Raw genomic sequence first — 123,286 nt, forward strand, 5'->3', positions numbered from 1 at the left:
GAGAAATATGGAGAAATGGGAATGGGAGGGGAATGAGTGAGAAATAGGGGAAAATGTGAATGAAAGAGATAAAGACTGAGAAATTGGAATGAGAGAGAGAGAAATGGGGAGGAATTCTGGTTGACAGTAATATGGGCCATTCGAACAGAACTTTTCCTTTTGTTGTAATTAGTGCGATACGTGTGAGAAGTCAATGTGATCAGCGATGACTGCAGCTGCTCAGGATTAAAGCTGACATTCTTCACTTTAACCTCACAGTCGCTGCAGGTCCAACCTGCTGAAGCACAAACAACAAAAGTAATTGCATTGTCTGCAGTTAATTGCAGGCTGTACCTTAAGAGGAGTGAATGCCTGCTGAGAAATCTCACTCGGACCAGCGCAGTGACCCCCAGAAATGACTCACTCATGCACATATTCCTATCAGTCCAGTGATCCGTGCTGCGCCTCTCCCGCCACTGTCAACTTCATCAGGCACGAAACCCACAATGTGTCTGACATGGAGATAAATTACAAGCTATGAAACATAATAACAGTGATGATATCAGCCGGTGTAATGATAATAGTAATAACTGCTATTGATCTGGTAATCATGAGGCCTAATATCGCCGTTCGTGCTCCATTGACTGCTGGTCCTGACTCAGTGAGCGAGCCAGTGAACTAAATGTTAATTTCCATTGATGAAAAATGTCAGCGATGAGCAGAAACCGCTCTGTGGTTAGAAAGAAACACTCGCCCGGTGCACTGGGGTATTGCTAATCCATTCACGCCCGCCACAACAAAGAGAGATTAATATCGCACCAAGATTGAATGACTTTTTGTTGCTTTGCTGTTTGTGGGAGTGAATTACAGCCGTAGCACGAAGTGAAGTTGGTGTTTATTTACACTACGGGACGGAAGCAACATTATATCTGCAAAGCTAAAACTGAAATGTGTTTTTTTTCAAGAGGTAATGGACATTAATATCTTCATTAATATAGAACAAAAATGCTGTAGCAACAGTGACTGTAGTGATATAGATACTTACATATATATAAGACTTATGGCAATAAAACATATGGGACATACAATCGCATGTAGGTTCTTGCATGTATATAGTACCAGGTAAAACTCAGAGACCACCTCTCAGTTATATTGTGTACATTATATGTTCAGCGTAAGGAAAAAAGCAGGGAACATATCACTGTTGGAATAAAATCTCCAAAATGGTAACTTTACAGGAGAAGGAAAAAACCTACTTTACTTTTAATGTAAGTCAATGGAACCAGACTTTTTTCCCAAGTCATTTTGGGCCGTTTCTTTTGGTCTATTCTTAATGAAAATTAAAGGACAACAAGCATATACAAATTATGTCAAAAACAGAAAAATGGAGATACGAGGTTTTGTTCCGACAGCAGCTAAATATTTAACAGAAAATCACTCAAAGCCTCAAAAACTAAATATAATTTTAAAAGTACTTCGTTTATCCACTCTTAATTTTTATTACAGCTTCATTTGTTTTCAGGAGACTCGCTGTCAGTGTTTTAAAAAATCTGCAGGGATGTTTTTCCAAACCTCCAAAGTTCAGTCTTAGAAGTTGGTTTTCTCTGAGGAAACTAGCAGCTTCCTGGTCATTGTGTGTGTGTGTGTGTGTCTGTGTGTGTGTGTGTGTGTCTGTGTGTGTCTGTGTGTGTCTGTGTGTGTGTGTCTGTGTGTCTGTGTGTGTCTGTGTGTGTGTCTGTGTGTGTGTGTGTGTGTGTGTGTCTGTGTGTGTATTGTAGTATCGATGCAAAAGAAGAGTCGGGGAGAGGCTACAGAAGGCAGGTCACTCTTAGTCATATACTTTCTCCTTATAGTAAACATTAGCCCAAACATAAGTCCACTAATTTGTTTGTTTGTGTGTGTTTGTGTGGATCAGAAACAGGAGTGCTGCTGCGTCCACTCACTGTCCACTCTATTAGACACTCCTACCTTGTCAGTCCACCTTGTAGATGTAAAGTCAGAGACGATAGCTCATCTGCTGCTGCACAGTTTGTGTTGGTCATCCTCTAGTCCTTCATCAGTGGTCACACGACGCTGCCCACAGGACGCCGTTGGCTGGATATTTTTGGTTGGTGGACTATTCTCAGTCCAGCAGTGACACTGAGGTGTTTAAAACTCCAGCAGCACTGCTGTGTCTGATCCACTCAGACCAGCACAGCACACACTAACACACCACCACCACCCAAATAGTACCTGCTCTGTGAGGGTCCATGGGGGTCCTGACCACTGAAGAACAGGGTAAAAGTGGGCTAACAAAGTATGCAGAGAAACAGATGGACTACAGTCTGTAACTGTAGAACTACAAAGTGCCCCTATATAGTAAGTGGAGCTGATAAAATGGACAATGAGCATAGAAACAAGGAGGTGGTCATAATGTTATGCCTGATCGGTATAAATTTGTGTGTACATCTTTTTCATTTTTTCACCTCAGTCAGAAGTGCAGACTCAAACCTGATGATACACAATGTAAATTCAGTGTAAATATAATTATGTAGACAATTATATAATCTGCTATAAAAATTAATTACATTTAATTGCATTTAAATAATATGTGTAAATAAATGCAAATGGCCAAATTAAAATAGTAATTCTAGACTTCTAAGGTCAAAATCTCTGGATCATGCAGAGCAGACATACAGCAGATCTGGTTACAGGTTCAGGTTTAGGTTCAATGAAAAGTTGCTGTTGTCGGAAGAAAACCTCGTATCTCCAAAACGGTAACTTTACAGGAAAAGGAAAAAACCTACTTTACTTTTAATGTAAGTCAATGGAACCAGACTTTTTCCCAAGTGATTCTGGGCTGTTTCTTTTTGTCCCTTCATCATGAAATTTACACACAATGTAAAGGACCACAGGCATTTTCAAATTATGCCAAAAACTGAAAAACGACAAAAATGGAGAAGACAAGGTTTTTTTCCAACACCAACAATATGAATGTGTGAGTCATGACAGTTAATCTACCCATAACCCCTTGAGCACTGGAATGTAACACTTTTATAGACATCATCTTTAAGAAGCTCAGTCTATGTGCTCTTCAAGAAGACATCTGCATACTTACAGCATTCTCTGATTATTTATATTACCTTTCAGATTCAAACCAGGATTACACACAGTGGGTTTATCAGCTGACTGTGCCATCATCATCATAATCATCATCATCATCACCACAACACTTCCATCAGCTTTAACAGAAATAAAATACAACCAACAGGAGAATGATGAGTCAGACAGCATTACCATCTATACTCACGCTTAAGCTTAGACCTACACTCCTAAAGATGGTGGTTCTTCAAGAGTTCTTCAGTTAAGAAAATGGTTCTATAAAGAACCACGAACATTCAAAGAACCCTTTGCATGATTAAAGGATTCTTTGCATCATGAAGGGGTCTTCTGATTGATGGAGAATGTGCTAGAGATGGTTCTATGTAGAACCTTTATGAAAAGAGGACTATATATCACTCGAAAGGGTTCTTTTATTACCTATTGCTATGATGTCAGGACTGTAGCAATAAAATAACACTTTTGGGTGCTATAGAGAACTCTTTTCATAAAGGTTCCATATAGAACCGTCTACATAACATTCTCCATAAATCTGAACAAACTTTTCACGATGCAATATATATATAAATTACTTATATACGCGCACACACACACACACATATATATATATATATATATGCGTATGTGCATATATATATATATATATATATATACATATATATATATATATATATATATATATATGTGTGTATGTGCACATACGCATATATATGTATGTATATATATATAATCGCTGTTGTCGGAAGAAAACCTTGTATCTGGAAAATGGTAACTTTACAGGAGAAGAAAAAAATATGCTTTATTTCAATGAGACATTAAATATAGGTACTTATATATAATGCATACGTGCGTATATAAGTAATTTATATACATATAGAAACATTATTGAGTAAATATTTTCAGTAAAATCACTCACACATGAAAAACAGCTGCGCAGAGGGTTGAGGGTCCGTGACTGGGGGCTTCTGAGTCATTGTGTGGATTGTCTGATTGGTTGAGGTCGTGTGACTCTGACGTGTCCACTCTGAGTGTAATGACTCGTCCACCTGAGGGAGCAGTCTGTTCTTCTCTTCTTTCTCCACCACTCTTTCTTCTCTTTACTCTTCTCCCTCTGCTCTGTTCTCATGACTACAGCTGAAGTATGATCTCAGCTTCAAATGAACTGCAGTGGAGCTCTGCACTCAATAGGCTTGTGTTTGTTCTTTATATTTAAAGAGAATGGAGCACTCGTTATTAGAAAACCTGTTCTTACTTAGTATAAGCATAATATTGAATATTACATTCGTTTAGCTATAACTGTAAACAATGTCATTTTATACTGTTATACAGATGGCAGATGGTAACACACCTGACACATCACAGATTGCAGATATCGCAAATGAACTGACAGAAAATCTTAAGTGGAAACAAACAGCAATGTAAAATATTATGCTTAAGCTAATAATGTACTTTTATAGTGTTATACAGATCACAAATGACAGTACACCTTTCATATTTACAGGTGTCACACAAACACTGATGAAGAGCCGTAACTGAAATGGAAAAATTGAATGAATTTTGTGTCTTTTGAACCTCATTATCAAACACAGCAGTGGAAGTCCTTTTCCAAAGTGTGAACAAGAGAGCAGATGATCGTATCATATCACAGCGCTCTACAAACGGCTGTTTCTAGGGCAGATAGCAGCTTTTCTATTTCTAGACAGAGGCTGCGTTTATAACCCCAACCCCTCAGGCTCACTGTAGCACAGCCTGTTGGTGAGTATGACCCTAATATGAATGAATTGTGATCAATAGGCCCAGTAGGAACCAGAAGTGTGTAAACGCTGGTTTTGTCTAAGTTACTAACCTCAGAAATACAGGCGTTCATATCACTTCAGCTCACCACAGAAAGGTGCGTCACTTTATCTTTGTCATAGTTGCCAAGACTGAAATTCAAGCATGTGTCCAGATTGGTTAGAGAACCAAACACACAACATTGTGGGAGTCCGAACTAAATAAAGGATATAAATGCTTCGTGAGGAATTCCTTCACAGCTATTAGAGTATAATAACGTCAGCTAACATCTACAGAGTGATAAATCGATGGAAGTGAAAATGACTATAACCAAAAAGCAAAATAAGCCATGTTAGCTGAAGATGTTGAAACAGCTCGCTAAAAAAGCTACACATACACATACCAGCAGGGGGCGCGCCAGGTCGTCATGGTCCGCAGTGCCACTGTAGACGTTTTCCACAAACGACGAATGAACATCTACACCCCGCTGAGGACTGGCATTCTCAGATACCGACAGCTTTTAAAGGGGGGAAAGAAAAACTCATCATCATCATCATCATCTAAACCGCTTATCCTTCTGGGTCATGGGCTGGAGCCTATCCCAGCTGTCATTGGGCGGAAGGCAGGATACACCCTGGACAGGTCGCCAGTCCATCGCAGGGCAGACAGACAGACATACACAGTCACACACTCACTCACACCTAGGGGCAATTTTAGCATGTCCAATTGGCCTGACTGCATGTTTTTGGACTGTGGGAGGAAACCGGAGTACCCGGAGGAAACCCACGCAGACACGGGGAGAACAGGCAAACTCCACACAGAAACGACTCTGGTCACCCGGCCGGGAATCAAACCCAGGCCATTCTTGCTGTGAGGTGACAGCGCTACCCACTGCACCACCGTGCCGGAAAGAAAAACTGTTCCTCTGAAAGCGGCTGCAGCAGCAACTTTAAAGCCCAAACTGCAGATTAACATTAGTCAGCAGCAGTGCAATGTTCACACAGAGTTTCTTTTTCCCCATATGACAAAGTTTATTTCTCTTTATTTCCTCTGCTCATTGTCAGCTAACTACTGAAAGTTGGTTTTTGCCTCAGACTCGAACACTTGAGTGAGCTGTAGATGCTCTACTCGTCATCGTTGTTACTGTTGTTGCTTTAGCAGAAGCAGTGTCACCCTGCAACGACTACTTCCAGCAGAAAAAATGTGCAAGTGTGAAAAGGGCCTATTTTCTTGCACCGTGCCCGTGCCATGGGCGTAGGCCAGGGGTGGCCAGTGAAGCTTAACCACCACAGCTAAACAAAGTGAGACAGTCAGCCATCCTCAATAAAGCAGTCACCAGAGAAAGGTTGTCTGAATGGTTATGCTTACGGTGGAAATCTATCTTCAGGGCAGTTACCAATCAGTGGTGAGAGTCTATTTTTTACAGACTCTTCTCAAAAACCAGCAACAAAACCCCCTTCTGATTTTCTAGAGTCAAAACTACTTTTAAAAATGTGGTCAATCAGTTATTTTGTTAGCTGACACTGTAAAAGAATCGACACTGTAAAATAAAACTTAACAGAGTTAGTTAGGCTGTCTTAAAAATTTAAAGGCCATGCACAGTTGTTTTTCAAAATCTGTAAAAAAATAAAAATTAAAAAAAAATCTGCAAACACTTCCTTCTATATTTATTCCCAAAAAACAACGTTAAAAAGAATGTTTTGTATTCTGTATCCATTCTGCTGTGTAGGCGTAGATCCTAGCAGATTGATTGACAGCCTCTGCGTGGAGCGTAACCACCCAGTTAGTCAGTATGGCGCAGGCTGGAAATCGGATCACATCGCTGAGGCTTTACTTGTATGAGGTTGGAGAGGGCGGCTCTGAACAAGAACCTGGCCCTGAGATTGAAACTCGCAGCCTTGTAGCAGCTTTTCAGTGGTGCTGTTTACGGCCAGATGTTTATCAGCCAGCTAATCGAAGGTTTTGCATTTCGACTGTATTGCTAACATGAAGCCGAAGTCAGCTTCTTATTCACCAGCTTCTTGTTGAAAATTGCCCGTTCCACCTTAAACAGTTACATTCTGCCACCTGAGGCTTCTTGGCTTCTATTTGAATTTTCCCGTTCCACCTTAAATGGTGCTGTAACTGCTGCACCATTTAAGGTGGAATAGGGAAATTTGAACAAAAAGCTGGAGAATAGGAAGCCAACTTCAGCCTCGTCTTTGTAACTCCAAAATGCCAAGAGTGACCATTCTCCTTCCTGCATCCAAAACCTCAGCGTTTGTAAATGAGTGTCATCTCCTAGTAGCTGTAATGTTAGGTCAACTAGAGTGATGTGGAGCATGTGCAGTGTAAGAGAGGCTGATTTCACAGTTCATAAATATGAGGTAGCTTATGATTCACTGTAGTTAATTAGTGTTATCTGTGACGTCTAAGATCAAGTCAAACGTGCAATTTCTAAAAGGGGCAGTATACAAAAAATGTAAAATGTAGAGGTCATTTTATTCTCTCTGCAGAGCCCAATACATGTTGGACTAAGCAGAAGTATGAAGATAATCACATACTTCCTGTTAAAATAACATTTTAAGTAAGAAGTAAAAATACTGTGAGTTTTACATTACAGGGCGACTCACAGCAGCACACACACTACTTCAGCCTGTTTTTATTTCTATCCTGACTATTTAAAGTAATGCTACTTTCAATTTTAACAAATGCAGCTTTAACTAATTACTTTAATCTGAGGTGAATCCTGTGCTGAATGGAATGCATCCAAAGACTGTTCACGCATAACAGACACTTTCTGTCTGGCTTGCTTTATCATTAGACTCATGGGTAACTTGTAGTGATTTTAAAGTGTTAAAATATTAAAGTTAATGCATTGGAAAAAGTGATGCTTTTAATTTACTTCATTCAAATGTACTTAAAGGAGCCTCCACCATAGCCAGTTGAAAGTCGTTCTATTCTTGTTTCAGAAATTTTCACCCACTCTTTACGCATTACTAGTTCGGCAGTATTCTTAGGTCATCCTGCATGCACAGTGTTTTTAAGATCTACTGACAATCCTTCAGTGTAGAAGTCGGCCTCTTTTCAGCTTCAGTTTCTTGACTGGCTTCGTCACATTTGCTTCTGATATTTAGTAGAATCCATTCTTCCATCTACCCATGCAGTTTCCCGAGCCATTGGCTGCCAAACAACCCCAAAGCATAACAGATCCACCCCCATGCTTAACAGTTGACGAGGTGTTCTTTTCATCAAATCCTGCTTCATTCCTCTCCATTTCTTTTACTTCAGTCACTGAACATTTTAATGACTTCATAGAAAGTGTTGACTGCAGATAATGCTAGTGCCACCACACAAGTCGGCCAAACCTTTCTGGCCAGAATATAACCAGTTATATCTGAGAGATTTTTTTTTTGTCTTCCACATCTTGCCTTGACATCCACAGTTCCCCTTAACTGCCATATCTTAATTTTGAACAGAGGCAATTACAAGCTGGAAGTGCTTTGATATCTTTTAATAACCTTCTCCTGCTTTGTAGGCATAGTTTAGTGTCATTTTCAGATCTTCAGCCAGCTGCTTAGAGGAACTCATGGTTGTTGAGTGTTAACACAAGGTTTGAAGAGTCAGAGAATTTATTATGAGCTGACAACTCCTAATGACAATTCTTCGACCTGCCTCATCAGTCGTTACACATCAGTTGAGGCCTGACAAGTTAATTAAATTCTGAGAATTTACAACTGGAAGGGTGTCCAAACTTTTTCACATGCCACAATTGCTATTTTTTCTATTTTTTAAGGTAAGTAAACATAAACTAGCTGTGCAAATATAAAGTAGTTTGCTGCAGAGGTAATTTGGCCAGGGGTGCCCAAACTTTTGCCTACAACTGTATCAATAATTTACTCAGAGCCTGTGTTACTTTGTTTGGGTTCACCAGTCAGGTTTATTAATGCTATTATTAATATTGTTGCCATGGCTTCGAACATGGCTTTGCCAGTCTTTTTAGTCAGTTTAGAGCAGGACCATTGTGAAATGCAGCATCTTAAAAATGCAAGATTGTCCCAAGTTTAATAGAAACGTCAGAGCGACACCATCCATGGCACCTTCCCCCCTTTTTTATATCTCTTTCAATTATATCCTTATTTATTTTCATGTGAAGTCATTTAGGCAAACTTTAAGCCCTGTATTCTTTTATCTGAGGCTGATAAGGCAGCACAGGTCAATCCGACACGCAAGAAGTAGGGAAATCAAACATGAATGTGTTATCAGAAGATTAAAATGTGAAATAGTACAAAAGAAAGTGTGCAGGAAAAGGCTATCAGCAGGTCAAACAAACAGAGACTTCATTATTTCTGCCATCCTTATCAGCAGCACCACATGCAGATAGACTTATCTTCATAAAATTAAATATTTCTGCTTAAATGTATCTGCAGACAGAAGATTGCCTTTATTACATTCTACCAGCATTATCTGCATCACATTGTCGGCGCTACATGTTCTCGATATGTTGCTGTGAAATGAAGAGAGTAGCAGTGTTCATAACTCAGAACCTCATTTATTAAAAGTGCATTAGTTTCAATTGAAGATGCACATCCTCTAGTGGTTACATAGGTGAACTACAACACTGGAACAAGTTTTTTTTTGGATCTTCCTCCATGTCCCATCAACACAACACACACCCCTGAAATTAACGGTGACCAATGTCAGGTTCATTCAGAGTTTACTAGCCCTACATCATTAATTAGAAATACATACATATCACACTAAGGTTGCTTAGTACTCAACATACTCAGAATAGCCTGCACTCTCAGAAATAAAGGTACTAAACTGTCACTGGGGCAGTTGCCCCTCTTGTCACTGGGGTGGTACCTTCAAGGGTACATCTCAGTATCTTTAGTCCGGGAACATAATTGTGCCATAATCCATTGAAATCATATGTTCTAAGTTATACTGACTCCACACACCCCGTCTCGTCTCCAGGCTTTTTATTTTATTGTTCTGTTTTAAAACATTCGGTTATGAAAAGGTACAAATATGAACTTTTTACCTGGAAAAAACTATTTAAGGTGCACAGTTGGACCTTAAAACCACTGGTGTACCTTTTGAGGGGACATTTACATTGTTTGTATCTTGATGAATGAAACCGTACCTGCACAGAACCTGTATTTCTAACAGTGTACATGTCAACAGAGCACGTTGAGTGCGGCCCTTTTTTTGTAGCTAAAACAAAAATTTCACAAGTTTCACAATGTTGACATCAGTGAATACTATACCTGTCGGCTAATTTATCTCAGAGTGGCTGGGCTTGCTTTCAGGAGACTAGCTAAAAGATATAAGCCTCAGGAGAGGGCTACAATACTGTGATATTATATTGCTGTTGTCAGAAGAAAACCTCCTGTCTCCAAAATGGTAACTTTACAGGAGAAAGAAAAAACCTATTTTACTTTTAATGTAAGTCAATGGAACCAGATTTTTTTCCAACTAATTTGGGTCATTTCTTTCAGTCCATTCATCATGAAATTTACATAAAATGTAAAGGGCAACAGGCATTTTCAAATTATATCTGACAGAATCACCAGAGATCTGTTTTAAAGAAGAGCAGCAGTAGCAGCGCTATTGGAAGCTCCTGCTCTCTTGTCAATCATCCCATCAGGGATTACACAATTACTTGTGATTCCATGGACTTCCTTTAACTGTGGTTCAGACTGGTGTAAAGTCTTTGCTGGGGCTCTGAAGATTTTTTTCTACTGGAGTTTGATAACGTTGTTCTTGAGAACTTTCACGACGATTGTTACTTGTTGTCTGAAATCTTTCCACTGGTAACGTTATTTTAAAGACCCCAGGTGCAATTTACACCGGCCAGTTCTTTAAGTACACCTTGTTTCTACACTCGTGCATTTTATCAGCTCCACTGGCCATATAGCACTTTGTAGTTCTACAGTTACAGACTGTAGTCCATCTGTTTCTCTGCATACTTTGTTAGCCCCCTTTTACCAATGGTCAGGACCCCCACAGGACCACTACAAAGGTGGTGGATATATATATTCAGGTATTAAAAATATACAGGTGTGTTGTAAAACACTGCGGTCATAATTCATGTTTTCATGCTTTTCTAAGTGAAAATAAGTGAACACATCCAATACAGCCAACAGACTTCAATACAGCAATTCTTCTGCACATTTTAGTGCACATCTAATTTAAGTTCAACATATTGAAAAAAAATAAGATGCAATAACTGCACAGGCCACATTTTATATTTTCCCCCACCATATGTTACATTCAGCAAATAAACAGTAATTGTGCAAAAGTTTGTTCACTGTACAGAATGTGTTAACATATTTTCATTTATAACATGAATATTTAAATTTGACTAAACTTTTGCATTTGGCTGTGTATATAAAAAAAAACTAAGTGAAGTTCTAGATAATAGAAGACTGGTGGGAATAGAACGTTTCTCTGTTATCTGACACTTGGACACTTTTGGCTGTCCGTGTTGAGCTGCTAGTGAGCAATGAGAGGCCAAAGGGGAGGCGTGAGAACCCCCTGCTGTGAAAACAATCCATACCTCTCCACAAAGATGACACATATGAATATGTGTAAAGAACACATATGAACACAATAAAAACATGTTTTTTAAATATTGACATGTTTGCTACGAAGATGAATATCTAGTTGGCTTCCAGTTCCAATCACACACATTTTCATTGAAATATATTCCATAAATTTTAAACTGCATAGTGAGCAAGTAAACAAAGTAAAAAAAACTAAGTGAAGTTCTAGATAATGCTACAAAATATGTTTAAAAAACTGAATTGGTAGAGGAAAAAGTATTCAGATGCGATAAATGAATAACATTAGTAGTTTTTTGCAAAGCCGTTGTTGGCAATTACAGCTTTGAGACGTCTACAGTAAGATGTACTTCGCTTTTACAGTGCTGTGGTTCAGTTTGGTCATTTCATTGCCATTGTTGAAGAGCCTGTCTAGCATGAAGGAAGCAGACATTTCCATCTAACCAGAGGTGGAATCAATATCTAATCAACACACAGACGCACACAAGTATATATAAACAAAACGGGTCTGCTTACTTTAAAAGGTCAGATTCTGAAAGGTGACTTGTTAGCTCTCGAGCAGCTGTCACTTTTTTTGCATCAAGCTCAATGAAATAAAAGGAGAGTGGTTGACCACAGCAAGGACACTGCTGACCACAGAACATCTGCACATACTTTAAGGTGTTGGATTCATGTTACTTTGTGGAAAGTGGAAAAAAAAGTTGTGGTTATAACTGGAGATAAACGCTAGCAGAGAGATTCTTGAGTTCATTTTCCTGTCAAAAGGCATCATACATGAATTTGATGCTAGCCAGGTTTCCATCTATCTCGATCTGAATTAAATTTGAGCAAACAACTGAAATGTCACAAAAAAAAATAATACAAATAGTCTGTCTTGTGTTTATATCTTTTAACCATTCTTTGAACTCACATCTCAGTAAAAGAGGACTTGATGGTAGGAGGCCCTGGAGGACCTCACTGCTGAGACAGACATAAAAACGCCAGACTGGAATTTGCCTTAGGACTATAACTTACCTTAGGAAGCTAAAATCCTTCTGGCAGAATCTCCTGTGAAGAGATGAGACCAAAATAGATTGTTTTGGTAAAGCATTTCATTGTCCTGATTACAGAAAACAAAACAAGGCCTTTCACCCTCTCCACAGACTCTCCTGCATGTCAAATTCCATGTTTCTATATATGTTTCTCTCTCTTTGTGATAATACAGCGCGGAAACACAGTTCGAACGTTTCCTGAATCTGTAGAGTCGCCCTTTCCGTTCCACCTTATCACGACATCGTACGTGACTCACATCCGGAGTTATGAGGCTATGAAGAGGGGCTGAGATACACGTCATCTGCCTCCCACCGTGTGTCACTGGTGAATCCGTTTGTGCTTTTAAATTCTATGTGAAACTGACCAATAAACACGCAGGAAATCACTAATGACTTTCCCATCGCACCGGAAACCCTTCATTCTTCATTCAGTCCACATCGGAGACACGTGTGAAATGGTGTGTGAAGAGTTTGCAGTTGCTGCAGTGGTTTTGGAAAGTAGTGATGAAGATAACGGAGCATTGTGATATGAAACATATATGAGTATCATGTTATTTGCAAGAGCCTTTAAAAGAGAATTTAAGAAGATATGCAGAAATTGAGAAAATGTCCTCAGACCTCAGAGGGTTAAATGGAGGAGGTTTGCAGCTGTTTCAGGGTTTTACTGGGTGCTCTGAATGTGTGAATGGCATCATAAAATCTACTTGTAGAAATTCCTTTTTTAGAACTCCAGTTTTAGAAACTTGCATTTAATGACTCTTTTCTCCCGAAATTCAATGAATGAAGGGTGGCCTCTTTTGCACTGTGCTGCATGAGCAATTTGCACAGACATGTCTAACTTAGTCCTTAGAGCTTATAAGTTAAAGCTGCACAGTCTATCTCTGAGTGCTCTCTGCAAAACTCACCCAGTTTAACTGGACCCCAGCAGAGCCACTGAGATTCTCATGAGTCTTCATGCACTATTGAAGCGGCCTTTCTTCACCTCATTTCTACTGATGGTCTGAAAACAAAAGCAGCCATTTGTTTCGCCTGTCAACATCACCGCAGATGCATTTTAAGCAGGATCTTTTAATTTGGCCGCTGTCAGCAGCATCTGATAGGCTGTGTCTGAATAGTGGAAACGGCCTCGATTCAAGCTTTGTGGAGTTTGATAGGACGTGTAAAATGCCAAAGCTGGATCCGGGCTCTAATGGAAACAGTGCTATCAGTCCTGTTTAAGAGATAAGACAGGAGGGCAGGTGTTTAAGCTCGAGCTTCAGGAGAGAAGCCAAAGACAAATGTCACGCTGAGAAAACGCTGATAAGACGAGGGTGGCGTCAAGGGTGATATTCAGTAACGTCGAGAGAATATCCATATTACCAGAGATGGAATCAATGTGTAATCGACATACAAACGCACACAAGTGCACATACACACAAAGCAGGTCTGCTTACTTTAAAAGGTCAGATTCGGAAAGGTGACTTGTTAGTTTAGCTCTCAAGCGGCTGTCACCTTTTTACTGCATCAAGCTTGTAGAAATGAAAGGAGAGTGGTAGCACTGGACACTGTTGACCAGAGAACAACTGCTCGTACTTCAAGGTGTTGCATTCATGTTCTTTTTTGGAAAAAAAGTTGCAATAACACTTTATTTGGATAGTCTTTCCGTCATTCCCCAGTCTTTCAGCTCTGGTCAACTACATTTTCTTAAACCTCTGCATTTTTATAGTCAGCATGTTGCTTGTTGTATAAGCTATTGAGCAAGATCAGCTGTTCTGCTGTCATCTTGATGCACATTTGCTTGGGCTGCAATAATGACAATGGATTACTCTAATTGGTCAGACTTTTAACATCCATTTGATACATTTAAAATTTAACATGCATTTTTTCTGTCCAAAAAAAATCAGACTGGTGTGAATAGACTGTTTCTCTGACACTTGGACACTTTTGGCTGTCTGTGTTGAGCTGCTAGTGAGCAATGAGAGGCCAAAGGGGAGGCGTGAGAACCCCCTGCTGTGAAAACAATCCATACCCCTCCACAAAGATGACACATATGAATGTGTGTAAAGAACACATATGAACACAATAAAAACATGTTTTTTAAATGTTGACATGTTTGCTACGAAGATGAATATCTAGTTGGCTTCCAGTTCCAATCACACACATTTTCATTGAAATATATTCCATAAATGTTAAACTGCATAGTGAGCAAGTGAGCGAAGTGAGGGAGCTCCAAAAATGGCATTTCATGGCTACTGTGACAAGAGGTTAATTTCAATGGAAATGATAAGGAATGATTGCCATAATGAGCAGTTTTGCATCACAGACGTCCTGAGTGAATACATTTGTGTGCGAAACTTCACCTCGAGTACAATGTTGGTAAACTTTAACTTGTAAATTTGTCTCACAGAACAGTAGCTCTACTGCTTAATGCCATTAAAAAGGAAAAAAGAAACATTCATTCATTCATCATCATTAACTGCTTAATCCAGATAGGGTCACAGTAGCAGTTGGCAGAGCAGAGAATCCTAGATGACCCTCTCCTGCGCAACTTCCTCCAACTCATTCCTGGGGACCCCCAGCCACTCCCAGGCCAACTTGGAGATATAGTCCTTCCAGCAGGTCCTAGGATGACCCCGGGGTCTCGTCACAGTCACCCGTGCCTGGTACACCCCCACCGGGTGGCATCCAGGGGGCATCCTGATCAGATGCCCAAACCACCTCAACTGGCTCCTCTCAATGTGGAGGACTAGCGGCTCCACTCTGAGCTCCTCCCGGATGACTGAGCTCTCCACCCAATCAAGTAGACTGTAGCCCGCCACCCTGCCAAGAAAGCTCATTTCCACCACTTGTATTCGCGACCTCATTCTTTCAGTCATTACCCACAGCTCATGACCACAGGTGAGGGTTGGGATGTAGACAGGTAAACAGAGAGCTTTCCCGTCTGGCTCAGCTGCCTCTTCACCACTACAATCCGGTACAGTGACTGCATTACGGCAGCTGATTGTCCCAGCCGGCTGCTGATCTCACCATCCCTCTTCCCATCACTCGTGAACAAGACCCCGAGATACTTAAACTCCTCCACCTTAAAGATGTTTCTAGCCATTCATGCAGGCACCTTAATTTTGTAAAGAAGAGGGATGTATTCAATTAAAAAAGCAATGAGAACCTGCCACATTTCCATTTTTCTACAGCAAATAGATTTTGGGCAGTATAATGCTAGCATTATGCTGCGTTTACATGTTTGTGCTTAAAAAAAAAACATTATTCCTGCCTCATAGCGGGACACAACCGATGGTAGCATGAAGCATTAGCATCAGGCATTAACCCTTGAAATTAATTAACGAACACTGGAAAGTGATGTGTCCTTTGGAAATTCATCAAAAAATGTCATTTTGAATGAAAGTCTATGGAAAAACTTTTTGCAGCACCAGGCCGGATTTAAGCCATGTGATCACTACTGCATAGCTCGTCTTGTACTTCCTTTTTATTGTGAGTAAGGCTTGTTTTAAGCGTGGTAAAGTCGCAGTTATGGGTTTGTTAGTGCAGAATGGAGCGTTTGCTGTGTGCTGTTGTGTAGGCAGAGGAAAGCTGCAGGCATGTTGAGTTTTGGCGTTACATGAGTGTGACTGACCTCAGTCTGTGTGTGGGTGGCAGTTTCTCTGACTGCAATTACTGAAATTACATAATACCACTGCAGCCAACAGCCAAAAACTTCACCACTAGATTTGATACTGTTCATTAAAATGGATCTTGACGCAGTCGCATGTCTTAGTCTTGAAATGCTGTCTGTTTGTAGAAGCTCAAGGCATTTGAATTTATAATGTTTCTTTTATGTTGGCAGGCAGTAATTTGTGTCTTAGTAATATTGGTTTTCCGAGATGTTAACTTTACAGAAGTTTTTTATTCCAAGTCATGTGGATCAGTTCTATTTGTGAACTTCATGAGAGCAGATAATGCGCAGTAGGGGAATTGCCATTCAGTCATGTTTTTAGGGTTTGTCAGATGCTAGAGGGCGCTCCTGAGCGAGTCCACAATGAAGGGATTCAAATGGAGCTTTTGTGTGAAATCGTAATTTGTGATCAACGCTTTTATACAAAAAACTGCACTCATTTTCTAAACACAGTGTAGCATAAAACACTGCAGTTGTATATCTGAGTGACTTTAATCTTGTTATAAAACATTCTAACAGTGTCTTATTTACATTCATGACATCAGTGAGTGACTTTACTCAACCAATTGGCTAATCAGTTGACCAACCAATCAGCACACAGTGGCAGTAATGCCAGCCAATCAGCTCTTAGTAGTTTTTTTTTTTTTTCCAATACATCCATCTACTTTCCAGAATTAAAGAAAGTTCCTACATGAATGGCTGAATTTTTCATTTTTAGCCATTTGGCTCAATTTATTCAGGACTCGCTTGAAGGCGTTTAGCAGTCTTGCTTTTATATAATGGGAAAAATAGGAAGTGGCCCAGCTCCCCCAAACTAGCTCTGATGAGAGCTGTCCACCATATTGATGACCTCTTCTAGCTAAGCACTTGCTTTCCCCACACTGGGTTTGACCAAAGATCATAGTCCTTGAGATAATTCTAGCTTAAAGATGGATATTTTCAAGCTTGTAAGAAATTCAAGCAACGTAATATAATATTAGTCTTCATATGTTTCAGTTTTACTGTGAATGCTTCAGCTTAAAGCTGAACTATGAGGAGCTTATTAGCTGTCAGTGTCTTTGTCTGTCTGAACTCCAGCTGTATATCTGATATGTACACCATGTCAACAGTACAGCGGATGAAAGGGGAACGTCTACAAAGAATGTCTTTTAGCCACATTATTAAACAAACCCTGCCAAAATCATGACAAACCAGCCTAAATTTTGTCCACTAGCCAAAGTACTTGCCCCCTCCCCTTACCTATCCTACCAAAAATCTCCAACTTGGCAGGAATCCGACCAATCTGGCAACACTGTGTGGCAAAAAGTGACATCATGTAATTTTCTATATTTGATTTTAAAAAGCGTCAATATCACGACAAACCAGTCCAAATTTTGTCTACCTACCAAAGCACTTTTTATCATCCAATCCCACCAAAAATTGCCCAATTTGTCAGAAAAAACTGTGTGGCTAAAGTCTATTCGCCTGATAATTGGAAAAACTAACTATCATCTTAATATTAGAGTATTAAGAATTCTGTAATGAGTAATATATTGAATTTACTTGATTCCAATATGCTCACATTTCCACTTGAATACAACATCAACACTATTACTGCCATATAAGTAAAATGAAAGACAACATTCTGCTGATGTAATGTTGAAATGATGTACACGTCTGAGTCAAGCGCATCACTTATAAATAATAAATAACAAGGGAAGAAGTTGTTTGGTCAGATATCTGTCCGTTGCTCTTGCACCTGAGACTGAATAATGAGATCCGGCTTCAGCAGGCCTGAAAACAACAACACAGGGACTGAGTGAAGATGTAGAGTGTAATATCAGAGAGTGAGGCCTGACAGACAGACAGACAGATGGAGATGGAGAAAGGTCTTGCTTGTGTGTGTTTTAGCAGTGAGGAGGCCATCAGGCTGTAGGTGGATTGTTGTGCAGAGAGTGAAGGAAAAGTAGCTCAGGCAGGAGGATGTATCTGTCATATCCTCCACCTGCATCCACCATCACTGTAGTGAAGGAGACTATATTTGATTTTCAGCTTCACTGCACCTCACCTGGCCTGGACTGCTCCTTACTTAGTGAGAAGAACTCCTTACTCCTTACAAAAGGCAGACGAAGTGAGGCGATTTTGACCTGTGACTTCATTTCTTCTGATCTTTTATCCCTTGATGTTATTTGTTGTTTAATTTTGACCTCCTTTCAAAACAAGGAGAGGTAAGTTTGTACCTGCTTGTACACTGTGTTTACCTTTTTACTGAGTTACATTGTATCCATTAAGACATTAATCAATTTTGATTGATTTGATGCAGCGTAAAGGCCTCATCACACTTTTTACGAAACGTAATTTTGGAGGTTGCATACTCTCTGCGGTTTCGTATTGTCTGTCATGGATGCTCCACTAATGACGCTATGACATTCTATAATAAGTTCGGTATCACTTTACTGTAGGGTGCTGTTCATAAGGCTACATAAGGTTGTCATGACAACTGACATAACCCTACATATCTGTTTATAAATGCTTATTCCAACAGGTATCATCTGTCATAAAGGCTAATTTAGCTAACTTTGATCAAAATTGGCCAATTTAACCTTTATAGCAAACGACACGTATTGTAACAAGCATTTCTAAACAGTTATGTAGGGTTATTCCAGTTATTATAACAAGCTTATTTAGGTGTCATGTAGCCTTTTGAACAGCACTCTATAGTAAAGTGTCACCATAAGTTCCATGAGTAGTGGGAAACGATTTAATCACAGTTCTAACTATGACAACGTGCGAGTCCAGAATGCTGCCACCATTTAAGGTGGAATGGGAAAATTCGAACAAGAAGCTGGCAAATAAAAAGCCTCGTCCTCCTGTGAACCTAAATATAATGCTACGTTCACATTACCAGGTTGAAGTGGCACAAATCCAATTTTTTGCCCTAATGTGACTCAGATCTGATGTTTTCATCTTTTAAAATCAGACCTGACCATGTGACCTTAATGTAACGCTCAGGTCAGAATTCATGTGCTTTTTTTCCCCACCGCATGTGCGCCATCATTCAGCGTTACCATGGCAGCAGCGCCGAACAGAAGTTAAAGCCTGTAAACGGTGGAAAGGCAACACATCTGACCTTTTTCGCCTTTGTCTCGCTGTAATAATGCAGCTGAGAGCTGATCAGAGTTAATTATCTTCACAGCGAAGGCTCTTTTCGCAGGTTAGTTTGCTTGCTGTTCATGACGCACGTGATTCATTCACACGACGTCACTGAGTAGGACGTGCGCATGCGGGTCATTTCAGTGCGCCTGTTCGTTCACATTAATGACAGATTTGAGTTACTTAACTAAACAAATGTGAACCATCATGTCAGAGAGATCGGATCTGAGCAAAAAAGCAGATGCAGATTTAAGCAATGAGGCTTGTAATGTGAACATAGACTAAGATAGTTAAGTTAACCTATATGTTTTGGTGCTCACTCCTAGTTAGAACTACCAAATAATAGACTTAACGTCTTACATTTAGGAAGTATTCATTGTGTATTTAACAAATTTAAGTTTCACAGTGAAATACTGGTGTGTCTGCCCAAGCGCTTAGCATATTTCTTGCAAAACGAAGCTCCTCAAAGTCGTCCATCTTTGTTTCATGGCACGCCTCTTTTTTACTGACCAATCACAGGCTTTGACACATAGCGCCTTTGTTCGCGGAGTTTGCCCAGATGCCATGTGCGCGACACAGCAAACAAAGCCTGCGTGTGACGTCTGCAGTTGTTCATTTACTCTGCATCTGCGTCAAAATTGTTCACTGAAGTCAGGCGAACGTTGTCTCCGCAAGAAGTTTGCTGAGGCCTTAAGTCAACATTATAGGGAAAACATTACAGCAGTGGCAGCATTTATGAATGAGAATGTAGAGGACTCATATGTTTACATGCTCATTACGGTTTTTAGCTATTTTACCCCATACCAGATAGCATGACTTTGATCCATTATTGATTTTCAATTAGAATCTTCATTCTGCCTGAGGTTGAAATTTCGGTGTCAACATCCTTTTGGTTCAACATTAAAGTATCAATGAAAGTGAGGAGCTCTTAATATCGGTCACACTTATTTACAGCTCATACACTCAAAAAACGGTTCTTCAAGTGTTCTTTAGTAAAGAAATGGTTCTATGTAGAACCATAAGTACTCAGAGAACCCTTTGTACGATTAAAGGGTTCTTTGCATCATTAAAGAGTTCTTCAGACTGATGGAGATTGTGCTGTAGATGCTTCTGTATAGAACCTGATTGAAAATAGTTCCATACAGCGCCAAAAGTGTTCTTCTATTGTTACAATATCAAGCTTGTAACAATAGAAGAACCCTTTTTGGTGCTGTACAGAACTCTTGTCAAAAAGGTTCTTTATAAACCTGTATTAAACACGTTCTCCATCAGTCTGAAGAACACTTTAACGATGCAAAGATCCCGTTAGTCACAAAAAAAGGTTCTTTGAGTGTAACATATACACTCATTTAAGTACATTAAGTACATCATCATTATAATCAGGTCTTTATAGGAATTCTGGTAACACTTTCTATGAATGTCACGTTTGTAAGAATCTATAAACACATTTGTAACATGTTATAATGCCTTCATATGGCATTATAAACATGATTATAAACATTTATAAAAATTAATTACACTGGATTACACTTTATAGCCATGTTTATTATACATTATGAATTGTTAATATAATGCATTATAAATAGTGTTAATAACATGTTATACTGTCAGTGCCAAAGAAGTCAGTCCCAGCTTGGAGAGCGTAAAGTAAAGACAAATACCAAGCTAACGGTGGTGTACATTACCTTTCCCACATTGGGTAAAACACTGATGGCAGCTCTAGTTTAAACTCTGACATTTGAAGCCTGTAATGTGCTTTATTGTGAATGTTTTAGTCTTTCAGTAAATCCTTCAGTAAATACTTCAACTTGAAGCCTCACTCTTAACACTGGAGGAGGCTTTAGTACAGTACGCTTCACTTTACTTAGAGCGGACAAATACAACTTATGAGCTCTTATAATTTGTTATGATCAGTATTTATAATGTATTATGTTAACAATTCATAATGCATAATAAACATGGCTATAACGTATAATGCATTTTTATAAATATTTATAGCCATGTTTATAATGCCTTATGAATGCATTATAACATGTTATGAATGTGTTTATAGATGCTTACAAAGGTGACATGCATAGAAAGTGTTACCGGAATTCTTTTAGACCAAATCACAGCTACTAAACTTACCTACCTAATGCTAAGTAAACTAAAAACATAAGTATAATCATCAACAGTAGCAAACATTTTAATATTAGTGTAATATTAATATAAAAGAATGTTTAATACATATTTTAGTGTTCAAGTAAATCAAGTACATATACATTCAACAAAAGAATGACATGGGACTCTTGTGATAGTGATGGGTTTCCTGCTGAACGTGACTAAAGGTACTGTGAGTGAAGGGATGGCGAAGTGTTTAAGTCTGTGTTCTGAGTAGATTCATTTGATAATTCCGATTATTTCTTAATCCTAACAGGCTGCATCTACTGCTACGGCCTGAACGAATCCACAAAGGCCCAAATAAGCATAATAACTCACGCTACTCGCCTGTTCTGTGTCATATGATCTATGTTAGATAGTTTATAAGGCTTTAGTTTTAGTCTTTGTGAGGTATTCCTGCTCTTATAGAGCTACTGAGCGTTCTTTCCCCATGTGTTTGTGTACAGTCCTGGTTCTGACTTTGCCTCTTTATTTTTTACTTTTTCTCCTGTTCCCTTTTGGATTTGTTTACCTGATCATGTTTTGTTATGTTTGTTTTTGTATCTTGTCTTTTTTGGACCTGACCTTTGCCTGTTCTGACATCGACTTTGGGTCACGAACTGACTAGTAAAGCTTCTTTTGCTCTTTTTATCCGCAACTTCTGACGAATTCTGTCTCGTTACTCATGCACGCTCAGTGTGCAGCATTCAAGCTGCATCAGGTTTTAGTTTGAACGTCTCCTCCTGCATGCAGCGCTCTATTTTTGCTTTTAACAGTGTGAGCATCAGTCTAAGCTAATTTTATATATATTAGAGCAGAGGTCAGCAACTCAAATGTTAAAAAGAGCCATTTTGTCCTTTCAACAAAAATCGAAACCGCCTTTGGATCCACATTTTATGTTAATTTTACCATCTTAGCTGTAAATGTGTCTCAGTATGTTCTTATGTGCTAGTATAGACCAAAAATATAATATAAACGAAAATGCAGACTTACTTTGCTCTGTAGTCTATACTATAGTCGCTTTTCTTGTATGTCTGGCAGGAAACTTTTCCTCAAAAGTGGACTTTTTTTTTGTAAAATGTCTCTCAATGTTCGATATTTTTTACGAGGCTGAAGTCGCGTCTCATTCGCCAGCTTCTTGTTTGAATTCTCCCGTTCCACCTTAAATGGTGCCTGAAGCACCAGAATGTAAGTGCTGCACCATTTAAGGTGGAACGGGAGAATTCAAACAAGAAGCTGGTGAATGAGAAGCGACTTCAGCTTCCTGACTCTTTAGTGTTTGACAGTTTCTCATTGCAGATTAAAAGTATCAGGAGACCATGATTATAAACGCAAATAAGTCCATTCATCTCCAAATTATCGATGTTGCTCTTAAATCTTTCTCTTTTCGTAGCTACTAGCTAGGCAAGATTCTTATCTGCGTTGCTATGGTTACCAGCAGTCTGTGCGCTGATCTTCAGGGTTAAAGGGTGAATTAGCAGTTCTACATTAACTCCAGAGTTTAAGACCATTTATTGTTAAACTGTGTTGAACGATCAGCAGAGCTTTATTTTACTGTAAAGGAGGATTATTTTATTTTTACCTACAAATCTAATTCAGCTGTGGAGCCACAACAGGGCAGTAAAAGATGCATATTGCTGCCCCCTGGATCAGATTAATACAAGGATAATTCATAAATATACGATGGGCTGTATGAAGCTGTGGGCTGGATGGGGCTCGTGGGCTGGTAGTTTTGGACTGTCTTATGAGCTTCTAATAAACCTTAACTTGTAGGACTCATCTCTCTTTTTCATTGATCTGTAGCACCCAGCTGATTAATATGTAAAAAAAATACCAACCTAAATCATATAAAATGAAGACGATGAGGTACAACTGACTATGTTAACTTTACTCCCAACCTGCACATTGATTACATTCTGGTAAAGAGTACACGTAAGATTATTATGTAATGTGATTTCATAATTGTGATTATAATGTAAATAATAATAAATTTAACACACTGTATAAATGAATTTAAAACCTAAATAATCTCACAGCCTAAAAAATGTGAAATTATTGAATTTCATAGGTTAATAGAACCTAAGACATTGAATATTGTTCTGTTGGTTTACTGTTAGAGCTTCAATGCTCTAATAGTAAACCAACAGAAGCTCCAGATTTCAAGGTTACTTTGTCAAATCTAATTACAGTGCACTGGGTGGGCTGATGCTAAATGACTGAGGTTTAGCTTTTCGATCAGTATACATCGCTGATGATGCTGATATACTTGCTTCGTACTGTAACTCACAGCCGACACAGGCAGCTCTGTAGGACGCGGATTAGATTTAAACCCACTCGGCATGCAGATATCACTGTTTATCTGGGAATTACCGTTTATCCACAAACTCTCAGCACTCATCTGCCCAGGCTTTACTCATCTTCATATTCATGCGCTGTATTAATGAGGGCCATGGTAATTATACTGAATTGAATTAACTGAAGCTCAGCCATTAGGCAGTTTGGATTGGGGGGAGTTGCACTTTGATATTTGCTTGGTGGGTAGTTATCTAAGAGCTTAATGTCTGCTTTTTTATTTAGTGGAGGATTATGGGTCAATCAAACACACATGCTTCCAAAAAACAAGCTGATTACCAAACAGTCATCACGGATATACATGCAGTGGATGATCATGAGGTTTCCTTACTTAACACACTGCATATGAACCTGCACTGAAAAACGTGCTCACAGGATAATCGGGCCGATTCTGAGAGCAGTTCACCTCTCCCGAAAATCGCTAAAGGTGTCCTGATTTTAGGCTGGTCTTAAACGATTAACTTCTCTGATCCTGTGGTGTGGGGGGGTGTAATCCAGTCTTAACCCCACCAATCTACTCACAGTACAGACCTGACCAGCCTGATTTCAAATGATAAATATTAAACATTCAATATCTACGACAACATCCTGTGGTGTGGGAGGAACGCAGATTCTCTCAAAAGAAGCACGATATTGAAGTCATGCATGAAAGACCGTTAACCAATGAGAATTGAGCTGTACGTAAGGGTAAAATTTGATATATGCAAATTCCACTGATATGATAACATTAATTTCCACTGGTACTTCTATTTTTTAGTGTCATTAATCTAAAGTCATGTTTATACACAAAAAAGTCTGGTTGGATGGATTTGTGAGCATCATTTCAAAGAGTGAGGTGTTTTATTCTGAGTAAATCTTGTAGTGTTGGGTGTGGCAACTGGAAGATGACCAAGACAAAAATCTGTGAAATCTGTCTGTCATTATGTGTGGGAGGAAGAACCAGTGAGAGGAACCAAGACTCAAAATGAGAAACTCAGTAAGAACATGAGGAAGAACCACTGAGAGGAACCAATACTCAAACAGAAAAACTCAGTAAGAACACTGAGAGGAACCACTGAGAGGAACCAATACTCAAAATGAGAAACTCAGAAAGAACATGAGGAAGAACCACTGAGAGGAACCAATACTCAGAAGGATAAACTCAGGAAGAACATGAGGAAGAACCACTGAGAGGAACCAATACTCAGAAGGATAAACTCAGGAAGAACATGAGGAAGAACCACTGAGAGGAACCAATACTCAAAAAGAGAAACTCAGTAAGAACATGAGGAAGAACCACTGAGAGGAACCAAGACTCAAAAAGAGAAACTCGGTAAGAACATGAGGAAGAACCACTGAGAGGAACCAAGAGTCAAAATGAGAAACTCAGGAAGAACATGAGGAAGAACCACTGAGAGGAACCAATACTCAAAAAGAGAAACTCAGGAAGAACATGAGGAAGAACCACTGAGAGGAACCAAGACTCAAAAAGAGAAACTCAGTAAGAACATGAGGAAGAACCACTGAGAGGAACCAATACTCAGAAGGATAAACTCAGGAAGAACATGAGGAAGAACCACTGAGAGGAACCAATACTCAAAAAGAGAAACTCAGTGAGAACATGAGGAAGAACCACTGAGAGGAACCAAGACTCAAAAAGAGAAACTCAGGAAGAACATGAAGAACCACTGAGAGGAACCAATACTCAAAAAGAGAAACTCAGTGAGAACAAGAGGAAGAACCACTGAGAGGAACCAAGACTCAAAAAGAGAAACGCAGTAAGAACATGAGGAAGAACCACTGAGAGGAACCAATACTCAAAAAGAGAAACTCAGTAAGAACATGAGGAAGAACCACTGAGAGGAACCAAGACTCAAAAAGAGAAACTCAGGAAGAACATGAAGAACCACTGAGAGGAACCAATACTCAAAAAGAGAAACTCAGTGAGAACATGAGGAAGAACCACTGAGAGGAACCAATACTCAAAAAGAGAAACTCGGTAAGAACATGAGGAAGAACCACTGAGAGGAACCAAGACTCCACAGGAGAAACTCAGTAAGAGCATGACTCCCTGAGAGTATGATGATGCTCTTATTCACTACACAAAACTGAACACACAACAATAATTTTTCATCAAGTTTAAATTAGAAATATATCAAACACAAAATGTGGATTTGATGGTCAGTTTATGCCTCTTTCCTGTTTTGTCAACGACATCCTTAAAGTTTCTACTGCTGTTTACCTAAAAATGGAGTGTACAGCTCTGTTACGGTAAAGAGGAGGAGTTAGTTTGCAGTTTTCTACGCTGCAGTCAGTTCAGATGATCTGGACTGATGGACGTTAGTTCATGAGCGCTGGGCCTGAGTGGGCTTTAGGAGGAATGAATGGATGGATCTTTTTATCTTTTCTCCAGAGCTGCTCAACAACACAGGCATTCCTCTTTCCTCTGCCTTACTCTCTCTCTCTCTTTCTCTCTCTCTCGCACACACACACACTCAGTCTCATTCTTTCTTTTTGTCTGTCTTTTTCTGTTCCTTTATCTCTCCCCCTTTCTTTCTCTACCTCTCTTTCTCTGTCTCGTTCTCTCTTTCACCAAGTCTCATTCTCTCTAACACTCTCTCTGTCTTTTTCTGTTCCTCTCTCCCTTTCTCTCTTTTCCTTCTCTCTCTTTTCCTTCTTTCTCTGTCTCTCTCACTCTTTCTCCTCCCTCTCTCTCTCATTCTCTCCTCTCTCTCACTCTCTCTCTCTTTCTGTCTGAAATGGAGATGTTTGGTTAAATCTACAGAAAAGCTGTATTATGCCTGAAAAACTCAGAGATCTGGCCGCATCGTATGGCTGTCAACACTGAGTGCGTACCTCAATTTCATGTTTTCAAGTCCGTTTTGGACCGTTTTTCATTTTTTGACATAATTTGACAAATGTCATGATACATGGACCAACAGAAATGGTCCAAAATTACTTGGAAAAAAATATTTCTCCATTTACTTCCATTAAAAGTTAAGGAGGTTTTTCCTTCTCCTGTAAAGTTACCTTTTTGGTGATACAAGGTTCTGTTCTGATAGAAGCAATTTGCATCCACCAACACACAGACCTGTCCTGTACATGACTGGAAAGGGGCCATCGAGTATATCTAGCTCAGAATTGTGTGCAGAGATGGCAGTTTCTTGCTCCTATTTAGATTTTAGCTTGACAAACCATTGTTTGTTTCCCACTGGACTGATAAAAACTGGTGCACAGAAGTGCAGAGAGCCATGAGGCAAGATTCCAAAATCTGTGGTCATTTAATTGTGCAGTATACATAATGCGGTCAGTGAGACCCACTGTAGCTGTACAATTACGTAATTATTAATAATTAGATATATAAAGAATTGCATTTACACTCTGTATTGATAGGTTTCCTATCAAAAACTAAAAACAGCTTTTCAGTGAGTGAGGGCGGAGACCATGTTTTAGTTTTTTTAAGACACAGCTTTGGGTGTAAAGCAGTTTTGAGGGGCTTTAAGCCCGCTACACTTTCTCCTTCAGACGGTCAGCTAGCTTGTCAGTGTGCTGTCATTTATTCTCTGAAACAAAGGAGAAAAGAAAAGAGGACAGCAGGATAACTAGCAATCCAGAGCAGCAGGAAACTGAACTGAACTCAACATTATAAATTAGAGCTGTAATGCAGACAGTAGAGACAGGAAAGCACCATTTTAGTGACATGAAAAAAAAGCTAACAGTCTCTTTGTGTAACATGCAAGACCATGATTAAAAAAACGATATGATAATGCTAGCTTCAGCTAGCATCCCTGTGGAATTCTTAGTGTTTTAGCACTAAGCTAACGGCGATTCCTATTACTTTTTTTTTGGTCATTCTAGATTAATCTGAGGGCGGCACGGTGGCGCAGTGGGTAGCGCTGTCGCCTCACAGCAAGAATGGCCTGGGTTCGATTCCCGGCCGGGCGACCAGGGTCATTTCTGTGTGGAGTTTGCCTCTTGTCCCCGTGTCTGCGTGGGTTTCCTCCCACAGTCCAAAGACGTGCAGTCAGGCTGATTGGACACACTAAATTGCCCCTAGGTGTGAGTGTGTGTGTGACTGTGTATGTCTGACTGTCTGCCCTGCGATGGACTGGCGACCTGTCCAGGGTGTATCCTGCCTTCCGCCCAATGACAGCTGGGATAGGCTCCAGCACCCCACCGCGACCCAGAAGGATAAGCGGTTTAGATGATGTATGTATGTATGTAGATTAATCTGAAGCATCTAAAAGACGTTGTGTTTTACTTGAAGCCTGTGACAGACTTATTAGCATGTAGTTGTGAAACGAGTAGTACTGTAATATTTGCTCAGCTTAAATTCAAGTATGATTCTATTGAATATAAATGAACTAATAAGTACAGACATCCATTTTTTAGTTCCCAGAAATCATCAGGCCTCCTCTGAAGGTCCAGAAGGCCCTGGAGGTTCCCCTCTGGTAACTGTGCACCTGTATAATGCATTAATACTGCAGGTGTATGCTAACAGACTGGCAACTCAGAGTACATTTACAGTGTACTGAGTTCTCCAGAGTGATAAAAGTTTGATTTCAAACTATCAGATTGGCTCATTAGCCGTCAATTTATCTCAATTCGGAGGCTGCTGACAGGTGTCAAGGGGTCATTCACCATTTATTAGGACTGATCAAGAGACAGTGCACCTTCTATTTCTCTCACTTCATCTCTTTAGTGCGTTCAACACTGCACGCTGAGCTGAGCGCTCTTCAGTGCTTGGCTTCATCCACCAGCTCTCTGTGTTTAGCTGAACTCCTCTTGCATCATGATGTTTTTGCACCTGCGAGCGCAGTTAAAGTAAAGCTTTTGCTCGAGTTCCATTCCCTGGCCGCTGGTGCCCCCTGTGCATAACTGCTGGAAATGCACTGACCGCTCCGACACGCTGTCACTCACACTCATTCATGCGCTAAACAACACTCCCTCTGCCTGCCACAGTGAACTCAGCCATTCAATAATTCATCTGATGTGGGGCTGAGGACCCAGCGTGAGTCAGCCTGACGGGGCAAGAGGAGACGGGTAAAACGGCCTAATGCCCAGCTCTCTCTCTCTCTCTCCCTCCTAAATACTCCTTGGCATTTATCGATTCAGTGGGCTTTATTCATGCGCAAGCAAAAAGGTGAGCTGGACAGCTGATGTTCAGTACAGCATGATACTGTACGCTGAAGTCTTTGCCTCATTGAAATGTGTAGATCATTTCCACATAAATTACACATTTCACAGCAATACAATTGCTTAGTTTTAGTAATAAAATATTGACAACCCCTCAGAATAGGTATCACAATGCCCTTATAATGCTTTTATTATTACTCTTTATAATTAATCTTATCAATTATTCATCTGATCAGTGCAGTAGCTGCTAATTAACTGGTTTTACTACTTTATTAATCAACAACTACAGTGAATTAAACCATTCCAGAGGACATTTATTTAGGTCCCACTTTATTTTAAGTGTCTCTAATAACTGTGTAGTTACAACATATGTAACAACAGTGTAACTACTAATGATTTAGTCACTGTTACAGATAGATTACAGAAGCACACCTTATGTAACTATACATGAGTATCAACTTCAGTTTTGCCTCATGTAATTGCACAAGTGTATCTTAATAGTTGTAACAACCTATTCTCTCATGTAATTACACAAGTGTATCTTAATAGTTGTAACAGGCTATTCTCTCATGTAATTACACAAGGGTATCTTAATAGTTGTAACAGGCTGTTCTCTCATGTAATTACACAAGGGTAATAACATTAATGTAATTACATGTGTAATCAGACTGGAACAGCAGTTTTTATCAGAAGTTTTGGTCCCACTTTTTATCAAGTACTAATAACTGTGTAGTTACATGTGAGCAACATATGCAATAACAATGTAACTACCGATGATAAGATGGATGACAGATGTACACCTTAAATGTAATTACATACACCTTATGTAATTGAATCAACTTCAGTTTTTCATTATATACTTACACAAGTGTATCTTAATAGTTGTTCTCTTGCATATAATTACACAAGGGTAACAACATAAATGTAATTACATTTGTAATCAGGCAGTTTTTTCAGAGGTTTTCCAGCAGTAAAAGTATATAATAACTTACATTAAGACATTACTTACACTGTATCTGCCAGCTTTCCTAACATCGACCAAATCATCAGTAGTTACAGTGCTGTTGCATATGTTATTCATGTGTAACTACACAGTTTTTAGAGACACAATAGAAAGTGGGACCTTTATTTATGTATCGTACATTATAATCTTTCGTGCAACTGTCAACTGTCCATTATTATTACAGTATTAAGCATCATCAAGTCTATAGCTGCTAATTAACTGGCTGCACATTACTACTTTATCCCATTAACAATCACACAGTGAAATGCTTGAAAAAAAAACAACTGGTTAATTCTGACTGTTTGAATCACACAAAACAACAACATTTTTTTTTTTCTAAATAGTTGTCAATATTGTCAATCATAAATGTCTACTGGCTGGTTGAGCTACCCGTTAAGTAGTGGAGTTAGTAAAGTAAAAATGTCCATAAATGCCTATGTTTTTAAAATACAATTAAATATCTTGCTTTTTTTTTTAAACACATTTCACCAACTAGAGAGCAAACAGGCCGAGACTAAATGAAAGAGAAGAGCCTCACAACACAACGTGAACAAAGAGCTCAAGGAATTAAATTAAATTCTCGGTGACAGTCCTGTATCTTGCAGCAATTATACAGGTGAGCAGTGACACTAATGTGTGTAAGACACAGCAACACCACTGTGTCTAATACACTCATACACTCGATGTGTGTAAGACACTGCAACACCGCTGTGTCTAATTCACTAGTACCAGCACCACACACACTACCAGGTCAGTGTCACTGCTGTGCTGAGAAGAATAATATTTGGACAACAGCAGTCCTGTGGTCTGACCACTGATGAACAGGGTAAAGGAGCCTCATAAACTGTACAACAGCAGATGGACTACAGTCTGTACCTGTACACCTACAATGCTTTAAGGTGTTTCTAATAAAGTGGCCAGCGAGTGGAGGTACAGGGTGTTTCTAATAAAATGGCCAGTAAGTGGATGTAGAGGGTAGGTGTTTCTAATAAAGTGACCAGTGAGTGGGTGTACAGGTAGGTGTTTCTAATAAAGTGGCCAGTGAGTGGATGTACAGGATAGGTGTTCCAAATAAAGTGGCCAGTGAGTGGGTGTACAGGTAGGTGTTTCTAATAAAGTGGCCAGTGAGTGGGTGTACAGGTGGGTGTTTCTAATAAAGTGGCCAGTGAGTGGATGTACAGGGTAGATGTTTCTAATAAAAGTGGCCAGTGAGTGGATGTACAGTTTGGGTGTTTCTAATAAAGTGGCCAGTGAGTAGATATACAGGATAGGTGTTTCTAATAAAGTGGCCAGTGAGTGGATGTACAGGGTAGATGTCTCTAATAAAGTGGCCAGTATGTGGATGTACAGGGTAGGTGTTTCTAATAAAGTGGCCAGTGACTGGATGTACAGGGTAGGTGTTTCTAATAAAGTGGCCAGTGAGTGGATGTACTGGGTAGGTGTTTCTAATAAAGTGGCCAGTGAGTAGATGTACAGGATAGTCGTTTCTAATAAAGTGGCTAAACAAAAAAGTTTTCAACCAGCAACAAAAGATCAGGGAGTAAATATATTCATAACATCAGAAGGGGTCACATTAAAGACAAATAGTTTCCCCAGAACTTTTGAAGGCCCCTCAGACAGCGTTTTTAGGCTGTGTGAGGCCAAAAAAGAGTAGACAAAGCTTCCCTAAGGAGGAAGCTGGAAAGACATGATGGGTCAGACGTGGTAAGCGGAAAGAAAAAAGACAGAATAAATAAAACAAAAGCGGGTCAGCAGATTTAGAGAGTGTCCTTTACTTTTTGTCTTCCTTCAAAGGGGCCATATCCTACACTTTTTTTGCATTTTATTCTTTGCCCACCTATAATATTAGTGTGGTTTTGTGAAGCAGTCCTAGTGTGAGAGTAATTTAGTGATTTCTCTGCTCTGTCACACCTGATTTAACTAATCAGCCAATTAAGTCTTTCCTGAGCTGAAGTGGGCATGTTGGAGAAGGAGTAATGTGATGTGGTACTCCAGGATTATTGCTGGGAAACTGGTTTTATATACTAAAAATAGTCCTAATTCATTTTTATATGACCACCTCTTTTACTCCCTCAGATTTAAACAGGCTGTTTATGGATATGGAAATGAGCTCTGCTCTGATTGGATGTCCAGGATTGTGTCTCATTCAAAACTACAGACCTTGTTGAAACACTATGTGTAACTTCCCATATTAGGAACTTTGTGTAAAGGATCCTGGTCTCAAAGGGTTTTTAGAGCAGGGTAGGCTGAAGAGGAAGACATTACGTATTACGTAAATCTGGCTTCTCATTCATGTCTATGGCACATTAACGCTTGTGTGCTGTTCAGGTCAGTGGGACCCATTTTCAATGTTTACCAAAAGAAAAAATTATGTGATTCATTACTATTCAACCAGTGTGTAACTTCACACTGTTCACCCCCCCACACATTCATATTACACATGTGGTGTTGGGGTGAACCTGCAGGGGAATAAAAGTGTGGAGGTGCTGTGTCCTTCATTTTGTTCTCCTCCTACATGGCCTGCTGTTAGTGTGTGTGTGTGTGTGTGTGTGTGTGTGTGTGTGTGTGTGTGAAGATGGACAACATGGACAGGCTGCTGACTGGCTACAGCTGCTAAAGGAGAGCCCTATGCTGGACACTTGTGATATTTTAAACATCTGGTATTTGTACATAAATTGTTATGGCTGTATTGATTTAAAAAAAACTACAATGTGGTGGGTCCAGCAGACCACTGAGTAACAAACACATGAACACCACTCAAGGGTTAAGGCACACTGGTTTCATAGTAGCATAATAATAATAAAATAATATACAGTAGTAAGACGCTGCAATGAGTGAGGTGGCCCTGAGCTGCCAGTTTATTAAGCACACCTACCTTGTACCTCTCACTGGCCATTTTATCTTGAACACTTACTGAATGCTAATTTTTAATACCAGGTTGGTTGGTAAGCTAGAGACGTAAATATAGTACAGTGAAATATGTTACACTAATAACTAATGTTACACAGGCAGAGGTCAACTTTTTACCATACTGAAATCTGATATACGGCCATGTATGCACATACATCAAGGGTCAGGCATATATTTCATAATACATTTACATGGATGTTGTGTACATATGTTTAAGGATCTAATATTTGATATACATGCTTAATATATGGATCTAAACATATATGTCTTATACAGGGGTGAAAACATATACATAACACATGAATCAAACATATATGTCTGACATATGGTTGAATACATTCTTGTACAATAAATGTTACTTTGTTATCTGTTTAGTAATAAATTTAATATTTAATTATTTAAATGTATGATACAATATTTGTAAATGTATGGAACAATATTTTTATTGATTTGATTTTTAAATGTTATTTTAAATTTATTGCATAGCTTACAATGTACATGTTAAAAGTTTAGTTATGTAGCTATTAAACTAAATGTAACTAATAAAATGAAGCCAGCCTATATAAGTAATATATGCCATCCATGTATGAACAATGTTTTTCATCATATATTGTTAAATCTATGTGTTATACATATATGTTTGCATATGTTCAGGCAATATATGCCCCGTTTTTAAAAATAGCCCATTTTAAATAAGTTTCTATATATGTCACATATTTGTCCATATGTGGCCAATAAAAGCTGAATGTAAGAGAAATACATATATGCTAATATTTGTCATATATTTTGCCATATATTGGCACATATCAGAATTCCAGAATTCCAATTCCATTCTATTCAGACTTTTAACTGTCTTGGACTTTCGACTAAATCCTTTTGCTTTGAGTGACACTTTACCTTAATTATGTTAATTTTATTATAATAAATGATTGAACATTCCATTTTGTCACTACCAAAACAATCAAAACACTACCGAAACTTTACCAAATGTTTCAGTAGTGACTGTTTCGGTAGTGACAATTTGAGCTTATTTTGGGCAGAAGTCAAAAAGGCTAGCCAGTACATGACCAGCAAACATAGCTTTAAACAGCTGTACAGACATAAAATCATCATATTTTCCATTAAAAACCTAAAAAGTTTACTTAATTGCATAAAATCTGTGTTTCAGTAGTGACAATTCTGAATATTACACACTAAGACTTTGGGACACACTTCAGAACAGTGAGATCTAACTGTTCACCGCATGGCCATGATAGACAGGGGTGCAGTTTAAGCTTAATGTTTGACAGCTCAACCTAATTTCCATTCCACTAGAGACCGTACTATAGACATGATGCTGACTACAGAATTACGACACAACCTCCATGGTCTGTAGGCAGACATATATAAATACATTGTTTTTTGTGACATCACAGAACTTTAACAGTGTTTACATATTTCATTTGGACTCTTTCATGTTAAAAAATGAGGAATATTCTCTATTACACTGTAACAACACAGCATGCTGGAGTCTCTCAGGTTTGCATGCATTTGTATTTCGCCTGCAGCCCAATTCCTTACAACACCGTTCTCCTGTGTTTAACAGTCATCTTTTTAATTAGTACACAGATGTAAGGGCCTTCACAAAAAAAGAGGAGACTTTGAAGAACAGAGGGACACAAAGCAGAAGAGAAATGCCCCAGAACCCCTCTAATTACTGCTACAACCCCACTGAGAAATCAGACGCCCTGTTTAAAAGTCTCGGGGAACAAAACATGCCAAAGCAAATAAGGCTCAAAGAGCACGGCTGTGCAGTCCACTTCAGAGGAGCCAGCGTTTCTGTTTATTTTTTATTTTATTTTGGCAGAATTCTTCCTACAAATGAATGTTAATGTCTTGAAAATGATATATACTTTGAATAAGGGTATAATTATAAATCACTAACAGATGGCAACTGTAAACTTCTCTAAATTTGAGGCAGAAAGAGAGAGAGAGAGTGTTTAGGAATACATTTCTCATTATTAAATCCCACTCTGCCATTAGTAACGTCTGCCATGTTTTTTTTCTCCTTTAGGTGTTGACAGGAACTGCTGTCTGATTCCAGACAACTTTAGCGCTCAGGAGAAAGCAGAATTAGCATGTCTTAATTAGCCATGCAAGATTTTCTCTCCCCCTCTCTCTCGTTCCCATTCCTTCAAGCAGAACCAAACCTGATGAGAACTGTGAAGATTCTGTGTTAGAGGTCTGTGTGGGACTGTTTTTTCAGTCCCCTTCCCAAGTTTTCATCCTGCTCCCACCCGCTCCCGCAGAAAATCAGAATCATTTGTCCCGCTCCCGCCCGCAGTCGAAACGTTTTGCGCCAATCCCGCCCACACAGTTCCATCAAGACAAACAGTCTATTCACAAATACATTATCCTCTGCTGAAATAACACAGCAGTCATGGTCATCAGGCTCACTATGAAGTAACTTCACCAGATGCCATTTATTACCAGTAAACACAAAGCAGGAATTTAACCACAGAGCGGTTATTTTTGGTGTTTTGCTGGGCAGCTGTGGCCGTCGCACTGAAGGCTCCGCCATCTCTGTAAGCTTTAAGAATTTGCATGTTGTTCACATGATTGGTTGCTTTGCAATTCTTTAGAATGACTTCATTCATTTTAACTGTTTTACTGTTATCATTGTATGTTGTTTATATATATGATTTAATAATCGTTCTACCTCATTCATTAATTGCAGGATTTCTCTTCATGCGTGTTTCGGCCTGCTCCCACCTGCAGTGGGCTGGTTTCCCGCCCGCTCCTGTGCAGAACACTGAAAACTAGTCTCTCACCGCAAATTGTGGCAGGTCCTGTCATTCGCGAGAGTGCAGACCTCTATTCTGTGTATTTCGATTACACAGATGTGCACTGAAAAGAGATGTGTTGAATCAATTACGTATGCAGTACTGTGCATTGTCTATAAAAGTTACACAATGCTTTACGAATTTCCCCTAAAAATGGGGGCATATGTCTGGTTACACACTGGTATATTCGTAATACAGAATTGCCAATGTGCTAATATTCAATGTAGAATCTTTTGTAGAGCTGTAACGATTCTGAAACCGAGACAGACAATGTCTCGTGCCGCGGTCCCAGAGACTAAATTGCGAAAACACTTCTTTGTTTGATGTGTCCATCTCCTTTTCTCAGTGAGGTTCTTCTTGACAGCTACACATCCTTTCAGACCCACAGCGCTGAGTCATCTTCTCACAGTGGAAGGATGGACAGAAACACCTGTGGATGTTTTCAGATCTGAAGCAGCTTGATTTTCTCCTCTCTCACACAGATGGAACCTTTAAGTGCTGTTTATCTGATGGGGGCAGTTTTGGTGTCTACCAGGTCTTCCAGGTGGTTGTTAGGAGCCCCATTTTCTCTGTAGCTTTTAATCACTTTTTGAACTCTAGTTTTGGAACCTCCTGTTTTCTTACTTATTTTCCTTTGAGTCTCTCTTCACTGTAAAAGCAGAGTGTTCTATATCTAATCTCCTCAGAAATATCTCCTGCAAAATGTACGAATGAACTGATTGGTTACTTATTTTCTTTGTGGGAATGACCTAAATAACCATTAAGACATTTTTTTCTTTCACCAATCTTCACCAGGGGTGCCAATAATTATGGAGCTGACTGTATAATAGGATATTGCAGCATATTTACACATTTATGTGATTGTTCAGACAATTACACTGCAGTAAATCAGCTCAGGTAGTTAGAGCACAGCTGCATAATTCAAGACATTTCCAAGGCCATTTTGTAGGATATTGTATTCTAATTATTACTAATGGACCTGCTAACAGCCATATAAAACAGTAAGAAGCAATAAGCTGGAAATGTTGGACTGTGCCAGCATGCTGAGAAGAAGATTTTCCGATATTAAATAACTGTGATAGTCTAGAGTGTCAAACTAGCCTGCTTGATCTCACTGCCGGACTAAAGGAAACTTCTGTTCTCCCTTCTACTGTAATGCCATTATTTTCTATAGCAGAGGTTCGAACCTTTTCTAACTTGTGGTCCACACAACTGACCTCAAAAGCTCAAAAGATTTAACCAGCTAGATCATTTTAAATCAATGTAGCCTGGGCGGCAAAGTAGCACAGTGAGTAGCGCAGTCATCTCACAGCAACAAGCACTAAAGGGAAACTTCTGTGCTCCTTTGTACTGTAATGCCATTCCCTGGGTTCAATTCCCCGGCCAGGGTGACCAGCGTCCTTTCTGTGTGGAATTTGCATGTTCTCCCCATGTCTGCGTGGGTTTCCTCTGGGTGCTTTAGCTTCCTCCCACAGTCCAAAGACCTGCAATCAAGCAAGTTGGAGACACTAAATTGCCCCGAGGTGTATGTGTGTGTCTGTTTGTCTGCCCAGGGATGGACTAGCGGACTGTCCAGGGTGTTTCCTGCCTTCTGCCCAGTGACCACTGGGATAGGCCTCAGCACCCAAACCAATACTTAGTTATATTTAAAATAACTTTTGGTTAAAAGTATATTACTACACCTACTACATATTGTTGAACAAGGCTGCAGTTAAACAATGGCTCCCTAGCAGTACCACTGTGGCCCACTGGGGGGCCGCGACTCACAGGTTGAAAACCACTGTTCTACTGTAATTCCTCTCAGTGGTTCTTCCTCGTGTTCTGGTTCTCCTTTTGAGTCTTGGCTCTCTTGGCTCGCTGGTTCTCCTTTTGAGTCTCTTTTTGAGTGTTGGATCTTCTCAGTGTTTGTTCTCCTCATACTTTCAGGGAGTTTCTCCTTTTGAGTCTTGGTCCATCTCAGTGGTTCTCTTAGAGAGTTTCTCCTTCCGAGTCTTGGTTCTTCTTGATGGTTCTTGCTCATGCTCTTAGAGTTTCTTCTTCTGAGTGTTGGTTCTTCTTGATGGTTCTTCCTCATGCTCTTAGAGAGTTTCTCCTTCTGAGTCTTGGTTCCTCTTCATGGTTCTTCCTCATGTTCTTCTTAGAGAGTTCTTTTTGAGTCTTGCATCTTGGATCAGTGAAAATGTTGCGCACATTTCAGTCGAGTAAATTCAAATGTATTTTTTTTAGCTTTAACAATGTGCAAACAGCAAAATCATCCAGACTGAAGAAAAAACACATATCTCACTATCCATGTGCTGTGATGTTTAAATGTGTCAAAGTTGGGCATAAAAGTTTAAAGCATGCATACCTTAAATATGTGTGTGAAAATGATTCTGTGAAATGATCTCAGCTATTATTCCATATCCCCGTTTTACTCAGGGTTACAGCCTTTTAAAGGCAAAGCACTATAGGCTAAAGGTATGTACAGTAGATGGATTTCGAGGGAGGGGAGGTGTAGTGGAGGTTTCTGCCCTGAAAGTGCTGCTAATAAAACACTGTAATCTTCTGCCCATTACGAGTCAGTATCCAGCTGCCATAACAGAGGAACACACAGCATAACTCTCCCTAAGCATGCCTTATTACTGCCTGCTCTGCCTGCTTAATGGCCGCTTAACGCGGTAAACTCTGCCACAGGCGGTGTGAGGGGGCGGAAAATGTGCATGAGAGAGGAGGTTAGTGGAGAAATTGGAGGTGACATGAGGCTATTTACTGAGAACTACAGGTAATGGGATATTTGGAATATAACACCATCAGCTGTTGATCTAATTTAGAGAGAAAGCAAGAAAGAGGAGAGATGATGGAGTGAATTACAGATGAATGGCAGAGTCATGAATATTGACACTGTGAAATTGTTTAATGAGGAGAGAGCAGATTCGATCTGTAAAAATGATGAAAGCAGCTATATTTGTGATGCTTCAAACACAAAGCAATGACACATCACATTAGTTTCAATGCACCTTCACGAAAAAGGCCTGATTTGATTTTTTCATCATGATTGAGCAGTGATGCAATGGATTCTCCCTTTTTTCAGCCCTGGAGCTGCAAAGCTAATGTAGCTAACAAGCAATGGGAGCAGATACTCCCACAAATATCTAATCCCAGACAGCAAGAGGATAGTGGGCCACTGTTGGCCCGTTGATGGCCAAACTGGCAGCCCACTGGCTTTTTGCTCAGCGTTTTCCAGAGGGCCCACTAGTGGTTAAGCAGAGTGTTAGACAAAATGCCACTTTTCATTGCTCATTTTCCACTTACAGTCCATTGTTTTTTTTCCTCTCAGTTGTTTGTAATATTGGTCTTAGTGTGTTTTGTAAAATAAAGCGCTGTGTGCATTTAAAATCTGTTTGAGGAGATTAAAAACTATACACAACAATAATCTGGGTGGTCCCAGGGTGGACTAGCAGTGGTGTACAGATAGCGAGCTGACCCTGTCATGTCAGTGGACTAATATATGCTTGCTAGCTGGGATACCCCACAAATGATCTAACACCCCACCAATGATCTAATACCCCAACAAATTAGCACTGTGCAGTTTGCATACTAATGTAAGAGCAATAATAGAGGGAAGAAGCAGCCAAAAGTGTGTTATGGTTCTATCTAACCTGCAGCAACAAGTAGCTGGAGCAATTGTGTTTTCCACATTAAAAGTGGTTTCATCGAACTCTAATGACGAGTCCTCCCCTCTTTTTTTGTTCCTCGTCCTCGCTACTTATCGCCAACTGAACTAACCCACAGCCCCGAATCCTGGTAAGACCACGACGTAACGAAAGTTTTACCTTACCTTTGTTATCTATAAACTTGGACTACAGTTGATGACAGTTAAAAACAGTAGTAGTTATTATGAAGTAGTAATTATGAAGCCAGAATTGTGTCTGCACTTTTGTTTGTTGGCTACTTACTAGCCAAATTAGCTTCACAACCATATGGAAAAATATTTTCCAAATTTTTTTATCCAATAGGAGCACTTTGTAGTTCTACAATTACAGACTGTAGTCCATCTGTTTCTCTGCATACTTTGTTAGCCCCCTTTTACCCTGTTCTTCAGTGGTCAGGACCCCCATGGACCCTCACAGAGCAGGTACTATTTGGGTGGTGGATCATTCTCAGCACTGCAGTAACACTGACGTGGTGGTGGTGGTGTGTTAGTGTTTGTTGCGCTGGTCTGAGTGGTCTTGCTGCTGGAGTTTTTAAACACTGTTTCCACTCACTGTCCACTCTATTAGACACTCCTACCTTGTCAGTCCACCTTGTAGATGTAAAGTCAGAGACGATAGCTCATCTGCTGCTGCACAGTTTGTGTTGGTCATCCTCTAGTCCTTCATCAGTGGTCACAGGACGCTGCCCACAGGACGCTGTTGGCTGGATATTTTTGGTTGGTGGACTATTTTCAGTCCAGCAGTGACACTGATGGACTACAGTCTGTAACTGTAGAACTACAAAGTGCACCTATATAGTAAGTGGAGCTGATAAAATGGACAATGAGCGTAGAAACAAGGAGGTGGTCATAATGTTATGCCTGATCTGTGTATATCCATATATTTCTTTTCAATGTGGGCAGCTTCAGTGCAAAACTAAAGATGCCAACTTTAGACACCAAACATGTCTTGGCTGATTGAGCACATCACTGGAGAAAGTTGTGTAAAAGTGATGTTCGAATGTGAATCAGAAATCACAATGCATTTTGTTTTGCTCGCCATGACGTATGTCACAGCATCCGGCAGAGTCTCTGAGTTAGCTGAGCGTTTTTCTTGATTATGGGATGAAAATGCAGACCATCTGCTGGTTACGTTCACATCATTTTGAATCAGCATTCATTTTGCCATGGGGGGAATCTTTCATAACGGATTAACACAATCAAACTACAAAAGCGATGACTCGGCGCCACTGCCAACTCCTCTTGTGGTTGCAGTTTTCTGAGAACATTCATAAAAACTATTTCTATCATTTGCATCACCAACATAGTGTCAATAAAACTGAATATGGGGGACATGGCACATGACGTTGTATAGCTTGTAATTTTACTGTTAAACTGTTTCAAATGTAAACAACAGGGGGCAATCTGACCATTTTTCTTCCCTATAAGTAGGAGTGGTGGGTGGTGAATGTGGTGGGAAGGTACGGTGAAACCTGATATAATTAGTTAATGTTCTTTTTCACCTGCCCACGCGTGAATGGTGATGTCATTAAAAATCTGAAAACATTTTAGAGGCGGGGCAAAAGCTACTACATTGTGATGGGACTTGCTTCAGATCTGAAAAATCAGGTATTTCAGGTGTTTCTGTCCATCCTTCCACTGTGAGAAGACGACTCAGCGCTATGGGTCTGAAAGGATGTGTAGCTGTCAAGAAGAACCTCACTGAGAAAGACGGACACATCAAACAAAGAAGCTGAACAATGGACTGACCACCCCAGGTCCAGACTTCAACATCACTGAGTTTGTTTGGGATTGTGAGAAGCAGAAAATGGTGAGGTGTGGAAAATATCCCTGCAGATTTCTTTAAAAAACTGAAAGTGAGTCTCCTGAAAAGAATGGAAGCTGTGATAAAGATAAAGAGTGGACACAATAAATATGGAAAAAATGATTTAATATTCAGCTGTTTAGGTCTTTTTTGCGTCTTTTTTGTGTGTTTTTTCTGATAAATATATGTTCTGTGATTTTTTTTTTTTTCCTGACACTGAAAATGAGTAACTTGTACTTAATGGCTGTTTCAACTCTGACTTGCTCTCTGACTTTTGTGCAGCACGGTGGTGCAGTGGGTAGCGCTGTCACCTCACAGCAAGAATGGCCTGGGTTCGATTCCCAGCTGGGCGACCGGGGTCATTTCTGTGTGGAGTTTGCCTGTTCTCCCCGTGTCTCCAGGTACTCTGGTTTCCTCCCACAGTCCAAAGACATGCAGTCAGGCCAATTGGACATGCTAAATTGCCCCTAGGTGTGAATATGTATGTCTGTCTGGTTGCCCTGCGATGGACTGGCGACCTGTCCAGGGTGTATCCTGCCTTCCACCAAATGACAACTGGGATAGGCTCCAGCACCCCACCGCGACCCAGAAGGATAAGCGGTTTAGATGATGTGTGTGTGTGTGTGTGTGTGTGTGTATATATTCTGTTCATCTGTGTTATACTGTGTACCGCTGTTGATGCATATTCTGTCTGATTTGGGCCCAGTCCCATTTCTTATTTTTACCCCTACCCCTTGTTTTTGAGTTTCTCCTTGCCCCTTGGAGTTACAAGTTGTAGTGGTTGAAATCTTCCCCTACAAAATGGAACAACCCTCAAATAAAGAAGAACACTACTTCATTAACAGCTACTAGCGCTGCTCTGTAGGCGACCCTGCCAGTCTGCAGTGACAGCAGAGGAGGGTAAAGTTCAGCTCCTTACTGCTGGGCTTTAGTTACATTTAGGGAATCAGATGCCTTCAAAGTGGGAGATTATTATTTTATATTGCCCACCCCTAATTCTTCAGTGATATGAAGCTGAAGTCAGATATTCTCCAGCTTCTTGTTCGAATTTTCCCATTCCACCTTAAATAGTGCTGCATTTCTGAAGCCTGAGGCGCCAGATTGTAAGTGCTGCACCATTTAAGGTGGAATGGAAAATTTAGCTAGCTAGCTACCAAAACATTAGCATACTACTAGTGATTTTATGCCATAATACATTGAAACAACATTAAACTAAGATAATTTAAAAGTTATTATAATTCTTTAACAGAGAAAATTCTCACATTTGTGGGTTTCTTTGGTCTCTTGTTCAGCCATCTTGCTGTTTTTTCTTTTTTCCTCATAACACTCTGGAGTGAGTCTCTGAAAAACCTCTGTTTGGAGGGCCATGTAGCTCTAACACTTTGCCCTACCCCTCTACCTCAACAAAAATCAGAACACCCTACCACTAGACGTGAACGCGCATAACGGAGGGGTAAGGGGTAAGTGGTAGGCCCGAGGGGTGAAGTGGGACTGAGCCTTGGTCTCCAGTCATCGTGTTTTGTCTATTTTTTGGAAAATAAGAGTGAGAAAATGTAATATAACCCTCTTTAGTCCATGACCAATTCACTGCAACATTCATGACAAGCTTTCAATAACTTGCATCATCTTCTAATGACTTCTGAATGTTGCTGCCTGCAGTATTTTGGTCTCCAAAAGGGGATTTTGATTTGATTCCTCAAGACAATTTCCAGACACTCTGGAGTGGATGTACATATGTTTGGGTGGAATTCAAGTACACAGGGTGATAGATGAGTGTCACATTGACAGCTGCACTATTTTGAAACTTTGTGTGTGGGTGTGTGAGAGAGAGAGAGAGAGAGAGAGAGACAGATCAACTTTTAACAGTTCGACAAACAACAAACTCTCGGCTAGGAAAATGGCACTGTTTTAAAGCTCGCTAAAAGGAAGATGATGGAGATTTAAACGGCGCTCCCATGTGACCGTGCAGCACGGAGTTTGGCATTGAGAGATGGAGGCTCGTTCATTAGCTCCTTTGTTTGTGGTCCATACTGCTTTAAAAAGCTCCCATTTCATTAAAAGCCCATTATAGCCCTCAGAACTTGGTCATTAGCGAGGGTCTAATTGCCTTTCACATTAGTGAAAGAGTATATGATTAGAGGGTCTGTGCTTCTAGGATTTTGCACAAGTGGAATGTAAGATTGTCTATGAATGGGGACTTTGTTTCCTTTTGTTTCTTTCCAGTTTAATGGGCAAATCTTTCATTTCTTCACAAGAGACATGAAAATATTTCAGTGCTCTTATGTTGCATGTTACTGGCTAAAGTTTGGAGACACCTAAACCTCACAGAACAGTTTCTGTTTTAATAATTTTGGAATTATAAAGAAGAAATCAACCCTATAAAACAAATAATATGGAATTGATAAAAAATATCGACCTTCTATCAAACAGAGCTTTAGTAAACCTGGCCTGCCTCGTCACAACACCTCTAAAAGACACTGACAGACATTCCACTAATCAACTTTTTACAACAAACACAGTAATAAGGATCATATCATTGTTGTCGGAAGAAAACCTTGTAACTCCAAAATAGTAACTTTACAGAAAAAGGAAAAAACCTACTTTACTTTTAATGTAAGTCAATGGAACCAGACGTTTTTCCAAGTCATTTTGGGCCGATTCTTTTAGTCGATTCATCATGAAATTTACACATAATGTAAAGAGCAACAGGCACTGTTAAATTATGTCAAAAACTGAAAAATGTCAAAAATGGAGATACAAGGTTTTCTTCCGTGATATGATGGTTCCAACTCTAAATTTCACTAAAATCCTAATAGAAAAGTAGTTTTGTTATTTGTTTCAAATTATTGTTTCATATTCTTTTGGACATAAATTCATACATCTGAATCATACTTAATCTGAATATTTCTATTTGTCAAATCTGATTTTTTAAGCAGAAGCCATAAGATAAAATGTCTTTAAGGAAACTGGAAAACATACAATCAGGTGTGTCCAAACATTTGAATGCACTGTATTTTTGAAAAACACTCCTGTGAGAATTTTCTATGCCTATTTTTTTCAGCTATAATTAGTGATTATGTAATGACCAAACACTGTTGTTGTCTATATTATATTTTTCTTCTTCTTTTTCATACTATTTCTCTGATATTTGTCTGCTAAAAATATTGACCCCAAACCAATTTCAGTATGTTCAGTCTGATTGTGAGTTGTGGGCTTATATAGCTTTTGACTGGACGAATGGTTTCCACAAGGGAACCATTTAAAGTCAGATATTTTCCTACAGGAATAAATGGTGGAATGCTAAGCCACCTAGCAACACCCTAACAACCACCTGGAATACCATCTAAAAATACCCTAGCAACCGCCTGGAATAGCATGAACTGCAACAACCTAGCACCCACCTAAGATAACATAGCAACTGCCTAACAATAAGTTAGCAACCACCTGGGATAAGACAGCAACTGCCTAGTAACACTATAGTAACCACCTAGGACACCTTAGCTAAAATGCCTATCAACATAACATACGTACAATTAATAATAAATATACATAAAATACCACCTAACAACACCTTAGAAACAACCATCTAAAATACAGGAAATGCACTTTTTTCTATTTTATAATTGTAATGTCATTATTTTTTTTTATTTAAACAGTAATTTTGTAACTTTCTAGTATTTTGAAACCTTAAACTCACTTTTAAAGAAAATAAAAAAATCACTTTCAGATTTTCTAACTAAAAAGAAATGCACAACATTAATAACATCAAAAAAGTATAAGGAGAAATTGGTGGAGATTATAGATAAAAGTATAGCGCTGTTGTTGGAAGAAAACTTTACAGGAGAAGGAAAAACCTACTTTACTTTTAATGTAAGTCAATGGAACCAGAGTTTTTTCCAAATCATTTTAGGTCATTTCTTTTAGTCCCTTCATCATGAAATTTACAATGTAAAGAGCAACATGTATTTTCCAATTGTGTCAAAAACTGAAAAATGTCAAAAATGGAGATACGAGGTTTTCTGACAACAGTGATATATGAATAGACAATGTCAGGTCAATATTATTTTAATTATTAAATATTTGTTTTCATATTCATCATGGCTGAGCTCATATCTTCCATCTAATTCTTGTGCTAGTTTTAAGGGTCACACGACTGATTCTTCAGCACATACTCTTCCTCACCTCATCACCTCACAGGCTTATAGCTGGCAGGATTACAGCTTCTTATCGTTTAATGAGATTTAGAGTGAGTGTGTGTGTGTGTGTGTGTGTGTGTGTGTGTTTGACCGGGTAGAACGTTAAAGACAAATTTCTTAGATTTCCTAGATCTTTGCACAAAAATGAAAATGAATCTCGATATGTGGGAAAGTGCTTTATGTGTGTCTTTATCTTGTCTAAAAATGACTTGTTTACAAGTTACCCGTACTCAATGTGACAGGTGAAATCATTGTATTTACGTCAGCATTCATCATAATTGGTCCTTTTATTCATGTGAAATAATTTCAACAAGTCATCATTTTGATATCTAAATTACCGCCGGACGGCTTTTCCTAATGTCAGTTTGTCATGACTTTGCCTGCTGTCTCCAAACCATTAGCAGCATTTATTTTATAATAAGCCACATATCCTGGACTCAAAGGCTGTTTTCAGGCCCTGTGAGGCCACAGCAGTGCAGATTTTAGGTTGTACATGCTCTAGCACCTGCATTTCGAGCTTATTAGTTATAATATATATATATATATATATATAAACAACTTGGAAAAAAATCAGGTTCCACTGACTTATATTAAAAGTATGTTTTATACACGTATATATATAATATATGGGGTTTATAAAATTGGGCCAATGTTTTCCAGTCAGGCTCATGTAGTTTCCCTGCATTGTTGCACATTTTAGTGTTTTCATGAAGGACTTGTTAATGAGATGAGGCTCTTTATAAACATTATTTTATATATGCGTCATGAATGCTAAATAACATACTAACACCATTACAAAGCACTAATACACTATATTACTGTTTACATTAGACATAGGCATTAGACTTCAATTTGCAACAAGCTGTTCTCGTGTCTAAGCTATAGGCCATTTGATGATACCTGTCAATCTCAACATGAAAAATAATATACACTAAAACCAGAATTATTGACACTCAAAAAACTGTCAAACAATCATACAAAATAACAGTACATATAACAATTCAAACATTCCTCAAAAATATTTGGAAAAATTGCCTTACTATTTACCTCATAGAAATCAGGCCTACAAGAGCGATGTTTTAATTTAAGAATGGAAGAAGAAGTGTATTCGTTCAAAAACGTATGGGGCAAAATTATTGGCATTCCTAAAGAATATTTTAAATAAAACCAAATCAATTTGCATCTTTTGCGTTCTTTAATTCTGGGATTGACTGTAACTTTGAACCTATTTATGTAGTAAATGTTTTTTTAATTACGTTCAAATTACGGTTTAAATTTATAAAGTCACCCAGTGTTAATCATTTGTCATATCATTCTTCAGTGCGAGCCAATGTTATAATAAATGAAGCATTCTTAATGTTTAGTTGATTCAAAAATGTTATTTAGTTGCCTTTAATTGTTTTTATTTCTGGTTTAGTTTAAATGAGAAGTTCCATCCCCATTACATGTTGGGGCTGTTTGGCACAAATGCACAACATGAATTTAGTCATGAATGCATTAATTCCAGGTATATTTTTAGACATTGAAAGTGTCTGCTTTGAGCTAAGATGTGCAGCTTTTATGTGCAGCTAGAAGGGTTATTCTAATGAATGGTATGACTGGGATATATGGCAGAGAAAGTTGTGCTGACTGACCATGCTGTTTCCTGAATAGATAAAAAATAAAAGACTACAACTAAACTAGGCCAGTGAAGACAATTGAAGTGCTAAAAGATTCAGTGTGGTAAAAGTCAATATTAAAATTAGAAAGATTTAAAATTAGGAAAAACTAAACCAACAGAGTCCAACAGAGTCAGGAGAAGGAATTTCTGAAGCACAGTCAGAGTCATGGCTGCCAGTGTAGGATGATCCATCCTCTGTTTTGCTGACACTAGACTTCAGCCTCGTCGGCCATGTTTCTGCCTAATCCCTCAGACCAGGCCACACAGACAGCTGCAGTCTCGCCCGCCAATCAGACACATTAGCATTATCACATTAGCAACAACTGGCATCCACTCTGTGCAGCGCAACTACTCGCTGTACTGCCTAATGTTACATTTAATCCAATATGTGGAGTCATCTGCTGAAGACGTCTGCTTTCAGAATGATAGGGACCATACAGTTTAGACACGGCCTATCCTGTACATCCGCTCACTGGCCACTTTATGAGAAACACCCACCCTGTACATCCACTAACTGCCCACTTTATTAGAGACACCAACCTTATTCTTCCACACACTGGCCACTTTATTAGAAACACCTACCTTGTACTTCCATTCACTGGCCACTACATTAGAAACACCTACCTTGTACTTTCACTAACTGGCCACTTTATTAGAAACACCTACCCTGTACTTCCACTCACTGGCCACTTTATTAGAAACACCTACCTTGTGCTTCCACTAACTGGGCACTTTATTAGAAACACCTACCTTGTACTTCCACTAATTGGCCACTTTATTACAAACACCTTCCTTGTACTTCCACTAAATGGCCACTTTATTAGAAACACCCAACCTGTACTTCCACTAACTAGCCACTTTATGTAAAATACCTAGCATGTATTTCCATTCACTAGCCACTTTATTAGTAAGACCCACTTTGTGCTCTCACTAACTGGCCACTCTATGTGAAACACATACCTTATACTTTCATAAACTGGCCACTTTATTAGAAACACCTAACTTATGCTTACACTCATTGGCCAGTTTATGAGAAACACATACCTTATGCTTCCACTCACTGGCCACTGTATGTGAAACACCTACTTTGTACTTACTGTACACTAATTGGCCAGTTTATTAGAAACACAGCTTATGCTTCTACTAACTGGCCACTTTATTAGAAACACCTACCCTATACTTCCACTAACTGGCCACTTTATTAGAAACACCTACCCAAAGATATCCAGTGAAGAGTGGCTCTGTGGTCCGAAACAGACCATTGATGAAGGACTAGAGGACGCCTAACACAAACTGTGCATCAACAGATCAGCTGCAGTCTGTAACCGTACACAAGCAAGGTGGAGCTACAAGAAAGGGTTTCTGATGAAGCAGCCAGGGAGTGTATTTAGTCATTTTAGGGAGATTTTGTACAGCTCAGCATTTCAGTCTGGTTGGAATTCTCCAGGGTTGCTCTGATCAGGGCTCTGATTGCACCAACTGCTGTTGAGTTGATTTTGCTTACGACTGTGTTGCATGATTCATATCCCTAGCTTTGACAGTGACATATAGGGCATAATTTCATGCACAGCTTTCCTTTATTCTCAAAATATTCACATTAGGCTCCGCATCTGAGTTCCACAGCGCATTTGCATATGCAGCATCCTCCTTCTCTCTAGCTCTCATATCCTAAAATCTTGACAAACAGTCTTGTTTTGCTGTTTAGCATCTCTATAGCAGTGATCTTTAAAGGGGAATTCCACCAATTTGTCAAAATTTCTGTATAATTAAATGGTTGAGTTATACAAAGTCATTCAGAGTGGTCTGATGTGAAATGCTCCGCTCTTCCCGAGTCAGAATTGTTCACAGTGATGGTGATAGGAACCAGACTTAATTACACAAAGGGTTAATTGCCTCTAAAAGCTCCCGCACAGGAAGTTATAACACAAAATGATATTATTATTGTTTTCTTTTTCTACAATCATCAACATTTCATATGAAAACCCAGAAGACACTGGCTGTTTTGTATAGCAAATATAACTATCGTATACATTGTGACCTCTGGCTCCTGTCGCACCACTGTAAACCAAGTCAGTAAGACTCCTACAATACCAAAGAAAAGACCTACAAAACCATTCTGAATGACTTTGTTTACATCATTACATATTTAGAAAAATTGGTGGAATTCCTCTTTAATAGTGTACAGTCTTAGAAACAGGCTGATAATTGTCTGCATCTGTGCACAATCCTAATGAAATGGAAGTGTAAGACACAAAGTCAAAACAGTTCTTGCACCCAGCCGATGATTTTTGATGCCTGACCGCTGGCCTGACGCCTGGAAGCAAACACTGTAAGACCAAAGGTGAACGAGCTAATGTGCTGTTTCTTGGCTTTGACTCAAGACATGGTGATTAACCTGGTCTCAGAGGCCAGGTGGTATCCGGCTGGAGCTCCTCACTCCTGATCTGAAGAGAGACCTGTACAACAATTAATGTAAAATAATTCTACTTTAAACTGTCTAAAATATCTACAAGAACTTTACTGAAAACTGTTTCTCCATCATTTTTTTATTCAATAGTGCATTAAATGATGCAGCTTATACTATATTCTCACTGTCTGAATGAAACCTTGGTCTCCAAAGTGGTAAGTTTACGCTAGAAAGAAAAAAAATTCCGGCTTTTAATGTAAGTTAATGTTACAAGAATTTATTAAGTCATATTGATTCATATTATTAAGTCATGTTGGACTATTTCTATTGGTCCATTCATCCAGAAATTTTGACACAGTGTAAATGGCAGAATACCATTCGCCAAATGTGTAGTCTCGTCTTCAGAGTCTGACCAAATCGGACTGAGTCGTAAAACTGCCGCAATATCAAGTTTAGCTCAGTTTTGTCAATTTTTGCTAGATCGATATTAACGTTTTTTCTTTCCAGCCAGTCTAACAGCACGGTTAGAACGCATCTCAACCAATCAGCTTTCGTGGCCAGAACTAACTGTTGCATAATTTGTTTTAAAATTTAAAATGTTGACATGTTACATTCTAGATGTACATGTTCATCTGCAGTTCAGTGCAGTTAAAATGCATTCCAGTGTAGTATGATGTTAGTTCTACTGACTGAAAGAATACAAAGATCAGCAAATGAACTCCTAAACAAACTTACATTTTTATAAGTGAAAAAATAAAAGATATTTAAAAGACTAAAAGACACCTCAAGAGGACATTAGGACTTACTAGAAATATATTTTGACTGAAAAACTCTAAGCTACTAGCAGCAACCACCTACTAATTAACAGAGATGCTAATGTAAGGATTAACTAGACAATTCAGGCACAGACAGTAAGAGGCTGAAGGTGTATGTGCCAGGTGGGGAATAAAGAAAATAGGAAAAGACTGTAAAAAAAAAAAAGTAAAGGTAAGTTACAGCTAACAGTATAGTTTACAGCTAAAGCTAAGAGGAACAGCTAACTTAGGTATTAATGTCAGCCATTAGCTGCAGCTAACATCAGCCGTTATAAAATGGATGAATTTGAAAACTTAGCGGACTTGCTATCGGTTGTTTGGATGACATCACAAGCAGACAGATTTACATGACATTTTGTCATTGAAAGTGATTCAAACATGCAGTTATCTGCCCAGCCAGAAAAGAACCAAACAAAAATTAACATAAACCTTTACACCAATGGAACCTCAGTGGCAGAGGCTCTAGACGTACCGCAGTACAAATACAGTAAAGCGGATGCAGCACTGCTTAGCTTTTTGCACTGCAGGCGCACTGCATTCAATTTACTGTATTTATTTTGTAGCATGTTTTGTTACCATTAGGCAGAGCCACCTCAAACACTGGCCCAAGAGCAGCTTTATGGAAACTGACCAACAACAGCTGTTCTCAAACTGGGGGCACTTACTATCCCCAAAGGATAGTAGACTAAAAAGGTTTGAGAAATGCTGGGCTACAGTATTGATAATACCAATATCAATCAATCAAGCAAGCAATCAATCAACCTTTATTTACTCTCAGAATACATTGAGGGAGACCCTCATTTGCAACGTAGCCGAGCCTATTCAGAAATCAGGGACTGAGAAGCTGGATAGTAAAATCATATCAAATACTTAAAAAGTAATAATAATCATCGTAGTAGTAAATTTAATAGTAAAAAAGTAGAAAAATCAATAAACCATAAAAATTACAATGATATAGTAACATAATAAATAACAGATAAGAATAAAATAAATAAAAAAAACATAATTAATGAAATAAATAGAGACAATAGAAGATGTAAGACAATAAATTGTCAATAATAACATACATTAAAAAATTAAAAGAGTAATAAAAAGTGAAACAATAGCTACAACATAACTAAAACATACCAAAAATATACTAAAAGTTAAAAAATGAAGTAAAACAGGTGCAGGCTGAGTGGAGGTGGTTAGAGACTAAGTTTAAAATGCTCAGTGGAAGAGGCTCTAGAAGTACTGCAGCACAAATACAGTAAAGTGGACGCAGCACTACTCAGCTTTTTGTACTGCAACAACTGTACACGCCTAAGGTAGACTGAATATATGTTAAGAGTTCATTAGGTATCTCTACCGAGATCCATTCAGTGAGGGCCAGACTTTGTGTACAAAGTTTTACAGAGCCAATCAGGTCCAAGTCCATCCTCCACCTCCATCCTTCCGTGAGAGATTCTAATCCCGTTAGTTTAGCCTCCTCACAGCTAATCCCACCACTTCTTCACCTGCCTGTCCTCCAGCCCTGTCACCAGTCTCTGGGATGAGTGCGTGCTGCTGAACATTGAAGGTAAATCTTCATACGGCTTAAAATTGTAGCTCAGGAAACAAACCGTGCAGCGTGTTTTGACATAAAATGTTCAGATCAGTTCTTATTTTTTCCCAAATACAAGGTGTGAATTAAAGCTTCTTCATATATTATAACATAGTATGCGTATGAGCTTGACATTGACCATTTCCATTCGGCCTAACCAAGATATTGACATTTAATAAATAGCTGATGTGCAAACTGGTCAAATGTATGTGTGTATATTTTCTGGGGTTTCTGATGTTTATGCTATCATTTCTTCTTTTGGCACTCACCAGGCTATGCTAATGCACTGGTCAAGTGAATTTGCCAGGTTTTGACTCTCTTTCAGGGAAGAAAAGCTGATATTATGCACTTCTGAATTACATCAGAAGCAACAGGTTGTCAGGTTTCTGTTAGTATATAGCCTGGAGTATCTCTCTCGCGCTCTCTCTCTCATTTCAGCAGAGGAACTTAGCACTAGGTTCGCTGCAGTAGCCACAGGCAGGGGCACGTCTTTCTGCCCCTGCTCAGGCCTGTGGAGATTAGGGTCAGAAACGTTAATCGCTGATTAGCGGTGACAGTTTTCCACACAAACAGCCATGATCCCCCCCCTGCAGCTAAAGGCCTCGGATGGAGAGCGCAGGACGGAGAAGGAAACAGGTTGTGTCTCCCCACAGGGCAAAAGAGTGAAAGTGGAGGAGCTCACCATGTCAACACTCATTTGTGAAGAGTCTTAGGTGGTCTTAGTTGCTGTAGCCACATCTCAGAGGTCATGTGATGGCTTAACTCTTAGAAGTCTAGAGGTACTGTCGTTCACTATGAATGTGATTTGCATTCTGTAATCATGTACATGGAGGTTAATTACGTAATTAACTAGAAGGCGGAAGTTCGTAAAGTAACTGTTGGCTTGAAAAAACTGTAACGTTACGTCATGTTATGCTATGAAATCACAAGTGGTTGCTAAGCTGTTGCTAGGCCATTGCTATAGTATCCCAGGTGGCTGCTAAGGTGTTGCTGAGCCAATGCTATGGTATCCCAGGTGGTTGCTCAGGTGTTGCTAGGCCATTGCTATGGTAGCCCAGGTATTTGCTAAGGTGTTGCTAAGCCATTGCTATGGTATCCCAGGTGGTTGCTAAGGTGTTGCTGGGCCATTGCTTGGTATCCAAGTGGTTGTTAAGGTGCTGCTGGGCCATTTCCATGGTATCCCAGGTGGTTGCTAAGGTGCTGCTAAGCTATTGCTATAGTGTCCCAGGTGGTTGCTAAGGTGTTGCTGGGCCAATGCTATGGTATCCCAGGTGGTTGCTCAGGTGTTGCTAGGCTGTTGCTATAGTACCCCAGGTGGTTGCTCAGGTGTTGCTAGGCTGTTGCTATAGTACCCCAGGTGGTTGCTCAGGTGTTGCTAGGCCATTGCTATGGTACCACAGGTATTTGCTAAGGTGTTGCTAAGCCATTGCTATGGTATCCCAGCTGGTTGCTAAGGTGTTGCTGGGCCATTGCTTGGTATCCAAGTGGTTGTTAAGGTGCTGCTGGGCCATTTCCATGGTATCCCAGGTGGTTGCTAAGGTGCTGCTAAGCTATTGCTATGGTATCCCAGGTGGTTGCTAAGGTGTTGCTGGGCCAATGCTATGGTATCCCAAGTGGATACTAAGGTGTTGCTGAGCCAATGCCGTGGTATCCCAGGTGGTTGCTAAGGTGCTGCTTTGTTTAGATTTGTGCTCTTTCACAGAAGCAGTAAAAACATTGCAAAAATGTAAAGAATATTCTTATTTCTTTCTCAAAAAATATGGAGAGGCTTCTTTCTGTTATTATGCTTCTAAACCGTGGAACTTTTTTCTACCTTTATTAGGAAGTCAAGCTCAGCACACGCTTTTAAAACACTTTTGAAAATTGTATCTCTTTAATTTAGCTTTTCATCAAAATGTTACCTTTCTTTTGTATTTATGTTTAATTCTGTCTGTGTTGTTTTTGCACTCCTAGAACTTTGAACTTGAACTGCAACTAGAATGAAAAATGCTCTAATAATAAAGTTTACTATAATATTTTTATTATCCTTTGCATAAAAACAGTAACTGTATGCAATAATGACTTCATCATATTCCAATCATAATGAAATATCCCGTCTTCTACTTACAAACGCAAACGCAATATGGATTGAAAGATTCAAAATCACACTTTTGAAAGAATTTCTCCTCTTTGTTCAACGAGCTGCAAGTCAGAATTTTTGATGTCAAATTACATCATGCTTTTGCTATCTTTTGCCAAATAAAGTAAAGAAAATGTACATTTCTGTTATGCATGTCTCCACACAGTATGTGTGTGGTTGATATTTATTGTGTATCAGTGGGGAGCCCTTAGGGCCTTCTAGACCTTCAGAGAAGGCCCAAAACTTTTGTGTAAAATAATAAATATGTGTTTGTATTTTTTATTTCATGTTTATTTAATGCAGTCATCATTAAAACATCATTAAAACTTGTAGCAATACTCATATCTTAGTGCTAACAAACTACTAGAACCCCATAGGGGTGCTTGCAGAACTTAGTATTATCATAGGGGCGTTTTTTTCCTCATTTTGATATTCATGGCCCAAACTAGCTCTTATAGTCAGGGGTTGCCACTGTGTTTCAATTAAAAATAGTTTTACTGCTTAGTAGTTTTTAAAGAATAAATATCAGATTGTTATGTGGTAGAGCGAGCATCACATTGAACACTCTCTCTACAAGTTACGATGATCTTAACACTAACACTAAGATGCTTTTCTCAGCTGATACTCAAGGTTTTAATATTGGTATTGAAAAAGTAGTACCATCTGTAATATACATTTGTGTGTGTGTGTGTGTGTGTGTGTGTGTGTGTGTGTGTGTGTGTGTATGTGTGTTTTGGGCTGCAGCATGTTTAGCTGGGTGGTGAAAGTTGTCCCACAGCCTCCTGAAAAACCTGGAAAACTTGGAGACGAAGAGAAAAACAATGCAGCTCCAGTAAGTATGCATGTTTCTGAGAGCCTGGATTCTGCCTCATAACTAAGAGCAGTCTTGTTCTAGCTGCTGCATTGTCACCACTGGAAAAAGATAGTGGGGCAATAGAGGGAAAAAGATACAATTGGATCAATTCAATTTTGTTAAAATTTATGTACCCAACATTTTTACAACTACTACAACCAAAATATTCTGTAAATGTCTCAAATGTAAAACCAGAAATGTAACCTTCTGAAAAGCTGCTGCTGTAATTCTCAGATGGGATGCTATTTTGGTTTCTTCCAACTGAACAATATGTCTCACACTGTTTTTGACACCCTTTCAGGAGGCAACTGTCAAAGAAGAAGCAAAACCAGGTAGGCGTAAATTTTGCGGTCTGATTGCAAACATGACAGTTTCAGTTCATTAAAGGGGAATCACACCGACTTTTCAAAATTTTAGCATTATTCAATCAATTGATAATATCAATCAATTCAATCGTTAAGATATAAAGTCGTGCAGAGTGGTGGTTGATATGAAAAGCTCCAGTGACTTCCTTTAAAGTCCCAATAGAAAATAATTTTAACCTTAATCAACATTCCACATAAAAACTCAGAAGACACGTGTAGGTTCACTGGTGGTTTTGGACAGTAAATAAAATGACTATATACCTTGTAGACATTGTGACCCCTGCTTCCCATCACCACAAGAAATCTGAGTCAGCAATTTTCTCTAGATTTTCACATCAAATCACTCTGGATGACTTTGTTTATATCTCAACAACTGAATTGTGCAGAAAATTTGAAAAAATGATGTACTTTCCCTTTAATTGTTATAGTGTTATATAAGAAGTCCATGATGTATGCCTAAATAATAATAATAATAATAATAATAATGATAATAATAATAATAATTATAATAATAATAATAATAAACCTTATTTAAATAGCATTCTTTCATTTTAGTTACATCTCGAGAAAATTAACAGAATATTGGAAAGATGAAATATATGAAATAACTGCAGAACAACACATCAAAGAGAAAAGTGCCTATGATAATATCTGATTGTTCTTTCTAAATTAATGCTAGCATTGCACCAGCTTGTTTGTCAGTACTGTTTTTCTTTTTATTTCACAGCAGACAATCCTGCTAAGCCAAAAGAGGATGAAGTCTCTGAAGAAAACAGGTACTTGTGTGTGAGTGTGTCTGCTCCACTTCTTCCCTCGGCACTCTGGAGTGCAGCCACGTCCTGCTGACCCACTGTGTTGTCGGTCCAGGTGTTTGCACAGTCTGGACGGGATGATCAGGGTTATCAGGATAAACGGTCTTGAACAAACCACAACCTCAACGTACACAGCTTAGCTGTTAACCTCTGTTAACTAGGGCTGCACACAATGAACAAAATACCAAACTGCAGTTACACTGCAGTGTATAATGACTGTAATGTACCTTGCAAATGTATAGCAAACACATCCTAAAACCCTACATGTAACATTAAACTGTTAGAGGTTAAGACTTAATACATGCTTTGCTATCCCTTTTAATTGTAATTACTAGGGATATAACAATACAATGCTTCATGTTTTAACAAACCGTACTGCAGTGTACAACGGTACAGCATATCGCTGCTGTTGGAACAAAACCTCATCTCTAGAATGGTAACTTGACAAGAGAGGAAAAAACCTACTTTTCTTTTAATGTAAGTCAATGGAACCAGAATTTTTTCCAAGTAAATTTGGGCCGTTTCTTTTAGTCCATTCATCATTAAACAGGTATTTTCTAATTATGTTGTTCCAACAGTGGAGATATATCGATCAGGCATAACATTATGACCACCTCCTTGTTTCTACGCTCATTGTCCATTTTGGTCCTGTTCTTCAGTGGTCAGGACCCCCATGGACCCTCACAGAGCAGGTACTATTTGGGTGGTGGATCATTCTCAGTACTGCAGTGACACTGATGTGGTGGTGGTGTGTTTGTGTGTGTTACGCTGGTACAAGTGGATCAGACACAGCAGTGCTGCTGGAGTTTTTAAACACCTCTGTGTCACTGCTGGACTGAGAATAGTCCACCAACCAAAAATATCCAGCCAACAGCGTCCTGTGGGCAGCGTCCTGTGACCACTGATGAAGGACTAGAGGATGACCAACACAAACTGTGCAGCAGCAGACGAGCTATCGTCTCTGACACAGTGTTTAAAAACTCCAGCAGCACTGATGTGTCACTGCAGTGTTGAGAATGATCCACCACCCAAATAGTACCTACTCTGTGAGGGACCATGGGGGTCCTGACCACTGAAGAACAGGGTAAAAGGGGGCTAACAAAGTATGCAGAGAAACAGATGGACTACAGTCTGTAACTGTAGAACTACAAAGTGCACCTATATAGTAAGTGGAGCTGATAAAATGGACAATGAGCGTAGAAACAAGGAGGTGGTCTTAATGTTATGCCTGATCGATGTATACTGTATCGTTGTATCATAACTTGCATGTTAGCTTGTGGTTTGTGTCTTAACTTGAGGCTAGCTTGCACATTAGTACACTATAAAGCACAGCTTTGTGTCTAAAATATTGTGCTTTTACAATGTTAAATGCCCTAATAAACTAAACATGGAACTTACATCATATTACAATGCATTACAGTTTCAAGTTACATTTGGTTTATATATCAACAGATTCTATTTTGACAGAACTGAGTCTGCATTTCTGAATTTTTCGCTTTTATTCCAATGTCAGGAAATGATAAAAACAAAATCACATGAACACAGTACCTGGTGACAGTGTTGAATCCACACTTATCCTAACTCAGCCTACTTATCTTCATCTGGTATCAAATTATACCACTGTTTTTTTATTTCTAAGGCAGAGCACAGACAGACCAAAGTCAACTCATGATTTACATTACATTAATGGCATTTGGCAGATGCTCTCATCCAGAGCAACTTACAATTTGATCACTTTACACAGGCAGGCAATGGTAGTGTTGGGAGTCTTGCCCAAGGACTCTTATTGGTATAGTGTAGGGTGCTTACCCAGGTGGGAATTGAACCCCAGTCTACAGCGTAGAAGGCAGAGGTGTTACCCTCTACACTATACCAACCAACTTTGGATGACTTTTGGCCCACCAGAAAGTTACTCTAACCCTACTATCTCAACCACTGAGAAAACAAATATATTTATACTATTTATAACTTCTCTTATTTCACTTTTAAAAGTCTACATTTGGAGAATTTTGTAACAAAATATGGGGTAATGTTAAAAAAATATGTAATGTTTGACCCTCAACCCACCACAAGCATTGCACTTTGGCTCCCCAGAACAAACCATTTGGGCACCCTTGATTAATTGCTTTATTTAGATTTGTAATTATTTATGTTTGTTTGGATCTTATGAATGCCTTGATTTATGAAAATGTGTAGAAAACTCTTTTGGAAGGTTTAAGATCACAGCGATCAATAAAAATGCTTTAAAATTGTCCTGCTGTAATCTCAGTGTTGAAAAAGCCCATGTTGCGATAACAATCGACAGGTGATGTGTTGTTCTGCCTTACTTTTACCCCCCTTTCTCTCTCCCCAGTGCTCAGAGTGGGGTTTTGACCTGGCTGTCTCACGGCTTTAGCAGCGCCCTCCCCCAGCCTGTAGCCACCCCCAAACTGGGCAGAGCAAACTCTGAGGCCAAGGTACACTATGAGCCGTGAATCTCCTGATATTATGGCATCAATAACACTGGCAATTTAAAAAAAACATAAGATCAGACGCAGCGCTTGTTTCTGCATCATGTTAGATGTGATTGCATCAGCAGGATATATTAGATGCATTACTCATTCCCCCCCTAACAAACACATTAAGTAATCATACTAATATTGTAATTCATCCTAATTTTCTCTCTCTCTCTCCTCTCACTCACTCTCTCTCTCCCTCTCTCTCTCTATCATTGAAGCAGGAGGAAGATGCAGTAGGCAACAGGTACAATTGGCAAGCCAAGCCTTTGCAATTACATTGATAGGGGAATTACAGTAATTTTTCAAAATTTCTGTATAATTCATAGAGATTGCTCAGGTGCAAACACAGTCATTAAGAGAGCTTTGATGTGAAATGGTTCACTGTACTCAGATTTTAGAGGTTTTGATGTCGACAACATAAATATAACCATATCCAAAACCAAGCAGTTTTATATGGAATGTTGATGATGGTAAAACAGTGGTAAACCTGAACATATAGCTAAGTATGTACCTCACCGCCACGAATGTGTTACATTTTAGGCCAAATTCTTATCTTAAAACTATTGTAAAACAGCATCTCATACGTCATGCAATGTATTTGTAAATATATCAAATATTAACTTTCTGTTAGAGAGCTTTTAGACACAAACTCTTCAGACGTCTATTACAGGCCATGACTTAGTAAAGCGTGGGAACGAGATCCTAATGCTTGGCCATGACATAGTAAGCATGGGAACGAGATCACGGCTTACTAAGTCGTGGCCATGCATTAGGATATCATTCCCATGCCTTATTATGTCGTGGCCACGCATTAGGATCTCGTTCCCACGCTTTACTAAGTCGTGGCCACGACTTAATCATCTCATTCCCACGCCTTACTAAGTCGTGGCCACGCATTATTTTTATTTATACAGGATGTCACCAGCGGGGCTCCGTATATATCTGTATTTCCATGTGTGGCTGGTTTCTGCAGTGTTAATGTTGTGGCTGATGAATAACTGAATGTGGTCAGTTTATCAGCGGCTATCGTTGCTTTTTTTGTCGACACGCCCCCCAACTCGGAAACTCGGGGCTCAATGAAAAATCCGAGTTTCCCACTAGTAAATACGACATTGTGGTGCCGTTCAGGTGCATCCATCTCGTAAACACGACTTGAAGGCAGCATTAGGAATCTCATCATATCTTACAGCATCTGATCTCTACGGAGCCCCGCTGGTGACATCCTGTATAAATAAAAATAATGCGTGGCCATGACTTAATAAGGCGTGGGAACGAGATCACGGCTTACTAAGTCGTGGCCACACATTAGGATCCCATTCCCATGCTTTACTAAGTCATGGCCACGACTTAATCATCTCGTTCCCACGCCTTACTAAGTCGTGGCCACGCATTATTTTTATTTTTACAGGATGTCACCAGCGGGGCTCTGTAGATCTCTTCTCAAGTCAGGAAATCTTAACTTACTCGATCGAAGTCGACAAGCAACTGTCATGTCTGTAACCTAGCAACCGACCATCGCGCACAGCTGAAACATAAACACGTAATCAGTATACAAGTTAGTTAGCCGGACAGCTAACGTTAGCTACCGTTACTGAGATAAAAAGGTCAAACAAAACTAAAGCGCGATAAACTGAAAATTAAGAATATTTATTTTTTAAATTTAATTTAACTGAAGCGTCGTCGCTTCCCAGTTTCAGTTTCAGTTTCATTTCCCAAAGCTTTAGCTGAGCACTCTAACGTTATTCCTCCTAGTAAACGGACACACGTTCAGCTCAGTCTCCTCATTATTCACCACCGTCACTGTAACATTTTATCAGACGAGTTAGTAGTTAGTAGTTAGTAGTTTCTCAACATTCACTCATGAAGGTAATAAGTCAGGGTGGTGGAGATCGAGTCTGCAGCGTCTGGAGGTTTAAAACGCTGTTAAAACAAAAAACCTCATAAGTCAAAGCACCGTTTCCGTGTTAGGATGGATAAATGTAGCTAGCGTTAACGTCGTCATGCTCGTTATAGTGAACTATGCTGCCTGTGAATGAATAAAACAATAGAAACAGATGGTTAAAACAGAACTTAAGTCTCCTCTGGGGTTTATCTTAAAGTTAGGACAGTATTTAGGAGATTTAGCCTAGTTAGGATGTTTCTGTTATGCGGTTTTCTTATCTTGAATTAGGATAAGATTATGAACTTAAGAACTGCTGTTCTGTAATAGCTTCTGTCCTAAATTCAGTCTTAAGTGAAGTTGTCGTGGTGACTGAGCAGATAAAATAAGATTTCAGACTGAAGAAGTTTCTGCAATACGGCCCAGTACTGTCACTTGGTGAGTTTCTCTAGAAAAAAGCATTTCACTTCAAACCACTCTGAATGGCTTTGTTTACCTTTATCTTAACAATTTAATCATGCAGAAATTTTGGTAGAATTCTTATGACGGTGTTTAGGGCCACTGTTAATAAAAATAGTAGACTTCGAGAATAAAGTTATAATATTTCGAGAATAAAGTCGTACTATTTCGAGAAAAAAGTAGTAATATTTTGAGAAAAAAAGTCGTAATATTTCAAGAAAAAAAGTAGTACTATTTTGAGAAAAAAGTTAGAGAATTACGACATTAAAGTGACATTAATACCAGGAAAGGTCGCAATATTGTGGCCAAAGGCTTTGCGAAGTGAAGGCAGCACCTCCTCGTGTTAAATGAGGGGTGTTGAGTTGGTGGAGTTGTACTTTCATATCGATTCACCCATAAAGAAACACTCAGTCTCCCTGTCTCTCCTGCACATCAGCACCAGCCTGTTATTAGGATAAGAACCGGCTGAAACGGCTGAGCAGGAAACTGTTTATCTGGAATAAAGAGCCAGACGGACTCGGAGGAAACTGTCTGTCTGTGTTGTTGAAGGAGAATCTCAGGCAGGGTCGTCTACACGGCTATCGGGGGCTACATCTCCCCCCATTCAAAGAGGGCATGAAGTTTCACAGACAGTGAGAATGATGATCAAAATGATCCACAGAGAGACAGGAGTGAGTGGAGCTTCGGCGCCAGTACAGCAACCGAGACCCCAACGCGTTATGGCAGCCCCCTACAGTTAGCCCCCCTACAGTTAGCCCACTTTATCCTTTTAACATTACGACTTTATTCTCAAAATATTACGACTTTATTCTCAAAATATTACGACTTTATTCTCAAAATAGTATGACTTTATTCTCGAAGACTACTATTTTTATTTTTATTAACAGTGGCCCTAAAACGGCTTTGTAAATTCCAGTTTATGTGTGTTTTAGTCTGTATTTAAGTGTGTGTTTGTGTAATATGGTGTGTTTGACATCAGCCTGTCATATATTTGCTCCCCTCTTCATCATGGATTGCAGTAAAGCGGGTGAAGAGTGAGTAGACACATGGCTAAATGCTTATGCTAAGCAAGCTAGCCAACGCTACGTAGCCTCATGAAAAGACTTTGCAGCTCATATAGCAGAGACTTCAATGCACTGCACTGTGGTCACATACAGCTCAGAGAAAATAGACCATTTTACCCGCAGCTCTGCATAGACTCCTATTAATCAAGCTCATAACAAAGGAATATATGACCCAAAAAATGTTGACGCAGCTAACAGTGAAAGAATGCTAGCGTTAGCAGAGAAAGGTACATGAGCTCATCCTCTAGACTCTCAGATAAAATGATTCTTTAAGGGTTCTTTAGTAAAGGGAGTGGTTCTATTGAGAACCACTAGTTCTACATTGAATCATTTCATGCTAAAATGTCAGCCAAACAAGTGTGTACGGTATGGCTTTTAAAAAAAAGCACCAAAAAGAGTTCTACTAATGTTACGATGTCCATAATAGAAGAACTCTTTTTGGTGCTAAATAGAACCATATACAACTCACGCTCCATCAATCTGAAGAACCGTTTCACCATGCGAAGAACCATTCAAGCATGAAATGGTTCTGTATAGAACTCATGGTTCTCAGTAGAACCATTCTCTTTAATAAGGAACCCTTGAAGAACCATCTTTTTAAGAGTATAGTGAAAGTGTTGTTGCTTCATTTTTAAAAATATCTCAAGTAGAACTAAATATAGCTACCAAAACCCAACTTAAACAACTTAGAGTAAAAAGTAGGAGAATTTCTTCGAGGGCTGAGCTCTGGTATAAAACTGCAGTAGAACTTCTCACGACATCCAGCATCTATTAGCATGGGAAATGAAGCTTGTTAGGCTCTATGCTGCTCTTTTTGGACCCTTTTGTCCTAAATTAAAATGAAATAAACTCCAAACAGAATGAATAGAAAGAAGTAGGGACTGACTGTGAAGAAAATGAAGGAAAATCTCAGTTCTTCATTTAAATATAATAACAAGTACATTAAAAAAAAAAATACTCAGAAAAATATCCATCTCAATTTTATCCACCTCTGAATGCTAACAGGTTAGCAGATCCCATTTACACAATGGTAACTGAGCGATATTGTTTTTAGCAAATGTAGCATCTTTGGTAGCTCCTTTCTACCATGCCTATCCACCAGTCAGTACAAATCTAAGAAAAAATGCTCTGAGCACACATACACAAAATTCACTGGAAGATATTATCTAGTCATGCTAGGAAAAAGGCAATAACACACAGGACAAAAGACCTGATCTCACTTACTCGATGCTAATGCTTAGGCCATTGTTCTCCAATTCCAGTCCTGTGCTCCAGTGGTTCTCATTCTTCTTGAGCCATAACCGCTCCAGAAATGCACCAAATACCTAAAAGAACATTCCACTGCTGACCATTAATGAACAAAACATCTATCTGGTTTGACTTTGAGTAGAATGTATTGGAATATTTTTGAAATATCTGAGAGCTAATTTACAAATCATTCTGAGTCATCCTGAGTGAAGTAATATGTATAACATTTTGTATGCTTTGCAGCTTAGTTAGCTTAGTGTATAGCAAAGTTAGCTTCTAGTTTATCTGCTTGGCTAAGTGCTTCTGCTCAATGCCATGCAAGTTAGAGACATTTAAAGTCAGTCACTTTCTGTTTTATATTATAGTGATACTGTGTATTATTGATGTGGGAGATTTTATGACAGAGATATTCTCAAAAATATGCTGTGTGTCAAAAGTGTCCAGACAGCCCTTCTAATGGTTGAATTCAATCACATACTTAAAATGATGGCTCTTAGAGGGTTCTTTAGTAAAGAAAATGGTTCTATATAGAACAATGAACACTCAAAGAACCCTTGGCATGATTAAAGTGTGGCGAAGAATGTGCTGAAGATAGTGCTGTATAGAACCTTTTTGTAAGGGGTTCTGTATAGCACCAAAAAGGGTTGTTCTATTACTACGGTGTAAAGCAGAACGCTTTTTGGTGCTATACAGAACCGTTTTTAAAAAGGCGCTATATAGAACCATATACAACACATTTTTTTAATTATGCAGAGGGTTCTTTGAGTGTTTATTGTTCTATATAGAACCATTTTCCTTACTAAAGAACCCTTGAAGAACCATCTTTTTTAAGTGTGTACTTGTTCAGTTGGTTGTACCATCTGTGTAGAAAAGCAGAGACCAATAGAATGGGAAGCTCTGGAGCAGCTGCACATGAGCTTTATTCCGCCATGTCCAATGCCAAGCATCAGCTAGAGGGGTATAAGCCGCCCAGCAGTGGGCTGTGGAGCTGTGTAACTGCATTCTCTGGAGTGATGGGGCTCCAGCCAATACCATTGGGATGAGTTGGAGTGATCCTGACCTGATCATCCAACATCAGTACCTGACCTCACTAGTGCTTGTCTGGCTGAATGCAAACAGATCCTGACAGCAATGTTTTCCCCGAAGAGTAAAGTCTGTTACTGCAGCAAAGGGGGACACACTCACCAAATACCTTTGATTTCAGAAGAAATAAAATATATAGACCTGCTTCATTTCTAATACCCATCCCACAACCTCCAGATTGAGAACCACTGTGTTAGAGCAGGAACATGCAAAACTGTGTAGTAAAGGTAGAATTACAGGACTGGAGCTGGAGAACATTTGCAGAAACCTTTGCTTGCCTGCCACAGAATCGCTTTGCCAGTCTGCTGCTGCCTCCTAGTGTTCACATAGTGAACACCTTACTGTCTACTCGCCGCCTTACAGAGTGATTTTCTCTCCTCACTCTCAGGGCCGGAGTGATAAACTGGATTGTGCAGGGCTTGGGCAAGGTGGTTCCTCAACCTGATGACAAGTACAAACAGCAAACAGACTCGCAGGAGGTCACTGAGGTACGGTTCATTAACACGAGAGAGACATTTTAACATGTACCCAGATAGCAAGAGTATAGTGGGCCCACTGACAGCAAAGCAGAGGTTCATGTTGTTGTACCCCACTCTTTGGTGACAGAATCCAAACTCAGAAGATGCTTAGGAGGCAGGGCAAAAAGGATTATATTTTGGTGAAAGATTATGAGAAAAAGGTTTTAATCCTTTAATTGATGTGGCATTTCTGTTCAGGCTCCAAAAGAGGTACCAGAGGTACAGGTGAAGCCTGCTGTAAGTACATTAGCAAAAAAATGCTAGCAGAAAATGCTAAGTGCTGATCCTATCTTAATTCCAGGAGATCCACTCCAAATAAAGAGGTGAAGTAGTTTAGACTCTCTGTTGATACAAACTCTGTAATAATCTTTTGACAGAAAAATCGAATGTACAGTCTCCCCCCAAATGTAGTGGATCAGCCAAGGCAAGTTTATTTCTGATGTTTTATACTGGAGCTACAATGCTAACATAGCTAACAAGTAATGGGATCAGATCCATTTTATGCAAAAAAATGAATCAAACATTTTTTAAACGTTGCTCTCATAATACATGCAATAGACGGTTAACAGTGAATAGCCTACATCTAGTGAGTGCAGTTCTGAAAGTTTGGACCTCAAACAGCTGCATTTGCATTAACACTTTGAGGTGGGAAGTAGGAAGGTCTTAATGCTCAGTTGGCATGAATACATCATAATCCCTCACCAATTAGCACTGTGCAAACTGCATGCCTATTCACATACTGATATGGTCAAATTCAGGCTTCAAGATGGCTGATAAGCTATGCAGTTATACATAACTGTATGTCATGAAGTGTCAGAAACCACAGAAGCAAGTCTGTTAGAAAATTACTTAAAAACTCCACACGGATTGAGGCCAGTGTGCTGATTTTGGCATGGTATTTATTGGTGATTATCAATCTGATAGTTCCGGTCCGATCTGATTGGCTGAGCCACATTTGAAGCCGTTGTAAAATCCAAAATATACTTATACCTATGACCACCTCACAACAACTGAATTGTGTATTACTGCGCCACGGCACGATAAAGGCCCTTGTGCTGTTAATGGAATAATATTTGACTCTCATGCTGCTCACATGGACCATCGAATACATTGATTACGTAAGAACCCGTAATTTGCGTTCTTAGCTAGAACTAGGCTGGTCAGCCTGCTAACAGACTAAAAGAGCCAACAACCTAAACAACTCCATCAATAATATCACAGGCTTGAATTAAAGTACTTACGGTATGATTGACTGTAACACGTCAGTATAAAAGTCTGAAAAATGTCACTTGAATGGATTACACACTTTAAATGTTCATGTTTCAGTCAGAAGTCACGTCAAACCCAGGCTGAATCCTAAATGGTTCTGTACTCCCTAAATAGTGTTCTAGCTATGAAAGTTTAGAAATTCTAGCCTCTACAGCCAAATAGTGCATCATTTATCGAGTGTGGATGTGTCTGAGTCCCAAATGACTGTTTCTTAGCTGTATTTTGCTCTGTTGGGCTGCAGGATCCAGTATTTAAATTCCTATGTAGTGCACTATTTAGGGAGCAGGGAGCTATTTGAGATTCGGCCCCAGCACAAGCAGAGGGGCGCCGCCGGATTAGTGCTAAAAAAAACCTGTGGTGGTAATTTGGTGACCAAAAAGTACTTATAAAGCAAATGTTTTTGCATTAAACAGTGCTGTGTTATCATATGTGCATTGTTATACAACAAAAAATTCACAGTGTACAGCGATGGGTGGCTGAATGTTGTCCTCATTCAGCGGTCCATGGTTGCTTGGCAACGATACTATATTCTAAAGGAACTACACTGCTTGGTGGAATACTTGCTTATGTGTATTATTACTAATAATAACTTAAATTATTTTTGAGAATTGTGTATTTTATCATATTTTATGTTGGCTGCTGTTTTATAAAAGCAATAAGTCACTTGAGGCTGTGAGTTACTGCGATTTTATCACAAGGAGGGGAATTTAAGTACACCCTTCCCGTGATAAAATCACAGTAACGCGCGGCCTGTCGTGGCTTATTGCCTTAATATAAGCTTTAATTACTTGTTAGCTATGTTAGCCTGGTTTAGTCCACTACTAATGAATCAAACTTAAGACACCGAGCACGTCTTGGCTGATCAACTACATTTGAGATAAGGGTAAAATTATCTAAATTTGATTTTTCATGGAACTTTCCCTTTAATGTTAGGTGAAGTAACTTGGTACAGAAACACCACAGCCCTGGTGGATCTCGCTGGGTGGAACTAAACTGGCCCAAGCTTCTCTCCTGGCTTTGCTTGAGTCTCTGATGGGGTGTGTTGTCACTGATCAGCCCACGGAGATCTATGATGATGTTAGGTGCTGTTAGTGTTAATTACAGAGGGACTTGAGGAGCTGATTTCACCTCTGGAACACCTTGCAGGGCAGATTAATTTGCGAGTGTGAAGGTTAGCCCACGTATGTCAATCCTGAACGCAGCGCTGAGATTTTCCTGCTGGTCCCATCATGTGTTGATTACTGAGAGCACACCCTTGTTGAGATTGCTTTGGGTGAGTTTTAGGCCAAACCGCCCCATCATCAGAGCAAAGCACTCCAGGCCTGCCTGACTGGATTTGATGATTGAATGCATTTAAATGATATGGTATTTGTGGGTAAGTGAGGGTTTCTTGTCTTAAACTGACCTAAAGTGTCTCCTGGAAAGCAGCTCTCACATGGCAGTAAGAGAGCAGTAAACGCATGGATGACACTGTTATGACTTCAGTGATGTTTAAAAGCTGAAAAAGTACTGTGCAAAAGTCAGAAACCACCTTTCATTCATTTAATTTCCAGTCATTAATAGCCATTAAGTCCAAGTTACTCATTTCCAGGAGATATTTCTGAGGACATTAGATATAAAATGGTCCACTTGCATAAGGAAGGAGAAAGACAAGGGAAAAGTATGTGATGAAACATGAGTGTTCAAACAATGAAAATAGAGAAAATGGGGCTCCTAACAACCACCTGGAAGACGTGGTAGACACCAAAACTGCCCCCATCAGATAAGCAGCACTAAAAGCTTTCATCTTTGAGAGAGAGGAGAAAATCAAGCTGCTTCAGATCTGAAAACATCCACAGGTGTTTCTGTCTATGGGTCTGAAAGGATTTGTAGCTGTCAAGAAGAGCCTCACTGAGAAAAGGAGACGGACACATCAAGCAAAGAAGCTGAACAATGGACTGACCACCCCAGAGTCCAGACCTCAACATCACTGAATGTGTTTGGGTTATTTGGATGGTGAGAAGCAGAAAATGCAAAACCCACTTCTAAGACTGAACTTTGGTGTGGAAAAATATCCCTGCAGATTTCTTTGAAAAGACTTAAAAGAATTTTCTATTAAACAAATGTTTCTGCTTTTTTCCTGATGCTGAAAATTAAATTGTTTGTTCTTAATGATCGTTTAAGTGGAAATTATATAACTGAAGGGTAGTTTCCAACTTTTGCACAGTACTGTACTGGTTCGTATTCAGTTTTAGGACGACTTAAATGTACAAGTGAAAGACTGGAAAGCGAAAACAGGCCATTTTTACAGGCTAAATGAAGCTACACTTGTTTCAGGAACGTCTACTATAATGCACAACTTAGAAATCTTGCTGACTTGCTGTGGATGTTCTTTTTTCCCCAGGTGCATGATGCTAAAGACCTAGCAGGTACGTCTTTTCTTTAAATGACTGCATGTAATGAGGAACGTTTTCGTTTAATTTTAGAAGGACACCCTTTTTTGGTTCTATGAAAGGTTACACAATGATGAACATTCTGATATTTCATCAAATGCTGAAAGCATAAACAGTTAGTGACCGTTGATGAATTGCTAACACTAACTGCAAAAACAGATGGGCTACCAGGTGTATAATGATCATGTGAAGAGGTTTTTGTGCTGCTCTCTCCACCCAGATGCTGAGCCTCTCCCACAAATCCCTGTGGTGGAGGTAGTTTCTGATGAAGAGCCTGATGCAGATGGCAAGGCCTTAACTCCAAGGTTCTACTCCTGTTCATCACTTATTCACTCATTTTATCTCCCTGTTCATGTGTTTGCCTCAATTCAAGTTTAATGTCACATACAAAAATGTACCATATATTATCTTGTAAAGGACAGTATGTATCATATTATAAAATTACAATAACATAGTATGCAAAGATATATTAGAAGTAAATATGTCACTAAAGCACTATAAAATAAGCTCTAGTTGAAAAAATCAAAATAATCAAGAAGTATATCAAGAGCAGCATACAGTGAGGAACACAATCAAAAAAGAGCAAAAAGAGCTCCATTAGACGTAAAGATTAATAAATAACAGTCCTGTCTTTCTCTCTCAGGGTGATGGATTGGATAAAGCATGGTTTGGAGAAGGTGGTTCCCCAGCCTTCTCCAGTGCACAGCCCAGAACCTCCTAAGAAGGAAACTCCTGCCCCAGAACCGCCTCCACCACCAGCACCGGCACCAGGTATGTACACTTATACATCATTGCTGTCGGAATAAAACTCTCCTCTGTAATAGTAACTTTTCAGGAGAAGTTAATGTGAAGAAATGTGTTTTTTCCATGTGATTCTGGAGTTTCTGTTTGTCTGTTCATCATGAATTGTTCACACAATCTGAAAAGAAGCTTACATTTTTCAGAGCATGTAGAAAAAGGAAAAATTGAGATATAGCTGTTTGCAATAATTTGAACATCCCAGGGTCAAATGGCACATCTTGTGGATTTTCTAAGTGAAAACAAAGTAAAACGTCCTGTACAGAGAACACACTTAAATATACAAATGTTAGTTTAACATATTGGAAAAATACAACGTAAAACATAAAATGTGCTGTAACTTTTGCACAGGTCAGTTTTGTTTCCAATATGTTAAATTCAGCAATAAACAGTAACCGTGCATTGAAGTGTACAGAAATCAGTTCTCTGTAGATGATGTGTTCACTTACTTACACTTAGAAAATCAACAAAACATGTCGTTTGACCAGGGATGCGCAAAAACATACAACTGTAGACAATTTTGATCCGATGACAGCAACAGTGTACATACTGTATATAATATCACAGCTGTTTGATTAGATTCTTTAGGGAACGATTCAATGCAACATAATCTGAAATTCCTCTACAATTTTAATTGGGTTATTTTTCATACAATTCAGAATTATTTTTAAAAGTATTTTTTTAATATAGTGTCCGAAGGAGCTATTTACACTGTTGTGGAATAAAGACAATGGAACACAAAAAAAGAAACCAAATTTTGTCTGTAGTTTTGAAAATCGCCTGACTTTATTTGGGCCTAAGTGCATTTTTTTCTCAGTTATTTCTACAGTTAACTCTGGACTCGAACATTCTGGATTTGAACATTCCAGAATCAATGCAGTTAAATCATAAGACCGACTGTCGCATTTTCACATCCCTATTCTTTATATGTGAACCAAGCTCCTGCTGCATTCTCTCCGTACAAGATGTTCAAGAAATCTTACTCTGTCTTATGATGTTTTGTTTAGCACCTGCACCTTCGCCAGCAGAGCCACCCAAAGCAGAAGACGGGACCAGAGGAGGCACAACGTAGGTCCACTTAAACCTGCTCAACATATGTTCTTCTAGGAAAGAGAATCTATTATAAAGCATTAACTGAGTTTTTGTGTGCTTGATGGCATTCAAGTGTGGAAGGAGAAACCAAGTAGGTGTCAGTCTGACAGCTTTTCTCTAGGGCACCGCTATGCTGCTGTCAAAGACGCAAAGCTACTTAAATGCATAATTAAACCGAATAACTAGATGGCAAAGGTAGTCCGCATGAAAGCATCGCCCACTAATGGTCAAAAAAAGAGGAAGTGAAGGGATAGTGCTTCACTGCTCAACTGATTTAATGCTTTTCAGTAGAATTTGCCCAACAAAGACCCACAAGCTTGGCTGTCAGTGTTGCTTTTGCTCAACTGTAACCATAATGCTTACTGCTTACTGCTTCAGCCTTATTGCTTAGGCATGATAAGCACAATGAGTTTCTCCCACTTTTCACAAGCTGTTTGTCGTGGGTTTGCAGGGTACAGGTTATATAATGCAAACTGCATTTATATCCATAAATCAGCATGCTGCTTTTCTTTCATTTCCAAGCATGGTTGGCTGGATTGTGCAGGGACTCAGTCGCATTGTGCCACAGCCTGTTCTGAAATCAAAAGAGGTAAGAGGATAAAACCACTTCTCCAGATAACATCCACCTACTGCATCAGGGGACAAGTTGGAAAAAAATCAGGGGGGTGGGATGGTGGGTTCAGTTGACCAATATGGACATATGAAATGAATATTGAAATAAATGTTAAATCGCAATTCATTCTAAACACTAATATGTATTTCAGAATATATTGTCATGTTAACCAAATTTATTTTAAAATACATGTAATTTAAAACGTTTGGGAAAATATTACACACAGAAATGTACCATGCAAACATAAATTTGTGTAAATGTATTTTTCAGATACATCTGAAAATGTGTGAAAATAGCCAGAATACTGTCTAATGCACTTTACTGTTTTGATACCTTTTGAAATTAATTTGTATTCCAGTATCTTAATTTAAAGTATTAGCAAATGAACCTTTAACATGACAAAAGAGAGCGTTGTAGGTATTGATACTCTGTGAAAATGCAGTTATGACTTAATATCTCATTTATTTGAAATACATTGTGTATGAGTGTCTTACTGCATACATACATGGTTAATGCAAAGAACAATGCAAAACACAGAAGTCAGTACCATTTAGTCACATCTGTAAACTTTGTTAAAACCACATACAATTGAAAAAAAATAAAATAAAATTAAATGCATTTTAAAAATATATAACATGTATTTTTTGGCCAATTTTATACATTGCAAAAATATATTTGATAAGTACATTTGCAGTATATTTTTTTCATATGGGAACAGTCATGGGAATGAGGTGACCTGTTAGTTCTTTAATCAGCATTTTATTCCCCCTAACAAACCTCTCCGCAGCAATGACGACATTTAAAATATCAGGCATGATGTTAACACACACCACCGTAACATTAGTAACACTGCAGCAGTTCTCATCCTGGAGTTGTAGCTGACAGTGTCGCATTTTCATGTTACTGTTTTACCTTTTATTTACTTAAAATATTAAGATAATCCCTGAAGACTATAAACGCAATTTGATTTATTATTAATTTCAAACGTCTCTTGCTGTTTTATGCTGATTATCATTCCTGTTTTTCTTCTTAAATTTTACAGATCTTGCTGTATGTTTAAGTGTTCCCTATGGCAGGGTTGCCAGGTACAGCAAAAATCAGCCCAAGGTTTGCTTAAAAGCCGACAACCAGCACCTGAAGCTTATTGTTTTCTCCCAGCATTTTCAAACTAGCCTAATTTGCCAGGAGAGCTGCGAACCTGGCAACCCTGACAGCGGGCGCTTGCTCTGTACCAATGGCAGCATAACCAATGAAAAGTGAAAGCATGTGGTTCTACGTAATCACCTCTTCTGTAGGTGTGTTCATGTTGTGCCATGATATTACTTGTTTATTTGGCATTCATAAATGCTGTGGGGTGGAAATCTCACATATGGATGAAATGAGAATATCAATAATAGAGCTCTACAGTGATACCACATTAATTCAAGGAGGATGGAAAGGGGAAATATTTTTTGTCTATTATTTTTACCGGTGGGACATTGCATTCCCTCACATCCTCCCTCAAATCAAGTCCTATGCACAGTGTAAAAATATTACATTTCATACCTTTCCTTATTCAAAAACTTGAGCTTTTAAAAGTAGTTCAGAAAAATTCATTAGAATGCGTAAGTCTAGATAAAAACCCACTGACAATCACTGTTTTTACAGCTTTGGCCACTCAGAATTTTAGTGATTTAGTGGAGCACAGCTTCTTTTTCTGCTGTTATTGTTATGACAAAAATAATAAAATACAATAGAAAATAAAAGGAAACAACGATAAAAAAAGTGGCACTAGACAACATATTAAAAGGATGCAAGGCACAGCAAAAACAGAAATAAATGAAGAATGAAGGGGGAAACTGGAGCATTGTTAGATTAGAGGGTACATGGATGTGTGCAGTTTTTTATGTACAGCCTTTTCTTGCTGTAAGCAGAACAAGCAGTCATTTAGGAGACCTCCCCCCGAGCCACCACAGGGCCCCACGAGAAAGTTTTATTTGCTTGTTTGGTTGGTAGCTTTTAATTATTACATTTTTTTTTGTCTTAATCATGATGTTAGTGGAAAATACATAATTGATTTATTTATTTCAGTAAAAAGGGAAAGATAATGCACGCATCACTTAAACCCACAGCAAAATTTATTTTATTTGTATTTTTATATAGTTTTATATATTTTTTGTATTTATTTTATTTTTATAGTCAGTACAGTTGTCTAAACAATTTACAGGATAGTTGTTTCTGGTTTACTTTAGACTTTTTTCTCATTTTATTTTGCATAGAAAAGAATATGACTGGGCTGGGTAGGGGTCCCCAAGTAGGACATCACTTAGGACCCTCAAAAGTTCACAAATGTTTCATTATTTTCTAGTCTCACATTTATCAGACAGGCCACAATCAGGATGTGTTTACAAAGTAAAGCATTATTCAAACCTGGTCTCTGTGTATTGAAGAGGTTTTTAGTGAATATATACTCACTACTCACTATATCTGTGTAGTGCTTAAAGGATAAATGCACCAATTTTTCAAAATTTCTGCATAATTCAGTTGCTGACCACTCAGTGGTCAGAGCAGTTCGATGTGAAATAGTCCACTGTAGAGAAACTTAACCACACTGATTTCTTTACAGTGGTGGTGACAGGAACCAGGGGTCACAAATACATATGTTTTATTTTCTATCCAAAACCACCAGTGAACCTACGCATGTCTTCTGAGTTTTATATCTGAAAAAAGTATTTTTGGGGGGAGTATTTTCCTTTACAGCGCGCTACATTTACCTCTCCACTGTGAATGGTTTTAAATAAATATGTTTTAAGCCAAAACTTTTTCAAAAAGTCTTAGACATCAGTCAGCATGTTTAACCATTTCATTTGTTCTTATACATAGACTACAAAAGACAGGGCTAGATTAGCCCCGTTGACCATTATAAAGCCTTTACATCATCTGTGACAGTGCAGTATGTGTAGATTTTAATTTGTTTGAATGGCTTCTCTTCACAGGAAACCTCAGATGCTGTTCAGAGCAGTAAGTTTCAACATTCTACCTTTCTTTTACCACCACACCCTCACACAGATCTAAAGAACCTGGTATTGACGAATGCTAATAGTTGACCGATTGCAGGAAAATTTATTTGTGAATCTCTACATTTTAATATCACCTGAATCTGTTGGATTTGTCTTTGTTTAGGTAAATCAATGGAGAACTCACAGATTAGACAAATATATTTTAGTCCATTGAGTGTTAGTGATGGCAGTGTTGCAGCTACAACCTCTCACCACTAGGCAGCTTCAGTGACTCTGATTCTTAGTAAAAATACGGTGCACTCTAGTATTAATAGTGTAGTAGAGATTGGAACATGGATGTCTGACAGAAACGTTGTTTGTTTCTGGGGATTGAGTTTGAATTTTAAATTTTGAAGATGTGAGTGAGGCAGATTAGACTGTCTAATTTAGTGTAGGTGAGCTAATTCAGACATTTAGCAGCTAAATTTCTAAATGGAAGGACAGTGGCTCTCAATCCCGCTCCTGTGGGCTCTGCATGTGTTTGTTTTAGCAGCTCCAGCACACTTATGCTGCGTTCAGATGCTCATCAGATAGCTAATTAGTAAATGTGTCTTCGCTCTCTGCATGTGTTTGTCCAAATCGACACAGACAACACATAAAATAGAGCATGGAGGTCTTTCTGCTTTTATTTTGCTAAATAACACATAGGGATGGTTTTGCTTCACACAGTTATGTACGTAGAAAATGGAAACGATTTGGATATACAGTCGTATGCAAAAGTTTGAACGCCCTGGGTCAAGTGACATATTTTGTTGATTTTTTTTTTAGTGAAAATATATTAACACATCCTCGACAGGGAACAAATGCAAATATGACATTTTTTCTCCTAATTTTAGAGCACAATGTATATTTTTTTCTTAATTTTCTACTTTTGTTTGACATATTTTGGGAAAAAAACATAAAATATAAGATGTGCCACATTTTATGCTTTTTCTCCAATATCGTCCCCTTGGGATTATAAGGTTCTGTCTGCGTTCTGAGCAGTTTTGAGACATTGAGCTTCAAAGATTTTGGATTCCGAATAGCAGAACTGATATGTAGAACACGCCACTTTAAATACATGAAAATGACAGACACCCTAAATGTATTCTAAATGTACAATACAAAAAATGAGTTTTTTGGAACAGGTCAAATGCAGACAGAACCTTCTAATCCTAAGAACTCACTTTCTGCTTGGAATTATAAGGTTCTATCTGGCGAAACATGAAAAGAAGCAAACATGAATTTTCAAGGAACACAAACAGTTCACTCGTAATTTTCTTAAAACATTAATTTAGTGTTCTAACAGAGTGTCTACATTATCAGAAACTTAAATTTCATGCTTTCTATGACGTTATGGCATTTATTTTTAGTATGTGTTTACTTTTTATAACACTGATTCTTGTTTTAAGACAAATCATCTTTTTCTTAGTCAAAAAAGCCTTGATTGATAGATTAAGTATAAAGGTCAGTGCTAAATATTTTGTCCAGTGCAGAGGTCAGTTTTAAGTAGAAACCATTAGTTTAAGTGTCCTTTAGGTCAGACAGAAACCAGCTACTGTAATAAACTGTCCCAGTGAGTAAGTGTAGCAGGTCAGTATAAAGGTGGTGTGAGATTTTGTTTTATATCAGAAATGTGACTCTAATGAGCCAAAATGTCTCATTCTGAGAGAAAGAAGAAAAATAGATGAATGAATGAAATTAATGTTTATGTTATAATTAAGACTCCATCTATTCAAATGTTTACTATGTAATTACCTTTAAGGCTTAACGTTTATAAAAATTGAAATTCTGCGACTTTTCGAGTTTTAGTAACACATTTTCATGTTTCATGAAGTTTTATAAACTTTTCCCACGTTACTGAGCAGTGCGACGACGTGACAAAGAAACAGAACCTGATTGGTCCTCTTGTGTGTATTAGAAGTGCTGATTGGCTCAGAGATAGAACCTCATAGAACTAAGTTAGAATTTGACCTTTTTGTTTTCTGGATAAAGAATCCAAAAATACATAAAACTTTAAAAACACTTCACACAATTTTAATACTTTGTCACAAATAAGAATATGTGAATAACTCAATTTGGACAAAAGTGTCAGATAGAACCTTATAATCTCAAGAGAGTGATATGTTAAATTCAGCAAATAAGCAGTAGTTGTACATTAAAATGTACAGAAGTGTGTTCTCTGTAGAGGATGTGTTCACTTATTTATGATTAGACTAAATAAAAAAGTGTCATTTGTCCAGGGGCACCTAAACTTGCTGATAATGTGCAGGGCATTGTCTCCTCAAGACTGGGCCTGAGAGCTGTTGTGGTATGAGGAAGTGTGTTGGGTGGAGGTGTTTGAGTATTGAGACAAACTCTAACTCAGCTCCTCTTCTCCTTCTGTTTCAGGGGAGAAGGATGTGAAAACCCCTTAAACATAAGGAGGGGAAGACTGGGAGAGTGACATATCTGCAGAGAGAGGGAGAGAGAGAGAGACAGGGAGAGAGATTAAATCAGCCACACACATACACGCACACAGTAGGGCTGCACAGTGTGGACACATTACTGCAATTACATTGCTACAGATATGCCATTCCCCAAATATACACTGATCAGATTGGCTGTATTTTATTTTGGAAAACAAAGTAAGATTAAAAATTTCTTTAAAAAAAATTGGTGGCTTACCATTGATATGTTTGTATGTCTATGGTAAAAACAACAGCCTCACACAAAGCTTCTGCCTTGCTGTTCATGCTACATCGCGTAGCAGCCATGCATGCTCAAGTGGCAGATTTCGCCTCTTCCTTCAAGTAGTATGCCACTAAAGTCATAAGCAAAAATACATACTGGTGATGTTTTTCACTCAAAAAGCTATAAACTGACAACAAGAACTAAAAACATAGTCCTTAAATACAAAAGTGTTGCAGAAACGTTCAGCGTTGCTGGCTGTGACCAAGATGTCATTGTTTTCCAAGTAATATATCAGCCTCTGTTTGCACATGAGCCCTCCTGGCAATTTCACAGCAATTATTATGGACTTTGTGAAGTTATATTGCCCCATCAGTCTTACTTCCATTTCGTCTCCGGCTTGTCTTCACACTTCAGCCCTTCCCATAGAATTATATTTAAATTCCTGCATAAAAGGGCCTTTTTTAACGCAAGGCACGCTGCATCTCATACTGAAAAACTTTTCACAGTTTGGGGTTACCAAGTGCTGCAACTGTCCAGACGTTGGCCCCATCATCAGGTGATTGCAAGTTTGATCCCCAGTAATGCTACAGCCATCCATGACTGGGGGAGGCCAATTGTGCTCTCTTGGCCTCACTCTCCTTGGGTGCATAGAATGGCGCTCCCCACCCCCACCCCCCCCCCCCCCATCACTCAGCATGATGCTAACCAGCACAGATGTCTGTTAGCTGACATAACGTAACTGTTGGTTAGTGGTTGTCCAATGACATTCCATTAGTGGCCGTTCGAAAATGATGTGGTGGTGCGCCACATGACTCGGAGGAAGCTTGTGCTTGCCTTTGCCCTTCAAGTGCTGGTGGTATCGTGTGATTGGGGGAGTCCTAACTAGTGGGTGGAGTTGAATATGACTAAATTGGGGAGAAATTTGGAAAAATATGCTTTTATTTTTGGGAGGAGACGTAGGAAGATACAGAGAGTAGGTCTAATAACCTGCCTTTTCTTAGTGAATTAATGAACATCTATTATTTTGGTAGTAAGAAATTAGTTTTGGTCATCAGCAGGCAGGTTTAATGAATCCCATAAGAAACAAAACCAATTTATGATCAGTTAGCCATGCAGATGGGCAAAAAAAATGGCTAATAATGGTTGTTGTACAAAAACACTCATTTTTGCCTGTTCTCAAACTGCTTAAAATGAAACCTCTTTGCTGATAAAAACGTATTTCTTAGTGAATGGCATGACTATTGGCAGTTCTCTGTGTTCATGGCCGTTGCTGACCTTAGGTCAAAAGCATCTGAAGTTCTGTGCAGTTTGAGATGCGCTCGAGTTTTAACCTTCTCCAGTTTTAAACTTCTCCAGAGTAACGTGCCGCAGTGAACTACATTCTATAGTGCAAATTTGGGTGATTGTACAGTTTATCCAGAGAAAGTAACCTAATGTTGAACACAATGAAAATGTAGATGAGAATTTGTGTGAGGGTGTTTATTTTGCCTGAAAACTCACATTTTATTCAAGGAAATAACACAGGACCCCCCTTTTCAGTTTATCTTTCTCTTATGGGAGCCCCCCTGCTGAGGTAGAAACACTGTGATTTGGTTAGATGGCTCATTTGTGTAGTGCAGCCATCTTCAATGCCGGTACTTCAGAGGCCAATACTGTGATACTAATTAATAAACGAGATATATTGTGCAGCCCTAATACACATACATACACATACACACTGAGATCTTTGCGCAGCTATAATGCTTTAATGCATTACACACTTTTCTTCGCTTGTTATCTGAGTTAGTTGAGTTATGGAATGATACCTTAGTGCTTTATTCAGTTCATTCAGGGCCTTTTTAACTCGATTGCCTATAGAAGCCAAGTAAGCTTGTTTGCTAAGCCTATCAATAACTTACAGTCACTGTGAAAGGATTTCAGGTTACAGAGAGGCACTTTTGCCAGCTATTATTCAGTAACAGCTGTACTGCACAGCACCCTTACCTGCTATTATGCTAAGCAAGTAAGCCATACTTTTCATTCAGCTGGTATCAGACTCCACAGCGAAGAAGGTTCAAGACCACTGATGTTTACAGTATTGTTATTGTTTTGTTTTGTTTTTTTGTTTTGTATTTGAGAAGCTACTGCTGGCTTTGCACAGGCTTACAGAATATGAGAAATGTTTGCTGCTTGTAATGATGAATAAACTATTTTTGCAATGCCAAAGTTTGTGTGGTGGGAGGTTAATATGCAGTAAGTAACTGGGCCATCTACAAAATGATTTCAGAAAAAGATCATAGCATAAATAGATTAAAAAAAATCATACATATTGTAATATTCTTACAAAACGTCTTTATGAGGAATATTTGATATTTGTTTTACTCACATTTAAGATGCATTTACTTTCCAAGATATATTTTTTGCCGTGTGTAGCTTTTTATTCTACAGGTGGTTGTAGAGAATGAATGTTTTGGTGTATAATGAATATTGTGATCGATCAGTTCAGATCTTTTTTTTTTAATAACACTAATTACATTTCCCACCAGGATTTTTATGTAAAATGTTTTAACGCTTCAAAACTTTGTTCATGTAGACTATAGAAAAAGTTGTTGGTAATATTTTATGGATGTTGACAAAACGTCTTGTTCAGCGCTAGCAGTAACAGTGTTTCTCAATTCCCGAACTGTGGAAAACCTACAGTGGAAACACTTTTTGTTGGGGGGGGGTGGGGGGTAGCACAGAATTTAGCATCATGTGTCAGATTCTAAATAGAAAGATCTCAAACTGCTCTAGGTGACAGTGATCTCTTGCATTATGGTTCCAATGAATATACAAATTATCAACAACAATACAAAATAATAATAATAATAATAATAATAATAATCATATATCAAATTAAATAAACAGCAGAATGTCCTCATCAGTAGGTCATGGAGAAGGCAGAAAAGCCAAAGCTACACAACTCCTTTTTTTGTCAATATACCAAAACTTTTATGTTGATGTCATTATGTCACTGAAAGTCATTTTGAGGGAAACAATCACATTATTTTACAAATTTTCATTTTATCGCTTGCAATTTGCACAGAAATTTGATGGAAGTACAGCTGCTGGTTGATTAACTTCTACATATGTCATTTATATTTGTGACTGTTGATTGGCTGGATTTTATCAACATTTTAGCTCTGAGGCTGATTTGCGTTTGCATTGAATATATTTGAGTTGGAGGTTATGTAGAAAACTGAATGAGAGCGAAGCAAAATTTCAAAAAAACAAAAGGAAGCAAGTTAGAAGAGAAGAATTTAATGAAAAAAAATCCAAAATAATTCCAAATAATGAGATTTTTTAGTTCACTGTCTGAGGCGTTAACACCAGCTGTTCTTTAGTTTGCTCCAGCCAAGAGGATTAAAAACACTCACTTAGATTGTAAAACTGTTTGTAATGACTTGTTGTGTCTAGGTTTACTTTACCAGCAAAGTACATTAAATACATAGACATTCACATTTAGTTCATTGTACTGTTGACTACACTGATAAAAAAAAATAGAGATTACCACATTATAGATAAGTGATTTTTTTGGAAACATGCAGATTATGTTTAGAAGGCCCCTACAATGGAAAATAAAAAAAAAAAATGATGTACAAGGTTAAAAATGTACCTTTTCACCATCACTTTCCAGTTAATGCAGTCCATAGAAACTAAACTGCAGCCTGTTTAGCTCCCATTCACACTGAAGTTATGAGGAGTGTTTCAGCTCAGACTGCTTTTTGAATGAGAAACAGTAAAGGGTAGCCAATCAGAACCGTGCTCATTTACATATATCAGTCATAAAGTCACAGTAACAAAAACAGCCTGTTTAATTCTAAGGGATAAAGAGAGGTTGGAATATGGCCATGCAACATGATTATGACCACATTTGGTGCATAAAACCACACCAATGTTATAATTGTGAGGAAAAAGAAAAATACAAGAAAAATGTGAATAAAAAATTAAAACCTGCATTACTCAAATTAGCACAGCTAGCACAGCTACTGACTGCTCTACTGTAAGGTTTTCATAGGTCTGCATAGGGAGACAGTTCCAGTAAAGTAAGTGACACTGTGACATATCAGGTCACATGTATGACACTGAAGTCTGAAAGGATAACGACTCAGTCGTCTAATGCTACATATCAACTTGTTGTTTGCAGTGGTGGACGAAGTACACAAACCATGTACTTGAGTTAAAGTAGAGATACCCAGGGTAAAATATTACTCCAGTAAAAGCAGAAGTTCCTCCCTTTAGACCTCCACTTGAGTAAAAGTGCAAAAGTATTTTCCTTCAAATGTACTCAAGTATCGAAGGTAAAAGTACTAAAAGATTAATTATGACTCTAATGTCCTATTATCATTTTTTTAACAAGACTCTTGCTTCATTAGCTCATTATAGGTGAAAATACTCCAGTGTCACTCTTTTAATAGAATGTCATTAATTAGTCTGACACTGATGTCTATTAAAATTATCAAAAGCACAAAACACTGAAGGCAAAATATTATCATTGGGTAGAACTGAGTGACTGAAATAACTTTTTGCGGACAAGTAAAATTTCGGTTTAAGATTTATTTGCAACTTAGTTTAAATAAAAATGAGTTTAAATTATTAATTTAATAAAAACTTAAAATTGCTTTTTAACACAGGTTCACAAATGAGTTTTCCTTTACTAAACTGCATCTGTAGGTCTCTGTTCATGAACATAAACTAGCCAAAACAAATTTACTATAAAATGAAATAGAGTTTGTATAAATTCAGAAAAAAGACACGTCAGTCAAAACTGCTTATGTACATATTTCTATATTGTGGTCTGTTTACGCAAAGTTAGGTTAGAGTCAGGAGTTTCCTCCATCATTATGTTGAACAGACACTCCCAAAATTTTACACTGCTGCACTGACGTTGAACCGTATACTTGCACTGGGTCGGTATGTCCAACAGGTCAAAACAAGCTCAAAACAAAGTGACCGCTGTGCCCTGATTGGTGTTCTTGCTTTGAGCTTCTTTCATTTTGACATGTTACGTTTTTATACACACATAAACCAAAAGGAATGACAGATTTCTCATAATGTAGTGGAGTAAAAAGGAAGATATTTGACTTTGAAATGTAGTGGAGTGAAAGTAAAAAGTCACCCAAAATGGAAATACTTCAGTAAAGATACACGAAAAAACTACAGTACAGTAACGAATTACATTTACTTCGTTACTGTCCGCCACTGGTTGCCTGCACAAATCTTCAGTGTCATTAAACAGATGATTTAGCCAAAAATGAAATTTACCTTATCTTACAGTAAAAATGTTTGGCATCTGAAGTTTGCTTCTTTACTTTTACACTGGAGCTATGAAGCTAATGTACAAAAATGAACAAACACAGTACAACGTGTAATACAGTGTCAGAAAGTACATAAGTAAGTCTGTTTGAGGTCACTGAACAACTCAACATGGTTTGAGGCAACTGTGTTATGATTCAGGTTTGCAGTTTGCATTACACTAATTGGTATAACACAGCTATATTAGCCCTGTAGCTCCAGTGCAAAACTAAAGAAGCAAACCTCAGGCAGTGAACACATCTCTGCTCACCAACAACATTTGCCGTGAGAGGAAGGCTGTGTAAATTAGATTTTTGGGCAAATTATCACTTTAACCAGTCTGGACGGCTGATGGCCCATGTTTGTCTGCAGTCTGCATCCTGCAGGACCCGTCAGACATGGTGCTGGAGGAGGTGGACTCAGACTGGGAGAGGCAGCAGATGGAGCAGAGGGATGCTGAAGCACAGAAGAAGGGAGACCCACAGGGAGTGCAGAGCAGCCCCCTGCTGGAGGCCCTGCCCAGAGTTTTGCCTGAGGTGTTGGCCATGGATCAGGAGGACGCTGAGACCCAGACTGAGGGCTGGACCCCGCTGGTGGAGAACATCAAACGCGAGGCTGAGGAAGCCGCCATGGTCTCCATGCAGGAGAGGTGAGGGCGTGACGTCAGTATCGGACTTTGTATGAGCCGAATGAGACCTTTGGGGGACTGCAGGATAATTAATGATATTCTGTTTAGTTCATGCAAAAAAGAAAAATTTAAATTACATTTATCCAATGAGATAGATAGATAGATAGATAGATAGATAGATAGATAGATAGATATCTGTTGATGATGGATGGATGGATGGATAGATAGATAGCATAATTCAGTAGTTAAGATGTAAACAAAGCCATTCGGAGTGGTTTGATGTGAAATATTTTTGTAGAGAAACACACAGACTCAGATTTCCTTACAGTGGTGCTGATAGGAACCAGGGGTCACAATGTCTGCAACACAAATATAGCCATTTTATTTACTATCCAAAACCACCAGTGAACCTACACGAGTCTTCTGACTTTTCATATATAATGCTGATGATGGTAAAATAGTGATAAATGTTAAAAAAGAAGTTTCCTTTGGGGAGGATTTTGCTTTAAAATACCCTGCATGTACATCACTGTGAACGATTATGAGGTTCTTAAAATGACGCATTTCACATCAAACCTCTATCAATGACATCTTAAGTACTTAATTATGCAGACGTTTTGAAAAAATAGTGGAAATCCCTTTCAAGTGATATTAAATAGCTCATGTGGTTTCTGATACTGTATAACACTGTTATCTATAAACAGGGACTAAATTACGGACAGAATTCAGGCTGCTGCTGCTGATTTTAGCTTTACTGTACTTTTATGTAAATTTGATTTTTTGCTATGACATCAGCGTTTTGTGTCACTGTTTTATGATGGTGTGTGTGTGTGTGTGTGTGTGCGTGTGTGTGTGTGCGTTCAGGTTGGAGCAGGAGCATTTGGAGGCAGCGCGGATGGCGGAGGAATTGGCCCTCCAGGCTGCAAAGCTCGCAGTCAGACAGCTGGAGGAGGAGCACACTGGACTTATCAACATGGAGGCCGAACTGTCTGAACCAGACAACGGAGAACAGTGAGTCACACACACACACACACACACACACACACACACACACACCTTATAATACACTACAATTCAAGATTGTAGTCACCATTCAAATTCAGTCAAATTATGATGGTTGCAGATAAAATACTAATCTGCTTGTTGTGATCTAAGGTTTCCAATCATAAGTAGTAGCTGTAAACCGTTTTAAAAACAGCAATAATGAAATTAATATCCAGAACAAAGTTCTTTTGAAATTAATAACCTGAAATTCTAATAAAACGAATTTTCAGAATGAAGCTCTTATAAAATCAACATCTAGAACACATCAAAGTTATAAGTGGTTATCAAATTTTGAGACTAACGAAAAGTGATTGTAAGCACATTGTAAGTATATTTACAAATTTATCATTTAATAATTTATTTTGTTGCCAGAAAACTTTGAATGAAACATCTAAAAATACCTTTTGTTGTATATTTTGTAATATTTAACGCACCTTGCATTTGGCGGACGCTCTTATCCAGAGCAACTTACAATTTGATCATGATTTTTTTTTTTTTTTTACACAGCTGGGCAAAGGTAGTGTTAGGGGTCTTGCCCAAGGACTCTTATTGGTGTAGTGGAGGGTCCGTGCCTGAGTGGGGGATTGAACCCTAGTCTAAAGTGTAGAAGGCAGAGGAGTTAACAACTACACTAAACCAACCACCTCTTTATCTGTTCAACCTTTAAATGTTTAATGTAAATGTAAAACTTTTCTTCAACAACACTAAAACTAAGCCCTTTGAATTATTTGTTTATATGGAAAGTGAATTAAATATTTTTTTGATTTATAGTTATTGGAAGTACACTGAAACTGCATCGGTGCTGCAGAGAAAATAGAAACTCACTACAACACTGTGCATGTTATTACATGTTATTATTATATAAAGTAACAGCAGCTTTAATACAAGTTATTCCAAACCTTTGAATACTAGTCTACACAAAAATACAAAAATGTCCAGATTACACAGCATCAATCTAAAATAGCCAGTAAAGGCCACAAAGCAGGACAATTCCAGCTTCCTGTAGGGCATCCTGTAGTGTAACGTCCTGAGTGTTAGTCTCGTCCCCTGCAAACTCATCTATATGTCTGATAGTACTGAGATCTAGGAGTGTGACCAAAGTGCTGTTTGTCTTTAAAGAGCCTGCGGCCAATGTTCTCCTTAATACATACAAACAGATAGTGCTCAGTATTCAAATGCTCACTGTTTGTTTTACAAAGACTGTCCAATATCCAGGAGGAAGAGAATGAAGAAGATCCAGAGTAAGTCCCTCCATTCCCTCCTTCCTTTGGCCTCCCTCGCTTCTTTCCTTGTTCCTGCTTCTGCAGATGTTTGACTGAATATGCCTCGCTTGTTGCACTTCTTTTCTATGCCATTCTGCACCAGTTGCACCACCTGCTGTTTCCTTTCTCGGCCTGTGGACTCTCTTGTGCCTTTGTGGAGCTGAGACAGTGTTTGTTTGTTCTCTCTGGCTTGTCGTACAGGTTGCAGCCACTGCGTGAGGAGAGTGAGGAGGAGAGTGGAGATAGTAAAAACGCTGAGTAAGAGCCTCTATTCTCTGAGCTGGACTGCTTGCAGCCAGCAGCCTTGAAGACAAAGAAAAAATAGCTCCCAAACTCGGACAATGCTAAATACATCAGGGGTCACTGTGGTCAAAGCTATTTGTTCCAACCATGTACAAAAACATCTGTTTTGGAGATTTTTGGCTCACAAATGAATCATCCTTTTGGATCATTTGTTTTCAACTAATTCACTTTTCAGTCCAACAGAATCATTTTTTACCTCTATGTTTGTGTTTAGTATAGAAGGTAGAAGATAGGAGAAAAGATAGATAGATAGATAGATAGATAGATAGACAGACAGGCAGACAGACAGACAGGCAGACAGACAGAGTGAGTGATTGACTGACTGACACAGACAGACAGATAGAGGGACAGGCAGTCAAATAGACAAACAGACATACAGATAGATTGATATACAGAGAGAGAGAGAGTGAGATAGACATACAGACAGACTTAATGACTGACTGACAGACAGACAGATGGACAGACACACCTACAGACAGGCATACTGATAGATAGATAGATAGATAGATAGATAGACAGACAGACAGACAGACAGACAGACAGACTGACTTAACGACTGACTGACTACCTAACAGATGGACAGACAGACAGACAGACAGGTAGGTAGATAGATAGATGACTGACTTAATGACTGACTGACTGACAGACAGACAGATGGACAGACATACCTACAGACAGACAGATATACAGACAGGCATGCTAATACATAGATAGATAGATAGATAGATAGATAGAGAGATAGAGAGATAGATAGAGAGATAGACATACAGACAGACAGACTTAATGACCAACTGACTGACAGACAGACAGATGGACAGACACACCTACAGACAGGCATACTGATAGATAGATAGATAGACAGACAGACAGACAGACAGACAGGCAGGCATACAGATAGATAGATAGATAGATAGATAGATAGATAGATAGATAGATAGTCAGTCGGTCAATTTAATGAAACTTTGCATCACTAATCTGTTTCACTAATTAGGCTTCCCTTTTTCATAAAGCCCTTAGTAAAGTCTGATGGGTTCTATAGGGTTGGAACAAATACCACATTTAGAACCTTATTGAGTCACAGCCCAGACAAATTAATATCCAGATGAAAAGAACAGCTCATTACTTGCTTTTGCTTTTGTGTCTGTAGAGTACAGAAGCCTCAAACTTATGTGCAGCCAGCCGTCTTTACAGCTAAACCTGCGCAGTACTGCTGAAGGTTGAGTGCTCGAGCCTGATTGCTTGTGCGCAGCCTGTGCTACATGCTCTACTGCTTCTAGCTTGCGAGCTTTTCAGTATTTTTAAAGAGACTTTGGGATTTCCTTTTTTTGTTGGATTTCCTAGTCTGACTATTTAAAGTACAGAGGAAGACTTTTTAAATGAGAAATCCAGACATCCTTTTCAGCGAGTGTGGCAAACAGTGTTATTCTGCATTGGTAAATCACAAAATCTACATTAGTGGAAACTTCAGGTTGATTATTGTGGGTGATTTTTGATTGCTCTGCCCTGTTAGCCATTGGTTGGCTGTTGTTGTAAAAGAGCTGTAGGTCTTATCATGTCTGGACAATACAAACCTCTGCCCACACTTCTCCAGACTATATGGATCATTCTGCTGAATTGGTTAAAAGTAAGAGTCCAAAACCCTGGACTGTCAACTGATTTGGACTTCAGACTAAAATGTTTTTGCTTTGAGTGACCTTCTACCTTAATTATGCTTATTTTATCAAAACAAATAATTAAACATTCTTTTTAGTCACTACCAAAACAATCATAACACATGGGCTCCCGAGTGGCGCAACCGTCTAAGCGTTGGCCCCATCATCAGGAGATCGCGAGTTCGATCCCTGGTGATGCTACAGCCATCCGTAGCCGGGAGTCCGAGAGAGCACAATTGGCCTCGCTCTCTCTGGGTGGGTAGGATGGCCGATGCTAGTCAGCGCGATGCTAGTCAGCGCAGGCGTCTGTTAGCTGACGTAGCAGATCTGGCGGTTGGCGCTTTCCTCCGAGCGCGTTCGGCTGTCCAATGACGTTGCGTGAGCGGCAGTTCGAAAAGAAGCGGTGGAGCTTCACAGGTCTCGGAGGAAGCCTGTGTTAGCCTTCACCCTCCTAGCGTTGATAGAGTCCTAACTAGCGGGTGGAATTGGAGACGACTAAATTCGGGAGAAAATCGGGTAAAAATTAAAAAAAAAACACTACTGAAACTTTACCAACTGTTTCAGTAGTGAACGTTTCGGTAGTGACATATTTAGGTAATTTTGAGCAGAAAAACGCTAGCCAGCACATGACTAGCAAACACAGCTCTGCAAAGTTGTACACACATTAAATCATCATAATTTTATTAAAACACACAAAAGGTTACCTAATTGCAGAAAATATGTGTTTCAGTAGTGACAGTTCTTAATGTTCTATGCTGATCTTCAGAGTTTGGGACACATTTACTTTAAAACAATGCTAACTGCTCACCATGTGGCCATGAGGGACAGGGATGCAGTCTCACTTTCTGCTCCAAAATGCAGGGGCCTGTGGACTATGAACAGGGGATTATGGGGACTATGTATTTCGGTAGTGACATGAAAACCTGAGACAGAATTTTTTTTTTTTAATTACATTTTTTTTTTTATTTAAAAATTAAACCATTGACAAATCTACATCTTTCAACTTCACTTTAAATGATTTGGAACAAACACCTCCCATTAGAAAGTACCCCATAAATTTTGTATATATTTAGCTTATTACTATCTCAGTTAGTGCATTGAGTTGAAATAGATCAAAACATAATCCTTGTAAATACCTAAGGTCTGAAAAGTTGTTTTTTTTAATACTGGTGTTTTTACTATGAGACCTCAGTTTGAAGTAATTCTGTAAAATGGTCCATATAGTGCATTTATAAATGAAGAATCAGTCGGATAGAACAGATTCAATTTGCTGAAGAAGAAAATGATACCTGACCATGTGGAAGCATCTTAAGGCTCAATCCCATTTCTTATTTTTACCCATACCCCTTGTTTTCATGCCTCACCTTGGCCCTTGGAACTGAGTTACAAGGAGTAGTGGTTAAAATCTCCCCTATGAAATGAACCCTCAAATAAAAAGAGCATTACTTCATTAACAGCTACTAGCGCTGTTCTGTAGGCGACCCTGCCAGTCTACAGTGACAGCAGAGGAGGGTAAAGTTCAGCTCCTCACTGCTGGGCTTTAGTTACATTTAGGGCATCATATGATTTCAAAGAGGGGGGCAATTATTTATTATCACCCACCCCTAATTCTTCAGTGATATGAAGCTGAAGTCAGATATTCACCAGCTTTTTGTCTGAATTTTCCCGTTTCAAGTTAAATGTAACTGCTGCACCATTTAAGGTGGAACGGAAAATTTAGCCAGCTAGCAACCGAGATATCAGCACACTACTAGCAATTTTTTATGTTATGTTATGAAAAAAATGACCATAATACATTGAATCATATTAAACTAAGATGATACGATGTTTATCATTATTTTTTTAACAGAGAAAATTCTCACATTTGTGGGTTTCTTTGGTTGTTGTGCAGCTGTCTTACCAGTTTTTCTTTTGTTCTCATATCACTCTGTTTGGAGTCTCTGAAAAACCTCCATTTGGAGGGCCATGTAGCCCTAACACTTCCCCCTACCCCTCTATCTCAGCAAAGATCAGGATACCCTACCTCGAGGTGTGAACGTGCAAAAGGGCTAAGGGCTAAGTGGTGGGGCGAGGGGTTAAAGTGGGACTGGGCCCAAATGTATACAACAGATCTAATATTTCCAACTTCAAGAAAATTACAGGATTATACCGATGTCATTACATAGCATAGTCATTAATAAGCTTTTAATTTCCTTTATAACTAGCCTTTTTATTTTATTTAAATGAAAGAATATTTCCCAGAGCAGTACAGATCATTGACTAAGTGAAAAGTAGATTAAATAATCATGTAATATTCTTAGAACAATCCCATAAGGAGATGTAGTAGATGTATTGCCTACAGTTGCTCACTTGCCCACCTGTTGGCCATGTATGCAGAGAGTCACTTGTGCCTAAAAGGCTGAGTACAGGACTTCAGGTTTACTGGCCGTCCTCTAGGACCGCTTTCTGCTCCATCTACAGGCGCCTAAACTTTCCATCTCCTGTTGTCTCATTTTGGCCTGGACATTGTTTTTGAGAAATGACCACAGATGCTAACTACTGGTTTCTCCCCCCTCTGCTTTGCCACGTGTTAATCTGACTCATCCCCTCTGAAGGAATGTAGCCTGCACAGCAAGCTTTTAGGCCAAGAGGCTGCATAGAGTTCAGACTGACCGCTGCATTCTTCATGTGGAATATACTGAAACTTTCTTTTTGTTACCACTTTCTTTTCTTCTGCAAACTCACTTGCCAATGTAAACAGTGCAGATATTAAGAGGTATGTTATAAAACATAAACACTAGTTTCATAGATTACATCCTGAAAGTGCCTGTATCGTGGAAAGCTGAATTTCCTTTGCTTGTTTATAATATATATAAATATACCTTTCACTGGCCAGTCCATATACAGTCCATATATGGAAAAAGCTTACAGTAGTTTAGCCCCACCCACTCACACTGAAGTTATATGGAGTATTTCAGCTGTTTGACTGAGGTACAAACATGGCTTCCAATCAGAACAGAGATCGTTCACATGCAGACACAGCAACAGAAACAACATGTTTAATTCTAAGAGATTAATTCTAAGATTAAGAGAGGTTGGAAAATGGTCATGAGCAAATTAGCTTTGGTTTTTGATGTGTCAAAAGAGAGACCTCAGGGAGAAAAATATAATAACAGAAAAATGAAGGACATGTTCTATATAGAACCTGTACTATATAGAACCCTTTTTGCAGGGCCATGGGGCCTAACTGATATGAAAATTTTGTGACTGATATTGATTTTTATGGGCTAAAAATCCAGATAACTAATAATATTGGCCATTATAATTTTAAAATAATATTTTAGATTTTAATTTTCTGCTACAATAGTCTTAGTTAAACTGCTTTACGGACTGAGTGTTAAGCAGAATTCTTTTTGGTTTCTTCTTTTTCTTTTATTACCTCTAATTTATCTTATTTTTAATCAGTTTTCTTAATAGAAAAGGATTTTTTAAACTAAAATGTCATTCTTGTGTTAAAGGCTAGGTGTTGATAAATTTAACATGTATCTGTTATTTTTACCATGATGGTGTTTCATTTTCAGATTTATTAGTTCATTCTGTATGGCTATATGGTCCATATAGTGCATTTATAAATGAAGAATCAGACCCAATCCTATTTCTTATTTTTACCCCTCCCCTTTGTTTTTGAGTGTCACCTTGCCCCTTGGAACTGAGTTACAAGGGGTAGTGGGTGAAATCTTCCCTACGAAATGGGACCCTCAAATAAAAAGAGCATTACTTCATTAACAGCTACCAGCGCTGCTCTGTAGGCGACCCTGCCAGTCTGCAGTGACAGCAGAGGAGGGTAAAGTTCAGCTCCTCACTGCTGGGCTTTAGTTACATTTAGAGCATCTTATGCCTTCAAAGAGGGACAATTATTTATTATCGCCCACCTCTAATTCTTCAGTGATATGAAGCTGAAGTCAGATATTCTCCAGCTTCTTGTCCGAATTTTCCAGTTTCACATTAAATGTAACTGCTGCACCATTTAAGGTGGAACAGGAAATTTGGCTAGCTAGGTACTGAGACGTCAGCACACTACTAGCGTTTTTTATGTTATGTTATGAAAAAAATGACCATAATACATTGATATAATCAATGTATTAATCATGTTCAAAATTTTGACAGGTTTTGTTGATTGAATGAAAATAAATATCACATTCTCTGCAGAGAACAGTGGCATTTTTTCTGCAAATTTTAGAGCACAGTTTCTCCAAACTTTACTGTAGGCATTATGCATTCCAGTAGGTAGCATTTTCCTGGTATCAACCAAACCCAGATTTCGTCTTTCAGACTGCCAGATAGTGAAGCGTGATTTATCAACCCAGAGAACAAGTTTTCTCTGTTCCAGAGTCCAGTGCTTTACGCCACTCCAGCTGACGCTTGGCATTGTGCATAGTGATCTTAGACTTGTGTGCAGCTGCTCAGCCATTGAAACCCATTTCATGAAGCCCCTAACGCACAGTTCTTGTGCTGATGTTGCTTCCAGAGAGCTCTGTAGTGCGTGAAGCTACAGAAAATGTATGATTTTTATGCAGTAGATATATCAGCGCTCCACTCTTTGACTATGCATGGTGCACCGCTTTGTGGCTGAGCTGTTGGTTCTCCTAGATGCTTCCATTTCACAATTATAGCTCAGTTGACCAGGGCAGAAATTTCACAAACTGTCTTGTGGCAAAATTGGCATCCTATGACAGTGCCACATTTGAAGTTACTGAGCTCTTCGGTGTGATCCGTTCTACTGTGAATATCTGTCTATGGAGATTACATGGCTATGTGCTTGATTTTACACACCTGTTAGCAATGAGTGTGGCTCAAACACCTGAACTTAATAATCAGCAGGTGTGTCCACGTACTTTTCTGTGGCTCATAATGGGCTTCCCAGGGTGCCCTTTACATACAGAGATCACGAGTTTTAATCCAGGCCAAAAAAATCTGTATCATTTCACTGATATATATCACATGTACACCGATCAGCCATAACATTATGACCACCTCCCTTGTTTCTATGCTCGTTGTCCATTTTATCAGCTCCACTTACTATATAGGTGCACTTTGTAGTTCTACAGTTACAGACTGTAGTCCATCTGTTTCTCTGCATACTTTGTTAGCCCCCTTTTACCCTGTTTTTCAGTGGTCAGGACCCCCATGGACCCTCACAGAGCAGGTACTATTTAGGTGGTGGATCATTCTCAGCACTGCAGTAACACTGATGTGGTGGTGGTGTGTTAGTGTGTGTTGTGCTGGTCTGAGTGGATCAGACACAGCAGTGCTGCTGGAGTTTCTACACACCTCAGTGTCACTGCTGGACTGAGAATAGTCCACCAACCAAAAATATCCAGCCAACAGCGTCCTGTGACCACTGATGAAGGACTAGAGGATGACCAACACAAACTATGCAGCAGCAGATGAGCTATCGTCTCTGACTTTACATCTACAAGGTGGACTGACAAGGTAGGAGTGTCTAATAGAGTGGACAGTGAGTGAACACAGTGTTTAAAAACTCCAGCAGCACTGCTGTGTCTGATTTACTCGTACCAGCACAACACACACTAACACACCACCACCACGTCAGTGTTGCTGAGAATGATCCACCACCCAAATAGTACCTGCTCTGTACAGGGGCCATGGGGGTCCTGACCACTGAAGAACAGGGTAAAAGGGGGCTAACAAAGTATGCAGAGAAACAGATGGACTACAGTCTGTAACTGTAGAACTACAAAGTGCACCTATATAGTAAGTGGAGCTGATAAAATGGACAACGAGCGTAGAAACAAGCAGGTGGTCATAATGCTGTGCCTGATTGGTGTATATTGTTCAGACACAATCACAAGCGATTAGTATAAATCAATATTAGCCAGCCAAATTATTGGTCCGGCTTTACCTTAGATACTCATATGTTATGCATCTCATATATTGACCCAGCATGCAGTATTTCATCTCACATTCTGTAAATTATTATGGCTAATTTTTAATATACTGTGCCACCATGGCAACAGTTTATTACAGATTCATCTCCCAGCATCTCTTGACACTGACACGGCATAACCCTCTTGCCGGTTGCCGTGGTGAATTATCCCTGCTTTGAGCAAACAAGGCCAGATGTACTAAACTAATCTGTCAGGGATGATTGGATATGACTCCCTGTAGATAGATATTGCATTATGGGTAAAAGCAGTGAGGTAAACTACCTGAGGCTGCTGATCCATAGAGCTCGAACTTGAAGCAGTTGCTGTCATCAAAGTGAGTAAATCTAAAGAATCTTTAATATTTTGACCTCAGTAAAGGGAAATTACAGTGATTTTTTTAAAAAATTGACATAATAATTCAGTCACTTAGGTAAACACTCAGTCTCAGAGTGGTTTGATGTGAAATGTTTTTGAGCAACTTACAGACTTCAGATTTCTTTATAATGGTGGTGATAGGAACCAGGAGTCACCAAGTCTACAACACATATAGCTATTTTATTTACTATCCAAAACCACCAGTGAACCTACAGGTGTCTTCTGAGCTTTTATATGAAATGTTGATGAGGGTAAAATAGTGATAAATCTGTAAAAATACATTTTCTTTGGGGTCTATTTTGCATCACAACACCCTACATGTACTTGTAGCTTGAATAGATTAAAAGAATTAAGCCAAAATCTTTTCAAAATGCTCAGAAAACGATGTCTCACATATCAGTCAGTGTAATAACCATTTCATGTAATAACTTTCTGTGAGGGAGTTTTTAGAGGCATTAAACTCTTCAGACGTCTGGTTCCTACCACCACCGCTGTGAACTATTCTGACCCAGGAAGTTTCTCCAGAACGGAGCATTTACACCAAACCACTCTGACTGGCTTTGTTTACATCTTAACAATTTATTTGTGCAGAAATTTTGGAAAATCAATGGACAAATTTCCCTTTAATATTGACTTGATTGACCATTATTCTGTCAAATTCTAAAACTTACTATCCAGTGACTATTTAATAGTTCAATAACTACAATGGAGTTAATTCATAAGATATATATTTATGAGCTTTAATAATCTTTAAAAAAATGTACTAAAAAGAAGACAGTGTTATTACAGTGTTATTATGTTAGTTTAAATTACATACAGTACAATGTGGTTCACTGTGCTCAAGGCAGTGTTACGTTCCTACAAAACAAGCTGTTTTCAGGTATTTTCTAATGTGATTTTTGCACGAGAGCACATGGATCAGCTTGTGTCTGCCTGAATGGTCAGCTGTCCTAATCCAATCATTCCAAATCTGATTTTTCCGAGGTCTTCCCAGTTACACTTCACATACTGCAAGAACTAATACAGCTGTATGCAAAAGTTCGGGCACCTCTGGTCAAAAGACATATATAGAGAAGAAACTCCTGCATGTTTTAATGCACAATTATTGTTTATTTTCTTAATTTAACAAAGGTCAGTAGATCTGTAGCCTGTGGTGAAATTATGGCACATTTTAAAAATGCCATATTTAAGTTTGTTCCCTGTAAAAGATGCGTTATTTTCACTTTTCAAAAACATGTAATTGGATTGGGAGTGTTCAAGCTCTTGCACACAACTGTATCGTGGAAAGTAAAAGTGTCTTAATTCTAGTATTAATTCTTAATATTTTTTTCATTATAAGATTATTGCAGGAATATTAAGATTATTCAAGCTCTTTATATAAAGTGATGTTATGATGTCAACTTATTTACAGCACTGGCAGATTATTTTTAGTTCTTTTATGCATTATTTATTGAACTATGCAAGACTTACTGACAAAATGACTTAAAATAAATATCTCGAAATGTATTGAAATGCTTTACAGTGTTCTTACAACAACCCTAAAATGCCAAATATTTGACATGTTGCCAACATCTAAGACGCTTTCACTTTCCAGGCGATTGGTTTCCAGTTTCTGGTGATTGGTGGTTTATATTGCTCTCATGCTACACCCTCTCAAACTCCGTCTGCAGATATCTGGTGGACGTCTGCCCAGCCGAGGAGCTCGAAACCCATGAAACTGAGGATACAGTGGACAGCCCCCCCAGGGCGGAGTCACCAGAGCCACCGAAGATAGCCCAACCAGAGACTGCCAGAGAGGTACCTGCGCCAGCAAAGAGGGTTTCCATACCTGTAGTGACCACCCAGCCTCAACCTGCCACCTCAGACCCCTCACCTCAAGCTGGTGTCCAGGTAATAATGCATAACACAATAAACAGAGCCAATAACTTGGGATACCTATTTATTCTGACTGACCTAACTAACGGTCATTTTCTGTTTTTACAGGAAGAGGAGACTCAAGGAGAGGGTTGTGGAGGTGAGTGGAGATCGTAAACATCATGCTCCTATGTTATATGTAGACATGGAGTTTTAAACAGTGTTCGAATGGAATGCACTACTCATACGCATGTTGTTTGTGTAAGTTTCTATGTCATGTTTATTCGAAATCTTCGTTATGGTTAAAAACGATGTAGAAATCAGTTTCATTTTAGGTTATAAACTGTCATTGTTAAAGGATTTTAGTATACTCACACCTTATCGGACATTCTTGCAGTCGATAAGCCAAGAAATGTTTGGTGTCTGAAGTTTGCTTCTTTAGTTTTGTACTGGAGCTATGGGACTAATGTAGCTAACAAGTATTGGAAGATTATAGCCCACCAATTAGCATTGTACTAACTATCTAAACCACCGCACACCTGACTCAAACCGTGTCAAACTCTAAATAATCTCTTATAGACTTGCTAATGTTGTCTCTGGCACTGTATGACACACTTTTATCTTATATGCACATTCAAAGGTTTGGAATCAGCTATCAAATCATATTAATAATTGTAATTCAATAATGACATATACAGTGTAGATTGAAACGTTATAGACTACATGCCAGAATGTGAACTGATGGTTTATTCAAAGTATTTTGGGGACAGGAAGTAGCAAGTATTATTACATAATAAACTGTAATTATCAATTTATAGTAATTTCTTATTATGAAATTACTATGTATAGCTATTTGATCAGCAAGATTTGGTCAGTGCTTTTTAAATTTGAGACATTCTGTACATTCATTTCATTACGAGTTTATTGTCAGTACTATCCATCTTTCTCAAATGTTATAGATTCATCTACAGCTCTGTTCATTATTTTTATAGTTTCCTATAAATTGGTTGAAACTTGTATAATATCGGCATCATATTAGAATCATTGTACACATGCATCTACAACAAAATGGGTTATATTAATGAAAACAGTGATTCCAAAGTGATTTGAATGGTGGTATTAAACTATTCAACAGTAGTTTACATATGTTCGTAAATATGTTGCTGTTGTCGGAAGAAAACCTTGTATCACTATTTTTGTCGTTTTTCAGTTTTTGACATAATTTGAAAATGCATGTTGCCCTTTACATTGTGTGTACATTTCATGAAGAATGGACCAAAAGAAACGGCCCAAAATGACTTGGAAAGGATTCTGGTTCCATTGACTTACATTAAAAGTAAAGTAGTGTTTTTTCCTTCTCCTGTAAAGTTACCATTTTGGAGATACGAGGTTTTCTTCTGACAACAGTAATATATATATATGCATTTAGTATCAGTCTTTTCTATATATATATATGTGTGTGTAAAATGCAAAAAATCAAAGACCACCCTTCACTTGTTTAACCTCCAGCCTAAACAGCAATTAAGTACAAGTTCATTTTTCAGCATTTTCTTTACCTTTATTACAGCTTCCACTCTTTTCAGGAGACTCACTTATATTTTTTCAAAGAAATCCACAGGGATATTTTTCCACAACTCTAAAGTTCAGTCTTTCTAAATGTAATTCCAAACTCTTCTATTGATGTTGAGGTCTGGACTCTGAATTTGCACAAGTTTGTGTTAGTTTTTTACTTCACAGCTCCAGTGCAAAACTGACGATGCAAACTTAGGCCGATCGACTACGTGTAAAAAAAACGACTCCTTTAAAATCATTGCACTTATTTAGAATGAGGCAGCATCATCACTGGTTGAGATTGATCATGTTTTTGTAGTTTCTTCACTTACTCACATTTGCAGTAACACACAGCACTTCATTGTCTGCCTGCCCTGCAGTGCCCTCTAACTGCTCCACAGTAAAGAGTTGGATTCTGCGCATCCCTCATGCTACACATTGCTTCAATAGCTTCAACCAGCTGCTGAAGAGAGGCAACTTCACCTCCCCGAAGTTGCCCTCCCTGCCTCCAGACCTGCTGCTGCTGTACCAGGAAGTCGCTCAGCTCCCCAAACAGGCACAGCAGCGGTGCCAGAACATCTTCCTGCGCCTCAACAGCCTTAAGCCCCAGTAGGATGCCTAAGCAGCAAAGCATAGACCTGGAGTTAGAGTCTGTAGATAGAACATTTATAAGCAAACGCACCCCCACAACTCCCTCATCACCCTGCATCACCAAGCCTGTGCCAAAGTGCCTCAGCGTCCCTAACAACCTCAACCTTATCCCCGAAGAGCTTCTGCCTCAGGCTGCTCCTTACACAGAGCTGCGCTGGCCCACAAAACAGCACTCAGGTGAAATAGCCACTTGTGGTGTGGTGTCTTGTCCTGTCTTTTGCCGTGCTGTGCTAGGTTGTGCTGTGTTGTACTAGCCTACCTGTTTAGTGCCATGTTAAGAGTATTTGTGAAAACCGTGGGTGTAAATGTCTGATAGCACAACATTATGATTCTTTAGGAAACAATTCATGCATCATGGAATCTCAAATTTTGCCACAATTCAGTCATTTTTGTATGATGCAAGATTATAATACTGTGCGAAAGTCAGGTACAACCCTTCATTCGTGTAATTTCCAGCTAAAACAGCCGTTAAGGACAAGTTATTCATGTTTCAGCATCATGCAGAAGTCAGAACGCTACACAGAAGCCTCAATAACTAAATATAATAGAAATATAATATAAACCTTTGCTTTTATTACATGTTTAATACTTTTTGGAAGACTTGCTTTCAGTTTTTCAAAGTTCAGTCTGAATTTTTCTATTTTTCACAATCCAAGTAATCCCAAACACAGTGGTGTTGAGGTCTGGACTCTGGGGTGATCAGTCCATTGTTCAGCTTCTTTGTTTGATGTGTCCGTCTCCTTTTCTCAGTGAGGTTCTTCTTGAACAGCTACACATCCTTTCAGACCCACAGCGCTGAGTCGTCTTCTCACAGTGGAAGGATGGACAGAAACACCTGTGGATGTTTTCAGATCTGAAGCAGCTTGATTTTCTCCTCTCTCTCAGAGATGAAAGCTATAAGTGCTGTTTATCTGATGGGGGCAGTTTTGGTGTCTACCAGGTCTTCCAGGTGGTTGTTAGGAGTCCCATTTTCTCTGTTTCTTGATCACTTTTTTTAAGATCCGGTTTTGGAAACTTCTGCTTTTATATTTACTTTCTTTAGACTATTTTCTTGTGCAAGTGGATTATCTAATGTCTGGTTTGTACAGAAATATCTCCTGAAAAATGACTTTTGCACAGTATTGTATTTCTGGAAAAAAACAGTAAATGCACAGATGTGATTGGAGGAACTGTATATATAGCAGTGGCATATACACATCAAAAACAATCCAAGCTTAATGTTTCCTTTACGTTTATTTTTAAGAACTGACATATTTCAGTAATACTATAAAAATTAGAATTCATTGTCTGGGTTTTGAAAATTTCCCTATAATTGTATTTTGGCCAAAATAATGCAACTTTTTAAAATTGATTATAATCAATAGTGATATCCCAAAATTAGCACTCTTGCATCACCACACTCAAACTGATGCATTAGAATTATCTATACATATTACACCCTAATGAACATTTACTAGTGATTTCAAAGGTAAATATACATGTGGTCAAGTTTGTTGATGTTTGGTCATATCCCATTTGGATATCCCTACCTCTTGTGTTCTTTTGTATTAGTTAGCCCCAACATATCTGTGATAAAACCTCCAAAAGAGGTACACAGCATGTTTGTGAAAGAAACACTGGTAATGATTCTTCAGCACCAGAGAGTATCTGAGAGTTTTCTTATGTGATTTCAGAATGTCCTCATGTCAACGTAGAGGAGGTTGATGGTGGAGGCGCTTCCACTGTTCCCCAAATCCTAGAACCCCAAGAGTCAAACGGCTCCACCCTCACTGTACCTGTTACTGAACTGTCCACCCACAGGTCAGTCTTTCTGGACTGATGCCAAAAAGGATTCTTTTGAGCAACACTTTTGGTTCCCTAAAGTTATGGTTCTCAGTGCTGGTCCTGGTGAACCCCTGCCCTGTACAATTTAGTCTAATTTAGCTCATCAGCTGTTTAACAAACACATCCTTAGTTAGAGTGAATAATAAAGCAGGGTTGAGAACTACGACCTTGAAGAACCTTTCAGTGGATGTTTCTTTAAAGGAATACTTTGGCAAAAATTGCAAATTACACAGTTTTCCACTGACTTCATCCACCCTAGTCAATCAGCCAAGATATGTTTGGAGTCTACATTTTTCTTGTTCAGTTTAGCACTGGAGTTATGGGGCTAACATTGGTAATAAACACTAGAAGTGAAATCTTTTCTCTAAAACATCCCTCAGACTTCTCTCAACAGGATCAAGCCACATTCTGGTCTTCGTAAAGGTGGTGCAGACTTGTCGATGTAGTTTAGGACACAGTGTGACTTACTGTGAACTATAGATCACCAAATGGCAAAAAGCTGGGACTATCTCTCTCTACTGCCTTATATAAACTCTTTACTTAATACATTAAAATCGCCGTGATGTTTCGCGCTCCATGACCATCAGATGAAAGTCTGGTGAATGTGGTGGGAGGTCTGGAGGAAGACTCACCTCCACAGCTGTTTAACTACACCTCCTTGCCCACAGACAGACAGAAAAGACCAATACTAAATGCATATATATCACTGCGGTTGGAACAAAACATCATATCTCCAAAATGGTAACTTTACAGGAGAAGGAAAAAACATACTTTACTTTTAATGTAAGTCAATGGAACCAGACTTTTTTCCAAGTCATTCTGGGCTGTTTGTTTTGGTCCATTCATCATGAAATTTACACACAATATAAAGAGCAACAGGCATTTTCAAATTATGTCAAAAACTGGAAAACAAGAAAAATGGAGATGGGAGGTTTTACTCAGACTATATATATATATATATATATATATATATAGGTTATATATCGGTATATAGGTTGCAGGTTGAGAGAACTTTCATAATTATGTCATTATGGAAAAGAATTGGGTGACTATTGACTTCTAGTGTTTGCTGGCAATGTTAGCTGTGAAGCTCCAGTGCAAAACTAAAAAAGCAGAAATGTGGACAACAAACGTGTCTAGATTGATGGTCTGTATCTGTGGTAAGTAGATATTTTGTAAATTTGATTTTTATACCTTTTTCTTTAAAGAACCATTTCTGTATGATGTGAAGACCCTTTTCACATTTAAAGACCCCCAACATAATCTGTCTACACCATAAAAAGGTTTTTCTTAGAACTGTAGGTCTTGGACTAGACTGCAATCCCAAATATGTTTCACTATTAAAAATCTAATGTAGTCTTTAATCTTGATCTGACTGGCCCCAAAATCAAACAGTCGTCCTACACTCACCTCAGCAGGTTACATACAGAGCAAAGCTAATGGCTTCATTTAGACTGGCCCCAGCAGAAGTAACTGTACTGCTTATCATATTATTGGGTAGTGTTTGGGCTAGATGTGTTAAACCCAATGACATGTTTTTTTTTATTTTTTTGCCTTTGTTTCTGGTCTGCTTCAGCAAAGCTGTGGGCATAGAGTAAGTCTTTGTTCATTATAATGTAGAAAATGCTGAGATTTTGATTCCTCTGTAGTGCCTGTCCTGCTTTTTCTTGTAGCTTAAATGTTTTCCTATCTGCTGAACCAGGAAAATGTTGGACGACATGGACAGAGAGGATGAACTACACACGCCGGGCTTACTCACTGTTGATGAAGAGTAAGTGACCAGCCATACAAGCTACATATAAGCATGATGACCTTTAATAAGTATTACTGAAGTTATGACTGTGAAATTCCATGAATATTTTGGTGATAGATAGATAGATAGATAGATAGATAGATAGATAGATAGATAGAAAGACAGACAGACAGATATGGTGAATATAAAAATATAAATATAATGCCAAAGTGAAAATAAGTTAGTAAATTAACACGTCCTCTACAGAGAACGTACTTAAATGAGGCGTTTTCTATAAAGTGCACAATGTCTATTTATTTGCTGAGTTTAACATAATTGAAAAAATACAACTTATTCAATTCAGTAAAATTAAGAACATTTAAAAATTATTGAAAAAATTCAATAAAATATTCAATTCAGAAAATAAAGAGGAATTAAAATAGTATTAAAATGTGTTTTCTGTAGAGGGTGCATTAGCTTATTTTTGCTTAATAAATCAACAACATGTCATTTAAACATTACAGTTACGGCAAACAAAAAAACAAGAATTATGCAGATGCAATTATACATGCAAATATTTAAGAAAAGCTATAAAAAGTTTATAGAATTTATCAGATGCTTACAAGAAACTTATAGGCGTATGCAAAAGTTTGACCATCCCAGTCAAATAACATGTTTTGCTGATTTTTTTTAAGTGAAAAAAGTGAAAATGTCCTCTACAGGGAAAAACTCAGTAGGACATTTTCTGCAAATCTTATCGCATGATTTCTGTTTGCTTTAGACAAAGTGTGTTAACTTATTTTCGCTTAGAAAACCAGCAAAACAAGTCATTTGACCAAACAGCAAGTAGATATCTATATGCCTATATGGTTCCTGTTTTGCCTGTATGCCAGTGTGTGTACCCTACAACCAGAATAGAGAAACGCTGCTGTTTGCCATCACATGCTGCTGATACGCTGAGCTGTTGTGTTCTCTGTGGCAGAGAACGGCCTCTCTCTGCAGCCAGTCAGACCAGTGTTGTGGTGAATGAACGACTGCAGGAGCTGGTGAAGCTGTTTAAGGAACGAACAGAACGAACTAGAGAGAGACTGCTGGACCCAGATGAGTCTGATGAGGAAAGCCCCTCAGCATGTGAGTATCTATTGTGAGTGTGTGACCAGAGAACTTGTAGAGAGGAGAATTACCACTCTGCAATGTCTTCTAGGTTTCTCAAACACTAGAGGGCGCTCCCAAGCGAGTCCAAAATGAATAGGTTGTTATGGAGCATTTGAGCAAAATCATAGTTTATGAATGCTTAAACGTTTTTAGTGTAAAAGAATGCAACCATTTCCTGAACACAGCATAAAACTTTATTACACTGCTGTCATATTTTTATATTAATAGCTTTTACACTCGAGCTATAGGAGTTTAAAAAGGCACCTCATGTACGTTCATGACGTCTGTGAGCACGAACAGCCAATGAGCAGCTCCGCTCGCCAACCAATCAGCACACACTAGCAATAATGCCGGTGTTCTGCTGCCCAAGACCCGTTTGCTGTAGAAAAAAGGAAATATATAGGCAAGTTTTCTTTGTTTTTTTAGTGAAATTCATCCTTCTACTTTCTAAAATTAAAGAAAAGTTCTGTGTAAGTGATTAGAAACTATTTTAACTTTTTGTTTTTAGCCGTTGAGCTCCGTTTACTCCCATTCATTGAAGACCCCCTCGTTGGCGCCCTCTACTATTTAGCAGTCCTGTTTTTGATATAACGGGGGAAGTAGGAAGAGGCCAGCTTCCTCATAAACCGGCTCTGTGTATGCCATATAACATATATATCGCTATTGTCAGAAGAAAACCTTGTATCTCCAAAATCATAACTTTACAGGAGAAGGAAAAAACCTACTTTACTTTTAATGTAAGTCAATGGAACCAGAATTTTGGGTCATTTCTTTTAGTCCATTCATCATGAAATTTACGTACAATGTAAAGGGTAACAGGTATTTTCAAATTATGTCAAGAATGGAAAAACTTAAAAAGTGGAGATACAAGGTTTTCTTACGACAACAGTGATATTTATTATGATGTGGTCAATGTCAACATACACGTGTACTTCCATGAATGGAACGACTTTTTGGCCTTTTCTTCTGTTCCTGTAAGAGCTTGTGTGTATGAATGTTGTCCACAGTATTGCATAATTATATACTCAGTCGTGTGCAAAACTTTAGGCACCCATGGTCAAATGACATTCACCAATATCTGCCCAAGTTTTTCTTAAATCTGTTCTTGAGAAAGGTCCTAATGAAAAGTCCATGTCAGATTCATAACGTGTTCTTAAAGTGCAGAACTGTTCTCAGCTTTGTGTGTAGGTTCTGTTCTTACCTAAGAACAAATCCCAAGTAAGAAAACATTGGTAAAAATGTCAGAATCTTCGTGAAAACTCCATTTAAAAAAGAAATTTCTTCTTAAGAACTGCTGGAGAATGAGGCCCATGTTTTTGTTGATTTTCTAAGTGTAAATAAGTGAACATATAGGAACATAACATATGGCACATTTATATTTTTCATGTCACATTGAAGCAGACATGCTAACTTATTTTCATTTAAAATATTTATGTCATATTATATCATATATTATTTACAGCTACACTGCTTCAGTTAACACTGAATAAAATAAAAGAAATTATTAATATGACACAAAGTGGACATGAAGTGGTTTCAAACCTTTGAACGCTAGTGCATCTCATGGTGTGAATTGGACCATCATTAGACCTTTGATCTTGAATCTGTAGCACCTGCTAAAAAAGCTGATGCTCCGCCGCCGCCGCCTCCTCCTCCCGGCGAGGAAAAGAAGGCTCCAGCAGATGGTGAGAAAGCAGAAGAGGAAAGCTTCCTGGAGTTTATGGGCTACCAGGTCAAATTGCCCCAAATGCCTAAAATGCCCGACTGGCTGAGAGCAATAGTGGAGTATCGCTTCCCTTCCAGCATCGATCCTTACACTGGTGAGACACTGCACAGTGCTTTAATTGATTTTACTGTGTGTTAGATTTGATTTTTAGGATTTTATACTAATAATACTGTATGTGTACCATTTTCCCCAGTGGAGGAGGCTGTAAATCTTTCTATTTTGAGAATACAAATGTAGCCTAACCTGCATTTCGTTCGTTATTTTTTCCACGTTTGACATTTGTGTGATTTAATGTACCACAAACAGCATAATTTATTTCTACATGACTATTTTCCAGACACTCTTTATCCATTACAATAAAACAGGCTGTTTTTGTTACTGTGTCTTTAAGTCTGATATGCTTACATAATCTCTGTTCTGATTGGCTGCCCTGTACTGTGGCTTGTTCAGCAGTCTGGACTGAAACACTCCTTATAACTTCAGTGTGAATGAACGTAACTAAACTGCTGTAGACTGAATAGGCGGATATAAGAATATGTTGGTTTTTGTGGTGTCACAAAAAAAATAAATTCAAAAGGGGCAGTTTTTGAAGCTTTGTTGCCGTATATGGACTGTATGGACTGGGGAGTGAATGACACATTTTAATATAACTATGTTTACATATTACATCAAAGTCTTTTATTCCAGAAAAGTGGGGAAATCTTGGAAATTTTGAAAAATGGAGTTGATAAGTCATGCCGTGCCAAATATCCCCAGAACTTTCACATTTAGATAAACAATTGAATTTGTGCTACTTCATGTGGACATTTTATGTGACGCGACTGTAGCCTAAAAGTGCTACAATTAGTTGTTAATACCTCTTACTAATCTCACAGACCAACCCACTGTATAGAACTGTATTGCATTACACACCGATCAGGCATAACATTATGACCTTGTTTCTACGCTCATTGTCCATTTTATCAGCTCCACTTACTATATAGGTGCACTTTGTAGTTCTACAGTTGCAGACTGTAGTCCATCTGTTTCTCTGCATACTTTGTTAGCCCACTTTTACCCTGTTCTTCAGTGGTCAGGACCCCCATGGACCCTCACAGAGCAGGTTCTATTTGGGTGGTGGATCATTTTCAGCACTGCTGTAACACTGACGTGGTGGTGGTGTGTTGTGTGTGTTGTGCTGGTCTGAGTAGATCAGACACAGCAGTGCTGCTGGAGTTTTTAAACACTGTGTCCACTCACTGTCCACTCTATTAGACACTCCTACCTTGTCAGTCCACCTTGTAGATGTAAAGTCAGAGACGATAGCTCATCTGCTGCTGCACAGTTTGTGTTGGTCGTCCTCTAGACCTTCATCAGTGGTCACAGGACACTGCCCACAGGACGCTGTTGGCTGGATATTTTTGGTTGGTGGACTATTCTCAGTCCAGCAGTGACACTGAGCTGTTTAAAAATTCCAGTTTCACTGCTGTGTCTGATCCACTCGGACCAGTGCAACTCACACTAACACACCACCACTATAATAAATGGAGCTGATAAAATGGACAATGAGCGTAGAAACAAGGACATAATGTTATGCCTGATCGGTATGTTCTATTGTTTTTCATTTGGCGGTTGTGTTTTCTCTTGACAGATTTGATTTATGTCGTATGGCTGTTTTTGGTAACATGTGCGTGGAACTATAACGTGTGGCTGATCCCAGTGCGCTGGGCCTTCCCCTACCAAACACCAGAGAACATCCACCTGTGGCTGCTGGCCGACTACCTTTGTGACACCATCTACATCCTGGACATCATGGTGTTCCAGCCCAGACTGCAGTTTGTCAGAGGAGGAGATATTGTGGTGTGTAGACTCTGATATATGCAGAATGTGGCACAAACACGTGCACTTTTAACCCTTAAATGCACGGTTGTTTCCTCCAACCGTTTATACATGTGTCAACTGTTCATACTCATATTGATAGATCAAATCTGCAAACTACCATGACACTGTAAACTCTGTTGAAGCTGGATTAGTTTTACCTGGTGAGGTCATGTAATTTAAGTGACCACCAGCAAGTCCCATTATTTTAATCCAGTATGAATCAGCAGTGTGTGTAGTTTTACAGTCTACAGTAATAATTGTGGAGCGATTTTAATCCAGTATGAATCTGCAGTGTGTAGTTTTTACAGTCTGATGGTAATCATTGTTGAGTCATTGTAGTCCAGTATAGATCTGTTCTGTGTTTGTACAATTTTGCAATTTTATTATTGGTTAACAGTCCAAAACCAAACGTTTGAAGAATGCTAGGCAGGGGAGACCTAATTGAAAAATATATATGGGGGGAGGAGGGGGAGGTATGCATTTAAGGGTTAATTTAAGTTAGTTAAGTTAAATAAGTGAAGTTAATTGAGTTAGATTTACAGTATTATAACTATGACTCCTCACACACATATGCATACAGACACAGACACTGTACAGACATTACTGTACAGTATACACAACTCCATGACAGCAGTAAGTCTTGTGTGTTGTACAGATGTGTCTGGTTTTGTATGTTTTTCAGTGTGACAAAAAGGACATGAGAGAAAATTACATGCAGACAGAGCGATTTAAGGTGAGCACCAAATTAACATCCATCCACAGAGGTACACTGTTGACAGAAAAGCAGTAGACTGTACATGTTTCATGATTGTTTCAGTTAAAGCATGTTTATTTGTTTGTTTGTTGATTTTTGTCTTATGTTTCAGATGGATATGATCAGTTTGTTCCCCCTTGAGATCCTGTACTATTTCACTGGAGTTAAATCTGTTTTACGCTTCCCTCGCATTCTTAAGGTAAAACCACCTTTCAAACATGTAACAGTGCATCTCGATATGTATTTTATCATTATTGTGATATTGTGATATCTGTATTGTGATATGCAGTCACACACCTAAATCTACTGTTTTTGTTCACATTATTAGGTTAGCAATAATTCTGCTCTCTCCTTCTCTCAGTACCAGGCATTCTTTGAATTCAATGATCGCCTAGAGGCTGTGATGAAAAAGGCCTACATTTACAGGTGAGCTTACATTACACAGCAGCCACTGTATTTATAAATCTTAATTCCGGCATGCGTGATTTTTTCTCTAATACTTAATTTAGCGTCTTCTTGTCTTAATGACAGTTCCAGTCCTGTCAGGTAAGGATTACACCAGTCACGTGAGATTCTGTCCATTTTAGCCCACTTTTCCACTAACTTTGTGTCAGAGCAAAACACAAAATTGACACTCCTACATTCCAGGATGACGCCTGTAGGGTGTCTGTATGTGAGTAATTCAACAGGAATCCCAATTCTTAAATTGGAACAGCAGGTAAAATACTGAAATAGCAACACAAGCTCTGGCAGAAATGTGCACCTAGTTTGAGAAAGAGTGGACTAAATTGGACAGGAACTAAAACTCAGGAGACTGAGGTAATCCTTATCTGACAGGATTGACACTAGAGGTCTATACGGGCTTGATTATTAATGCCTGCACTTGACCACATATCACATCCGCCTGCACCTGTGTCGTTCTTACTCCACAGCTGCCTGTTTCAACCACACGTATTGCCCACCCCTGCTCGCTTACTTTGGGTTATGGTCCTTTATGGTCCTCCTGCCCACATTTAGCCTTTTTCAGCCCTGTTCCTCTGGCGTAGATCAGCCTATTCAAGCCCCAGAGACATGACAGAACAGCCTCAAAATGAACCCCATCTGCAAAGGATTTCTAAGATCACGTGGGACCCAAGGGTGAACCTCCGAGGTTTCCTCAAACCTCTAACTGACACTGTTATTAAGGCAACTGGCACAGCTAACTAAGAGTTGGTGCTATCATCAGGAAGTCATGAATTCAATCCCTGGTGATGTCACAGCCATTCGTGGCCGGGAGTCCAAGTGAGCATAACTTTCCCCTCTCACTGGGTGAGAACGATGGTCATCCCTCTCCCCCATCATGTCGGTTAGCTGATGTAACAGAATTAGGAATTAGTGTTCTCCTCCAAGCGTGTTGAGGTCCAGTGATGTTGCGTTAGCAGCAGTTGGAAAAGATGGTGGTGCTTTTAGGGTCTCAGAGGAAGCTTGTGCGACCTTCACCCTCCTAGCTTGGTGCATCATGTGATGAGGAGACCTAGTTAATGAGTGAAATTGGCAGTGACTAAATTGGAAAAAAGAAAAAAATGATACATCAACTGATTTTGGTCTGCTGAGCTTATCTTCAGTGCTTTCCTCTGCTCTTCAGAGTCTGACCCTCGTTTCCTTTTCTCCTCTCGTTTCCTCTCTTTCTCTTAGAGTGATCCGCACGTCTGCATACTTGCTCTACTCATTGCACTGTAACGCCTGTCTGTTTTACTGGGGCTCTGATTATGAAGGCTTGGGCTCCACCAAGTGGGTTTATGATGGCAGAGGCAACAGGTAATTTACCTTAAACTTTCAGTCCATCAGTTAATATTAAACTAGCATCTTTTTTGGTGCTGTCGCTGTTGATTATTAGTAGTAAACTAATTAGTAGTAAATCTATTTTGATTTGAATTTTAAATTAAGTTATTAGAATAAAAAATGCAATGCTATGACGGTGCATCCATCAGGAGCAGTATGAAAATATGCATATTGAATATGCATTTTTCCATGCAAATTGCCAGATATAGAAGATTTTAAAGGGCATATATCATACAAACTACTAGGGAAGCTAAGCTACAAAAATAGCCCTTTTTTGTGATGTCATGAAAAATGAATATATTTACAGATATCCACCTATTCAGCTTACAGCCGAAGTTATAAGAAGCATTTCTCCAGGCAGGACTGACTTTTTTGAATGAGGCATGTGACAGGGCAGCCATTCAGAAAACAGTTCATATATCAGTCTTAAAGACACAGTAGCAAAAACAGCCTGTTTAATTCTAAGGGATAAAGACAGGTTGGAAAATGGTCATGTAACCATGAATTAAAAGGTTTTTGGTACTTAAAACTACTACACAAACATTGTAGGTGGACAGAGGGGGAAAAAGGATAGGACACTTTTAACAATAACGATTGTGACTCTTGTGTTTTTAGTGAAAGTAAGTCAAAGCTAATTCTAATACCAAACATTACATGTTGTCTTTATACAGTTATATCCGCTGCTATTACTTTGCTGTAAAAACTCTAATCACCATCGGAGGCCTGCCGGATCCCACCACCGTGTTTGAAATCGTCTTTCAGCTGGTCAATTACTTCGTGGGAGTATTTGCTTTCTCCATCATGATTGGTCAGGTGGGTGGGGAAACGGAAATGCAAGACTATAAACTGAGATGTTGTTTTTCATTTTTAGTTTTATTTTAAAAACATCTCAAAGTACCATTCAATAATGTTAGTGTTTGTATGTGTGTCTATTTGTGACAAGTTGGGACAGGAGCATGTTTACCACTGTGATACATCACCTTTCCTTTTAACAACACTTAACACTTAACACCAATTGATTGAGTATTGAATGGAGAATTTTTTGCCATTCTTCTGTTACACAAGTCTTTAGCTGTGCGACTGTACAGCTGTTGTCATGTTTTGAGCTCAAACAGACAGGTTTTCAGTGGGAGTCAGTTCTGGGCTGCAGGCAGGCCAGTCTATGCTACAATATCATGGCTGTGTAATCAGAGAAAAGGTGGCATATGTTGTTTCAAAATGTGTTCAGTGTTAAAGGTGCTTTGACAGATGTGCAGGTTACCCACTAATACTCCCCCATACTATGATAGACCCTGGATTTTTTAACTTTACACTGGTAACAATCTGGATGGTCCTTTTCTTCTTTGCCCTGATGAACATGACGTCCATTATTTCCATTTACAGTCTGAAAGTTTGACCCGTCAGACCACAATACACATTTCTGTTGTGCATCAATCCATTTCAGATGAGCTCGAGCCCAGAGAAGTCGGCGGAGTTTCTGGACATTGCTGACATATGACTTTCTCTGTTCTTGTGTCTTAACTTGCATTTGTGGATGCAGTGACAACACTTTGTCAGAGTATTCCCAAGCCCCATGTGGTGATATCCATCACAGAAGCATGCTGTTTTTTTTTATGCAATGCCATGTAAAGGGTCAAATGTCACAGGTATTCAGCTGTGATTTTCCGCCTTGCCCTTTACATACAGCGATTTCTCTGGGTTCCCTGAATGTTTTTGATGATATTGAACATTGTTTTTAAACTTTTGGATTTTTTGCTGATGCATTTTTGGCAAAAGGGGTGAGCCTCTGCCTTTCTTGCTCATAAAGGCCTTTCCTGGATGCTTCTTCTATTTCCACGCATGATTGCGTCAGCTGTTTAAGATGTTTTTTAAGCATTTCATAATGTTCCTAGTCCTAGTCATAACTGCCCCTGTCCCAACTATTTTAGAATGAACACGTAATTACAAAAAAACATTAAAGTTGATAATACCGCTTTCTGTTTTTATTTGCATTTTACTTTATTATTTTTGAATTGGGTTTGTATGTGCAGATGAGAGATGTTGTCGGAGCAGCCACTGCAGGTCAGGCATACTACAGAGCATGTGTGGACAGCACAGTAAACTACATGACCTCTTACCGCATCCCCCACGAGGTTCAGAAACGGGTCAAGACCTGGTACGACTACACCTGGCAGTCCCAGGGCATGCTGGGTAAGAATAAGCGGATCAGCTTTCTTCATATCAAACAATCCTGTACAACTGACAATAAAAGTAGCACTTAAACACATTAAAACACTTTTGTAAACGTTGACTTGCTGCTCACTTATGTTTCATCTGTGTTACTGAAGAAAAAAAGAGCGTAGTTCAACTAGGGGACCACAAAAATAGCCAGAAAGTGCATTTCATATATACAGTACAGGTTTGCACAGCTTCGAAATGTTTACATATATTTATATTTATGTATATTATAAAAATCTGGGAATTTTTGAGTGGGAATTTTTGCCCATTCATCCAGAAGAGCATTTGTGAGGTCAGACACTGATGTTGGACGAGAGGACCTGGCTTGCAATCTCCGTTCTAGTTCATCCCAAAGGTGTTTGATGGGGTTGAGGTCAGGGCTCTGTGAGGGCCAGTCAAGCTCTTCCACACCAAACTCACCCAGTCAGGCCTTTATGGAGCTGCTTTGTGCACTGGGGCTCAGTCATGCTGGAACAGAAAAGGTTCTTCCCTAAACTGTTCCCACAAAGTTGGAAGAGTACAATTGTCCAAAATGTCTTGGTGCTGAAGCATTAAGATTTCCCTCCACTGGAACTAAGGGGCTGAGTCCAACCCCTGAAAAACGTTCTCCTGGCATTCGTCAAACCCAGACTCATCCATCAAACATCAAGATAAAAAAAACATGATTTATCACTCCACAGAATGCGGTGCCACTGCTCCAGAGTCCAGTGGCCCCGTGACTTGTGGTGAAGGTGGCATCCTATGACAGTGCCATGTTTAAAGTCACTGAGCTCATCAGTCTGACCCTCTACTGCCAGTGTTTGTCTATCGAGACTGCATGTCTATGTGCTTAATTTTATCCACCTAGCGATAGGTGTGGCTGAAAAACCTGTACTCAGTAATGAGGAGATGTGTGCCAATACTTTTGTCTGTATAGTGTATGCATATATAATATAAATGTAGTTGATGAGCCAAGACATACAGTTTGTTCATATGTTTATAAATGATTAATTTGTATATATTGAGAATTAATCTTCCATTGTTTGTTAACTAAATTAGCATCGTAGCTCCAGAACAAAGTAAATTTCATACACCAAACATGTCTTGACTGATTCACCACATGATAAAAATGCATCATGACAAGTTAAAATGATTGTGTTATTAATTAATTAGATTTTTCACTAAACTGTTGCTTTAAATGTGGATAATTAATAACATAGTAAAATGTTCACTTTCTGTCTCTTTCTCTCTGTTTAGATGAGCGCGATTTGCTCGTACAGCTTCCTGATAAGATGCGTCTGGACATTGCAGTGGATGTGAACTATTCCATCGTCAGCAAAGTGGCCCTCTTTCAAGTGAGTTACAGTTAAGGGTATAGACTTTTAGACTTTACACATCTCTTTCATAGACACACATGAGAAAGTATATGACTTAAAGGGGCCATATCCTACATTTTTACATTTTTCTTCTATTTTCCCCCCATTTGAGTGACTTAATATACCAAAACAGTCGTAATCTTTTTATACATGATCATTTTCCATCCTCTCATTATCTCTTAGAAATAAACAGACTGTTTTCTTACTGTGTCTTCAAGACTGATATATGTAAATGACCCCTGTTCTGATTGGCTGCCCAGTTTTGTGCCTTACTAAAAGAAACAGTCCAGTCCACTCCCTATAGCATAGATGTGAATGGAACTAAACTTCTGTAGGCTGAATAGGTGGATATATGTAAAGGAGTTGGGTGTGACAACCTGTGCAAATTCACAGGTTTCAAATAATGAGTAGGTCAGCAGAAAGCTGTAAATAAAAATGAATAAATAGATATATACAGAATGAGGAACGGAGCTGTAGATTAATCTAAAATGACTGAGAAAGCTGTGAAACATCAAGTTATAATCAAATTAATATCCTCAATCCCTCATAGTGGAGATCAAATCTCAAGGCAGATAACTTGACAAAAATATAACATGTAAATATATAATTACAGTGTATTATATATCATTTTTTCACTTCTTTTTCACAGAGTTCTTGAAATATTAAATAAAACTAGTCTAAATATCTTTTGGTGAATAGTTTATTTAAATCCACATCCACAAGTATTTAAAATAACAAAACATTACTAACATGGTTAGTGATTCCAAACATATAGAACAAAGTATATAGTGCACTTATGCAGTGTGCACACAAAAAAACGGTGTTGTCCTCTCGTCATGTGCTTCTTGTTTTCATTTTCAGGGCTGTGACAGACAGATGATATTTGACATGTTGAACAGGTTGAAGTCGGTGGTCTATCTGCCAGGAGACTATGTGTGTAAGAAGGTGAGTACCTCTGTAACTCTGATCACAGCTCTCACTTACCCTGTCCTGCACAGCATCAAGAAACCTTCTACTGAAACTAAGAGGGGAATTCCACAAATTTTTCAAAATTTCTGTTGAATTAAACAAAAAAATTAAACAAAGTCATTTAGAGAAACCTCAGAATTATTACAGAATTGTTCACAGTGGTGGGAACCAGACGTCTGAAGAGTTTAATACAAGCTCCCTCATTGGAAGTTATTCAAAAATTGGTTATGAATACGCTGCCTGATGCCTGACATACTGTATTGTTTTACAGTAGTTTTGCCAAGGTTTTGACATAAAACATATTTTTTCAAGTGCATTTATGACGTAAAGGAGCATACAGGGTGTTGTGAGGCCAAAAAGTCCCCAAAGAAAACTTATTTTTCCACTATTTTACCATCAACATTACACATAATACTCATAAGACGTGTAGGTTCACTGGTGGTTTTGGATAGTAAATAAAATGGCTATATTTGTGTTGTAGATATGGTGACTCCTGGTTCCTATCACCATCACTGAAAAAAAATCTGAGTCTCTACAATCAACCATTTCACACCAAACCACTCTGAATGACTGTTAACATCTCAAACACTGAATTATGTCAGAAATGCAGTTCTTTCAACACTTTTCAACTATTACAGAATATAAAATGGGTAAAATGTTACAAGAAAGTAAACTACCACTAGATATACGTGTGTGTGTGTGTCTGCTGGACAGTTCTGCTAAGGCCATAATGGAAGGGACAGTGGCAGTTTAATAGCAGGCAACGCAGCAAACCTGGAATTAGAGCAGCACAAAAAGATGTTTCTTTACAAAGCACGATTTCACATTAAGCCACTCTAAACCACTCTGTGGACAACAGTGGAATTATGAAGATGTTTTTGAAAAAAATATGGTACACAAATGTAATAGTCTATCAGTCAAGACATGTCTGTAGTTAGCATCTTGAGGCTAATTTAGCTAACAAGTACTGGAGTGAAGGTATATAGCAACTAGTCTTGCATCATGCAAACCGCATGCCTAAATCATCACATACCTGCCCCAAACTTAACCTCAAATAGACTTGATTATGTGGTTTCTAACACACTATTATCTGTATAAATGGACATAGCATAGCTAAAACAGTAGCAGCCTGAATTTGCTCTGTATTTTTGTCCATGTTTATAGATTATGACGGCGTTTTTTGGGCTACTGTTAATAAAAATAAAAATAGACTTCGAGAATAAAGTCATAATATTTCAAGAAAAAAGTCATACGGTATGATATTACGAGAATTAAGTCATAATATTTCGAGAAAAAAAGTCTTAATATTTTGAGAAAAAAATTGTAGAATTACGACATTAAAGTGACATTAATACCAGGAAAGATCGCAGTATTGTGGCCAAAGGCTTTGCAAAGCGGAGGCAGCACCTCCTCGTGTTAAATGAGGGGCGTTGAGTTGGTGGAGTTGTACTTTCATATCGATTCACCCATAAAGAAACACTCAGTCTCCCTGTCTCTCCTGCTCATCAGCACCAGCCTGTTATTAGGATAAGAAACAGCTGAAACGGCTGAGCAGGAAACTGTGTTTATCTAGAATAAAGAGCCAGACGGACTCGGAGGAAACTGTCTGTCTGTGTTGTTGAAGGAGAATCGCAGGCAGGGTCGTCTACATGGCTATCGGGGGCTACATCTCCCCCCATTCAAAGAGGGAATAAAGTTTCACAGACAGTGAGAATGATGATCAAAATGATCCACAGAGAGACAGGAGTGAGTGGAGCTCCGGCGCCAGTACAGCAACCGAGACCTCAGCGCGTTATGGCAGCCCCCCCTATAGTTAGCCCCCCTACAGTTAGCCCACTTTATCCTCCAAATATTACGACTTTATTCTCGAAATATTACGACTTTATTCTCAAAGTTTATTATTTTTATTTTTAATAACAGTGGCCCTAAAACATCATCGTAATGGATAGCAGTGTGTCATACAGTGTCAGAAACCACATAAGCGAGTCTGTTAGACGTTACTCAACACAGTTTGATGCAAGTGTGTGATAATTTAGGCCTGCAGTTTGCACAATGCTAATCGTTGGGCTATACACCTCCATTACTTTTTAACACTAACCTCGTAGCTCCAGTGCAAAACTAAGGAAGCAAACTTCAGACACCAAACATGTCATGACTGACTGACTGTCCATTTTTGATAAATGGTATAAGTTTGATTTTCCAACTATTGCTTTAAGGTCACATCAGACATCAAGCAGGACTGTAAAAAGCCTTTTATCCTTCAGCCTTTCATGTCAGTCATGACTCTCCTGTCTCTCTCCTGCAGGGTGAGATTGGCCGGGAGATGTACATCATTAAAGCTGGAGAGGTGCAGGTGGTGGGAGGCCCAGACGGGAACACTGTGTTTGTGACTCTGAGAGGGGGCTCTGTGTTTGGGGAAATCAGGTGAGTGTTCTTGGATGTTGTGAGTTAGTTTGGCCCGTGCGTGCTAACAGGACCTCGACTGAATATCTGAATAAGTGCTGGGATGAGATCAGAGTGATGTGGCGTGTTGATGACGAGTCTGCGGGTGTGAGTCATTATTGTGGATAACATAGTATAATGCAGTAATCCAGTTTGACTGCTATGTGAATAGTTTGACATCAATTCAGATTTATATAGTTTCTCCCTTTCATTGTAGTTGATCAGTCAGAACATGTTTGGTATCTGTTTTAGTTTTGCACTGGAACTACGAGGCTAAAGTAGCTAGTAATGACAGTAATGAGAGCTTATACCCCACCAATTAGCGTCGTGTAAACTGCAGACAAAATTCAAGCTCAAGATGGCTACTAATTCAGTTTTTTTAGCTATGCAATATAGTTTTGTTACACACACCGATCAGGTATAACATTATGACCACCTCCTTGTTTCTATGCTCATTGTCCATTTTATCAGCTCCACTTACTATATAGGTGCACTTTGTAGTTCTACAGTTACAGACTGTAGTCCATCTGTTTCTCTGCATACTTTGTTAGCCCCCTTTTACCCTGTTCTTCAGTGGTCAGGACCCCCATGGACCCTCACAGAGCAGGCACTATTTGGGTGGTGGATCATTCTCAGCACTGCAGTAACACTGATGTGGTGGTGGTGTGTTAGTGTGTGTTGTGCTGGTCTGAGTGGATCAGACACAGCAGTGCTGCTGGAGTTTTTGAACACTGTGTCCACTCACTTGTTGTTTTGTTGTTAGGAGGATTTTTAATTATTTTAAATATACTGGCAGATTATGGGCTCGGGGGTCTTTATTTTGTTTATTTAGTCATCAAATATTCAAGGGCTGTTTGTTTATAAAATGTTTGTATCTGTAATTATTAGTCTTCACCGTGATGATTAGACAGTTTGTCAATTTAAGATTAACAGTTATGTATAAAGAGAAACAACATAAATGACCAGAAATGACAGAAGCAGCCAGCACGATGTGCGTTTACGCAGATGTAAATAGGATATCGGTGCAATACCTGTTGTCTAAAAAGCATAACCGCTATATACACAGTGAAGTTTCGTTCATTTTTATAGCTCACAGTAAGTCACACTGTGCACCAAACCACATCAACAAGTCTATGCGACCTTAATGAAACCATGAGGTTTAAAAGATGTTTTGGGGATGTATTTGGGTGACTATTGACTTCTGGTGTTTGTTAGCAACATTAGTAGCTCCAGCGCTAAGCTAAAGAAGCAATATTTGGACAATTATTAGCAAACATCGGCTGATCGTCTAAGCGGGAAATTGTGTAAATTTGATTTTTTGCTGAACCTTTTTTTTAAAAGCCTTCACTTGATCAAAAGCTGTCTTTGAATTTCTAAACACGTTCTGTGTTTTTTTTTTTGTCAGCTTGCTGGCAGGTGGTGGCGGGAACAGGCGTACGGCTAATGTCAGGGCACACGGTTTCGCCAACCTCTTCATCCTGGATAAGAAGGACCTGGCGGAGATCCTGGTGCACTATCCTGAGTCGGAGAAACTACTGCGGAAGAAGGCCAAGTGAGGGAGGGGCTCAGACTGCAAAGAGCCCCAGCAGACGTTACACATACTGACATCATATAACAGCATGTTTCATGTTCATATCAGTGCTTTCTGTCACACTCACAGATCCCCTTGTTGTAGTGATTAGAAACAGCGTACTAGGTCAAGGACTTTCCACCCCCCACTCCCCCAAACTCAGTTAGCATGAGATTGTGTTAGCATTAGCCTAGAACTAACTGAGATAAAGGCAGTGAAACGAGAGAGTCTCATGACTCCTGTTTTCTGCTCACCCGTGGATCCAATTCTTCATCAGGGTCAATGCGTGTGTGTTTGACTCACTCATGTGCCTGCCTGTCTATGAGCGTGTATAATTATCTTAACTCTTAGAACCTTCTTGTGTCCTCATTTTACATTTCACTCATTTCGCAGCCATTAGCTGATTATGTCAGTTCAGTTTAATGCTTTAACACGCAACTCATCATCCTATCAAGACTAAATCAGCTGATTTAATACAGAACCACAGCACTGTGAGCCATCCTGGCCTGATGTTGGTCACCCATCTGGTTAACTGTAAGCATGTGTCAGCTGTTTGTGTGTTTGTTATTCTCAGGAAGATGTTGACAAAGGATAAGAAGCCTGCAGAGGAGAAGACTGCAGCTAAAGATACCGGTGAGGTCATCCCGCCACGCCCAGAGACACCCAAACTCTTTAAGGCCGCCCTGAAGGTGGGCAAAGGAGAAACGTTCGCCAAGCTGAAGGAAACCTACAAAAGCACCGGAGCCACACTAGAGGTGAGTACATTACTCTTCATATTTTTATACCACAAATGTTAAATCTCTCGCCACCGCAGACTTTTAGGCTACGTTCACATTACTAGGTTGAAGTGGCACAAATCCGATTTTTTTCAGATCTGATGTTTTCAGGGCTGTGTGGACACGCAAATCTGATCTTTTCAAATCCAACCTGAGCCATTTTCATATGTGGTCCTAGATCGATACGTATCCAATTCATGGCCATGCGATCTTAATGTGACACTCAGATTGGAATTCATGCGCTTTTTTTTCACTGCGCTTCGCCCATCATTCAGTGCCACCATGGCAGCAGCGCCAAACAGAAGTTAAAGCCTGTAAACAGTGGAAAAGCAACACATTTTACCTTTTTCGCCTTTGTCTCGCTCTAATATTGAAGCTGAGAGCTGATCAGAGTCAATTATCTTCTCAGCGAAGCTCGTTCTGCTCGTTAGTTTTTGCTGATGATGCACGTGATTAATTCAGGTGACGTTACTCAGTAGGATGTGTGCATGCAGGTCATTTCCGGACGCTGGTTCGTTCACATTAACGACATTTGAATCATTTACCTAAACGAGTGTGAACCATCGTGTCAGAGAGATCAGATTTGAGCAAAAAATCTGATTTAAGCAATGAGGCTTGTACTGTGAACGTAGCCTTAATATATGGACAGATGCAGTAAAGGCCAAAAGAATGGAAATAGCAGTGATTTTTTTTTTCAGAAATGTTACAATAACCAACAACCAACACAATACATGTTTATTGATATAATGTATAATCAAAGAAGTGTGATCAAAATATTGCACACATTTAGTTTTTTACTTAATAATTGTAAACGTATTTAAGCAAGGTTAATATATATACATTTTGTTTCCAGCACCTAATGTTTATAAGCAATTCAGCTGAAAATGCCAGAAGAACATACCCCATAGGTGGTATCATCTGGATTATTTGTAACAGACTGAAGGGCTAAAAAGTTTGGTAAAATAGTGCAAAACACAGTTAAAGGGGAATTCCACCCATTTTTCAAATTTTGTGCATAATTCAATCATTAAGATGTAAACCTAATCACAACAAATAATTATATGCCAAGTGTTCAGTTTTAGAAAAACTTACTGAGTCAGAATTGTCGACAGTGGTGGTGATAGGAACCAGATGTCTGAAAAGTTTAACGCGTCTTAAAGCAACATCACAGAAGGTGATAACATTCAACAATTATGAATACGACGCCTGACTGCTGAAACATTTTATGAAAGTTTTAAAATAAAGTTTTGGCCTAAGACATGTTTTTCAAATCCATTCATAGTGGAAAAATACACACAGAGCATTTTAAAGCAAAATAGTCCCCAAAGAAAAATAATTTCAGATTTACCACTATTTTACCATCATCAACATTCCATATAAAAGCTCAGAAAACACATGTAGTTTCACTGACGGTTTTGGGTGGTAAATAAAATGGCTTTATATTTGTTGCAGACATCCTGACCCCTGGTTCCTATCACCACCACTGTAAAGACAATATGACTCAGTAAGTTTCTCTGCAATGAAGCATCCCACTTCACAACACTCAGAATGAGTTAGTTTAGATAGATAGATAGATAGATAGATAGATAGATAGATAGATAGATAGATGTGTGCAGTATGAAAATAAGTAAGCAAAATGGCATCAATATTATACAAGTGACTGAATGCAATGGTTCATATCACGTCCAGTGAATGAACCGAGTGACTGTACACTGTAAACAATAACATATGTTAATAGTTGTGCAATATGCCAGGGTGTATAAACAAGTGGCAGTGCAACATGCAGTAAACAAAGTGGTGGTGCAATATGCGATATGTATGGATGTATAAACAAAGTGGCAGTTTCTTTTTTAGATATTAATTAAAAGATGGTTTAAAAAGATGCAGCTTTATAATATCACATTATCTGTTTTTAAAGCTTGTTTAAATCTCTCCACTTGTAATCATTTAAGACAAACAGGAAGTTTATTCCACGGAACTACAGCCATATTGTATTTTATTTTAACAAGTTGAACTACTAATTCTAAAAGGAATTAAATTAATTGCACTACGTCTGTCTGTCCAATTGTGTCCTCAGGCTGTGCACACAGTTGTGTAACTAGTTGTGTAATTTAAATTTGTGTAGTTTCTGCCCTGTTGTGCTGTTTTAGTAGTACAGACTGTTCATCATAACCTTCATCTCTGTCTCTGACTGTGTTCCTTTCTCAGCCCTCTGCCAGCACCTCCACTGGTGCCCCCGTCCCCCCTCCCTCCCCCGTGCACCGCCGCTCACCTGTCCCACGGCTGGTCCCGCAGGACGACGACGACATGGTGTCAGAAACCACAGACAGCACCATGGTCATCCGCATGACCCCCCGGCAGCACGGAGAGGAGGTTCTGTCGGTGGAAGTGGGTCCTGGGGAGGAGGAGGGCGACGGTCAGCGTCAGACAGAGGGAGAGAAGAAAGATGAATAGAAGCAGCGAAAGAGAACGTAAACATTAACTGGCCAATGAACGGGCAGTTTGAATCTTGACACAGTGAGATCACACTCTCTCAAAAATAAAGGTGCCGAGAAGGGTTCCTTGGAGTCATGCCATAGAAGAACCACGTTTGGTTCCCTAAAGAATATTTCAATGGATGGTTCCTTAAAGAACCGCTTTAGTTACCTAACAAACTCTCCCATAGACGGTTTCTTGAAAGAAGCATTCTTGGCTCCCTGAAGAACCTTTCAATAGACAGTTCTTTAGATAAACATTTTTGTTTCCTTGAAGAACCTTTCAGTGGATGGTTCTTAATAACCATTTTTGGTTACCTAGAGAACCACTCAGTGAATAGATCTTTAAAGAATCGTTTTTGTCAATGTTTTGGTCATTAAATAATCATTTTTTGTTTCCTATAGAACCATTTAATGAATAGCTCTTTAAGAATCATTGGTGATTCCTTAAAGAACCTTGCAGTTATTGGCTCTTTAAACAACCATTTTTGGTTTCTTAAAGAACCTTTAGATCAATGGTTCTTTAAAGAACCATTTCTAATTTCTTAGAGTCTTTAAATAGATGGTTCTTAAATAATCATTCTTGATTCCCTAAAGAACCTTTCAAAGGTGGTTCTTTAAATTTTCATTTTTTGTTTCCTAAAGAACCATTAAGTGAATAGTTCTTTGGATAATCATTGTTGATTCCTTAAAGAACCTTGCAATTATTGGTTCTTTAAACAACTATGTTTGGTTCCTTAAAGGACCTTTAGATGGAAGGTTCTTTAAAGAACTTTTTCTGCCTTATTAAAGAGTCTTTAAATGGACGGTTCTTTAAATATCCATTTTTGATCCCTAAAGAACCATTCACTGAAAAGTTCTTTAAACATTGTTGATTCCTTAAAGAACCTTGCAGTTATTGTTTTTTAAGCAACCCTTTTTGTTTCCTTAAAGAACCTTTAGATGGTTGGTTCTTTACAGAACTATTTCTAAATGGATGGTTCTTTAAATAACCATTTTTGACTCAAAGAACCTTCAATGGATGGTTCTTTAAAGAACCCTTTTTAGTAAATGGGATACGTGAATCTGAAGAACCTTTTCAAAGTTTAAAGAACTTCCACATAATGTAAAGGTTCTATACCAATTAAAATATAGATGGCTTTACCTAGAATCAACATCCCAGAGAACCCTTTAGGCACCTTTATTTTCAGGAGTGTGTCTGTATGTGTGAGGTCACAGCTGTGGTTCTGAGGTTTATCTCAGTGGTTAATGGGTGTGAAACATGAGGCTGAGACTGAAAAACACAGTCAAACACAGTTATTTTCATCCTAATCTATGGGCCGTTTGTCCAGGGGGTGCATTATGTGCTATAATCAATTAACTGACCATACAAAGTGACTAGTGGTGCTTTTTCCCTATAGAGCCATAGCTGGCCTGTAACAGGTGAGTAAAAGTAGAGGCATGTTATAGAAACCAGGAGCTGATGTGTTGTGAAATCTGCTCTCTGCTGAAAGTTGATTTCACAGCATGAGCTGCTCTAATTCCAGGTTTGCTGCGTTGCCTGCTTTTAAACTGCCACTGTCCCTTCCATTATGGCCTTAGCAGAACTGTCCAGCAGACACACACACATGTATATCTAGAGGTAGTTTACTTTCTTGTAACATTTTACCCATTTTATATTCTGTAATAGTTATAGAAAAGCGGTACAATTTCTGACACGTTTAAGGGGAATTCCACTGATTTTAAAAAAATTTCTGCATAATTCAGTGTTTGAGATGTCAACAGTCATTCACAGTGGTTTGGTGTGAAATGTTTCATTGTAGAGAAACGTACAGACTCTTTTTCTTTACAGTGGTGGTGACGGGAACCAGGGGTCACCATGACTACAACACATATATAGCCGTTTTATTTACTATCCAAAACCACCAGTGAACCTACACGAGTCCTCTGAGGTTTTATATGTAGCATTGGTGAGTTTAAAACAGTGGTAAATCTAAAAAGATACGTTTTGTTTCCTGCTTTATCTCTAATGCCAACATTTGATCTCAAAACCGTCATAAAACATTTCATGTAATAATTTTCTATGAGGCATTAACAATTCAGACATCCGGTTCCTATCACCACCACTGTGAACAATTCTGACATTTAACATCAAACCACTTTGAATGACTTTATTTACGTCTTATCAGTTTAATTATGCAGATATTTTGATAAATTTGTGGTATTCCCCTTTAAGAAAAACCTGAAAAAAAATAGTCGACTTTCCTGCAATGTGCCATTTCCAGGAATGGCATAATTGTACTTTCTTTGATTCTGTATAAAGATTTCTTTGTAAGAACCTTTAGAATAGCAGGAATGTAAGAATGCTGAGTGCAGAATGATGTCTGCAGAGTGTAATTCATATTTTTTAAAAGCTAGTCACATTTTCTGCCATATGCCGATTCTAGAAACAGCATCAATGTACTTTGATTTGCTAGAAAGCTTATTTGTAAGTGTGAGAAGCATAAGACTTCCAGGAATACTGTATTCAATGTGAGAACAGTTTGGCTATGTTTGGTTTATATGTGTCTAGTACATATAATATAACCTGTCTTCATATCCCTGCAGCTCAGTGTATTGATCAGTGTGATCTGTCCTCGTGTTCCCCTGCAGACTAGCACGTACAGATCATTGGAAATGACTTTCCACTGTTTTCAGGTCAGCATGTACTGGACCCCTGCTGGTAAAATGGTACACAGAGACACAGAGATGGACGGTGAAATGATTAGCAATGTTCTTTCCTTCGTGGGTTCTCGGCATCTAGCTGGGCTTTCAGTGATAATAGGGCGTTTAAGGGCCCGTAAAATCGTAAAATCTCCGATGCTGATTTAACTCTGAGTGCAAATAGGCTGTTACAGTGTTCATATGAGTACAGCAGGACTTAAAGGGAAATGCCACAGATTTTTCAGATTTCTGCATAATTAAATGGGTGAAATGTAAACACAGTCATTCAGAGTGGTTTGATGTGCAACAGTTAACTGTAGAGAAACTTGCAGACTCAGATTTCCTTACAGTGGTGGTGATAGGAACCAGGGGTCACAATGTCTGCAACACAATATAGCCATTTTATTTACTATCCAAAACCACCAGTGAACATACATGTGTCTTCGGAGTTTTATATGGAATATTGATGATGGTAAAATAGTGGTAAATCTGTAAAATGTAGCTTTCTTTAAGGTTTAGTTTGCTTTACAGCGCCCAGTATGTACCTCTCCACCATGAATAGATTAAAAAACATGTAAGGGCACCAAAAGAACAATATTGTAAAACGATGTCTCTAGCATCAAAAAAACGTATTCATAACCAATTTAATGTAGTAACTTTCTTTGAGGGAGCTTTTAGAGGTGGATGTCTGGTTCCTATCACCACCACTGTGAACAGTTCTGACTCAAACCTCTCTGAATGACTTTACATCTAAACCATTTACTTAAGCAGAAGTTTTTGAAAATCTGTCTATTTTAAATAAACTGTTTGTGTTAAATAAACACTGAGGTTCTCCTCTGTATGTGGAGAGAGAATGAATGTAGGCTAATGGAA

The 123,286-nt window shown here is 38.8% G+C and overlaps 1 protein-coding gene across 1 annotated transcript; it reads left to right on the plus strand.

Annotated features, from left to right (window-relative positions):
- The first annotated feature begins 54,549 nt into the window (after window positions 1-54,549).
- On the plus strand, window positions 54,550-119,711 carry cngb1a (cyclic nucleotide gated channel subunit beta 1a). The gene is made up of 37 exons (XM_036584800.1): window positions 54,550-54,655; window positions 54,978-55,008; window positions 55,772-55,817; window positions 58,207-58,309; window positions 58,570-58,595; window positions 64,473-64,572; window positions 68,255-68,279; window positions 68,524-68,608; window positions 68,947-69,074; window positions 70,109-70,169; window positions 70,716-70,782; window positions 73,782-73,806; window positions 82,182-82,458; window positions 83,302-83,448; window positions 84,681-84,722; window positions 84,945-85,001; window positions 94,671-94,890; window positions 94,984-95,014; window positions 96,807-97,014; window positions 97,142-97,233; window positions 98,730-98,856; window positions 100,583-100,651; window positions 101,595-101,743; window positions 103,378-103,587; window positions 105,124-105,332; window positions 106,036-106,086; window positions 106,220-106,306; window positions 106,469-106,533; window positions 107,782-107,904; window positions 108,600-108,741; window positions 109,959-110,118; window positions 111,382-111,479; window positions 112,362-112,445; window positions 114,775-114,893; window positions 116,317-116,463; window positions 117,056-117,236; window positions 119,466-119,711. The coding sequence occupies exons 1-37, from the start codon at window positions 54,569-54,571 to the stop codon at window positions 119,709-119,711; spliced, it is 4,125 nt and encodes a 1,374-aa protein (XP_036440693.1). The 5' UTR covers window positions 54,550-54,568.
- The last annotated feature ends 3,575 nt before the right edge of the window (window positions 119,712-123,286 follow it).

The sequence above is a fragment of the Colossoma macropomum genome, unplaced genomic scaffold, assembly GCF_904425465.1.
Source record: "Colossoma macropomum unplaced genomic scaffold, Colossoma_macropomum, whole genome shotgun sequence".
Classification (NCBI taxonomy): Eukaryota; Metazoa; Chordata; class Actinopteri; order Characiformes; family Serrasalmidae; genus Colossoma; species Colossoma macropomum.

Bases quoted from the DNA above. Each gene is read 5' to 3' on its own strand.
- cngb1a (XM_036584800.1), top strand. From the start codon at position 54,569: ATGTTTAGCTGGGTGGTGAAAGTTGTCCCACAGCCTCCTGAAAAACCT. The intron at 55,009-55,771 runs GTAGGCGTAAAT...ATTTCACAGCAG, and splicing joins CAAAGAAGAAGCAAAACCAG to ACAATCCTGCTAAGCCAAAA. The intron at 108,742-109,958 runs GTGGGTGGGGAA...TTGTATGTGCAG, and splicing joins TCTCCATCATGATTGGTCAG to ATGAGAGATGTTGTCGGAGC.